Genomic DNA, 134,898 nt, shown 5'->3' on the forward strand with positions numbered 1-134,898 from the left:
GAAATGTCACAGAGGCGACTCAAGCATAGATCGGGTGTTTGGACCAGATACACTCGACGTTCCTTTCATTCCTGACATTCTCCGTACAAACGCATTGTGTTCCGGCTGAAGAACAGACTTCACTGGTACTTAGACGCATCTCTTGTGAACTGAAAACCGTGTGCACCATCAGCAGATATGTTTGAGCTTTGCTGATTTTTTTTTTTTTTGGAGCTTTGCTGATTTGATGGCTATCAGAAAAGCTTTAGGAAATTTACGGAGGAAAAAAAAAAAAGAAATACATATTCAAACTGCAGAGGTCAGCCACTGGATCTTGGAAATGTGGAAGGCTAACCAGCTGAGATCCCAGAGCCCCAGCGTACAGGCTTTAAGCAGCAATGAACTTGTGCTGGTCAGAATCTTCAACCGATTCTGGGCGGAACTGCCACCTCCCATTCTACAAAGCAAAGATAAATATATAAATAAAAATGCCGAGTTTGATTTGGCTCCTGAAAGTTAATCTATCCTGAAAGGATTTGTTAAAGTTAATCCTAGTAAGCGTCGGCCCAGTCAAAGCTGTAATTTCCCCACGACCACCAGTATGTGAGATTTTGGGGAAAGTCGGTAGATTTGGCGGTGGTATCAGAAACATGGTATTCATATTCATAGCCACACATTGCTACAGACTTTTGGGGTGCCACTGGTTTTGAAGTGCTGTCTGCCAGTATCAGCTCATCAGCGCACACCCCTTAACGACTGGTGGCTGGGATTCTGGCCAGAAGAGCCAGGCCGGCTGAGAAAGGCCAGTCTTGGGAGGGACAGCAGGTGGCCAGAGCCAGAGGGGATTGAGAGTCGCACGCGCTGTGGGGCGAGCACGGGCACCAGGGGTGGCACAGCGACAGCACGATCAGGCGACCTCGCCCCACTGGCGGCTGGGAGAGCAAACACCCTGGATGCTCACCCCTCCTTGGCACCCAACTTTCCGCCGCGGCGCGGATCACTCTTCCCCTGACCACCAGAGGGCGCCCCGGGCGGCGGTTCAGAGGGACCCGTGCGTCCCCAGGAGGTCGAAGAGCTAAGGAGCTGGGGAGGGGGACACGCGTCCTTGGGGATCCAGGGGGTACGCGGAACCTTGGCGTTGGGAAGTGGGGGACACACGGACCACGACGCAGGAAAAGAAGAGACGGTAGCAATCGGCCCCTCCCCGCCCCTCCAAGTTAACCCTGTGGGTGGAGAGGGTCAGGGCGCGGGGACCGCCGGCCGCGCACCCCCGTCCCTCCGTGGCACCAGCCTTTCCCGCGCTGCCCGTTGCGAGGGCCACTAGACACCGCGTGGAGGCCGCCGCGGGCCCCGGGCTCCGCTCCGCCCGGGCGGGGACCCCCGTCCAGCCCCGGGGAGGGGCGAGCCGGCCCCGCGCGCGGGTGCGAGAGCGTCTCCCGCACTCGGCGCCCCGACAGGTGCAGGCGCGCGGGCTTCCCATTGGTCGGGGAGGCGGCGGCGGGCCCCTTCCCACGCCCGCCCGCGCCCGGGCCCGTCCCCCGCGGCCGCCGCCGCCTCCGCTCCGCCCCGGCCCCTCCCTCCCTCCTCCCTCCCTCCCTCCCTCCCTCCCTCCCTCCTTCCCTCCTTCCGCGCCGCCGCCGCCGCCGGGCTCGCGAGCGCAGGTGGCGGGCGCGCGGGCGCCTCCTCGGGGGCGCGCGGCCCGGCGTCGGTCCTCCCCCACCACCCGCACCCAGCGGCTCCGGGAGCCCGGGGAGGGCGAGCGCGGGCGGGCGGGCGGGGGGAGCCCGAGCCCGGCGCCGCGGCCGCCGAGGCTTCCGTCCCTCCGGCTCGCGCAGCGGCGGCAGCAGAGGTCGCGCACAGATGCGGGTGCGCCCGGCGCGGGGAGGAGGCGGAGGAGGGAAGGAAGCCGCCTGCATGAGACCCACAGGTAAGACCCGGAGCCCGGAGGGGGCTCTGCGCCCCGGGGAGGCGCGCGCAGGCCGGGGAGGGGGAGCGGGTGCCTGGCCCTGCCCGCACCCCCGAGCCCGGGGACGGCATGGTTGACAGCGCGGAGCAATCTCTGTGGGCACCGGGCGGCAGGACCCATCCCCATCCTGGGGAGAACCAGACAAGTATCGTGGGGGACCCGGGGCCGCGCGGTGAGGTTCCCGGGAGTGAGCTGCCTAGGCCCGGGGAAAAGTGGGTTTCCAGCCCCGACACCCCGGGAGGCTGGAGACTTTCCTGTCATGGTCACGGCCGCGGGATCCCGGGGACGGCGCCGGGCCCATGTGCGCTCCCCCGCCGCCCTCCCCTCCTCCACCCTCCGCACGCGCAGCATCCCGCGGCGGCTGTACTCAGTGTACCCGCGTTGGGGGGAGCGGGATGGGGGGGGCGGTGATTGCGCTCTGGGGAAGGGGGCGGGGGAGGCCCGGGGATGGAGTCGGGGAAGCCGACCCCCCTCTTTCCAGCCCCCCCCCCCATTCCCTCCGGTTCCACGGGAGGAGCGGAAGCGTGGCCCCCGCCGAGCCCAGGCAGCCTGGGGTATCGTCCTGTGCGTTCCTGGTTGCAGACTCTTGCCAGCCGCATGCCCGCTGTGGATGAAAGATGTATTATGGAATGAACCCGAGCTATGGAGACGGATTTCTAGAGCAGCAGCAGCAGCAGCAGCAGCCTCAGTCCCCCCAGAGACTCTTGGCCGTGATCCTGTGGTTCCAGCTGGCCCTGTGCTTCGGCCCTGCACAGCTCACGGGCGGTGAGTGAGGGTGGTGAGTGGCTCCCTGTGACTGTGGCTGTGGCTGTGGCTGTGGCCGGAGGGCCCAGGACGGCAGGGGAGGGGGAGCCCGGCTGGCAGGACAGCCCTGCCACTCCCCCCCCCCCTACATCCAGACTTCTGGGTACCCCAGAACCTGAGGAGCCCCTGTGTCCCAGCCTAAGAACACCCTTTTTCAAAACCCTTGGAGTTCCCCCCAGATTCTTGTGGAGCCCCGCACAGCTTCACACACCCACATTCTGCCTGGAGCTTCCCACCAGCTGCCCAGCAGCCTGACTTCTGTTTTCTCTAAAGCAGCGGTTCTCAACCTTCCTCATGCCTCGACCCTTGAATATAGCTCCTCACGTTGTGGGGACCCCCAGTTTCATTGTTACAAATTGAACGTCATGAAAGCATCGTGATTCATCACAAAAACAATATGTCATTATAGATGTGTTTTCCGACGGTCTTAGGCGACCCCTGTGAAAGGGTCGTTCGACCCCCAAAGGGGTCGCAACCCACAGGTTGAGAACCGCTGCTCTAAAGGAAAGACAATAAGGCTGACCTATTATTCTCATTTTGGGAGAGAGAGAGAGAGAGAGAGAGAGAGAAAGTGTATTTCTGGATAATGGATGCTTGAGGACCTCTGACCCTTGTCTGTGTCCTCAGCAGACACAGTTCAGGTTTCCGCTGCGAGACCCCCTTTGTGAAGGTGAAGGGTTCGAGGACGTGGCCAGACTGGCTGCAGCCAGGTTTGCTGAAGAGTTAACTTTCTCCTTCCTTGGGAGGTGGGGTGTCTGTGCGCGTCGGGGTGGGGAGGGGAGGCAGAGGTGTTCTTCAGATGTGTTTCTGGAGGGTTGCTTGGCGTCTCCAGGCCTGATTTGCAGGAAGTGGACGTTAGCTGAGATAAAGGTGGTGGCGCGGACGCCATAGGCGGACTCCACAGTCAGTTCTGGGGCAGGGGCTGCCTTCGGGTTGTGGTGGAGGGAGCGAGATGGAGGTCCTGTCCGGATTCCAGAGCCTAAGAGTCTCTCTGCCCCCATGGCTCCTCACTGTCCATCAATCACTGCTGTCCGTCACTGCTGTCCATTCCAGACTGTCCATGAGTGCTCGCTGAGGTGTTCATATGAGAAGGACAGAGAACCATGTTGTAGAGCCGAGATACTGTTAATCAACCAAGTATAATGGGTGGAAAACCAGGAATTGATCGATACTACAGAAACCATTTTAGTGCTTTAAACTACTGCTGTTTTGGAGCATTCCAAGGTGAAGATGGGAAAAAATATGCATGAAAAGTTAGCAAAGGTTGGGGAGGGGAATGAGCTGGACTTGAACACAGAGGCATCGATAACGCAGGCCTCCCGCTCAGAGATCTGAGATGCTCAGGCTGTAAGGGAACTTGCCGTAACGCACCTGTCAGTCAGCGAGAAGACACTGGCTTGGGATGGAGGCCCTGTTTTGGTTTTTGGTTTCATTGTTTTAGGCAGAGGCAACTTTTTTGGTGCTCTTATTTTTGTAGAAATACTAGAGGTCCGGTGCACGAATTCGTGCACAGGTGGGGTCCCTTGGCCTGGCCAGCCATTGGGGCTGATGGTGGGGGGGAGGAGGTTGGCTGTGGGAGTGCACTAACCACCAGGGGACAGCTCCTGCATCGAGTGTCTGCCCCCTGGTGGTCAGTGCACGTCATAGCGACCGGTTGTTCGGTTGTTCGGTCGCGTAGGCTTTTATATATATAGATCTCTGAGATGCGTTTCCTCTTCACAGAGGGCGGAGTCAAACGGGGTGCCAAGGCGGCACCTGTGTGGCCTGCCTGGGCCCCGGTCAGAGCCTCTGTCGGGCCCTGGACATTCTTGGTCGCGCCTCTCGGGTGAGCGGGACAAGGTGGGCAGGACGTCATTGGGCAGGGCTGGCTCATTCCTTCCCCCTTCTCTCCTCTGGCTTTCCGTCTCGCTCTCATCCCCTCAAACCAGTTCCCCAGGATTTCCCATCCTCTCGGTCCTTCCCTCCGTGTAGATGACAGATGCATCAGGGTTCATCTGGGTGTGTTTTGAGGGTTGTTATTGGTGTGAGGCTCTGCCATTGGCTTGGGCATCTCGGACCTCAGTGCCCAGCACGGCCCCCTCGGCCTCCCATGAGCCACCGTCCAGTTGCACAGCACGTCTTTCCTGTCTCTCTTCCGAGGGGAGATGTCACGCAACCAGACCCCAGGGCCTCGAAGATGGCGCTGGGAGGAGGGGTTGCCTGCGACCTCTGTGTCAGACATCTCCCTGTTCACTCCTGTTTCACCCTGAACTCCCTCAGGCCACACTGTGGTTTCTGGAAGAACATGGATTATTTCAGAATTCCTCTGGGAATCAACCGTTTGGGTGGGGGAGGGCGGCGGGGAAGTGCTGGAGTCCACCTTTCAGAGATGTCTCCCTCAGGAAGGAAACCCACTTGGGGGCCCCCAAGGGGACAGTCACAGGGAATCCACCGTAATTCTAGACCTGCGCTTCTAAAATTTAAATGTGCGCGCGAAGCAACCTGAGGTGCTGCTGAAAGGCAGGTTCTGGGTCAGTTGCTCTGGGGTGGGGCCTGAGGGTCTACACTTCCGACCCGCTCACAGGCCACGTCCTGGCGACTGGGCCAAGGACCACACTTTGATCAGTGATGCTTTATTTTATTTTATTATAAATATATTTTTATTGATTTCCGAGAGGAAGGGAGAGGGACAGACAGACACATCAATGATGAGAGACACTCATTGATCGGCTGCTTCCTGCATGCCCCCTACTGGGGGTCCAGCCCGAAACCCGGGCAGGTGCCCTTGACTGGAATCGAACCTGCGACCCTTCAATCCACAGGCCAGTGCTCTATCCACTGAGCCAAACCGCATAGGGCGACCAGCGATGCTTTAGACGAAGGCATTCCTTAAGGAAGTCTGCCTGCTCTGGGCTCTCACCATCGCTCTCAGTGACCCAGATGCGGGTGGCCTGTGAGGGACAGGTCTCCCCCAGTGTCTGACCTCCGGGTGATACTCGGCCCTGAACGCCAGCCTTCAGAGAATGCTTTTATTTGATCTTCATAAAGGTGCATATTTAATAGACCCTGTTCTGGCAAGTGTGGATTTTCATTTTTGATTGCTTTCAGTGGAAAAGGAACACAACAATAGCAAGGTAGAATCGTCTGAGCTGGGAGAAAAAGCCTGCACCCAAAACAAGTCTGACAGCAAAAGCCTGAACTGGCAAGGAGAGAAATTGAGAAAATGATTAGAAAAAGAAAAGGGGAAAAAAAGAACTCGATCAAAACCGGAAGGCTTTGTCCCTGAACCCAGAGTCCATTCAATTCTTTGAGTCGTGGGAGGGCTTTCATGAGCCTGAATTGGCCTCAGGTGACGTTGGGATGGCTCTTTCCAGTTTGTCTTTTGTGACTTGGGAAAAAGGGGCCCCCACCTGGGTCCTTTAAGACCACATACCCCGGGAGGACTAACACCGGGGTGACAAGGAGACAGATCCCCACTGATCCCAGAATCTGACGGGGCATGGCCGTGGCTAGCTTCTCTCTTCCTCCATCCAGTGATGCTACCAGCGGTGATACATGGGGAGAGAGGCGTTGAGGGCCGCCTGGAATGGTCCACGTGGGAGGAGAGGAGAGGGCTACGAGTTTGCTCTAGAAATCAGTCCTTGAAGGCGGGCTCACTAGCACATCCAGAAATTATCAGGAACCCAGGCCGAGCTCTGCTCCTTCATAGCCGTGTGGGCTTTGAAAATCTCTGTTTCCTCATCCATTCAGGGAGGGTAATGCCGCCTAAATTGCAGGGTGGATGCGAGGGATGGGAACTATGTGGCTGCTTCATGAATGGAGATAGAAGTAGGGAGGAGGGGCCACACAACGCTGTACTCATCTGGCCTCTGCTTCGTCCATTCAGTACATCCTGAGTGCGGATCCCCACCCGGCTCCCAGCGCAGTTGCATGAAATGTTCTTTTTACCTATAAGAGCCTTCCTTTGCTCTTTATTTTTCATCCAGTGAACAGACTGCTCTTTGAGACCCAGCGCAAACGCCCTGATCTGTTTCCTATTTCCCTGGTCCCCGACTTCTCCCTTACCTTGTGCTCCCCCTGCACTAGGCCTAACCCTCCTCCTAGTGTTGTCTCATCCACTGGACCCCAAGCCCACTGAAGGCCAGAACCTGGACGCCATCATTATTCAAGAGAGCTGATGGTCTGAGCCTGAGATGCTAAGTTTTAGGGAACAATTTGGCCCACTGTTTCCTCTTCTTTAAGCAAAAGAATCCCATGCTCTAGCCAGTTTGGCTCAGTGGATAGAGCAGCGGTTCTCAACCTGTGGGTCGCAAACAATGAAAATACACCCTGCATATCAGATATTTACATGACGATTCATAACAGTAGCAAAATGACAGTGATGAAGTAGCAACGAAAATGATTTTATGGTTGGGGGTCACCACAACATGAGGAGCTGTATTAAAGGGTCGCGGCATTAGGAAGGTTGAGAACCACTGGGATAGAGCATCAGCCTGTGGATGGAAAGGTCCCAGGTTTGATTCCGGTCAAGGGCATGTACCTGGGTTGCGGGCTCGATCCCTGGCCCTGGTCTGGGCTCAAGCAGGAAGCAAGCAATCCATGTGTCTCTCTCACATTGATTTTTTTCTCTCCCATTCCTTCCACTCTCTCTAAAAAAAAAAAAAAAAAAAAAAAAAATCAATGGAAAAATATCCTCGGGTGAGGATTAACTAAAATAAATAAATAAACAAATAGAAAAAGGAAAAAAAAACCCTGTGTTACTCTAAGACAGCAATTACCCACTCAAGAAGAAGAAAAAAAAACCCCAAATAGAAATAATTGAGTTGCCCACAAACTAGAATTAAAAGTGCATTTTAAAATAGCTTTTTAATTGAGAGGATTGTAATTGCTTTATTAATCTTAAACAAGGTAGACTGGGGGACATCAGAGAAGTAAAACAAATTCATTCTTGACATTTGGAACTGGCAGTGAACTTGGGAGCACGTGGTGAATCAGCCTATATCACACACCCCCCCCCCCCCCCACTCCCCCAGGAGGGCGGGGGCTGGGGGCAGACATGGGTGTGAACCTGAGGAATGAATGCCTCGCCTTCACGTTTATTCTTAGAAGCCAGAGGAATTGCAGAGCTGGGTAAACTTGATCAGTGCTCATTTCGTCATGACCCCATTGCATTGAGCTCTTCAAGGGAGGATGAGTAAGTGATTTCTTTTTGGGAAACGAAGGTTTGACCTGGCCGGCTCATGTCGCTGTTTGAAAACGGCGACTTTAATCTCCCGGAATTACCAGCGTGGGCGCTGAGCTACACACAGCGAGAGCCACTCGTGTGCTATATTCCCTCCTCTCGGTGTAGCAAAATCCGAAAGAGACCTTATTTCTTCGGTCTGATGGCATTTATCAAAGGTAGAGGGGATTGAATTGGGTGAACCGGCAAGAGAGAGGTTCTTTTAAGAAAGAAATGAGATCTGTTCTTGCGGTGGGTTCTGGAAAGAAAATCTGTGCGTGGACAGCGTTGCTACTGATCCAGCTGGTTTCCAAATTCAGGCTCTCAGTCCGTAGAAGAAGCCTTAAAACTGCCCTGAACGCTTAACCTCAGAGGTTCTGGTTCTCTCCGGGCGAGAAACAATGGGGCCTGCTTGCTCTGTGGGAATCGGAGAGGGTTAGCGGATTAAGCTTCTCAGTGATTCTATTAGACTGCTTGTGGTAACTGAGTCTCAGTGTTAGATCCTCATCCAGGGGTGCATTCTAACAGCTTCTTTTGGGGGGGGACGGGTCTGCAAATGTCAGCTGTGGCATGCACTCGCTGGCCGATGGGGGCCGCCTCCATGTTTAGGTCAAAACGGGGAAATAATGATTTAGAAACTTGCAGTTCCTCTGGTGGAGAACAATCTGGTTCAGAATCGCCCCGTGGCCTTTGAAGGGCTTGTGCAGGTTTCCCCCCCTTTTTTTTTTCCTATCCCCTTTCTGTCGACACCAGCGGTTCTCAACCTGTGGGTCGCGACCCCTTTGGCGGTCGAACGACCCTTTCACAGGGGTCGCCTAGGACCATCCTGCCTATCAGATATTTACATGACGATTCATCACAGTAGCAACATGACAGTGATGAAGGAGCAACGAAAATAATGTTATGGTTGGGTCACCACATGAGGAACTGTCTTTAAAGGGCCAGGAGGTTGAGAACCACTGGGCTACACCGTCGTTTCATGGACGGGAGGTGCTCACTTGCTTGTTACCATGACGTGGAGGAGGCTGTAGTTTAGCTTCTTGAGGCAAAGAGCTGGAGAGGAACAACAGTGCCCCGTAGAAAGTCCACGTGGCCACTTGCTACTGTCCCCAACTGGCTGGGTGACAGTAACCTCACTTCTGCCTCGGTTTTAGTATCCCTGTCTGTGAAATGGGAACGAGACGGGCACCACCTGCCCCTCCCATGGTGGTTGTGAGGACCAAACGCATCAACAGGGGGCAGTGTAGTTACGCGGGGTACCGACATCACCCACAAACTGGGCATGAATGCTTGCCGTTTTCACGGTGCCAGGGTGCCCAGAGTTCCGTGGCCCCGGAAAGGAAGTAGCAGGACACATGCATGGTCATACCCACGGCCCAGGCCGAGAGGGAGCTGTGGTATTGAAATCCTTGGGTGGTCACGGATCCTGGGTCCCAGTTGACCCATCATAGAGCTCTCCATCATGACACGGTATCACAGGTCCTACAGCGGAGATTTATCTCCGAGACTCTGGGGGTGGCGGGGGTGGTGGGGGGGGCTTACCAAAGGGAATGGCATTTGAGCTACGTCTTGGGTAATAAAATGATTTCCCAGGCAGAGCGGGTGCTTGATCCCGGGAGAGAGGGTCGCACAGGCTCCGAATGAGAAAGACTATGTACCAGAGACAGGACTAGCTCAGGGCAGCCTTCGCGAAGGGCAGAGAGTTTGAGAAGAGGCCGGACAGGCAGGCGGGACCGCATGGCAGCTAATACCGCGGCTTAGGCGTTTGAATGCTACGCTGCAGTCCGCCCGGAGCCTCTACCATAGTCCGCAGGGGCCTGGCAGGATCGGATCTTTGCTTTAGAAGAGAATTTTTTAGCCATGTGGAGACGGAGGCGAGATAGAGCCCTGATGCGTAACTCTTCGCTGTGCATCTAGCGGTGACCAGGTGGAGGATGAAACGAAGTTCCTGCCCGCGGGGAACGCATATTCCAGTGGGGGCCGGAGGGGAAACGCTTGCCTCGGCCCAGGAGGGGACACGATGAGGCTGTCACTAGGGGGGGTAGATGCATGTGAAGAAGAGGCCGGACAGCCGGCAGGATGTGGGGGTGCAGGAATGGCCGTTCCCGGAGCCCCGGCCGTGGCCGTTGGGGAGGGAGGCTGATGGGTTCATTGTGGATGAGGACACTTGCGCTGCCTGCAGGACCCCCACTGGGGCACCGTCTGCCCATCAGGCAGCTGAAAACTCGCTTCGGTGCTCGGGGGAGCAGTGAGCGCTGGAGACGTAGATTCGTGTGTCATGTAGAGGGTTGCTGGGGCTGTGGGAGGGGCTGGGCTTTCCCCAGGAAGAGGGAACAGCCAGCCTAGGAGAGGGCTTGAGGGCGAAGCCCAGGAGTCTGCACATTTAAGCGTCAAGAGAATATCGTCCCGCCTTCCCTCCAGCCTCCCCACAGCTTACCGGGGAGAGATCGGCGTTCAGTGGGGTCACTGGGTGGCTGTGGAGGCTCCGGGTGGCTCCCTTCCGGGGATGCTGAGCAGAGAGGACCCCGTGCACGAATGCAGTGACGGTGGCCGGGGGACTTCCCTGCTGTCGCCCCTCCTGTACTCCTGGGCGCTGGGACATGGGAGGTGCTCAGGGCTTCCCAGGCGTGTCCTTCCCCCACCGTCCTTTGCAGCCCTGCCCCCCAGTCCTCCACGGGCTCACCTTCTTGGCTGTCAGTTCCTCTTCAAAGGTGCCATTGTCAGGGAGCGATCCCTCGGTCACCCTCACCCCCTGTGACCAGCGCTGCCACTCTGCAGCGCGTCCCTCCACCTCTCCGTGCTCTACTTTCTTCCTCTGGAAATCGGGGTCGGCACCTCCCGGGGGGCGGGCTGTGCCCATGGAGGAGGCAGGGTCAGGGGAGGCGGTTTATAGACACGGTTCAGTTGTGATGGCGTCAGAAGGGACACTCCACTGCGCCTCCGGCCATTGTGCCAGGGAGGGTCGGGGATGCTGGGCACAGCCTGTGAACGCTCCCCACGTGCAGGTCCCGACCCTGTGGAAGCTCATTTTGTGTGACACGATGTCAGGCAGCCCAGGGGGCTCTTCTGCTGGAACATGAGTTGTGCAATCTGTGCTCCGTCCCTGCTGCTGGCGCGCCCCGAGATAGTCAAACGGCTGGAGATGGAGAAGGCCCTTGTGCCGCGGAGAGGAACTTCCCCTGCAGGCCCCAGCCCACGGGGTCCCTCTTGTGGGCTCACAGAAGCCTCTGGAAAAAGCAACTGAACGTGTGAGGCAGGCAAGTGATTCATTTCAGCTGCTTCAGAGGCCCAGGAGGGAGGCGGTGCCCGCGTCCCTGTCTGCCTTCCCCTCTCCTGCTGGCATCGGTGCCGCTGGGAGCCTCTGGGCGGGCGCAGTGGGCCAGCGTCCTCAGGCGGGATGAATGGGGCACTGCATTTAGGTCTAGAGCAGCAGTTCTCAACCTGTGGGTCGCGACCCCTTTGGGGGGGGTCGAACGACCCTTTCACAGGGGTCGCCTAAGACCGTCGGAAAACACATATATAATGACATGTTGTTTTTGTGCTTAATCACTATGCTTTAATGATGTTCAATTTGTACCAATGAAATTGGGGGTCACCACAACATGAGGACCTGTATTCAAGGGTCGCGGCGTTAGGAAGGTTGAGAACCATTGATCTAGAGCATCCCTAGGCGCTTTATCCGCCTGGAATGCCTCTCATCCTCCAGCTGCTGGCTGTCTCATTCTTGAGAGTCTCGTCATAGCCCTGCAGGTGGGATGCTGCTTTGGGGTGCCCGTGGACTGGAGATCTCGGGGTTCCTCGTCTTCCGCGGGGATGCCTGGGAGTCTTCTGTCTGTGTGGCAGCCTCGGAGCCCTTCAGGAAAGCTGCCTGTCAGCCGGCCCGGCCTCTTCTTGGCCCCGAGGGTCTTCAGTTCTTTGCCACATGTGGCTTCAGGGATGCTAGGGTCTGCGTTGGTAAGGAGTCCTTATAATCAGACCTGAGCAGGGGCTTTGAATGGATAGAAGAGGGCCTTGCATGGATGTAGGAGGTAGCTGGGCGTCCTCCCCCCAACTCCCCCCCCCACCCCCCAGAGTGGCTCTGCTGAGCAGCTGCCCCTGCAGGTTTCATTGACATGGTAATGAGTGCACGCAGCTTCTGCCCTACCTCGTCTGAGGAAGGAGGATCCGTTCTTTGGGGGCTCCCCAAACATACCCGAGGATCTAAAAATGGGGGTGACCCTGCCCTGTCTCTGCAGCCAGTCGCCTTTGTGCCTTGGGTGGATCACGGCCACGTCCAAGTGCAGATTCCCGTGAGTCTGTGGTTGCCACGCCGTTAAAATTGTCCTCTCTCAGCTTCCTCCCGGCACCCTGGTTACCAGGGCTTTTCATCAAAAGCAGAGCCGGTGGCGGGTCCCTGCCGCCCCTTTGCCGTGCGAGGTCTGTGTGCGTCTCCCCTCCTACGTGCCTCGGGCTTCTAATAGCTGGCATTTCCTCCAGGACCTGCTGAGCTGAGGTTGTTGCTAAACTGGGTCATGCGCTCGGTGCTGTGGCGGAAGCTCCCTTCCACGGAAATGCAAGGGCCGGTCCCAGGCCCGTTTCTCCCTGGGCCCTCGATCTGCATGGGGACTCGACTTTTTCACGCCCGTTCCTGGGCTCAGACGGACACACACACACAGTTGCTCTCAAGTTGAAGAGCAAAGATGGCCTCCTAGGCACGAAGAGTCCAGAAGATGCTGCCCCCAGGGTGGTCTGTGGTCCTGGCAAACACAACGTCCTATTGGTTCGCTTTGCCCTCGGGCGCTGGGCTGGTTCCTCTGTGGGTCTCCGTGCTTCCGGGGCCTGGACTCCCCTCGCCCCCTTTCCGCCTCCACAGAGCCGTCCTGTCCCTTCGGAGACAGCTGACATCTCACGGCTACTCTTTCTGCCACCTCGTGGGTGGTCCCAGGGCCCCTAGCTCTGAGAATCCTCAGGACACAGGAAACATGGGCAGTTGGGCTGGGGAGGTGGGGGGGTGATGGGAGCCCCTTAGCTCCCTCGTAGGGTCAGAGAGGGGACTGCCGGGCCTGGCCCAGCAAGCCGCCCAGAGCCCCCACCTGCTTTCCCCTGAGCGGGCTCCTGCTTTCCATGCGGTGCCTGCTCTCACCAGACTGTGGAGCTCTCACCCAGCCGGCCCTGTCATTCTAGAGAGGAGTATGTCCTCTCAGGTGATGGTCCCTGTCCCTCATGCAGTCGGTAGTGTGGCCGCTGAGGACAAGGGTCTAGAGACAGACCCTGGGATGGAGTCCCAGCTCTACCGCTCAGTTGCTCTATATGCAGGGCAAACTGCTTCTTCTGTCTCTGCCTCAGTTTCCTCATCTGTACAGTGGGCACAATACCCTCGCCATCGAGCTGTTGGGAAGGTTCCACAGGTGCATATATGGGAAGCACAGTGCCTGGCACGGAGTGAGGTTTGAATACGTGTTGACTGTCAGGGTCCTCCTGATCTTCATCATTATGATTTGTGTCATTTTTACATCTGGAAGCTTCTGGAAGCTGGGGTCCACAGTTCTTTCATCTTTTCTTTCTTTTTTTTTTTTGTGTTTTTTTCACCTGACCATGCTGTGTGTGTCCTACAGACTCAGGAAACGTGTCTGCTGACTAACACACGTGCAGAGGATGGAGATGTCGGGAAGCCTAGCATCAGGTCTCCGCAGTGGGTGTGAGCTCCCAGAGGGCGGGCACCAGGCTGTCCGCTGTGATCTCAGAGCTCAGCCAGACATAGTGAGTCCCGGGCCACACCCACAGCTGGACAGGGGGCACGGGCTCCGCAGCCAGGTCCGGCAGCCCGACCGACTACTCAATGAATAGGATATTATTGAGTTGAACAGATATTGTTGAGTTGAGCACTTGATTATGGCTAACCTCTCTCTTCCCTCTCGCTTCTGACATCCGGGTCAGGTGGCCACAACAGCTGCATAAATGGCAGGAAGGACAGTGGGAGGGTTCTGCCTTGAACTTTGCCCTTTCCTCCATGAATGATAGCACCTGAAGGGTCTGAGTTCTCACTGCTCTGACCTAATGGGGTTCAAACATGCTTTGAGCTCCGATGGTGAGAAAGTGAGCTGGACTTTCAGCCCCTAGAGGCACGGTGCACGAATTCATGCACGGGTGGGCCGGCAGGGGGGATAGGGGCTGTGGGAGGTAGGCCGGCCCCGCCCCCGATGGGCGGGTAATCAGGGGTGGGGCCGGCCAGGGGGAGGGGCTGCGGGCCTATCTGGGGTGGGACTGGCTGAGGGGAGGGGCCGAGGGAGGTTGGCCGGCCACAGTGGGCGGCATAGCGACTGGTCGTTTCGGTTGTTGGGCGTTCCAGTCGCTGGCTTTTTATATACGTAGGTTATCCATGCTTATGCGTACTTAACAGGAGTGTATTAAGCACTTACTCTGTGCAAGCATTGTGTGAAGTATTTACTAAGCCTGGAAATAGGAGTCCGCTATTGCCCCCCCCCTCACGGAGCTCGAGTCTGCGTGCTGATAGGTGTTATCAATGCCCTTGTGCTTCCATAACAAACTGCCATAGACCGGTGACTTACACAACAGAAGTGTATTTGCTCAGAGTTCTGGAGGCTGGAGGTGCAAGACCGAGGTGCCAGCAGGGCTGGTTTCTGCAGATGGCCGCCCTCTAGCTGTGTCCTCATCTGATCCTTTCTTGCCGTGTGTGGGGGGGGGGGGGGGGGGGAGAAAGAGGAAGGAGAGGGAGCACTCTGGTGTTTCTTTTTATAAGGACACAGTCATGTTGACTCAGGACCCCACCTTTACGACTTTATTTAACCTTAATCACCTCCTTATAGACCTTATGCCCCAATACCCAGTCACGTCAGGGTTTAGGACTTTGACATATGAATACTGGGGGACACGAATCAGTCCTTAGCGGGTTCTAAAGGAAGGTAAATCTTCATTCTGATGAAAAGGTAACGATGAGGACCCGGAGCTCTTAGCCTAGCCAGAGGAAATCAGGGAGGGCTGCCAGGAGGAGGTGAGAGCAGAGCTGCGTTCTGAAGGAAGCGAGGCCCTTAGGGGAAGAAGGGGAAGAAGAAGCAATATGAGCAAAGCTGTAGACACATGAGCTTGCCGGTGTGTGAGGCTGGAGAACACCCTGGGGATTTTACAAGGCATTCACTTACCTATTGGTGCCTTTTATTAAGACACGAGCATTTCCTAAGGTTTGCTCTACGCAGACTAACATGCTGACCCTGCTGACGGGGTCCAGAGACCATCTGGAAGCTCAAATTTGCAGAGTTCCCCAATACCGGGCCAGAATGTTTGCTCTAACCTAATCAACCTACTGCTAGACACTCCCATGATTCCATTACAGCTGCCGGCCACTAAAAAATCAATCACAAGCGGCTCCCCGGGCCACCAGTGGGCCCACCTGTGGTTTAGGTCAGGTAAATATTGGGTTATTACATGCAGCTCGTCGGCGGGAAAGTGACTGGTGAATATCTAGGGTAAAGGAGGTTTTATCTGCTTGCCTTTTTAGGTCATTTCGACTTTCTCTTTTATGGGGCAGTCTAGGGGTGGTCAGGAAACGGGGCTTGGCCCCAGCTGCCTTGGCCGCTGGCCTCTCTGCCGAGGCCCCATCCTTCATGAAAAGGGCCGTCGCTCTCATAACACACACGTTCCTGAGAACGGCCCCGCAACCAAACCTGGACACGGGCTAGTTTCAGCTTCAAATATCAGAAGAAGAAAGTGAACATAGGAAATGTTTTGACTAGGAAAGTAGTCATCGTCCCCTACTGGGATCGAGCCTGGGTAGGAAAGCCATTTACCCCTTCTCGAATTGGTCCTTTCCCCCTCTGTGTCTTGGGCAGTGTATTTCATGTGCCTGTGAGCTGCTAAGTCCTTCTTTTAATTTTAATTAACATCCGTGATGAGAGAGGATCATGGATCAGCTGCCTCCTGCACGCCCCCTACTGGGGATCGAGCCTGCAACCGGGCATGTGTCCTGACGGGGACTCGAACCGTGACCTCCTGGTTCACAGGTTGATGCTCAGCCACGGAACCACGCCGGCCGGGCTAGGTACTGTTTATATCCTCATTTCCAGGCAAGCAAACGACAACAGAGAGAGACTAAAGGGCAAAGCCAAGGCCCTGGGATTAGGAGGTGATGGGGTGAGGCCTCAAGCCCTCTGGCCCTGGAGCCCAGCCCTCCACCACTCCTTGCCTCTGTGTCACCAGCCCAGGGGGGCGCCCGGCCACCTGAGCCCCGGACGTCAGACCCGGGATGAATTTGTCCGCCGCCCTGTCTGTTTCTCCCCATTAGACTCCTCAAAGCCCAGCCCAAAGGTGGTGAGGCCCAAAACCTCAAGAGAAAGTAAGTCATCCCCGGAAACCTCATTTCCTGATGCCTTGAAACCCATTTCCTTCCTAAGAAGTCATCCGAGGCGCTGGCGAGCCCCGAGAGTTTCAGGGGGTGCAGCGTGCGTGAGTCAGGCTGTGGCCCTCCACTGGGGCGACCTGCGCTTCCCGGGACCTTTGTCAATATCGGGAGACATTTTGCTTGTCGTGCCTGGAGAGGGGTGGAGGGTGTGTGCTCCCGGCACCCAGAGGCCAGGAAAGCTGCTGCAGGTCTTACCACGCCCGGGGCAGCCCACAGCCAGCAGGTACTGGCCCCAGTGTCCATGGACCAAGGGCGAGAAGCTTGCTTTGCCTGTGGTGGGGCAGGTGGCCAGGAGCCGGTGTTCCAGGTGAGGGATGCTAGGGGTCCCGGGGAGGTACAGGCAGCAGGGGGTGGGGGAGAAAACCTGTGAATTCAAGGGGACGGAAGGAGGATCAAGGAAGAAACGGAGCCAGAGGTCCCTTAGGGTGGGTGTCAGAGAGAAGAGGAGACGGCGGGAAGCAAACTCATTTTAGACAGATGATGAGTTTGGCCTTAAGGTACTTAAATGTTGACATGCAGGTGGCATTGCCCAGCGGGCATTTGAGACTGAGGATGGAGTGAGGGAAGTCGGGGTTACAAATGCGGATTTAGGAGTCCTGTGGGAGGCAGTGATCACGGTGTGGAGTGGCCTAGAGCAGCGGTTCTCAACCTGTGGGTCGCGACCATCGGAAAACACATAGAGCATATCAGGTATTTACATGACGATTCACAACAGTAGCAAAATTACAGTTATGAAGTAGCAGCGGAAATAACGTTATGGTTGGGGGTCCCCACAACATGAGGAACTGTATTAAAGGGTCGTGGCATTAGGAAGGTTGAGAACCACGGGCCTGGAGAGAAGGCTGAGGGACGGGTGGCTCTGGGGTGGCTGGGGGGGTGGGGGATGAGAATGGCGCCCCTGGGGGCCGGGGAAGAGGGAGAGTCAGGGGTTTGAATCCCCACTCCATCGGTTGCTAAGCTTGTGATCTTGGGCATGTCCTTGAGCCTCTCTGTGCCTCAGTTTCCTCACAGGAGACCAAGGGCTGATCAGGAGATTGGCTGGGAGACGGGATCATGGAGTGTTGCCAAACTCAGCACCAAGAGGGTTAGGGCCGGGTGGGCGACGGTGGACGTGCAGACTGGGAGAGGATGGATGGGGAGTCCAGTAGTGAGCCTCTCCCCCCCCCACCCCGGCCCCGCCTCCCCCCGTGAAGAACAGGCGAGTGGCTGTGGGGGACAGCGTTTTCAGGATTGTTTTGTGAGTGCCCTTCCATAGAAGTTGGCCTCCCTGGCCTCATCACCACATGCGATTATTATTTTTGTCAGTGCCGAACAGAAGCTGTGTCTGTTTGCACTTAATAGCAAATGACTGGTATCATCTTTTCTTTCCTCCCTCAAATAAGGGAGAGAAAGTATGGAGGAGAGAGGAAGAGATGAACAGGGAGTTATAAATGAGAGGAGAGAGACGACAGAGGGGAAGGCGTATTTCTGCAGGATCTGTCCTTCTAACCCGCAAACGCCTGGCCTTGAGCAGAAGAAATAGTGCGAAGTGTCCCAGACGGGCTCCGGGAGGCACCCTGCCTGCCTCCTCGAGCAGCGGGCACGCCTGGGTCACAGGCGGCTGCCTTGCCTTGAGCCTCGCGAAGAGGGTGTGCGGCCTCCAAGGGGAACTGTCCATCCTGATGAAACCAGGGCCGCGGGGTCCGCAGCACAGGGCGCGGGCCTGGGAGCTCTGCTGGGTTGAAATCTGATGTGCGGAGGGCATACAGGTGAGGCCAAGGTCATTGTCTGGCTGCTCAGGGGGAAGCTTTTCTCAGCCAGGAGCAGTTCTTCGAAGCAATTCCTTCGTCGGGTGAAGTGCAGCTCTTTCCTTTCTGACAAATAAGCCAATTTTCTCCAGAAAGGGAGCCCCAGAAAGTGCCACGTCAGCACAGCCGTGCTGGTTCAGAGCTCCAGACAAGTGGGGTACTTGAACCCTCATCTCCTTTAAGTGGTGTGAGCACCTCACCTGAGGATACGGTCCCATAGGCACTCCACCCTCACCTCTCACAGTGACACCTTTAATATGCACGGAGTGGCCAGGTTATGATGACCACCCCATCAGTACTTCATTGACACGTTCCAAAAATACTGAATATTGAAAACTTCCTAAGCAAATACTCTCAAGGTCTTGTTATTATTTGCATAACTAATTCACTTCATTGTACTGAGGGGGTGGTCGTCATAATCTGGCCGGTCATCATAATCTGGTCACCCAGTGTATATCCCATAACGTACTTAACTCTAGCGATGCATGTACAATGATCAGCAAAAAACAGAGGCAATTTGTCCACTGGCGGAGGGGGGGGGGGACACCTCTGACAAAAATAAATGGCTAATTACAAGCTGTGAAGGGTGCCCCGAGGAACGCGAGGTGTTGAAAGTGCTCCCTTAGGAGGAGGGCGCATCCGGCTTAGCCTGTGTTGGTCGAGTGTTCAAAGGAGGCTCTCCTAGGTGAAGACAGAGGGAGAGGTGTTCCGGTCGAGGGAACAGCCTGTGCAAAGGTCCTGTGTCAGGAGGCAGCACAGAAGGGTCAAGGACCCAACAGAAGGCCAGTGTGGCTGGAGATCAGACAGCCTCCTGGCTGTATTGGCCATTTGCATTTTTTTTTGTTTTGTTTTGTTTCCAATCATTGGTTCGTGTTCTTTGTCAATCTTTCCATTGATTTAAAAAATCTCTTTCTTACCTGTTTGTTAAAACTCTCTTACAATCTCGTCTCTGTTTGTTAAAACGTCTCAAATCTTCACCCTTTCACAGATAGTACAATCATTGTTCTGGCCGTTTCCATCGGCCTGTCAATGTATTTATGGTAATTCTATCAACTCCCCCCTCCCCCCCTGGTTTCTCCCAGTTGCCAACCCAAGGTGATGTCAATGTCCACCTGTCTTCCGATAGTTTATTTGTTCTGTTTGCCTCAATCTGGACTTTCACTTCTGTGTCTCAGGAGAAGTGAGGCTATCGTTTATTTTCGTCTCCGTGGCGAGCCGGTTGTGCCAACATGAGGCACTGAGCTGTTCATTTGTCTCCCGCTGTTCGGAAATACCATTTCCATAAGATACTAATGCCCTTTAGACGTCCGGGTCTGTTTCCGGACCCTGGATTATGTTCCATTGATTTGGCGTCTCTCCCTCTGCCATCACCAGGCAGTGTTACTACGTGTTCCCTTTACAATCTGATGGCGCGAATCCCCACTCCTGCCTCTTCTTTTTCCAGATGTTCTCAGCTGGAAATGAAATGATTCTCCCCGACACATGTTAGAATCCCTTTGCTAATGTTGCGGATGAACCGGGGGACAAGCGACATGTCTCCGATACTGAGAAACGGGAGAGCTCTTTGCTCTCTCAAATCTCCTTCGGGTCGTTGCGCAGAACATTTCTGACGATGGCCGTGGCCCCGGGGAGACGTGCCGTTTCATCGAGAAGATACCACGGACCTAGGGCACAGGACTGAAATGAGAACTAGACCGAGAGGTGGGCACGGAGGACCCTCGGTGGTTTTCTCCGCCCTGTGCCCCGCACCCCGGGTCCCCACCTGCCCTCCTGTGCGTGTGCAGCCTGAGCCATGACCATGCAGAAGCCACGAAGGGCAGGCGTTGCTTGACGGAGACTCACCTGTGCTGGGCGCCCCCCCGGATGCTCTGCGTGTTACGGCGTCTACCTGTCGCATGACCCGCAGATCAGTGAGCATTAGCTCACGTTTTACACAGGAGTGGAACCCTGAGAAATGACAGAATTTGGCCAAGACAGGGAGGGGTCGCAATGGGCCAGCAGGAGGTGGTGGCTGACCGGGGTTTGGACCAGGCCTCTCTCCGAACACAAAGTCCCACCTCTTCCCGTGGACCAAGATATTTGCTCCTCTTCTTCAGGCTGAGAGTGACCCCCTTGCCGGTCATCACCTGGCCGGGGAGGAGTTGGGGGCGCCCCCTGTGGGTGTGGAGTCATCGTATTTGGAGTGCAGGGGAGGAATGTGGTTGTCTTTCTGTTTGTGTGTTTAACACGAGATCTGGACCCGTGAACGCTCATGTGCCCCATCAGTGGCTCCGGGGACCACTGGTGCTTCCAAGCTGGGTGTCCTGCATGGAGAGCTTGATGGAATCGCCCCTTCAGCTTTCCACGCGGCTGTCACAGCTGGAAGGCGCCCGGTGTGGGGGGGTGAGGGGCCCTCTCTAGGCTCTGCTGGTGGCAGCTGCCCCGCCTCGCGGAGCCTGGGCCGGCAATGCAGCCGCAGCTCTGCTATTTTAAGCTGCCCGCTATGCTCCGGTGGAGGCTGCCCGCGTCTGGTGCTGAATCATGATCCAGCTCGCTAATTGCCAGCAGCGCCTGTGGCCTGCCAGGGACCCAGACAGGCATCTGGCTCTGCGTTCTGGGTTCCCGTGATATGAGGGCTGGCGGTGGATGATGAAGATCCTGGAGACACAGGGGCCAGGTGGGCCCGGCGCTGCCAGGGTTCTGGTCCACACCTTCGGGCTTTATAAATCTGCAGCAACACTTCCCTGAAGCACTGCACGCCATTACCGGATCTGCTTCAGGATGAGGACCTTGCAGGTCAAACATGGATATTTTCGCAACCCAAGCTGCCTTCTCCCCGCCCTGGGGATAGCCCCTCTGTGCAAACCGGGTTAAAAGCCTGCGTGTGACACCCAGGAGGTCAGATGTATGCGGTCAGGGCGTTTTGGCTGGGTAATGGTTATTTCTGAAACAATGGAGATTTGAGGAATATTCCTACAGGGAGTTTGCAGCTTTGGGCCTACTCTCTCCCACTACAGGCCTGTCTGCCCTGTCTCTCTCTCTCTCTTTCTCCCTCCCTCCCCGAGCCCCTTATCGGTTTGCACATTTCACATCTTGGGTGGGACCTCTGGGACCCAGCTCGCCAGCGGTCAGAGCGGGCTGGTGCTGTGGCCTTTGGACAGAGGCCCCTTTGCCTGAGTGGGGATTTAAAGGACTAAGCATTGAGCGCCCCTTCCCGCCTTTGAAGGAGGCATGTCTGCCCTCCAGGCCTTCTCTGCCTGGGGTGCTTCCCTGTCTCTCCTCTCACATGAAGGCGACTGGTTTCCCGTCGCAGCTCTGTGCACTCTCCCAGCTCCGCGCCCGCCTGGAGGTCTCCCGGGGTCAGGCCTCCCTTTGTGTCTCCCCGCCACCCCTTTGCAAGGACTGACAAGCCTGTGGCTCTTGCAGCTTCCCAAGCCTGAGTCCTTGTCAGTGGAAGGGGGCGGGGCCAAGAGCCTGAGTCCTTGTCAGTGGAAGGGGGCGGGGCCAAGAGCCTGAGTCCTTGTCAGTGGAAGGGGGCGGGGCCAAGAGCCTGAGTCCCTGTCAGTGGAAGGGGGCGGGGCCAAGAGCCTGAGTCCATGTCAGTGGAAGGGGGCGGGGCCAAGAGCCTGAGTCCCTGTCAGTGGCAGGAGGCGGGGCCAAGAGCCTGAGTCCTTGTCAGTGGGAGGGGGCGGGGCCAAGAGCCTGAGTCCCTGTCAGTGGCAGGAGGCGGGGCCAAGAGCCTGAGTCCTTGTCAGTGGGAGGGGGCGGGGCCAAGAGCCTGAGTCCCTGTCAGTGGGAGGGGGCGGGGCCAAGAGCCTGAGTCCCTGTCAGTGGCAGGAGGCGGGGCCAAGAGCCTGAGTCCTTGTCAGTGGCAGGAGGCGGGGCCAAGAGCCTGAGTCCATGTCAGTGGAAGGGGGCGGGGCCAAGAGCCTCAGTGGGAGGGGCGGGGCCAAGAGCCTGAGTCCCTGTCAGTGGCAGGAGGCGGGGCCAAGAGCCTGAGTCCTTGTCAGAGGGAGGGGGCGGGCCAAGAGCCTGAGTCCCTGTCAGTGGGAGGGGGCGGGGCCAAGAGCCTGAGTCCCTGTCAGTGGAGGGGGCGGGGCCAAGAGCCTGAGTCCCTGTCAGTGGGAGGGGGCGGGGCCAAGAGCCTGAGTCCCTGTCAGTGGCAGGAGGCGGGGCCAAGAGCCTGAGTCCTTGTCAGTGGAAGGGGGCGGGGCCAAGAGCCTGAGTCCTTGTCAGTGGGAGGGGGCGGGGCCAAGAGCCTGAGTCCCTGTCAGTGGAAGGGGGCGGGGCCAAGAGCCTGAGTCCCTGTCAGTGGGAGGGGGCGGGGCCAAGAGCCTGAGTCCCTGTCAGTGCAGAGGCAGGGCCAAGAGCCTGAGTCCTTGTCAGTGGCAGGGGGCGGGGCCAAGAGCCTGAGTCCCTGTTCAGTGGCAGGGGGCGGGGCCAAGAGCCTGAGTCCCTGTCAGTGGCAGGGGGCGGGGCCAAGAGCCTGAGTCCTTGTCAGTGGAAGGGGGCGGGGCCAAGAGCCTGAGAACTTGTCAGTGGAAGGGGGCGGGGCCAAGAGCCTGAGTCCCTGTCAGTGGCCGGGGGCGGGGCCAAGAGCCTGAGTCCTTGTCAGTGGAAGGGGGCGGGGCCAAGGACTCAGCTGCCTTGGGAAAAAGAGTGATCAACTGGCACGTGGCTCCCCTGATTGGTCCCCCTGCTCCCGGACAGGCGGGTGAGGGACTTGGCATTGCTCCTTGTTTTCTCTGGGTGCTGGGCCTGGCAGCGAGGCCGGTGCTACACCTCGCAGGCCTGACTCTGTGTGGCATCTTCAGAGAAAGTGATCCCAGCAAGATGGCTGTGGGCTCTGTCACCCGCAGCTCCTCCCAGCCCAGTGGGCGCAGGAAGACACCTTGAAGGATTTCCCGGGCCTTGCTCAGTCCGCGGAGTCCTGGTGGGTGGGAGCCCCATTCCCTTCAACTTGGCAAATGAGTGTCTGCTTCCCTCGGGGCTGTTGGAAACCGCCCTGAACTGTGTGAGCGCAAAAGTGGTGGGCAGGCCCGGGGACCCGCCAGTTCTGCTTCCCGCGGGCCTTTCGGGGTACAGGTCACAGGGCCTGGTATGCCCGCGGTGACCCACTGCGTCCGAAGTCGCCGGGGAGTTTCTACAAAGACTGCGTGGCCTCGCGCCACAGGCTCAGTGACGGTGGATCTGGGTGGAGAGTGGAAATTCATCTGTGTGGCAGCTGCTCGGAGAGTTGGACGGGGCGTGAGGTGGGTGGGGTGACTCCCTGGATCCCACACTGGATCCGAGAGGTCTGGATGTTCCTGAGGGAGGGAACAGCCCCCACCCGTCTGCTGTAGCCATCAGCTACGTCTTTGCTCCGCACTGTACTTCCAACCAAACCACAAAACCTGCCTGTTTCCCCGGGGCCTGTGCAGAGCTGCCCTGGATACATGTACCATTTCCATTCACCTTTCTGACGAGACGAAAAATAGTCCAGGCCGCCCCTCGGAGCCCAGGGACCGAGGCTGGGACAGATCTTGTCCTGTTGGGGCGAGAGGCCCTGCCCTGGGCTGGCTGCCTCCGTCTCCGTCCCGTGGCAGGCTTTCTGGGCCCCTGGGATCTTCCCGGAGGAGGTGTGTGCCGCTGGCCTCATTTCCTCCCTCTGAGCCGCCTTTGTTTTCCCTCTGTTTGTGCTAAAAGCCGTGCCCCTGCCTCTTGAGCACAGAAGCCGGCCTGTGATGACGTTGTAAACGGGTCATGTAGCAGGTGACCACACCGCTGACAGGCGAGGGAGCCAGAGGTGTGCCTTGACAGGTGTCCCAATTGCGTCCTCTGATCAGGTGGCCCGCTCCCCGGTCTTAAGGTTTCGGTAGAGCGTCTGCCATTAGCACGCGGTTGTGGCGAGAGCTTCTGTTTCCTCCCACGCCCCACCCCCCCACCTTCACCCTGTTTTCAGGAATTCATTACTTGGATCCTCCTATCTGTCCCTCACACCTCGAGCTGAATCTAGGCACTCAAGGCCTCACCCACTCAGCGCCGTCGGTGGGCCGGCTCTCGGAGGCGGCATCCCTGCATCTGCTAATATTTGAGCATCAAGGGAACTGTGGGGACTGCCACAGGCTCAGTCGGCCCTCACAGAGTGTACAGTCCAGAGCAGCGGTTCCCAACGTGGGGCCCCTGCCCCACAGGGGGGCAGTTTGATGTTTAAGGGGGGCAATTCGAGAAGGAGTTCTTAACAGTGAAATTTTTGTGTTTTTTATGGTTCTAGGGGCCTCGTCTACAGTATATAAATGCATATTGCGACATATTGATGCATTTCAGTCTTCTGTTATATGTTTTGAAACCTTATTTGCTATCTTTTCATATCGCTTCATATTATTATTATTATTATTATTTTTAAACAATTTCTTAGTGATTTCTTCCTCTGGACTTCAGCAATCCTTCCGTTCTTTTATTTTTCTCTCTCATGGATGCCATGTTCTTTGGAAGCTTGTTTAGACCAAGTGAATGGCCTTTGAGGCTTCCTCCACGTGAATAGGAGCTCACTTTTTGAATAATAAGGATTCTATGTCGGGGAGCGCGGGGCATCAGGACGTTAGAGATGCTTAGGGTGGGCATGACCAAAAAAAGGTGGGGAACCACTGGTCTAGAGGGAAGATGACAATAAAACAAGAACAATGAATCGTGAAGATTCTTTTAAGAAAGTATGCTTTGGGGGGAGGTGCATGGCGGGGGTGGGGGGAAGAGAGAGAGAGAGAGAGAGAGAGAGAGAGAGAGAGAGAGAGAGAGAGAGAAACATCGATGTGAAAGTGAAGCATTGATTAGTGGCCTCCTGCACGCCCCCTACCGGGGATCAAGCCTGCGACCTGGCAGCGGGCGACCCGTTGGAGGGCTGGTAGCCTTTCCTACCATCTCGGCCGCCTCTCCCGGGGTTCTGGGCAGGTGAGCGGCTGCTTCTGAGCCAGGCACGGCGGCTGGAGTTACGGGCTGTGGGTGCAGAGTCACACCTTCACGGATACTCTCAGACCTCCATGTGCCAGGAGCTGGGACATTGGGAGTCAGGAGAGCTGGTGTTCGTGCCCACCCGGACCCTTACCTGGGTGAGTTTTGTCAAGTCCTTACAGGCACATGTGGACTGTGTACAGACATACGGGCTTCTGTCATGGGGACACGGAAAGAAGGCCGTGCCAAGCTCTAGAAGGAGCGGCTGGAGGAACGCGAGGCAGTGTGGGGTGGTGGGTGGGCAGTGTCCACCCTGAGGGCCAGGGGCACGTGGCCAGGGACAACCACTGGGGTGGGGACATGGTGGAAGGTGGTTGTGGCGAGGGACTGCTAGAATGGTCCCTCCCCTCCCCCATGCTCCCTTAGCCAGAGGGAGCCATAAGGGACGGGGGCAGGAGTGTGAGGGATCCAGCTGAGGGGCACCAAGCCATTGCATGAAGTTTTAACCTCTGGTCCTGTGTGTGTCCCCGTGGCCTGAAGAAGGAGGGGCTTGTCTGTAGAGACTCCCATCTCCCCACAACTTCCTCCAATCACCAAGAATTGCATGCCCTAGCTGGTTTGGCTCGGTGGATAGAGCGTCGGCCTACACACTGAAGGGTCCCAGGTTCGATACCGGTCAAGGGCACGTGCCTGGGTTGCGGGCTCCATCCCCAGTGGGGGGCATGCAGGAGGCAGCCAATCAGTGATTCTCTTTCATCCTTGATATTTCGATCTCTCTCTCCCTCTCCCTTCCTCTCTGAAATTAATAAAAATATATATATTAAAAAAAAAAAAGAATTACAGACTAGGTCTGGCCAGCGTGGCTCAGTTAGTTGGGTGTTGTCCCCTGTGCTGAAAGGTTGCTCGTTCGATTCCTGGTCAGGGCTCTATCCTCGGTAGGGGGGGCGTGCAGGAGGCAACTAATCAATGTTTCACTTTCACATTGATATTTCTCTCTCTCTGTCTCTCTCTCTCTCTCTCTCTCTCTCTCTCTCTCTCTCTCTTCATTCTTCTCTCTCTAAAAATCAATAAAAAAAAATCTTTAAAAAACAACAACAGAGAAGAATTGCAGAATAACTCATCCCGTGCGGCCGGCCATGTCTGAGTCCCAGGAAGTATATGTTAAAGCCTCAGATCCAAATTACAGCCTTAAAAATAACCAGCGACGTCTGGGTGAAATGGACAGGCCCTAAGAAACCATTTATCTCCTAGTGAAATGAACTAGGAAGGCGGGTGGTCGGGAACGAACTCGAGCTTCTGAAAATTGTCAGCGACGCCGGCCGCGGTAACTACCCAATTTCTGCAGGAGAGCAAGTAATTTAATCCCTTGGATGCGTGTTGGCCTGCAGGTACCGCGTCTGAAGAGAGAGATGTCATTTCCACACACACTGTGATATTTGCCGTAGATGCGTGGGTATCTGGTCACGGAGGAAACAAGTTGCTTTGCGGTGGCCTCGCTGTGCTTCCTAATAGCATCCTCCAAATATTTTATGAGCCAAATGCCCTGTATTTTATGGCCGCATAGAGGGTCCCTGACACGCCACCCCGACTGCTGCCTTACTTAGTAATTGGCATCTGACTAAGTGGGCGAGCACTCAGAAGCTGGAGAGAAAGGGGGCTTTCTCTCTGTCCCCAAGACCCAGCCCTCCCTGCAGGGGCCCATGCAGCCCTCCAGGGCTGCCCCCCTGGGATTTCAGGAACCGGGATGCTGGTGGGAGTCAGCCAGGTGAGGGACCCCGGGGCCTGGAATTGCACAATGTCGCTTTAGGATTTAGGAAGGACTGGCCCTGCCTTACGCATTAGCAGTTGTCTTGTCCCTTTTACTGTCCTTTTCAATCTACTGCGGACACGTTGTTGCTGCCCTCCAGCGGGTTTGGGGGGTGATTTGTTGCTGAAGACGAGGTGAGCACACATCCTCCCAGGCACGTCTTGGTCAGCATCACCGGGCCAGAGCGGGTCCACGCCGGGGGCCTCCCCGGCTCCTCAGGCTCCTGCTTGTGGCAGCAGATGGCTTTGTTGGAGTCTCTCTGGTTGGCTAAAAAGTCACCCAACCCTGGCTGGTGTGGCTCAGTTAGGTGAGCATCGTGCCCTGCACCAGAAGGTCGCAGGTTCAGTGCCCGGTCAGGGCACATTCCCAGGTTATTGGCTTGGTCCCCAGTAGGGGGCGTGTAGGAGACAGCCAAGCCAATCAATGTTTTGCTCTCACCTCTCTCTCTCTCTCTCTCTCTCTCTCTCTCTCTCTCTCTCTCTCCACTCTTCTCAATAAAACCATATATTATTATTTTTAAAAAATATATTTTATTGATTTCTTACAGAGAGGAATAGAGAGTTAGAAACATTGATGAGAGAGAGACATCGATCAGCTGCCTCCTGCACACCCCCTACTGGGGATGTGCCTGCAACCAAGGTACATGCCCTTGGCCGGAATCGAACCTGGGACCCTTGAGTCCACAGGCCAATGCTCTCTGTCCATTGAGCCAAACTGGTTAGGGCCATATATTATTTTTTGAAGTCACACAAAGTCATGTGAACGGAGGCCTTGCACAGTGTGTGAGGCAGGCCACTGGCTGTTGCAAAGTCTCAGGCCCAAGGACCTGGCTTCTGCCTGCGTAGACGGTCCCAAAGGCCGTGGAGGGAAACCAAGGGCTTTCAAGTCGACGGTGCGTGCGGGGCGGCTGCAGTTTCCAGGCCGTGCTTGCATTGCCTTTCGGGGGCCCTTTCATTCGGGGGGGGACACAGGTCCAGCTGTGTGTTGCTGGACGTGACAGGCTTTGTGGGCACACAGGGTTTCACAGGCGGCTTGGAATGGGAATCGAGAGAAAGGGGAAGCTTGCCTTTGGGACACAGTGGCCCAGGGCGTTGGTTACGGGCTAAGGAGCAGGTCTCTCCGTGACGCTGGGATTTGAAAGCTGCTTGCGAACTCTAAAGCTCCAGCAAATCAAATCTAAGTCGTCATTATTACTCTTTTTTTAAAAAAAGAGTATATTTTTATTGATTTCAGAGAGGAAGGGAGAGGGAGAGAGAGATAGAAACATCAATGAGGAGAGAGAATCATGGACCGGCTGCCTCCTGCATGCCCCACACTGGGGATTGAGCCCGCAACCTGGGCCTGTGCCCTGACTGGGAATCGAACCGGGACCTCCTGGTTCCTAGGTAGATGCTCAACCGCCGAGCCACACACTGGCTGGGCTATTATTACTCTTTTGATCATGGGCAGTTGTTGCCTCTCTAAGCAGTTAGAATTGCCAGTGTCATCAGAGAAAATAGTATGAATCTGATGGTGAAGCAGAAGCATAGGAATTTAATAGGTGACCCTGGGCGGGCCCATTCAGGGGCCTGGGCGGGCCTGTCATAGGGAAGTACCCCCTCCTGCAGTGAGTCAGTCAGTCATGCCTCTAGCGGTTATGAAAACGGGGTGGGGGGGGGGGCGTGCAGGCTGCAGCGAAACTGTACATGGGCGCAGGCATGTTTATTGGAACAAAGATCCCAAATCGCCATTTGCCAGAACTCATTCCACTCCCGTCTCTCCGCTGCCCTTCCATCTTTTCCTTCTAGCAGATACATTCCTGGGATGGGAAGGCTCTTGCTGTCTACATGGGCCCGTTCCCCCCCAGGACTCTCCTTTTTTTAAATTTTTTTTAACATAAAACCCGCCAGCGATGGTGACTAGTGCCACGGACTAAACGCTGCAGTCCATCGCGTCTCCGGTCTGTTACTTGAATTTGTCTCCACTGTACGTGAACTCCGGGGCTCCGATCACCCGGGGTGCTAGCTGTGCGTGAGCTGCGGGAGGCTGGGGACGCGCCGTTTCATTTCTATTAACACCCAGAGAGAGGGAAAGTGAAAAGCAGTAACTAAGACAAACGGCGTTGTTATTGGCAGGTCCTCCTTCGGCTGTCAGCGAACCTATTTCATTTTTCTGACTGTGGACTTTATTTTCTCCTTTGTTGTTTTCTGCGTCTCCCTGTTTAAGACTTTACATGTCATGAAAATAGGCAGTGAGGGGCTTAGGAAAGAATAAAGATATTTCAGGAGAACTTGGAAACCCTATGAAGCAGGCGCGAGAAGGAAGACCTGGGGAATTTTCCAAACAGAATACCTTTGTGTGTGTTTTTTTTAAAAAGTATATATTTTTATTGATTTCAGAGAGGAAGGGAGAGGGAGAGAGAGATGGAAACATCAATGATGAGAGAGAATCATTGATCGGCTGCCTCCTGCCCGCCCCCCACTGGGGATCAAGCCCACAACCCGGGCATGTGCCCTTGACCAGAATTGAACCTTGGACCCTTCAGTCCGCAGGCAGATGCTCTATCCACTGAGCGAAACCAGATAGGGCACCTTTGTTTGTTTTTAAAATAGGAAGTGAGGACAGTGACATGTGGGCTGTGGCTTAGCCCCTCAGATGTTGGGCCTTTGGTGGGTTTTCCTGGCTGCAGCCTGCCGGCATGCTTTCAATTGAGTGGTGGCAGCAGAGAAATTACAAACCTTCCTCGACTACGAATATGCTTAGGAGTCAAATGAGTGTGAGAATGAGGACGAGTAAATATTTCCAGAGAAATACAAAAAGAGAGTAAGTGGTAGTAGCATGCAGAAGGAAGAGTCTCCCTTCTCTCTTCCATTTTTTCATTCATCTATCATTCAGTCATCTGCCTATCTTGCCATTTAATCATCCATCCATCCATCCATCCCTCTTCCATCTCTCTACCCATCCATCCACCCATCTGCCCATCCATCACCATCCCTCATCCATTGGTCCATTTACTAAATCGACTTTTGCTGAGCTCTACCCATGTGAAAGGCCAGCAGTAAGCACTGAGGGATGCAGAAAGGAATCAGGAGTGTGTGCCTTCTCAGAGATTAGAGTTGGAGAGGAGCACAGAACACAAATGATTATAAAATAGAGATAGTGGGGAGAAAAGGCGTACATAGATGAAGGGCTGGGGAAAGCTACAACCTTGGGGAAAAGGACTTAAGAGTGTGAACACTTGGGGAAAGGCATGGCGATTTCAGGCAAAGGCGTTTTCAAGTTTTTTGGAATGAGATTGTAAAGTATTAAGTCAAAACAGGCCACCCACGGTCACTCTTGTTTGTTTGTTGGTCAAGAATGGAATAATTTGGGGAAACGAAGGCCATTCACAATCCCAAATCTGCAGGTATCTTAGCCTTCTCCCGGATTATAAATAGAAAACCGGACTTCAAATCCCTCTTTTCTCACTCTTCTTCATGCCCATTGATATGGCTGCTGGACTGAAGTGAAAAATCACCCCCAGAGAGTACAGGGAGCTGGAGGGGAATAGAGGAGGTACGCCAAGTACGAGGACAGGATCAGCAACCGGACACAACTGAAGGTCGGCCGCTGGGACTGCCCATTCCCTGGGCAGGTGCACGGAGTCTCTGAAGGTGGGGGGGAAAAGCAAGCAAAGAGGTGCATTTTGCCCAGAGACGAGTCCCTGATTTGTCCCACGAGAGGAATCAGGAACCTTTAAGAACAGAGTAGGTAGATCCGGAACTCAGAGCCACCGGACAACCCCGCAAAGAGCATGGTTGGGTGGCCAGGGCAGGAAGGGGCTGGTGCCGGTCTTCGTTCTGAGGCTGCCTCTTACCCTGAGACAGAAGTAAGTCACGTAACCGCTCAGAGCCCTGGGGTCCTTGTGACATAAGGGCCCAGGAGGAAGGACTGAGACACTGCATCCGAGGGCCCTTTGTTCAACATGTGGAGTCAAATATCTGTTAACTAGAGGCCCAGTGCACCAAATGCGTGCACTGGTAGGGTCTCTAGCGGCTGCCACTGGGTATTCCTCCCCTTACCTCCCTCTTACACCCCCCTCCAGCCGGGGCCTCCCTCCCTTCCCCCGGCCGGCCCCGCCCCCTGGTCGAACTCCCAGACAACTCCTGGTCAAGGGGACAGTTTGCATACTACGCTTTTATTATACAGGATCATAGACAGACATACTTGGACATTTTGACGCTGTGATTATCATGTCTAGAAGCACAGGTAAAAAATGCCAATTTTCTTTAAAAAAAATTTTTTTTTTAGAGAACACTAATTATTTTACCGCTGACAGACAACATTACCCCCCCTATGGTGTTCCGTCTGCGTCCAGTCCCGAGCCTGGAGGGAAAGATTGTCTGTGGCTAACGAGATCAGAGTCAGCTGCTTCCCTGTGGACTAGAGCCAACAAGACATCCCCCGTCCCCCTCTCCCCCCGAGAAGATACGTTTCCAGCCAGCGGACGCATTCTCAGTGATTAGACGGTCTGCCCCAGGACACTGTGAGTGCACATGCAATGCCTTCTGGAATCTCTGAGGCTGGTGACAGCTCCCAGGGACAGGGTCCTGCAGGTGGTCCCAGGCCCGAGGGTGCCAGGCAAGGAGAACACTGGGCTTGCCCCTGGGCTCTGGCCTGGAACCCCGTCTGCCTTTTGCCAAATGCACAGCGGACCCCTGTGTCCCGTGCGTGCCCGTTACTGAGCTGGAGGATCCCCAGCTCCCCAAGTTCAAGTCCCCAGGCTCGGGGGAGCCACCAGGTTGCTTTCAACCATATGAAAGGAAGTCATGTCCTTTTGTTCTCTGTGGTGAAGTGGCTGAGGTCATAGGGCGAGTTAAACGTCGTTTAGGAGAAAACTGTACCTGCACGAGGCGTGTCTGACCGATGAACGGTCTTTGCTTAGAACCCGGTAAACCCCCCACCAGTTCCACACTCCATCTCCCCGCCAGTCTCAGTATATGTCTGTTAAAGTCACGTCTTCTCTGAGTTTTTCTTACGGCTAAACTCAGCAGATGGAGGCGTTATTTGGGAATTCTTCTGTTTTTAATAAGCTTGTTTATGTTTCTTTTAAATAAAAGAGGGATTTTTTTTCTTACTTTCTGGGGAGACAGGAGAGAAGGGACGCCAATACGAGAGCTGGCCTGGAGCTGCTTTCGCTGCCGGCCTATCCTATTTGCCAGCTAATGAGACAAATTGCAGGCTCCATAAAACCTTAAATAGCAGCTGCTTCATTTTCTCCCTCTCCAACTTTAAAATGATGACAGCCTCGTCTGCAGGCGGCTCAAGGTGTGACTGGCCCGGCCTGCAGGAGCCCAGGGTCCTTCGCTGTAACCAGTAGCATATGGTTTTTCCGGAGGGGCTGGTATGACATATTTTAAGCACCACATTCAAGAACCGGACCGTTAGCGGTGCAAATGGAGCATGTGATTCCCGCTCACTCATTTGGCCGCTAATGAAAAGGACCCGGCAGGTGGAGACACGGCTTGCGCTTCTCGCTGGAATAATAGCCGAGGGATGAAATTAGAAAAACGAATTGAGCTCAGAGGAAATCAGCCGACAGCCGACTCCTGGAGCAGAAAGTTCTGTGCTGTTCTTTCGGCGATAAGAACGGAGGCACGGCCCAAGGCCCAGGTCCCCGCAATCCTTTTTCCTAGGTTCCTTTCTGGCCAGGAACGATAGCGCACGCAGGCTGCAGTTGGAGACGGGAGAAAGACACGCGGGCTTCTGTGTTACAGAGGTTTGGAGAGTTTATAAAATTTTGCAAGAAAAAAGAAACAAGAACAGAAAAACCTGAGCCCGTTCTCGAGCCAATGAGTATGTGTTTGCCTTTTTCCTTTGCATTCCTCCTAAATGCCCTCATTCCTGTATTGGACTGCTCACCAAGTCTGCCCCCATCACTGCTGTAACACGGCCTTTTATTAATCCTCACCTGAGGGTATTTTTTTCATTGATTTTTAGAGAGAGGGGAAAGGAGAGAGGGGGAGAGAGAAACATCAATGTGTGAGAGAGAGAGAGAGGAGAGAGGGAGAAAGAGAGAGAGAAACATCAATGTGTGTGTGAGAGAGAGATACATCAATGTGAGAAAGACCCAGCAATTGGTTGTCTCCCACACATGCACATGCCCCAACCGGGTCCCGGGGGGGGATTGAACCTACAACCCAGGTACGAGCATTTGACCAGGAATCAAACCCGAGACCCTTGGGAGCACGGGCCAGTGTTCTAACCACTGAGCACACCGGTCAGGGCTGTAACACACATTTTAAACCACAAATCAGGGTAGAAATCTGCACATAAAAAGGGCCCATTTTTCGATGACCTTCCGTGACGGTGATTTGTTTTTCTTTGAAGCGAAGCAGCGCCATGGCGGCCCCGGGGCTGCTGGGAGAACATCTCAGGTCACCTGCGGCTTTTGTCTTGCTCCTCCGGGTGGTGTGCGGGTTACCGTCGGAGAAAAGGGTGTTTGTTTTGGGAACCGGTGGCATTTCATCCAGACGTTTTTGATCCAGCCTCGTTTCCTCACAAACGAACTCCGCGGACGGCCTATTTATAATCCAGGGTTTGGGAAATGAAGTGATGTCAGATAGGAAATCACGGTTCATTATCGGTCCCTACCAGCCAGCTGTGTCACCCTGGGCTCCCCGTCGGCTTTGCTCTCTCCTCGGCTGGTGCTGTCTGCCGGGTGTGGGCCCCCGGATTTTCAGTGCTGCCCCCCTCCTGGGAAGGAGGGCTGTAACCACACGGGCAGCACGCTGGATTCCAACAGCCCTGGGCCATGTCAGAGAGTCTGGGGCGCCCAGAGTCGGCTCCATTCCTCCTGGGAGGAAATGAATTAAGGCGCCCACTAGAGTGAAGTGATGTTGTTTGTAGGCGTCTCTGTGGAGTTTAGTGCCCATCACGGCAGCTCTGGCTCCGGGGACCATGCTTCTCTAGAAGAACCTCACTGCTCTGTTCTTAATATTTGAGCCTGTCAGTCATCCATCCCCAATTTAACACACCCGTGCCATTAGCATACATTTTAAAAAAATTCATTTTTTATTTTTTAATCCTCACCCGAGGGTATTTTCCCATTGATTTTTAGGGAGAGTGGAGACGAGAGGGAAAGACAGAGAGAAACATCGATGTGAGAGAGACACATCGACTGGTTGCCTCCTGCACGAGTCTCGACCAGGGCCTGGGCCAGGGAGGAGCCTGCCACCGAGGTACGTGCCCTTGACCGGAATCGAACCCGGGACCCTTTGGTTCACGGGCTGACACTCTATCCACTGAGCCAAACCAGCTAGGGCAATATTCATTTATTTTTAATTATAAATGTTTCATTGCAGAGAATTTGGAATATACAGACATATGTAAAAGAGAATATAAAAATCAACCTTCAACCCCAGATAACCCAGTTAAAATTTAGGCAGATTTCTTTTCCTTTTTTTCTATGCACATGCCTCCTTTTTGTGTATTTTTAAAAAAGGATCATGCGATAATATACTTCTTGTATTCTTTTTAGTTAACTATTTATGTGGGGAATTGTGTAGTAATCATTAACATTCAATGCTAATAATTGATGCATGAACCATGTTGTGGCTTTGACCAAACACAGCTGATTCCTAGGGGGGACAGAGCAGAAATGGTGGTGACTGGAACATCTGAGCACATTTTTTAAATTTTTAAAATACATTTTTATTGATTTCAGAGGGGAAGGGAGAGGGAGAGGGAGAAACATCAATGATGAGAGAGAATCATTGGTCAGCTGCCTCCTGTATGCCCCGCACTGGGAATCAAGCCTGCAGCCTGGGCATGTGGCTAGACCGGGAATGGAACCGTGACCTCCTGGTTCATAGGTCGACGCTCAACCACTGAGCCACACTGGCCGGGCTGAGCAGATTTTTTATGGTGACTTTATATATATAGGTGATGGAAGCAAGGTTTTCCTTGAGCTAATTATCTTTAAAAGAAAGAAACAAACAAACAGAGCCCTGAATTCTTCGTTCCTTGACTAAGTGTCCACTGATCCCTGCCTGTTACTAGGAGGGAAGGCCATCTCGGTGGTGACCAGAGACAGTCTCCTTGCACGACACCGCCCTACGTCAGCAGTGGCTGCTTTTCCATGTTCTGCTTCCCACGGAACCTTGCTCTTCCTCCCGGTCCCCAAACCCCGGGGAAGTCCGGGTGGCACTTGAGAGTGTGACACCATGATCTGGAGGCCGTTTGTGAATGAACCACCGTGCGGAGGGAATGCGTGGGATTTCTGACGGGGCGGCTGTAAAGGCAGGACCATTCATTAGCGGTCGGATGCTCATGGGTGCCTGTGAGAATGGGTCCTCCCCGCCTGTCCTGTTGGTCTCTCGGGGCCGTTCTGCGGCGGAGCTGCGATCCCGCACGTAAAACGCTGTGTAAACTGTCGAGCTCTTATGTGTTAGTGTTGCTCACAGAAAAGAAAGGGAATCCGAGTTTTTAAAGACAGCAGAAAGCCATTTCTGGGAGTTTTTGTTGGTTTGTTTCAAGCCACCCATGAATTGTCATGCGGGCTGTTTCCATGTAAGTGTTTGTGCCTTGGGCGGGGGGGGGGTGGTTGTTACCATTTTTTTTTCAAATCAGAAAGAGTCTAGAACAGCTGTTCTCAACCTGTGGGTTGCGACCCCTTTGGGGGTCCAACGACCCTTTCTCAGGGGCCGCCTAAGACCATCGGAAAACACCTCTATAATGACATATTGTTTTTGTGATGAATCACTATGCTTTCATGATGTTCCATTTGTAACAATGAAATTGGGGGTCACCACGACACAAGGAACTGTATTAAAGGGTCGCGGCGTTAGGAAGGTTGAGAACCACTGGTCTAGAAGTTCTGGGATTTAAACGTGGAAGGGAGCTGAGAAGTCATCCAGTTGCCTTGTTTAGGGATAAGATGCGAAAACCCTGGAAGATGCAGTTGTCTGTCCAGGGTCGCGGAGCTCAGCTAGACGGGCAACCTCATCTGGCTTCCGTAAGGATTTGCTTTAGGAAAGAACCGCATTTAAAAGGTGTGAATCCGTTCTTTTATTCATCCTTGCTGTCTTCCTTGACTCAGTGCTGTCACCCGGTAATCCTAAAGTTCCTATCAGCTGGGACATGCCCAAGCCACCATCTCCGCGTTGCTGGGAGAAGTCCTTGTTCTCCGATGAACGGTTGCCTGTGCTTGCTTTATTTCGAGCAGGTGAAAAGGTTTATTCTGCTTTTCCATGTCACACTGTCATCATCTGGAGTGATTTCGTTACGTTAGCGGGCCACGCTTTTATGAAGCGGTTTCGTGAGACCGGCGTGAAAAATCGCTTTCTGAGTTAGCATCGCTATCAGTTTTATTGGCCCTGAAACGGAGTGGAAGGATCCAGGAATGATGGGGTAATCAGCGCGAATTAAATCCCCAGGGAGCTCCTATCAGTCCTGGCGTCAAACGGGGGACGCCATGACTTCCACATCTGCGGCCTCCATCCACTTTAATCAGGTCTAAATTATGCTGTGAAGACTTCGTTGTGCTACATTTCCTTGCTCAGACATAGCAGACGTCCTCTGGTTCCTTCTTGAAACATGCACACATTCTCACTGTTTCTAGGGAACAGTTGCCTAACTTGATTGCCATCCAAATATTCAGAGTTGCTGTTATGTCGATAACTAATAAGTATAATGTTATCACGGCGCAGTGTTCAGTGTGTACTCTGGGTAATGAAATCCAGAATACTGAGCCCTCAACCCACATCGATAAATTCCATATTCCCCAACTCACTGTTGTGTCTTCACAGAACTAGGTTTAAGTGGTATCTCGTTAGTATAAATTTGCTGTAATAAGCAGTATATTGCGCTATTGGTGTGGCAGAAATATTACTATAGTAATGAACCCCATCTTCGCTGTATTTCCCAAGAGACACTGCTTTTGTAGTGGAAAATCTGTTTAGCCTAATAAATGGTAACAGTAATCACCTTCCCTTTCTTCCCCCAGATAATCTCTTTTTAAAAAATATACATTTTTTATTGATTTCAGAGAGGAAGAGAGGGAGGGAGTGGTAGAAACATCGGGGATGAGAGAGAATCAGTGATCGGCTGCCTCCTGCACACTCCCACTGGGGATGGAGCCCGCAACCCAGGCATGTGCCCTGACCGGGAATCGAACCCTGACCTCCTGGTTCATAGGTCGACGCTCTACCACTGAGCCACGCCGGCCGGGCCCAGATACCTCTTAGATATGTAACCGTTAATACACTGAATGGTCCAGCACTAAGTTCACAAACAAAATCCATTTGGAAACCTTTGATTTCCCTTGTCGAATTGTTTGTGTTCGTTCCTACTGAAAAATTTGTCTTCGTCTGGTTCTTGTGCTCTGAGCTCTTTCTCCTTGAATCCTCAAAGCCTTGGTGTTTTCTGTTTGTTTGGTTTGGGTGCGACTCACTGGGGCCCAGGAATGTACGTGGCCTTGCGCCTGCATCGGGGGTTCCGTGGAGCTTGACTGCTCGCCCTGAGAGCGGACACTGGGGATTTTTCCAAGGAACCGGCTGCTGTCTTGGTAGCAAAGACCAGAACTGTCCCTGCACTGGGGACTGCTTGCTGGCCCTCGAGTCCCCCTCCAAGCCGGGGCCGTAAGTTAGAGAAATCAGAGTTCAGTTCTCTGGAAGTTTATGTTACCAAGTGACGGCTTAGCTGTTGGCTAAGTGAAGCACTTCGTTGTTATTCTTAAAGTCAACAGTCCTTTGCAAAGTCACTTAATTCTGGGGCAGATTAGGGGGAAAATAGCTTGGATATTTTTGGAAGTGATGGTGGCTCTCGGAAATTAGGAGATTGCCTTTTTATGAAGTTGTATTTTTTGGTTCTTTAGGGAACTGATGGAAAAGGAATACCCTACATTTATTGTGCACTTACCACTTGCCAGTCATGCTGTATGTGTGTTTCCATCTCTCTTACATTTCACAATAGAGAAAACAGATCAATAGGAGTTTCTCTTTCTCTCTCTCTCTCTCTCTCTCTCTCTCTCTCTCTCTCACACACACACACACACACACACACACACACACACACACTCATAAGGAATTGGCTCATGCTTTTATAGACGCTGAGAAGTCCAAGATCTACTGTTGGCAGCTGGAGAGACCCAGGAGAGCCGATGGTGTAAGTTCCAGTCCGAGTCAAGGGACGACGGATGTCCCAGTTTGAAGTCAGGCAGGCAGAGAGAGTGTATTCTCCCTTCCCCAGCCTCTATTCTGTGCAGGCCCTCAACGGGTTAGCTGCGGCCCACCACATGCAGGAGGGCAGTCTGCTTCACTCAGTCAACCACTCACATGTTAACCTCACCCAGAATGGCCCTCACAGACACCCCAGGAATGCCGTTGGGTCAAATATCTGGGCATCCCATGGCCAGCCACGTTGACACAGGAAACAAACCATCACAAAGACCCGCTCTTGTCTGTAAGTGCTGCGTTCTATGGCATTCAGGAGCAAGTGCTAGGGGACGCCACTTCTGAGGACATTCAAATGGAACGTCCCATCCTCCATCTGACCCCCAAAACATACATGTTGGAAATCTCTCCATGAACGCCTCTCCCTTCCCCAGGCTGTGGCTACTTGGATCCAAAGCAGTCACAGAATTTGAAGAATGGGAGGGAGATGGCTCGATTTCAGGACTGCGGGGTCCTAGGATAAGATTGTTCGGTGGGCAGCAGGCATGTTACTCTCCACTCCTTCCCCAGCCCCGAGGCCAGCCCGCCTCCTTAGTGGACACGTTCTCTGACGGGCCGCCCATCAACGTTACAGAAAGACACCGGGAGAACAGCTCCACAGGAAAAAAAATGGCCCAGGCTGGGACCCGATCCGCTTGGGGGCAGCTTGCAAAGTGGAATCGAAGCTCTTTCAAGCCCCAGAAAATTACTATCTTGCTCGATGGGATTAGTTGTCCAAAATGAAGAATATTTTTCTCCTTATGCCGCCCCGCCTTCCAATTGCTTTCTTTTCACTGCTGGTTCTCATGCCCCAATTTGCCAACGGCTAGAGTCCAGGGCCAGCAGCACCCTGATCATCAGCCCAGGCCCAGGCAGGGACACAGAGTCAGGGGGTAGCTATGGTTACGTGAAAGCAGAGACTGGACGGGGATGTCCTTTTAAAGGGGCAGGGATATGGAAAGGAAGAGTACGAATTGGAGTCACGAGGAAGCTCTGCTTTTCTCACATCCTGATCTTCATCATTTATTTATTAGGGCAGGGGTCATTTTTCTGATAGATCCAAGGCCGGATCTTATCTTCACCTCTCCCTTGACTTATCTGTTTTTATCTGAGAGAGAACAGTTTTGCGGCCCTGGGTGGTGAGGGCCTGTGCCCAGGACCCGGCAGTCAGCATGGCTCATGTGTTCGCAGGCGGTGACTGGTCAGAAAGCACGTGTTGGGGCAGGAGGGGGTGGGCACAGATGTCTCAGCCAAATCCCTGGCATACACCCACCTCTGGCCCCACATTGGAGAGGGAGGAGGAGGGCTGGGGTGCCTGAGGATGTGGATTGGAAGAAGGTTGTAAAAATGTGAAGAGAGTAGTCCATTCAGGTTAGGAGACGAGAAGGTGTCTGTGCCTGGGGGGAGGGGGCATATCACACCTCCCTTGTCCCTGGAATACATAGGCTTTAGAGGCTATCGAAGCGATAGGGGAGAGGGGAGGGATGTTTGCCTGATGAGTCCAGCAGAGGAGATGTTGTGTGGCTTCATCCATCCACCCAACTATCCTCCATCCATCCATCCATCCATCCATCATCCACCCACCCACCCACCTATCCTCCATCTACCCATCCATTTATCCATCTATCCTTTATTCATCCATCCATCTATCCTCCATCCATTCATCCATCATCAATCTACCCAACTATCCTCCATCCATCCATCCATCCATCCATCATCCACCCACCCACCTATCCTCCATCTACCCATCCATTTATCCATCTATCCTTTATTCATCCATCCATCTATCCTCCATCCATCCATCATCAATCTACCCAACTATCCTCCATCCATCCATCCATCCATCCATCCATCCATCCATCATCCACCCACCCACCTATCCTCCATCTACCCATCCATTTATCCATCTATCCTTTATTCATCCATCCATCTATCCTCCATCCATCCATCATCAATCTACCCAACTATCCTCCATCCATCCATCCATCCATCCATCCATCATCCACCCACCCACCTATCCTCCATCTACCCATCCATTTATCCATCTATCCTTTATTCATCCATCCATCTATCCTCCATCCATCCATCCATCCTCTATCCATCCACCCATCCTCTATCCTTCCATCCACCCACTTATTCTTTATCCTCTTTCCCTCCCTCCACTCATCCATTCATCCCTCTTTTATTAGCAGCACTGGTGGGATGTCCACACTCACAACACACCATGCTGGGTGCCGAGGAGGTGAGGAGGTGAAGAATAAGAGCTGGTCTCCTCCTCCCAGATTCACAGCCCAGTGAGAGAGACAGCTGAGTAGACCAGCGGTGACAGGGTGAGGAGCACCCTAAGAGGGGTGAGCCCTGGGTTAGAGTGTCTATTTTTGGTACCTATTCCGTGAGGATGTGTCCATTGGTTGTGTAAGAACTAAGAGGTGAGCTACCTTCCTTCCCTTGGACAGGGCGTTCAGATCTTATGCTCACGGAGGACCCTTCCTCATGCCTGGCTTCCCCTCCAGACCAGGACAGCCTTCATCTCAGCCACCTGGGCATCTCCCTCACCCTGACCTCCAGTCAGGTGACCTGAAACGGAAATGCCTTGTACCCTGGTGCCCTCCTTGCCCCTCCAGCACCCTCATGCCCTTTCAGGCTCATCACCTCTTCCCCACCCCACCAGTCGGCCTCCCGGGCCCACGGGCCTGCCCCCTGGCTCCACACTGGCCTCCTCGCTTAGCCTGGCTTCTTGGGATCACCCAGTAGGTCTCCAGCTTCCTTTTCCAACTCCGTTTATTCATTCAGCAGACGCTGATGGAGCGCTTCCTCTGTAGGATGTTGTGAGAGATTCTGGATGCCAAGATGGGAAGGTCGCAGGACCTGTCCTTGAAGGGCTCACAGCCCGGTACGAGAGGCGGTCCTTCTCCCACTACAGTGGGGCCTTGACTTACGAGTTTAATTCGTTCCGCCACCAAGCTCGTTAAGGAGCTCGTTAACTCAAATTACTCTATCAACTCAATGCAAAAATTGGCCGAGAGACAGCTGGTATCTCAAAAAACTCATTAGTCGGGACACTCGTAAGTCAAGACCCCACTGTAGTTCAATGCAGGACTGTGTTCATGGCACAGCGGTGGGACACTGGGGGGCTGAGGGGGGGGGGCGTGGGGTTCAGGAAGGCCTCCTAGACCTTCAAGGAGGACCTTGACCGAGGCCTGGCAGACGGGGGTGAGAGACAGGGGGCAGGGGCAGGGGGGAGGCTGGCATTCCCAGCATGCCCCTTCCACACACCCGTATAGCGATGGAACCCACTTTCTGCTCCCCGGACATGGGCTACTGTCTTGAGCGCAGGCCCTCGCTCATGCCATTCCCGTTAGAACGCCGGCCAGGCCTCCCTCCACAGCTGGCTCTGCCTGTAGAAATCTTACCCGCCCTTCAAGGCCAATCCGTCTCCTCGCTCAGCCGTCAGCAGTTCGTCCAGCTGTTGAGGCAGTTCCTTTTGTGGCTTATGTCACCTCCCTCCTTGAAAAGCGACCTCGGTCATGGAACTGAAACGCTAATGAGCTGTGCACTAGAGCGCCTACGTTCCTGGCTCTCTGGTTGGTGCGGTTGGGTGGGCCATGGTGTCGGGGAGGACACAGTAGCTGCCACTTAGCTGGGAAGACCCTCGGCGCTGGAATGTGTCGGGACACCTTTGCTTCTCTCTGTCCATGTAGGCTTCGATGACCTCCAGGTGTGTGCTGACCCCGGCGTCCCCGAGAATGGCTTCAGGACGCCCAGCGGAGGGGTTTTCTTCGAAGGCTCCGTCTCCCGCTATCATTGCCAGGACGGATTCAAGCTGAAGGGCTCTACAAAGAGACTGTGTGTGAAGCATCTCAATGGGACCCTGGGGTGGATCCCGAGTGATAGATCCATCTGTGTGCAAGAAGGTAAAGTGCTTACACCTACCCCATCCCCTCCCATGGAAACCGCTCACATGGTCAGTGTCTGTGATGTGGCCAGCTGGCGTTGCCATGGCTGCCGGGGTCCAAGGCTGCGGGTGCCAGAGGGGTCAGTGCCCGGGGATGCTGTCCTCGTTTCTGAGCTAGTCCTGCACGCTGACGGAAAAGCACGCGTGTGTGATGAGGGCTGGGCACATCCATGCATCTCAGCGTTAGAAGTGATCATCGCCCCTCTCGATCTCAATGACCATCCAATTCATCACCGTTGTTGTCGATGCAGGAGAGAGCTCAGATCAGATTAGGGCTGTTTATTACCGGGCTGCCAACTCCACACTCATTTCCATGTTACTGCATAAAAGCGCAGTAGATGTATGGGGCAAAGACTATATGTAATGATACAGACAATGTCTGATTCAGAGGATTAAATCAATTACTACTTATCAGTTCTCTGTTAGACGTGATTCATTGAAGGAAAGAAACTTCCGTGACAAGCAATGACAGGTTGACAAGGGAGACATTTATTCTAGCAACCACCCCTCAATTTATTGGTCATGATAAGATATTCTTTTTTTTTTTTAATTTTTTTTATTGACTTCAGAGAGGAAGGGAGAAGGAGAGCTAGAAACATCAATGATGAGAGAGAATCATTGATTGGTTGCCTCCTGCACGCCCCCCTACTGGGAATCGAGCTGGAAACCAGCTGAGCCACACCAGCTAACTCTTAGCCCTTAGTCCCAGTGTTTGCTTAGGGGCTGTGTAAGGGGGGATGGCCGTGTTGGGTCAGTCCTCTTACTATGCGAAGTGAAATAAGGCCACGTGTTTCCAAAGGACCCGCATCCTGGTCCAAATGGTAAGCTCTCATTGTATTTTTTAGAAAGCGTAGGAGAACAGGCATTGCCATCCTAAGTATGAAGGTCTATTGATTTTTAATATTAATGGTAATTTTGTTGGCCTTTGAGAGATCTGTGTAAAGAGATTGCCTTTGTTGCCCTGATGGTGGAGAAAATCATCATTGCCAACGTCCTAATAACCATTCTCTATTCCACGTAGTTTATGGGGGGGGCGGGGACACCCAGAAGTTTATGTCCTGGGTGTCATGTAGCAGTGAGGAAGCTGAAAATTCCCCTCCCCCTTGGTTTATAAATAGCTTTTACTCCCTGATCAGAATTAATGCTGGGAAGAGTAAGGGCTGCTGAATCCATTTGTATCCCTTGTCAGGTCATTCTTAGAAGGCTAATGAATCCTTGCGTGGTGGTAATAGTAATCACAATAATGAATTAGCTCATTTTTATAGGTTATTACGGAGTAAAACTTCATGCTCGCGATCTCATCTGATAGGCACAGGCTCCCCCACAGGATGAGTCGTACTGTTCTCATTAGGAAACTGCGGCTCAGAGAGGTTCACCTACTTCGCCAAGGTCACACAGCTGATGAGTAACTGGCAGGGCTGGAACTGCTTCTCAGCCAGCATTCCCCCCTCCCTCCCATACAAGGTCACGTCTAACCTTCTTTGTGTCGCCAAAGCCCATTCTAATCAGTTATAAAACAGCACGGTGTCACTGTGAATGGCATCATCCAAGTTCAGGGTGGAAGGGATGTATAGAAATCCTATGCTCCAAGTCCTTATTCTGGTTTAGTTCTGCCTGAGATGCAGATGTAAAGAAATTAAGTTGATGTGCATTACAATGCTTCGTAATAGGAAAGTGCTCTACAAAAGCCGGGTGGTTAGTAGACGCTCATTTTCCTGTTCGTTTACACAGATTCCCTCTCTCTTATTCCCCACTTCATTCTGCCGCATGTCTCGGCCATCTTCCTTCTCTCACGGCCCCTTTACTCCCATCGAAACTGGTTTATTCCCAGTAAACTCGGTGCATAGAAGTTTGGACTCACGGGATTGATAATACGGGCACTGGATGAACTTCATGGCACCCAGAGCCTCCAACCCAGAGACGCACAGGGAGGTGTCTGCTTCTCCGAGCTGCTTCCCCGAGACCAGAGCCTGCCCATCCCTACGCAGGGGTGGGGATGCTTGTGGTCCAGGGAGCAGGGGAGGCGGCCAGTAAGGTGGAGAGGAGACCCTGGAGTTGGCAAAGGCCTGAAAATACGCCCCGTGGGCACAGGGCTGCCGATGTGAGTGCAGTGACCAAAGGCCAGGTGACAGCCTCCATCCAGGCCTCTTCCTTTCTAAACCCACTCAACTGGGTCTACTGGGGTCACTTTCCCTGGCTAAATGCAATCTATATTCTATAAAATAAAAGCCTAACATGCAAATCAACCGAACAGTGGAGTGACTGGTGGAACGAACGGTCGCTATGATGCACACTGACCACCAGGGGGTGGACGCTCAATGCAGGAGCTGCCCCCAGCCCGCAGGCCCCATGCCAGCCAAGACAGGTGCGAGCCCCCCCAATTGCCTCACTGGTTACCCCACAGAGGGAGGCAACTGGCGGCGGCGGTAGAGGGCAGGGCCAGCGAGTGGGTAGCACCAAGCTGGCTAAGGTGGGTGCCAGCAGGGACCCACTGATTGCCCTGCTGGTCATCCCATAGATTGGCCCTGATCTCCAGCCAGGCCTAGGGACCCTACCCATGCATGAATTTCATGCACTGGGCCTCTAGTACTATATATAAAAGCCTAAGCAACTGTTACAACCCGTCTACCAGTTGCTATGATGTGCACTGACCACCAGGGGGCAGACACTCAATGCAGGAGTTGCCCTCTGGTGGTCAGTGCACTCCCATAGCCAACCTCCCACAGCCCCTCCCACCAGCTGGCCAACCTCCCATGGCCCCTCTTCCCCCCTGCCCCCGCTGGCCAGCCCCGATGGGCCCCACTCAGTGTGGCCAGGCTGAGGGACCCCACCCATGCACAAATTCGTGCACTGGGCCTCTACTCCTTTCATAAGAAAAGATGGCTGTGAAGGAAGCTTGACTCTACATGAAGGCCCTTTACAAACACTTAACACGTCAAATCAGAACGTGGACAGATAAGTCCCAGCTGCACACCCCAACAGGGGCAGGGGCAGCGTAGCCGTGAGTCAGACTACAGTGTGCGCGGATAGAGAAGTCGTATTTTTTTAAAAAAAAAAAAACCAATGGCCCAAAGCGACTAAAGTGAAATGAATTCACATCCATTTGTGTTATGAACAGCCGGAACCTTTTCATTATCAATATTAATGGGAAGATTTCATTACTTAACCATCCCTGGGTACAGCTGGGATGCAGACTACATTCAGCAACCAGGGCATTCGTTATATCGGCTGGATAGCAGTTTTGGATTTTGGGGTGTGTGTGTGTGTGTGTGTGTGTGTTTAAAGAGACAGAATAAATCATGGCACATGGTTCCTGGGTGGGGCGAGAGCCTCCCCTGGGGTATGAGACAACATTCCACAGCTCCCAGGCCCCTCGTCCCTGAGGATTCTCACTCCTGGGGAGGGTGTTTGGATATTTGGAAGGTCAGACGCCTCTAGCTGGAGCTTTCGCCTCTGGGTGGACTCAGGGTGTCCCTTGAGCACCTTGGGGTGCAGAAACAGAATTCCCCTTTTCCTCTTTGACTTTGCCCCTGGAGTTGCCCTTGAGGAGGGAGGGAGAGCGAGAGCCGTGGCCCTGCCGTTCCCATGCAGTGGGGTTGTCTATTGTGGGACTGTTTTCCCCTCAGTGCTCTTCTCTGTTCTCACCTTCTCCCTCTTGCAGCTCTGCGAACAGTCGCTGGTTCCATTGGTTCCTCCCTGCAAGTCAGCTGCAGAGAAATCCATGCTAAGCCAATAAGAAGGGATTTGGGGGACGCCGGAGTCTACAGGTCTCACAGTCAGCCTAAGTGGGAATCTTCCAGAACGGGCTGCAGACCAGCTCCGGGCGCTGGCGTACGGCTATTAGCAGAGCGTAGGTCGCCCCCAGAGCCCGTGGTTTGAGCACGAGCTGGCTGAGCCCAGGGCTTTCCCAGGAAATCCGTCCTCTGGTTGGCGGACAACTCCTTTTGGGTGGAGAGGCGCGAAGCAGGCTCCATTCCCTTTCCAGATGAGAAAGGGGGGGGCTCAGGGAGACTCCGTTTCCCGCGGTCTCACGGGTAGCCAGGGCAGACTTGGGGTTCAGACCCAGGCCTGACCCCAGGTGAGGTTTCCCAGGGAAAGGGAGGGGGGCGGCTGGTACATCATCGTGGCCCAGACCCAGGCCCATGGGGGAGGCATCTTGCTCAGCCAGGGAAGAACCCGTTCACACGGGGCTCTGGTTCCCAAAGCGGGTGCCACGGAACTGCCTGCACCAAGGACTTGCTGGAAACACAGTCAGGCCTCCCGCGTTAGAACGTTGGCAGTGAGGCCAACGGCTGCATGGTTTTTATTTGTTGTTCTTAATCCTCACCTGAGGATATTTTCCTATTGACTTTAAGACAGACTGGAAGGGAGAGAGAGACAGAGAGAGAAACATCGATGTGAGAGAGATACATCGATTGGTTGCCTTCGCACACACCCCGGCCAGGGGTGCGGATCGAGCCTGCAACCGAGGTACATGCCTTTGACCGGAATGGAACCCGGGACCCTTGAGTCCGCAGGCTGACGCTCTATCCACTGAGCCAAACCGGCCAGGGCTATCTTGTACATTTTTAATGAAAAGATTTCAACTTGACTCATGAGCTAAAGGTGGCCGTAAGGATGGGAGATCACTCCTTTATTCATTGAGACTGTGGGTGGTGCAGGCATTTTTCAAAAGGAGGTGAGTCAGACTCATCTTTTAGAGTTACTCCTGTGCGAAAGTGGGTTGTCTCCCAGCGCAGACATGTCACCAAAACAAAATAGATGCTTTACACACGTTTTATTTATAACCCCTTCCTTCTCATGTGCATTTTCTATCATCTAACATTTCTTCCTTGGTGCCTCAGACGAGTTATCAGAAGCAGCAGCCTGTGCCCACGAGGGCAAGCGTTTGCACGCCTCCCCCTAAGATATTCTCTCCTCGTTTTCCATCTTCTGAGATAAGGGGGAGCAAAGGGGTGCCCCTCCCTGCCTCCAGCATTTCTTCTTTGTGCTTCTTGTCATAGGAGTCACTGCCTCCCTACCCTCCCTTCCTTGTGGCTTCGGTGTGCATTTGGTTTTTGCTCTTAAAAAGGTTTCTTTCGCTTCAATGTGGTCACGACTTGAAAGGGGAGGGGAAAGAACATCCAGCGGAAATAAGTTCAGGTCAGAACGGGGCAGCTGCGGCAAGATCAGTGGCAGAAATGATCAGCGATCACCCTGGTGAGGTGACAGCCGACTGCAGTTCTGGGCTGGTCAGGGCTCCCCAGTCAGCCTGGGAGCGTCCTGTAGCTAATGAAGAGCTCCCCGAACCCCACGATGGGCCTTAGGGTGCCAGGCCTCGGGTGCAGAGCTGCCTCCCAGCCCGCACAGATGGGATTCTGTCCTTTTTATTTTTTATTTATTTTTGAAATATATATATATATTTTTTAATTGATTTCAGAGAGGAAAGGAGAGGGAAAGAGAGTCAGAAACATCAATGATGAGAGAGAATCGCTGATCGGCTGCCTCCTGCATGCCCCCCATCCACCCCGGAATCGAACCTGGGACCCTTCAGTCCACAGCCTGACACTCTATCCACTGAGCCAAGCTGGATAGGGCTGCAAAGCACTTTTCTTACCAGACCAGGCCCTCTCCTGCAGGCCCTGGCTGGGTGGGACCAGCCGGACGGGCTGCATGGCGCTGTGTGCACAGGGTGGAACCGGGTGGGTCTTGCCGGCGGATCCCCAGCTCTGGACTTTCTCCTCGTATTTACGAGATCGTCCATCAGCTCCGTTGTCCGGATCCCCGCCCACTCGGTCCCTCTTCCCGAGCCTCTGAGGCTCGGCCGTGGTACCCGAGCCGCGTGATCAATGAGGGCCGTTTGTCAAACCCGTGCGGGTCCCCAACCATTAGCTTCCTTGCGACGCCGTGAACCGCAACCGTTTTACGTTCCAACGATAACGAGTCCTTTTCCCACGACCGCAGACTGCCGCATCCCTTTCATCGAAGATGCGGAGATCCAGAACAGGACCTACAGACACGGAGACAAGCTCAACATCACCTGCCACGAGGGGTTCAAGATCCGGTACCCCGACCTGTACAACCTGGCTTCCTTATGTCGCGACGACGGGACGTGGGACAACCTGCCCATCTGTCAAGGTACGCGACGGAAGCTGTCATTCCCGCCTCCTCTTCTCCTCGCAAGCGGTGGTGTAAGCCTGCGCAGGGTTCTCTAACGCAGCGGTTCTCAACCTGTGGGTGGCGACCCCTTTGGTGGTCGAACGACCCTTTCACGGGGGTTGCCTAAGACCATCCTGCCTATCAGATATTTACATGACGATTCATCACAGTAGCAACATGACAGTGATGAAGTAGCAACGAAAATAATGTTATGGTTGGGTCACAACATGAGGAACTGTATTGAAAGGGCCAGAAGGTTGAGAGCTGCTGGTCTAACAGATGGGAAAGCAAAGCCACCCAGGCCGCCCACAGGTCCCTGCTGTCTCTTCCCCTTGACCAGCAAGCCCTCTCCCATCATTTCCTGGCGTTTTCTCCAGCTCCGTACACCAGGTTTTGTTTGTTTGTTATTGTGGGGTTTTTTAAATATATTTTTATTGATTTCAAAGAAGGAGAGAGAGAGAAACATCAATGATGAGAGAGAATCACTGATCGGCTGCCTCTTTCATGCCCCCTACTGGGGATGGAGCCTGTAACCCGGACATGTGCCCTTGACCTGGAATGGAACTGTGACCTCCTGGTTCATAGGTCGATGCTCAACCACTGGGCCACGCCGGCTGGGCCATACACCAGATTTAAAGTTTAAATGGGAACTAGGCAGTTCGTTAGCATGTTGGATGTCCCCTCTACCGGGAAAACGAAAGTAGGGTAAGAGTTACGAGGCTCAGAACTGGGCTGTGGACACGGTGATGAACTGCTGTGTGCTTAATGGAAGTAACAGAACATCTGTACTTATTTCAGTGGTGGTGAGAATATATTTCAAGCCAATCTTACCGCGGCTACTTTCCCTTAATAATGCTATCCCTTTTTATAATGCATGAGGAACAGAAAAATAATCAAATTCTAATTCCGTCCAGACCCCACGGTGAATATTTATCCTCTCCCCCGTGTGTATGTGTATGTGTGTGTGTGTGTGTGTGTGTGTTTAAATTAGCCCGGACTGACATGCAGGGCCCTGTTTCTGCACCTCAGCCCTTGGGGTCACATTAATTCTGATTTTTACTTTTTGACGCGTGACTCAGACCGAAGGACCAAGAAGCCCAATGCATAATTCAGAGTTCGAGGCCGAGGGAGAGCAAGCTTCCTCGCCCCGAAGTCACTAGCTTGTTCCAGTCAAGATGGACGTTAACTTGGTCCTTAGAAACCGTAGTCGGCAGGCCCCGACATTCCTTCACGCACCCCGTAGTAGGAGATCAATCATTTTCTTATGAGTCGCAGCCTAAGAGTCACGGCCCCGTAAGAAACAAAGGCTTCGGATAGCGACAGAGGCAGCCCACCCTCGCACTCCGTGGTGTTTAGCGTGGTATAGGTCGCGTTTTCCAAGGAGACACGTGGTTCATTTACACTTTCAGAGACAAATCCACAAAGCCAGCAGCTTGCTCCCAGGTGGGGCTATTTATTCAGATGAACTTTATTCACCATGAATTCGTTCCACTCCCCTGGGCCCCTCGGAGTCATGGCGAGAAAGTGACCTCGGACTCTGGCCACTTCTTGCTTTGATATTTTCTGTTTGTTCTCCTGCTCTTTCTATTTCCTTTTATGTCACTTAAATATAATACACTTCTTTTTAAAATATATATATATATATATATTTATTGATATCAAAGAGAAAGGGAGAAGGAGAGAGAAATAGAAATATCAATGGTGAGAGAGAATCCTTGATCGGCTGCCTCCTGCACGCCCCCCACTGGGGATCGAGCCCGCAACCTGGGCAGGTGCCCTGACCAGGAATCGAACTGTGACCTCCTGGTTCATAGGTTGATGCTCAACCCCTGAGCCACGCTGGTGGGGCTACAATATGCTTCTTTAGGTGCCCCTTTTGCCCACAAAAGGCTGTCTGTCCCCTGCTCTGCCTGGTCACTCTGTCCCTCCCCTCCACCGCCCCTTACTCAAACCTCAGCCAAAACATGGCTTGTGGAGTTCTTGGACAACAAAAGAGCTGGCCGGCTGTTCTTGGGAGGCCTGGTTCCTCAAACATCAGTGTGACCCACAGCCCCCTTCCTTCCTCCTCAGAGCTCTGTCCCTACAGAGGCGGTGCCCCTGCTCTGTGCCCATCCTCCGCTCCACTCCCCGGCCTCGGTGATGCCCCGGCTTCCTTAGGCTGCCCACCCGCCTGGACATGGCATGAGCGATGAGGACTCGGGCTGCCTTAGACAGCCTGCCACCCCTTGAGCCCCCAGGGCGGGTATAACTGGCTCTGAGAGTGCCATTTGCTCTGTCACTTTTGTCTGCACCTGTAGACCCAGGAGCTATCGCCCGAGGAGCCTTCTCTCTAGTCCCTAGACGTGCAAACGGAAACCCTCTTGAATGATTGAGTGGAAGCCCGTTTCTCCCTGTTACATTGAGACAGGCTGTCCCCAACCAAGAGGGCACGTCTCCTTCTCCGGTCAACTGCACAAGTTAGAACCCCTTCCATCTCCTTCTGGGGCACAGGGAGGGGCTGCTCCAAGGCCACTGTTTTCCATGGGAACCTTGTGTTTCGGAGAGCAGTGTCCCCACGCCTCCTGCTCACGGTGAGTCAGGGGAGTTCTTACTTAGGGGAAGGCAGTTAATCGAGGGGGGGAGCTTAGCGCTATAGTGCGCATTGGTCTAGGTCAGGGGTGGGCAACCTTTTGGTGAGTGCGTGCCCAAACCAGCAAAATCTCTGACTCAAATTTCTTCTGCGTGCCAACCCTGATTTTTTGAGAACATGTTACGCCTACTTGATATCTCTTAAGGTGTACGTATATGAAGAAATAAAATTCATTCGAGCGACAAAAACACAGTATACGATGATGAAAAATACATTTATTTTTTAATGTACACATGTACACTGATGGTCCGACAGAAAACTTTAGGACTCTGTTTGATATTATCAGTGGGACTTTTGCTGCCGCATCACTGATGACAGAGGTTTCACATTAGGTTTCTATTTCGTGACCTTCAGAGATATGCACAAGCTACTACTTTTATCCGTCAGGCTACTCCTCTTACGAGACTTAACAAAATTCATCACTGAGAACAAAGATTCACAATTCTAAATGGAAGATTATAAGAGAGGGTTTCGCGTGCCAGCAGAAGTTACTGGCGTGCCATGTTTGGCACGTGTGCCAGGGGTTGCCCACCCCTGGTCTAGGTCTTTTTTTGGCAAGGGGCCTTGAACCGCCGCGGATTGGGGTATCCTCGGATCTGGCACCAATCTCCCCCGTATACCGAGGGCCGACCTAACTTCTTCAGGGGTCAGGCTTATACGTGGATTTTCAGCTGCGTTCGGTCCAGCGCCCCCCACCCCAGGTTCAAGGTCCACTGTCCACTCCCCCAAAGGAGGCACGGGTACCATCTCGGTGCCAGCTATGCCCAGAGGCTCCGATACGTTTACTTGTTCTCACTTACTGATTCCTTCTTTCCCCCTGATTCACTTTTGTGAACCTTGTCAGCTCAGAAAACAAAACAAACAAACAAACAAACGAACAAAAAATAGTCCTGTAAGGCCCAGGGGATGGCCGGAAGTCAGGGCTGAGCCCACGCAGCTCAGACCCGGTCCATCCTGAGTGCAGGCTGATGGGGGTGGCGTGGGGGGGGGGGGGCACGTCTGCTGGATCGCCGAGCTCGGCGGTGCCATCACGGAGCAGAGCAGGGCCCCCCCAGAGGGAGCTCCTCCTGAAGTTCTGCCCCGATACCCAGACCCCGCGTGCTGGGGCGAGGACCGGAGCCGCTTGCCGAGCAGCAGGCTCTTGGATGTTACGTGTAAAACATCTGACAGGCGCTCGGAGAAGGGCTCCGGCAGCTGGTGGGATCCGTCCCTGGTGATCGGAAGGAACGAGGTGTTGGCGTGACACAGTCTTGACTTCACGCACAATTAGTTCTCGCCGGGAAGCGAGGCCGCCCTGCGGGGTCGTTAAACCCTCCAGTGACGCCGCCGAGGCCGTGAGGCGTCCCACAGTCACCGCGATGCGATGCCACGCAGAACGGATTCTGGGCGGGGACGTCCCCGGGGCTGCACGGGCTTCGAGACACAAAAGGCGGCTGGTGTTTTAGAGAAGCAGGAGCGTGGCCTCGGGGCTCAGTCCACGCGGGGAGCACGCAGGTTCCCGGGGTGCAGGCTCACCGCTGCGGGGTTCTCGGAGCCGGTCCCCGCCTCAGGGATGCGAATCCGCGTGCCCACGCAGCCCCCCCCCCCCCGCGTCTGGGTCTCTCTCAGGTGTGCGAACCACCGCCCCGCGGGGTGCCTGGCCTACTTCACACCAAGCACAACGGGCTTTTCACAAGTTCCATCTCATCACGCAGGCGTCGGTGCCGTGTCCTGCGACGGCGGGACAGGGTTCGCGTCCTACCCTCCTCGACACCCCACCGCTGTCGTTGAAACAGCGACGTGTCCTTTTCCTCCGTGGCACTCGGTGGTTGTCAGCCCTGACGGCACAGCACGTTACGATTACCTGGGGAGCTTGCTTTTCTTTTCTTTTTTTAAAAATATATTTTATTGGTTTTTTACAGAGTGGAAGGGAGACGGATAGAGAGTTGGAAACATCGATGAGAGAGAAGCATCCATCAGCTGCCTCCTGCACACCCCCCACTGGGGATGTGCCCGCAACCAAAGTACATGCCCTTGACCGGGAATCGAACCTGGGACCCTTCAGTCCCCCAGGCCGACGCGCTATCCACTGAGCCAAACCGGCCAGGGCTCCTTTGGTGAGCTTTCAACGCGATCGAGCCCTAGCCGGTTTGGCTCAGCGGTTAGCGCGTCGGCCTGAGGACTGAAGGGTCCCGGATTTGATTCCGGTCAAGGACACATGCCCGGGTTGCAGGCTCGATCCCCAGTAGCGGGTGTGCAGGAGGCAACCCATCAATGACTCTCATCTTTGATGTTCCTATCTCTCTTCCTCTCTGAAATCAATAAAAAAATATTTTTTAACTAAAGAGATGGGGCTGCCCAGGCTGAACACCGACCCTGGGTGTTTAGTAAGTTTCTCAGGTGCAGTCAGGGCTGGAGCCACCTGTGGGGGGCATCTGGCTCCTCAGCTCCCCCCTCCTCACTGCTCCCCACTCATCCCATTCTCTAGGGCAGTGATGGCGAACCTTTTGAGCTCGGCGTGTCAGCATTTTGAAAAACCCTAACTGAACTCTGGTGCCGTGTCACATATAGAAATTTTTTGATCTTTGCAACCATAGTAAAACAAAGACTTATATTTTTGGTATTTATTTTATGTATTTAAATGCCATTTAACAAAGAAAAATCAACCAAAGCAATGAGTTCGCGTGTCACCTCTCACACACGTGTCATAGGTTCGCCATCACTGCTCTAGTGCCATTTGCAACTGTAAAATCACATTTGCGCATCAAATAGAATAGGCAGGTTGATGAATCTGAACTTCATAAAAAACATTTAACAAACAAACAAAAACAAAACAAAAAAAAACAAAAAACATTTTATTGATTTCAGAGAGGAAGGGAGAGAGAGAGAGAGAGATGGACACATCAATGAGGAGAAAAAATCATGGATTGGCTGCCTCCTGCACACCCTATACTGGGGATCAAGCCCGCAACCCGGGCAGGTGCCCTTGACCGGAATTGAGCCGTGACCTCCTGGTTCCTAGGTCGACGCTCAACCACTGACCACGCCAACTTAGCAGGAATCTGAACGTTTAGGAACAAGGTGTTCATGGCTCAGAGGCCACGGTTAGGGTGGGGGAATTGGAGAGGGGGTTTATCCCTTGGGTGGACAAGACGACCGACTAAGACTTCCGCCTTTCGCTCCCCCTCTCCCCAGGCTGCCTGAGGCCGCTGGCCTCTTCCAACGGCTACGTGAACATCTCCGAGTTCCAGACCTCCTTCCCGGTGGGCACGGTCATTGCCTACCGCTGCTTCCCCGGGTTCAAGCTCGAGGGGTCGGAATATCTCGAGTGCTTACACAACCTTATCTGGTCGTCCAGCCCACCGCGGTGCCTTGCTCTGGAAGGTAACACCTCTTGCGCTTCTGGAAGGTGAATGCGGGATGATTAGAGCGGGTGTCTCCATGGGAGGTGCAGAGCGGAGAACGGTGGCCGATGGCCGGCCCTAACTGTTCACTAAAGACACCCTGTGGCCTCCATCCGGAGCTGAGGCAGCTAGCCCACTCGTTGCCAGGAAGCCAGACTTAACAACCAGACATGACACCTGCTTTCCCCCCTCTTCCCCTGCCCCCCCGTTCTCATCCTTAAGCTTAAGCAGTGGTTCTCAACCTTCCTAACTCCGCGACCCTTTAATACAGCTCCTCAGGTTGTGGCGACCCCCAATTTCATTGTTACAAATTGAACATCATTAGAGCATAGTGATTCATCACAAAAACAACATGCAATTATATATGTGTTTCCGATGGTCTTAGGCGACCCCTGTGAAAGGGTCGTTGGACCCCCAAAGGGGCTGCGACCCACAGGTTGAGAACCGCTGGCTTAAGGGCTAAGAGAGAGACGTCCCCAGCATCATTCACCGTTCGACTGCAGAATATTGCAAAGCTAAACGAAACATCTTCCAAAATTAGTTTTCTCTGCACCCAGTGGAAACAGATTGTCTGGGGGCGCCATTGATCTCACCCCTCGTCTTGTTAAGGTGCCAGTGTTTCTTCCTGTCCCCAGGCATTTGGTGGCTTTGCGGTAAGTACTTTCCACGGCCAGCCCACGCACGCAGAAGCCTGGGACGGAGAGCTCTCTCCTCCTGTGCTTGTTCAATAGTTGCGACTTTGGAGCATGGTTCCGTGATAATCACCAATCAGTGGTGCGAGGTCGGGGGGTGGCGGGGAGGGGGGGGATCAGGCAGGCCGTGTCTGTGGGTGTAGAGCCCTAACTACTTCCGCCAGGCAAGCTGGCCGTGCTGGCTCAGCCCTGGCTTTCATTCGGGTTTTGAAATTATGATTGAAGAGAACAAACACCCATTGGTTTCTCGGCGTCTATTGAATACTGTAGGCGGGCGGGGGTCTGTATGGGGGAAAGAAATGAGAGGAAATTTCCAGTCGAGAGGCCATACAAAGCCTTTTTGCAGCCTTTCTTGGGAAACAAAACAAGACGGGAGGTGGCAACAGGTGCGTTCTTACAAGCAGCGTCTCTCCGGTGTACACCTCTGCGTGGAAGAGGTCAGAGTGGGGGGGGGGGGTGTCTCGGCGGGAGGCCTCTGGAGGAAGCTTGGAGTGGGGGTGGCTGAGCCATGGTGCCCTCTTGGCCAGGAGGCGAGGGGGGAGGGGAGAGGAGCCTGGTGCTCCAAGGAGACAGGGTGCCCAGCCTGGGCCATTCGCTTGGCCATTCCCCTGGGCTGGAATCCCCACTCGCCCCTCCTCTCACTCATCCCAAATGCCCTAGGGCAGCGGTTCTCAACCTGTGGGTCGCGGCCCCTTTGGGGGTCGAAGGACCCTTTCACAGGGGTCGCCTAAGACCGTCGGAAAACACACATATAATGACATATTGTTTTTGTGATGAATCACTCTGCTTTAATGATGTTCCATTTGTGACAATGACATTGGGGGTCACCACAACAGGAGGAACTGTATTAAAGGGTCGTGGCATTAGGAAGGTTGAGAACCGCTGCCCTAGGGGATCAGGACCTACAGCAGAAATGTCCGATAAAATACAGGCTGCCGGTTAAATCTGAATTTCACACAGACAACACATAATTTTTTTATATGCACATGCTCTAAATTTTGCATGGGACTTACTGTGTTCAACAGTTATTCTCTGTTGATCTGCGATTCAATTATAACCTAGCGGCCTATGTTTTTATTTGCGAAATCTGCCAACCGTGGTCCAGAGGGATAGGGGTAGCCCCTCTGTTTCCATGGAAACGGCTTTTCTGCTGTCTGGATGCCACCGGCTCGCCCAGGTGGGCAGGTGGCCACTGATGAAAGGGACTTCTGGCCCCTGGAGGTTCCCCTCCTCAGATCAGCCGGGCCGGTGAAAGGGGTGGCTGTTGCGATGATAGCAACTTGAAATGCCGACTTTAAACTCTTCTCAAATTTGGCCTAAATGCCTTTCAAGCCGTCGGATGAGCTTGGCTTTGAGACTTTGAACGCAGTTGTGATGGCGCCTCAGAAGGTGCCGCGAGTAGGTGCAGGACAAAGGCGAGCTCCAGAGGACAGCGAGCTGAGGGCATGGGCGGGGAGCTGCGACTGTTCGATTGATTGGAATCGTGTTAACGCCCATCCCTTTGCTTCTGCCAGCCGGGCTGTGGCCCAGGGCGGACACTGACACGCAAGGTGGCAGCTGCCCGTGCCAGGACAGTCGCTTAGTGACTTTTATTTGTTTAAATAACCTTTACACCTTTATTTTCAATAGATGTCCCTTTAAGTTATCTGATGGAATTCACTTGTGAGACCTTGAAGTGCTCCACTGACTAGAGACACCAAAGCCGTGATTCTAAAATGGCTGGTGCGGCCCCCTCCCTCCCAGGCAGGGCTCTGGCAGTGACCAGAGGTGTAATAAGTGCCCAGGGCCGTTGCTATTAGGAATTCAATCCTGCTCCCCTCACCCGAAGTGCTAATAGCAGTGGCCAACTGGTCACCCCCACCCACCAGAGCCTCCCACCCGTCCATGGACCAACTGGCCAGGGCCATGGTTTCCCCCTCCCCTCCTGGGCTGCCAAGCGCCCTGTCCACTGACTGGCCCGTGATCCTGTCAGCAGCTGGATTCGATGTGAAATTCAATCAGCAGAAGATGAAGACAAAAAAAAAAAACAACAACACGAATGCCCCTTCTCTCCCTTACCCAGCATGGCAGTGGGGCCTCTATCCATGGGAAGGGGCAGGACGGGCTCTGTCTGCTTGCCCCAGCCTCCACCCTTCTCTCCTCTCCTTAGCCTGAGGGAAGAGGTGTATACCAGGCCAGGTAACCCTTGGCCAGGTGGGCTTGGACTCCTGCCCGCCCCCTCCCCTACACCCCCAGGCCCCGAGGTCCCGGAGTTCCCTAGGAAGCCCACCCCCGAGGGCTCTGTGCTACATACTGCGTTCCCGCTGCGGGTTTATCTGAAGGAAGACTTGCTATTGTCAAGTATGAAGATCATTCATCTGGTTCTGCCTCCTTAGGAACTTGAGACCAGAGAAATGAAATGATTTGCCAGGTCACAGACTCCCCCTTGCCCCCCCCCCGCCCCCCCGTCCCCCATCTCCTCCGACTCCCAGCCTTCAAGTCAGTGAGCAGACAGCCCATTTAGAACCCGAGTTTGGAATTCCGTGTACATGAGTCAACGTCTTATGGGATTGTTTGCTTATCGCATTCTCCAGAACGAAAGAGACCTTTCCGTTCCCTTTGCGGACACGTGCGCTCTGGGCCCGGGAAGGGAGAAATGTTAGGCACTCGCCCCGTCACGTCGGGGACGTTAGCCAGGGAAGCCCTGTCTGTCTGGAAGGACATGAGGTGGTTCTGCAAACAGAACTTGCTCTGCCATCTTGGCCCATAGGTTGGTGCGTGGCACCCGCTGCTCTGTTTCCTGCCAACCTGTGCTTCCTGCAGATTCCTCGGTGTGACACTGTTTGTATTATAACCGCCTTGCCTGTGACCCCAGTGGGTTTATTTTATTAGAAGGAAATGCAGAGTAGCAGGCAAGCTCGTTAATGTATTGTTCACACGCAATGGTAAATTATTACCATTCCTTCCCGTGTACGGATCATACATCACGGCACGGATCATACATCACGGCACGGCGATTACAGGGAAATGACAGCCTGTGCGTCACCGGCGTGTCGCAGGGACCACCGTGCCTCATTCTCTCTCTCTCTCTCTCTCTCTCTCTCTCTCTCTCTCTCTCTTTTACAAGAAGTAATTGCCACTGTGGCTTCTCCATCTTCTCGCTCACGCGTTGTCCTCGAGGGTAGAATGTGCCTTGGCATCAAGCAGCGCCCTTATATTTTTTCTAGGTTGAATCTAGAGACCCCTGTCCATGGGCCTTCGCCCCTGGGCAGGTCCTCCCCACACCTCGCCTTCCTTTAGCCTCACTGGAAACACGTGACCATCAGCCCTCCAGCTCTCTGGGGTCTTAGAAGTAGGATGTTCTTACCTCGGTCACATGCAGGGACTTAGACTGATGTTGAAGGAAGAAGAGAGGGGAGTCTTCTTCCCACCGAAGGGAGCCAAGGTGGCAGAATTCTGGAATGACTTCTCCCACCAAATCAAGAAATGAGGACACCCCCTCCCCTACCACACACTCACCTTCAGAGAAGGGATCCCCCAGGCTCCAGCCGGCTGCCCCTGCCCTCCATCCCTGGCTGTCAACAGGCAGGCAGCCTTGTTGGGGGGCCTCCATTGGCCCCGGGGCACAGTAGATCTGGGCTCAGGTGCCAGGCCTCATGTCTTCATGGAACCGTCTCTTGGGGGCCAGGCTTAGGGATGGGTTGACTCATGAGTCGGTGAATAAAACCAAAGATTGAAAACACCTCTGTTCGTTTTGGTAAGCATTTTGCCCATAAGTATCTTAGTCTTATTTACTAGGTTGTCTGGCACCTAACAGCCTGCATTAGGAGTAGAGTAGCTCCATGCTCTCTATTAAGCAGGACACTCTTTGCCATGTACAGCGAACCTCCCTTTGACAAGGTGCCTTATAAGACCGCGTGAGAGCAGCGGGCGCTCAGGAGGGACCGTCCCTGGGACGACTCGCCAGCCCGGTGGCGGACGTGCCAGCGCGCCTCTCGGGACTGCGGTCACCCAGTGCGGAGGGCTTCGCACGCGGTGAGCACCCGGTACTCACACCCTTATTCTTCCCCACTGCCCAAGTCTGCCCGCTACCTCCGATGGTGAGCCACGGCGACTTCGTCTGCCACCCGCGGCCTTGCGATCGCTACAACCACGGGACCGTCGTGGAGTTCTACTGCGACCCCGGCTACAGCCTCACCAGTGACTACAAGTACATCACCTGCCAGTACGGGGAGTGGTTTCCTTCCTATCAAGTCTACTGCATCAAGTCAGGTGAGCCGCCCAGGCCCCACGGCCGCGCCCACAGAAATGACACTGTGGGTTAGACGTGCTGGCGCTTAGGAGGAGAACATGAGCCGTCAGCAAACTTAAGTACCTGCTAGTTAATAACACGTTACCAGCAAATCCCGGGCCTCAGGTTCCAGGGTACAGAGACTGGAGCATCAGCGACACCCACCCACCGTCTCCTCCCTCCCATCCCCTCCCCCCCCACCCTGGGGTTTCCCAGGGGCTCCCCTGGCCACCTGCCTGAGCAGTGGGGATGCTGCACACTTTCCCCCTGGACACAGCGTGTGAGGGAAGCTTCGGTCAACACGGGACCCAGAGGCCCACCGGGGTCATGGGAACCAGCCGGAGGAGCAGTGCAGGAAGGCCTAGGGGTCGCTTCTGAGCAAGACGAGAGGAGGGAGGCCCTAGCCAGTTTTGCTCAGTGGTTAGAGCTTCGGCCCTCGGACTGAAGGGTCATGGGTTCGATTCCAGTCGAGGGCGTGTACCTCAGTCGCAGGCTCAATCCCTGGTCCTGGATGGGGTGTGGCAGGAGGTAACCAATGGATGTGTCTCTCTTTTTCTGTGTCTTCTCCCTCTCCCTTCCACTCTCTCTAAAAATCCCTGGGGAATGTCCTCAGGTGAGGAGTCACAACAAACAAACAAAGATGAGAGGAGGGAGGAGGAACCAGCAGCCACACAGGGCAAGTGTAGGAGACGGGGGCGGGGGGGCTTGTGGCCAAGGGCAGGACTCTGTTTGGGGGGTCGGCCCTGGCCTCCCCTTACCTGGAGCGTGTGATGGCTGTGCCTCTCTGTGGCCCTTCCAGCTTCTGGTTCTTTCTCACCCCACCCACCCCACCCCACCCCACAGTCCACCCCACCCCACAGTCCACCCCACAGTCCATCCAGACCCTCACAAAGCCCGTTAGCTCAGCGCCCCTTCCCTGCTCCTGGACACGACTTCCCCAGGGGAGGGGCCCCCTTCATTCTCTGCCCGAGAAGCAGGCTCTCACCGGTCTGGAATGGGCGCATGCAGGCCGCCCTCCAACCTGGCAGACCCTCTGGGGACGGGTTAGTGCTGTGGGATCCCGAGGCCACGGGCCAGGGGCGTGGGAACCTTCGCACCACACCCGGTACAGTCCGGGAGCCTTGTGTGCCCCTGTGTGTTCTCTCTCTCTCTCTCTCTCTCTCCCTCTCCCCCCCCCCCCCAACAGAGCAAACGTGGCCCAACACCCACGAGACACTCCTGACCACGTGGAAGATCGTGGCGTTCACGGCGACCAGCGTGCTGCTGGTGCTGCTGCTCGTCATCCTGGCCAGGATGTTCCAGACCAAGTTCAAGGCCCACTTCCCCCCCAGGTCAGTGCCACCCCCTGGGGCAGCCGGGAGAGGAGGCTGAGCTGGGCGGGCAGTGCGTGCAGAGTGGAGGTTCTCAGGGAGCACACGGGGAGAGCGAAACGCTTCCCTGGGACGTTTTCGGGGGGCCTGGAGGTCAGGGCACCAAGCAGGAGACAGACCTCATCTCCCCCTTCCCACCCCGTTACCCCATCTCCCTTCCTCCCTGGATAGACGGTCCTGAAGGGGCATTTGGGGTGTGAGAGGGGAGCACAGACTCCCCTCCCCGCACGTGGCCTGGAGTGACGCCCCTGCAGCTTGTGGTCCATGGGAGGGTAAGGAATGCACAGAGCTGATTAGGAGACAAAGTCCAAGGTGTGTGACCCCACAGAGGTCCAAAAACCTCTGCGATGGGACGTCTCGGGACAGGGTTCTGGTTGGGGTCAGGGCAGGGCCTGTGGACTCTGCCTCCAGTAGGAGCTGAGCAAGCGCAGTGGGGCCTGTGGAGGGCGCTGTCGCCCCCCCCCATCGTCCCCCCACTCACCAATGAGCTGGGGTTGGTTGGTGTCTTCGTCCTCCCGCCGCCGCCAGCCCACAGAGGACCCTGTCACACTCCTCCCAGAGGGGCCCGGCCCAGCGCCTCCCTGTGCCACCAGCACCCTTCGGGCCAAAGAAGTGCCTCCTGGCCCCGCTGCTCTCAGGCCACTGTGTGGAAGCAGCCGCGTAGAAAGCGAAGGGGCGGGTTGTGCACATGAGAAGGAGGGCAGGTGGCCAAACGTCCCAGGACACTCGCCAGGGCTCACGGACACCGCGGCCTGTCCCCGAGGAACCATCTGTCCCCGTGTCAGCCTTCTCCTTCGGGGACCCTATGCATCAGAAAAGGCCACTCATTTTTTTTTGTGTTAATCCTTATCTGAGGATATTTTTCCATTGATTTTTAGAGAGAGGGGAAGGGAGGAGCAGAGACAGAGAGAAACATCGATGTGAGAGACACATTCATTGGTTGCCTCCCACACTTGCCCTGACCAGGGTCGGGGATGGAGCCGACAACCGAGATACATGCCCTTGACCGGGATCGAACCCGGGACCCTTCTGGCCGACGCTCTATCCACTGAGCCACACCGGCTAGGCCAGCCCCTATTCTCTCACCTGTTCTGTTCCCAGCAGCCTCCCTGAGGGACACCACAGAGACACTTGGATGCTCAGCCGGAATGGGCCACCTGGTCCCCTGGCAGGAGGTTATGGCCACAAGGCCAAGCACAGAGGTCCCAGAGGGAGGAAGGAAGTGTGAGGGGAGAGTGGAGGGGACAGGCGGGAGGGCACAAGACAGGAGAAGAAACCTCAGCCCGGCCAGCGTGGCTCAGTGGTGAGCGTCGACCTATGAACCAGGAGGTCACGGTTCCATTCCCGGCAGGGCACATGCCCGGGTTGCGGGCTCCTTCCCCAGGGTGGGGCATGCAGGAGGCAGCCAATCGATGATTCTCTCTCATCACTGATGTTTCTATCTCCCTCTCCCTTTCCCTTCCTCTCTGAAATCAATAAAATAAAGGGTGTCCCAAAATTCACGCAAGAAGTAATTTTGATAGAAAACACAGGTTTATAATTAAAAATTGTAAATTTTTTATTGATTCATAAAGTATACAGTATAGGGTTATGTATGGAACAGCATATCGGGTAAATGGCCTCCACAGCTTTGCTGGCACATGCGCACTCTTTTGTTACTGCCTGAGCAGCCGCGTTTTCGAAGAATGGTCCGATGACGCCTCCAGCCCCAAATCCGCACCAAACAGTGACACATTGTGGTTGCATTTGTTTCTCAACAATCACTCATGGATTTTCTGAACCCCAAATGCGACAATCTTGTCGATTAACCAAGCCATCAGGATGCAAATGAGCCTCATCGAAATTCAGCCACATTTATGCAAAACGGTCATGGAAAATTTCAACAAAAGAGTGCGCATGTGCCAGCAGAGCCGTGGAGGCCATTTACCCGATATGCTATTCCATACATAACCCTATACTGTATACTTTATGAATCAATAAAAAATTTATAATTTTTAATTACAAACCTGTGTTTTCTATCAAAATTACTTCTTGCGTGAATTTTGGGACACCCTTTATATATATAAACCTCGGCTCCCATCGCGGGCCCCGAGGACCCTGGCTCCAGCGGGGGGGCACTGTGGCTTCCTCCCTGGGGTGGCGTGTCGCTCTGACACGTTGGAACCGCTTTGCCGTGCACAGGGGGCCCCCCAGGAGTTCTAGCAGCGACCCCGACTTCGTGGTGGTGGACGGCGTGCCCGTGATGCTCCCGTCGTACGACGAGGCTGTGAGCGGCGGCTTGAGTGCCTTAGGCCCCGGGTACCTGGCCCCTGGGGGCCAGGGCTGTCCCTTGCCCGTGGATGACCAGAGCCCCCCGGCCTACCCCGGCTCCGGGGACACGGACACCCGCCCCGGGGAGTCAGAAACCTGTGACAGCGTCTCGGGCTCCTCCGAGCGGCTCCCGAGTCTGTACCCATCCCCCACGTGCCCAGGGGGCACCCACCCCGCTCCCGACAACAACCCCGGCACAGCGGCCAGCGCGGCGGCGGAGGTGGCATCCACCAGCCCGGGCATCGACATCGCAGACGGTAAGTGTTTGCCCCCGGGGCCGGCACGCACCCCGCACAGGCTCCCAGCATCTTCGGGCGGCACAGAGCCGTCCGGCTCTCCCTGCGTGCGGAGGCCACGGGCAAGGCCAACTAGGAGAGGAGGGTCCTCGTCTCACAAGGGATGAGCCCCGTCATGGACATTTCAGGAGGCACCAGGGGCACCCAGCCACCGTCCAGAGTGGAAAGGCTCGAGTGGCCAGTCCTTGGTTTTCAGAGCATCCTATGACCCCGGGTGCTGGCCTCCTCGGTCCCTTGACTCGGCAGGACTTCTGAGAGCGAGGCCTGGGAGGCGGGCAGCACCCACCTGTGCCAGGAGGGGAGATGCAGACGGGCGCCGTGGGGCAGGGCTGGGGACGTTCTGTGCCCACGCGGGGCATTTTCACGAGGCGTGGGGCAGGATGTGTGTCTGCCTGTCGCAGGACAGGCGGGCTGCGGCTCACGGTAAAGCAGGGACATGCGTCAGACTACAGAGGGCTGTGTCCCAGGGGAGGGGCACCGCTTTGCAAAGGAGACAGCCATTCCAGTGACAGTCAGTGGCAGTCACGATGCAGAAACGGGGGTTCCCCCGGGTCCCCCCAGGACTCTTTTCTGCAGCTCCTGCCGCCCCTCTGTGCCTGGAACGGTCGCCTCTTGGCATGACCGTCAGGGCACATGGCTCACATCCAACGTTTTCGTTTCCACGAGCTGGTCTGAGACTCCCCCGCACGGAGCTGTGACACGGAGGAGTTGGGCTTTTGATTGCTAACTGATCGGTGGGACTTGGCCTTTTCTTCTCCTCCCCATGTGGGGACTCGCAGGCCGTCTGACGCAGCCTGTCATCGCGGGGCGTGGGGCGTGGGGCGTGGGGTGCAGTAAGTAACAACCATCTCCTCTCGCAGAGATCCCGCTCATGGAAGAGGACCCGTAGCCTGGAAGGAGCTCCCAGGCCCAGTGCTCCGGCTGCCGCTTTGGGAACGGAACCCGGTCCCGTGGTGGAAACCACAGAAGGACAGAGCGTGGGGTGGGGGCGCATTCTACTCTGTCTTCGACTCACGTCGTATGTCACAGACTCAGCAGGGGGTTGTCAGACACGGACCCACGACGGCGGCAGACCTTTGACCTGGGGCCTGCGGGTTTGCCGAGACCACGGGGGAACCGAGGGATGAGGGGAGCCCCCCGCCCCCGTGTGCGTGCTGGGGAACAGGACGCAGTCCACGCACGGGCCACCGGATCCCGCGTCCCACCGACGTACGTCACACGTGCCACCTGCGTCCCCCGAAAGCATGTCACATTGTGTAAATCCGCTTCCACATCTGCTTCCAACCCTCCCTGGATCCCCCGTGAGGCTGGTGGGCCTCGAGGGGAAGCCGGGGTCGGGCTGCGGGAAGAGCAGCAGCGCGCCCCCTGGAGGCGCCCGACGGGAAGGTGCCCCGACGGCTCCCCGACCATCTTCCTGGATCTGGGGGTTTCTACTCAACAAGATGAAAGCCGGATGTGGCAGACCCACGAGAAAGGAGAGGAGGCGCATGGGCAGGCTCTGCTTTCTGGAAGCTGCTTCGGAAAGGAGAGCCCGTGTCCTGCGTGCTGTCCTTGGGCGGAGTCGCGTGGGGGGGTGTGTTCACGGCCGGGCACCTGGGTCCCTGGCGAGGGATCAGTCCTGTGACTCTACCAACGGTCGGAATGCGTCCTGCTACATCCCCTGGCGGCGGGGCTCTGTTGGGGCGGTTTAAAGAGATTCCGCTGGACACTGTACCGCGAGCCCTCAACTGTTCTGAGTGTGGCCCTCAGTCCCAGGCTCAGCCATGCTTTATTTCCCCGAACAGGAATTGTTTCTGTCAACACATCCCTCCTCCCAATAAAGTGTGAGGTTGGATTTATTTATTTTCCCCTTTTATTTTGTCCTGCAAAGTCCGCGGGCAAGCCTCCCAGCCCAAAGACGGCTCTGCCCTCCCCTCTGGCTGCCTCGCCCACCGGCCCACCCTGCCCGCCTACACCGAGGGCTCCCGGCCGGCGCCCACTGGCTGCGGTGCCTACGAAAATGACCGATACGAAAAGTTCCCCCAGCCGTGAGGCGTGCCGCTTCAAATACACGACGCTGCGTGGAGCTGCTTCCTCTCCTCCTTCGGATTTTAGATAAATACCAACCAGACTCGGACCCCTAACACTGCTGTGCTGACGGAGCCGTGGGAGCGGGGGGAGCCTGATCAAATCCTGCTTTTTTCTGGACACAGACTGATTAAAAAATTAAAAAGGAAATGTCTGCATGAAGCGTGATTGGAGTCGGGTGGGCAGGGAGGGACCGTGACCGTGGGTGATGGAGATGAGGCGTCGGACTAGAGCCTGAGGCCTGGCCCGGTGCCCTGGGGGGTGAGCGTGCTGGGCGGGTGGGTAGCGTGTGTAGTGATCATATCTCTGTCCGCTGATGGCCTCACCTGCCACAGGCACAACTGGGTACGACAAGCCCCATAGAAGGGATGGTTCTCACAAGTGTTTGTGCGTAAATGCCACTTGGCCCGCTCAGAGAGAGAGGACGTGGGGGCTGGTGGGAGGGGGGCATCCAGGGCCCACGTTGGGCCTCCTCCTCCAGGCAGCCTTCCAGGCATCCCTGTCGGTCCAGGTCTCCGCTCTTCTCCATGCCTACAGCTGCCCGCCCTCCCAGGCTCCCTGAATGGGGGGGGCGTGTCTCAGAGGCTCAGGTAAGTGCCTCCTTTCCCCCCACACGGGGCGGGGGGAGTGGGGCGAGGCTTCGGAGGCTGGCCCAGGGCCTGGCCTCACCTCCTTCCAGAAACCATTCTGCACCCCAAAGTAGACACGCAGCCCCTCACCTGCGAGCCCAGTACATCGCGGATGCCTCTCCAGCCCCACAACTGAGGGACAGGTATGCGGGTCAATGTTGTTCTAAGAATGGAGGCTGGTAGGAAGGAAATGTCTGCCAGTGGCCCCATCAGACAGTGTCTCCCCAGTCACCGGGGTCCTCCGCTGGGTCCCTGGAGTTTGTGGCCGCATCAGCATCTCACCCTCACATGCTATTTACAGGGATGTGTTTCTGTTTCATCATGGCGGGCTCAGGTGGCAGGAAAGAACCCTCCTGGTGCCCCAAGCAGGTCTGGATTCGGACTCACTTTTCATTTCAAAGTCCCAGAGGCCCTCAGGGCATGAACGGAATCGATCTTTCTCGAACAGCCTCAGGAGCCGGTAGGTATGAGGTCACACGGGCCACACTGAACTGTGACCAGAGGTGCGGTGTCCACCGGGCTCCCTGCTCTGGGAGGGAGGCACCCTGGGGACGGAGGTCAGAGGTCGGCGGAGGGCGGAGCCTGCAGGGAGAACCGGGGGTGTCTGTCCCTGGGCCCCCAAAGGTGTTCACAGAATCAGGTATTTAAGGAACCACAGAGCAGCCGTTTCTGACTGCGTGCTTCCGTCACAAGCACAGAGGTCACAGGGCATCTTCGCACTTGGCTTCCATGTTTGTTTTGATTTATTTTTATTTGTTTATTATTTTTAATCCCCACCCGAGGATATTTTCCCATTGATTTTTATTTTTTAATTGATTTCAGACAGGAAGGGAGAGGGAGAAAGAGATAGAAACATCAACAATGAGAGAGAATCATTGATCTATCGGCTGCCTCCTGCACGCCCCCTACTGGGGATTAAGCCTGCAACCCGGTCATGTGCCTTTGACGAGAATCGAACTCCGGACCTTTCTGTCTGCAGGCCGATGCTTTATCCACTGAGCCACCCGGCTGGGGCTTCCCATTGATTTTCAAAGAGAGTGGAAGAGAGAGGGAAAGACAGAGAAATATCTATGTCAGAGAAACACATCGATGGGTTACCTCCTGCACCAGCGCCAACCAGGGCCTGGGCTGGGGAGGAGCCTGCAACTAAGGTACATGCCCTTGACCGGAATCAAACCCAGGACCCTTCAGAATCCCAGGCTGACGCTCTATCCACGGAGCCACACTGGCCGGGGCTGATTCCATGTGTTTAAATTGAAGGCTGCGGTTTGCTGGCGGGGGACCTTCAGAGCCATTCCAACCTGATTACAGCCGTCCCAGCAGCTGGCACCCCGCAGCCTGCCACCCGTTCCTGCGGAAGGATGGTTCATGGGCCACACCTGCTGGTCCAGATGCTCCCTCCCCCCCACGCCGCGTGCTGCTGGGCAGCACCCCACTCCCCCCGAGTCTGGCCCGGGCCCCTGTGTATTCCCCGCAGAGGCAGCGAAATCGCTGGGGAGAGCCTGGGCTTTGCAATGGGTGACACCTGGCTTCAAGCCTGCCTGGCCCGCTCACTGGTATGTCTTAGATGAGTAATTGCCCTCCGTGGGCCTCCGTCTCCTGCAGAAACTGGAGCGAAGTCCCCTCTGTCCTCCTCCCGGGCTGTGGCGAGGATGACAGCCACGTGGGTCAGCGCACAGCAGGCACTTGGTAAGTGGACGCTGGTCTCCTGGGGGCCAGTGAGGGAGGCTGTGGTGGCTGATGGACTCGGACGTGTGTCCCCAGGCACTTTGACCTGCCTTGGCCCCTGCCCCCCCCCCCCCAGGCTGTGGGCAGGCTTGCGTGGGGCTGCCCCAAGGGGATGGACTACAGTGCGCTCTGCCTGGTCCCCTCCGCCCCCTTCCCAGGAGCCCTGTCCTGGCTTCTGCAGGCCAAGCTGTCCGGGCTAGAGGGACAGTGTCCCCCTTTGCCCTGGGCCTCTGCCCTGCTCCCGGCGCGGCTTCTGGGAATGCCACAGCGGCTCGGCTCAGGGGGGGCAGCCGACCTCAGAGCGTCCCAGGGACCCCGAAGGACTCAGGTCACCCCACGGGCAGGCGGCTCTGGAGATGAGCACTAACCCGCTTCCCTCGTTTTATTGCCTATTTTAGATTTAAGGCCTGAAAGTTAATGCCCGTGTCTTTCCGAGGCGATAAAGAGGACGGTCGGTGGTCAAGGTGCCTGGTCTGGCAGAACGGGGCCCGGGAGAGCCGCCACTGCTCAGGGCGGTGGATGGGGTGTGTGCAGCGCTGCGCATGGCGGCATCAAATCATTAAATCATAAAACTTGCCGAAACCGGTTTGGCTCAGTGGATAGAGCGTCAGCCTGCGGACTGAGAGGTCCCAGGTTCGATTCCGGTCAAGGGCATGTACCTGGGTTGCGGGCATATCCCCAGTGGGAGATGTGCAGGAGGCAGCTGATCGATGATTCCCTCTCATCGATGTTTCTAACTCTCTATCTCTCCCCCTTCCTCTCTGTAAAAAATCAATAAAATATATATTAAAAAAATAAATAAATAAAATAAATCATAAAACTTAACGCAGGGCCTGGGGCGTGGAGGCCGTTATGTGTAACAGCCTGGCAGGCAGCATACCCGCCTCCACACTGGGCAGAACCAGGCCCTGGGGACCCCGAGGCTGTGGGAGTGGCCCCAATACCAATCCACCTGCTGCTCAGCAGCTGCGGAGCTGGGTCTGGGCTCAGGGCCCTCAGGGGATCAAGCAACTCAGCAGCCTCTGCCTCCCCAGCCTGGCTGGGCCGGGGATCGAACCGCCCCGGGAGCCAGCCAGGCTGGATGGGGGGCCTGGCAGCCTGAGTGCCAGCCAGCAGCGGCTGCTTCCGCCCTGTGTGGGGCCCCCCTGCTGCTTGCAGAACCGGCCTTACAGCTACTGGCCTGGGACACTCCCGGCTTCCAGGCCCCCTCGAAATGTGGCCGCCTTTCCCGCCCCTTTCAGCCTGCTCCCAGGCCTGACACCCCGTCTGTTGTCTGGGTGAAAGCGATGGGGCCCCATCACTCGAAGTGCATGGACGTCTGCCCAGGGACTGGACACAGCCGAAGGGACACAAACCACCAGGCAGTGGTGGCAGGGGGGTGGGGCGGGGTGCAGGTGACAATGAAGCACAGAAATAGGGGGTGCTCTTCTCCTGTTTTGGGGTCACAGTATCTCATTAGGGAGGGCTTGGCCCAGTCAAAATTCTTTTCTTGTTAAACACATCCTTAGACATCTTCGTTTGTGGCTACTATGAATGGGCTGTTTTTTTCCATTTCCCTTCCCAAAACATTTATTGCTATCATAAATCAAAACTTTATTTATCCACCTTTCTTACTAAATTCTCTTACTAATTTTAATATTGTTTTATTAAAATCGACTAGGTTATCTAGGCGCACGCTCGAAAATCTGTAAACAAAGATATTTTCCTTTCTTTCTGATACTTCGCTCAATTCATTCTCCTGGCTCACGCTCTTAGTTAAAGCTGCAAAGTCATGTGATCGACGGTGAAGACAGCAGCGCTCTGTCTTGCCCCTGATTTAGTAGAAACGACTTCGGCATTTTCCCGCTTAGTAAAATGTTTGATCTTGGTTCTTAGTAAATAGTCTTTATTCTGCTTAAGTCATTTCTGTCCACACTCGACAGGTTCTTAGAGGAAACCGGTAATGTGTACCTTTCAGATACATGATAGAACGACCTAATAGCTATGAAATTGGCTACATAAATGGCGAAGCATAAATCCTACTTCTATTTTCTCTGCAGCGGTACGAAGCTCATAAATTCTTTGTGGTTAGAAAATTTAAAACAATAGGAAACTCGGGGTAATTTCGGAATCGCCTAACTCCACCACCTTATGGAGAGAACCCACAACCAGGCTGTGCAGTCCACGTTTTATTTTATTTATTATTGTTGTTTAAGATCTCTTGTTTTTATCCTATCTCGGTTATTCGCGCTGTATTCCATTTCTAGAGCTGCGGTAACAAGTTACCACAAACTGGGTGGTTTAAAGCAACAGAAACGGACTCTCCGGCAGTTCTGGGGTCCAAAGTCAAGGTGGCCTCCCCAAGCATTTTATTTTATTTACTAGAGGCCCGGTGCACCAGTTCATGCACGGGTGGGGTCCCTCGGCCTGGGCGGCAATCGGGCCAATCGGGGCGTCTTGCCCAGTCTCGACAGGGGCCGGCCGGCTGGGGGGAGGGACTGGGGGAGGTTGGCTGGCCACAGGAGGTTGGCTGTGGGAGCACACTGACCACCGGGCCTGCTGTGTTGAGCATCTGCCCCCTGGTGGTCAGTGCCCATCATAACTACCAGCCGGTCATCCAGTCATAATGGTTGCTTAGGCTTTTATATATATATATATATATATATATAGATAGATAGATAGATTTTATTTTTAAAATATGTTTTTATAAATTTCTTATTCCTCTACCTCTCTCCTGCCTGCTGTCAGGAGTGACAGCTCTTGCCTCTCCACCCTCCCACTCACCCAGCTCCCTAACAAACATTCACTCAGCAAACATGTGCTGGACTTTGCTCTGGACACAGAAGGCAGAACAGGGTGGGCCCCACCCCCACCCCCACCCCCACCCCTACCCCCACCCTCTCTCTACAGCAGTGGTTCTCAACCTGTGGGTCGCGACCCCTTTGGCAGTCGAACGACCCTTTCATAGGGGTCGCCTAAGACCATCCTGCAGATCAGATATTTACATGACGATTCATCACAGGAGCAACATGACAGTGATGAAGTAGCAACAAAAATAATTTTATGGCTGGGTCACAACATGAGGAACTGTATTTAAAGGGCCAGAAGGTTGAGAACCACTGGCCTAGAGGAATGTCCCAGACTCAGCCACCACTTCATTTTTGAAGAGGAGAGAACCAGGATGTACAAACCTGGGGGAAGGACCCAGAGGGAATTTACCTGCTGCCTTTGAACTGTTTGCCAGCTACTACGCTTGAGGTGGAGCTTAGGTCACGGGTTCGAGACTTGCCCGCATCCTTCTCTGGACTTGCTCTCACCTACTCGGTCCCGCTCTGAGGGATGCTCTCAGGTGTGGTCCCTCCACGGACCTGGTGCTTAACGGCTCAGCATCTGAGTCTGTGGTGCCTGCTGCGTTTCTGAAGGGGAAGCCACAGCTCACAGGCTTTCTGTTTCTGTCCGCCAGGAGACAAATCCACGCAGACGCCGCCTCGCGCTCGCTAGCGGGGAACGCCGCATTGGTATGCGCCCTGCAAAGCCCAGGCCGGCTTTGAGCCGTGATTTGCATTTCTCCTTGCAGAGCTATTATCTAAGGAGGTTGGAGCTCGCTGTCGGTGGCGGGTTCGCGCTTAGCATTATATCAGCGGACGCCGGCAGGACCTGTGTGGTTCAGGGAGATTTCAAGGAGTCGGCAGGATGGCTTTCCGTAATTCCGTGACACTGGCTCCTGCAGAAAGGAAGACTGAACTCAACAGTAAGGCTTTCTCTAGACGAGAACCCCAGGAGAGAGGACGAAAACCCTCAGCCCCAGGATTTGGAGAAAATTAGCATCTGTAGGAGAGACAGGGGAGGACAGTGTCCGTCAAAGGTTATCTGCAAGTTGGTGAGACTCTTCCCCTGGTCCCAGGAGGGGGACATGTAAATATTTCACCAAGCGATGGGAGGCAGTGAGCAAGAGGACGGGACCAATTCTGGCCTGACAGTCACCCAGAGAAAGAGACGGGCTCGGTCTGAGTCGTGATAAAAGCATCCAGGCCCGTGTGGCTTCCCCACGTGGCTGCGGTGGCCACTGGTTTGGTTTATGAACTTGACTCAGCTGATGCCATCTGTCAGGGTCACCCTGAGAGCTCTCGGAGAAACGCAGGCTGTGGAGTTCTCTTTGCTTCATCCCTCTGTGCTGTCCCGGCTTAGCCACAAAGGATTTGAGGAGAACTGTGGGCTATGTGGGCGAGGGTGTGTGTGTCTGGTAACGGATGTTCTTGGGCCGAATGTGCCCAGAATATGCCAATCTGCACGCGGACTTGCTCCCCCACAGACACCTTGTTCTCTATGTCTCCCTTTGCCCTATGGTGAGTCTTATATCGCCAACCAGACTGTACATTCTTTAGAGACCGGACAGCATCTCAGACTTCAACAGTGTCTAGTTCCTGGCTCGGTGCCGGTTCCATAAATGCTACATAAACTTGAGCATGGCTTGTAGTAAGTATTAGTCTGCGTGGGCTGCTATAACAAAACCCCAAACGCTCTTCCTCTTCTTCTAAAGCCACAAACCGGTTGTGAGGACCCTCCCGCCCCCCGCCTTGTGACCTCATCTACTCTTCATCATCTCCTGAAGGCCCCATCTCCAAACAACATCACACTGAGGGGCCGGACTTCAATGTGGAGTTTGGGGGTGACACATGAAGTCCATAGCATTATAGTAATTGCTCTGGTCAGCTGCAGACCAGGGAGGCTGAGTGGGGAGGGAAGGGGAGAGGCCTGTGAAGGTCTAACTGAGATGCTTCGACACAGAAGGGGACTTTGAAGGAGGTGGACATCGAAGAAACAGCCACAGAGCAGAGCGAGAGAAGGAAATGCTTGAAAGGAAAGGCATCCATCCCCAATAGAGTGCTCTACCCAGAACATTCCGTAAGTTGTCTCCCTGCCTCAGGGACACACTCTGAGGGAGCAGATTTGCAGCACATCTTCTGGGCGTCCTGAGGCCGATCAGCGAGGGGCAACGGGCTCCACGGAGAGGCCTGTCCGTCTCCCCAGGCATCTGGCTTAGTCGTTTCTGATGCCCCTTCTTTGGGACCAGCACGCCCCATCATGCTTCCACTCCACTCCTGGCGGGGTGGGTGGGGGGTGGGAGGGGCGAGTGAGGGGGGTGCAGGATGTGACATTTTAAAGGTCTCTCCACTCAGAGTAGTTGATGTTACCCCTTGAGCATGAGGGTAGAGGTGGCCTGGCCGGCAGATTGTGGGAGCATGTAAAGCTCTCTGTAGGAGAGAAAAACCAGTGTGATTCAGTTTAAACAGGGAGGGAGGACAGAAATAGACATGGATTTCATGGGCTTCTCTCTCTCTTCTCTGTCTCTCTCTCTGTCACACACCCACTCACACCCTCTCACACACTCACACACACTCTCACATACACACACACATGCACACATAAGCATACACACATGCTTGGTCCAACACTCTCACAGACACACACATGCACACACATGCTCTCACACACACACTGACACACTCTTACACACACACATACACACACACTCACATGCACACACACTCACACACACGCACTTAGACTAGCTCACACACATTCACACACACTCACACACACATACACATACACACTCACTCTCACACACACACTCTCACATATATACACACACTCACACACACATACACACACACACACACACACACACACACACACTCAGACACGCACACCCCAGGGCATCTTGCTCCTCTCGGGGGCCCCCCTGCTTCCCAGTGTTATCCTCCACCCGCCTCTCCAGCTAATCCCCCTCGGGCACCCCTCCCCTCACTGGCGCTTTAGCTCCTCGGGGCCCTGCCCGCTCTGCGTTTAATTTCCCAGCCTGTCACGGCGCATGATTTCCAGGCGGAGGGAGCACAGAGTTCTTTAGAGGCTCCCGCCACCCTCCTCTCCAGCCCTCCCGGGGCTGCCAGGCTCCCGGGGACCCGCCATGCACACCGCACAGGGAGGGTGGCATCCTTCCTGGCCCGCGGGCCGCGATGCCGCACCTGCTCTAGGTGACACAGAAAGGGCAGATTCTCCAAGGGGTGACCGTGACCGGGGAGCTGCAAGGGCGGGCCGTTCTGTCCTGTTGTTTGTAGGAGTCATTTCTATGCGTGGCCGTTTGGAAAAGAATACCGGTTCAAGCAGGACTTGGCCGGCGCCCTGCCCGATGTCTGCATGTCTGCGTTCCCGTTTTATTCTCGGGTTTCCTTGCGAGCCTTCAGGACGCAGTGGCCTGACCATCGCTCTCCTCTCTCCCACCTCCCGATTTCTTGTTCTCGGATCCTCAGAACACAAGACGGGAGGTTGCGGAGTCGCGTGGCGTTCAAGTCCAGCCCTGTGTCCTGTCGGCCAGCTGTTTCCCCCTCCGCCCGCTCAGTTGCACAGCAGGCTCAGGGCGGTCCCTGCCTCCGGTGGCCGCCTCGGTCTGTACAGCTCAGCCGGGGCCCTGAGTGCTGGCCGTGGGCAGTAGTATCTCTGGGAAAGCAAGGTTCCGATGGCAGGACGAGGCCTCCTAGCATCATGGGGCGCCCAGGACCCCACTCCTTCAACACGGGGATGGATACCTGTGGCCAACACGGACCCTAATGCTCGAGGCCTGGCCTTTGTGATCCGAGGGCTGAATGGTGGCGGGAGGTGGGCAGGGGGTGTTAGGTGGGGGAATAAAGTTGCTGCTTAATGGCCAGTATTTTTAGGAAATAGAATAGAACAGAATGGAATAGAATAGGATAGAATAGAATAGAGCAGATTAGGAAATTTCAGAGTGCACTGCACATAATAAGAGGAGATACTGTTCCGTGTAACTTGTGTTGAGTGTGTGTGTGTGCATGCGTGCGTGCATGTGTGTGCATGCATTTACACGCGCGCGCGTGTGTGTGTGTGTGTGTGTGCTGAATACTGATATGAAATGCATTTTCTGGCTGGGTTACTGTCAGGGAAAGTTTGAGGAGCACTCCATCGGGGGTTGAAATGTGTACTGATCGCTGACTACTATGTCAGAGCAAATACACTTTTTTGCAACCACCCCAATGACCCCACACCGGGGAGCAGCAGATGCCCCTCCATCGCTTCAGTCCGGGGCAACGATATGAAACAAATTCCGAAAAATCTGCTTTCGTGACGCGGCAACTCCTCCCAGCACTGAATCCGAAACCCCCGTGGCTCCTAACCGGCCGCCTCTCCAGCGAATCGTCTCCAGCTGCTCCTGCCAGACCGTCCCCCTGGGGTTCCTTCCACCCGCCCAGGAGGCAAGCGCCCGCTTCTCTGTGCCCCAGGCCCTGCCCACATGTCACTTCCCTCCAAGGCTGTCCTCACTCGCAGACCACGGTGATGCCACCTTCCGGGGACGTCCCCACGGGGATCCCCGGTCACATGCTGTCCCCGGCCAGTTGCTGAATTGCTGCCTTAGAAACCACACTTCCCCCAACCCTCCCCCCTTCTAGACAACACCCCCCTCCCTCAGCACAGAGCTTTGGCGACTCACGTTGTGTCACTTGTATCAGTAGCGTGCCCCTTTCTCTAACCGCTGAGTTCTAGTCCACGGTGCCTGCCACTGTCTGTTTATCCACCTGCAATGAGTTTGCCAAATTGCAAAGTCTGCAGGAACAACCCTGCCCCCAGCCCCCACCCCAGGGCTGCCCTCGCTTCAGATAAGCTGGCGACACATTCGGGAGCCTCCACCACCAGCCTTGGGTGCAGTGATTTGCTAGAACAGCCCACAGACCTCGGGGAAGGGCTATAGTTAGAACTGCATTTGATTATAACAAAGATACACAGTAGAGCCATTCAAAGGTCCTGCCACATAGGGGAGATCTGGGAGGGTTTCAGACATGAAGTTTGCATGTCCTCGGGGAGGTGGTACCCTCCTGGTACTGGTGTGTGTGTGTGTGTGTGTGTGTGTGTGTGAGAGAGAGAGAGAGAGAGAGAGAGAGAGAGAGAGAGAATATGCATGGAGTATTGCCAACCCAGGAGCTCACTCAAACTGTAGAGTCCAGCGTTATTATTGGGGCTTGATCACATACTGACCCCTGGATGACCTCCAGGCTCTAGCCCTTCCCTGAGGTTGGTGCCTCTCAGAGACCAAATGTAAATCACATCGTCAGACTGTTGGGCGGCCAAGCCCCCAAGCAAACAAAGACAGGCCTACAAGCCTGGCCAGCGTGGCTCAGTGGTTGAGCATCGACCTATAAACCAGGAAGACACGGTTCAATTTCTGGTCAGGGCACGTGCCCGGGTTGCAGGCTCAATCCCAGGTAGGAGCACGTAGGAGGCAGCCGACCAATGATTCTCTCATCATCTCTCGCTCCCTCTCTTTGATATGGGGGGCGGGTATATATCTTTTCGAACCGTGTTTTCATTTTCTTCAGATAAATACCGGAAGTGGAATTGCTGGGTCAGATGGTAGCTCTGTTTTTAACTTCTTGAGGGACTTTCATGCTGTGACCCATCGTGGCTGCACCAATTCACATTGGCCCCAAGAGTTCACATCCTCGCCGACACTTGTTATTTGTTGATTCTTCGATAACAGCCGTTCTGCCAGGTGTGCGGCGAGATTGCCTTGTGCTTCTTATTTGCGTTTCCCTGATCATGACCGATGTTGAGCACCGTTTCGTACGTGTGTTACAGGCCATTCATTATCTTAATATTGACAACCGTCTGATAAGGTATGTATTATTCTTTCTGTTTACAGATAAGACACCGAGGTTTGGAGAGATTGACAACTCAGCCCAGGCAACCAAGCACCTGTACATTACACACCATTGTCTTCAGCTGCCCCGCCAGCATGGTGCTTGGCTCATAAAAGCATAAAAAATATTTATTGGCCAAAATGAATGAATGTCCCTGTTCCAATATACACTCTGATTATCTTTGCTTGGACAATAGCAGTAGCCTCCTAACTGGGCTTGAATCCTTTTTGTAAAAAAAATATCTTCTTATGGATTTCAGAGAGGAAGGGAGAAGGAGAGAGAGAGAGAAACATCAATGAGGAGAGAGAATCATGGATGAGCTGCCTCCTGCACGCCCCACACTGGGGATCGAGCCCGCAACCCGGGCATGTGCCCTGACCGGGAATCGAACCGTGACCTCCTGAATAATAGATCGATGCTCAACCACTGAGCCATGCTATCCCTTACCCCCTTCAGTCTGTACACGCCTGTTAGGGTTATACGTCTAATACACAGATACAAAGGTAAGATGTCACTCCATTTGCTTACCACCATCCACTGGGTCCCCAACCCCCACGGGCAGCCAGAGCAAAGTGTATGTGGATGGTCCCCTGAGGTCTGGCCCCCCCACCCTGGCGTACAACCCACATTCCATTTACACCAAACCAGCGGCAGATCCCCCCATGAGCTCCCTTCCTTCTCCCCTCAGTTCTTCTGCCAGGAATGCCCTTCCTCTGTCCCTGGAGCTGACAAAGTAACCATTATCTTTTCACCTGACTCTTGGGCGTCATCAAGTCCCGGATACAAGGGCTTCCGGGCAGCGGGACGTACGCGTGTTCTTGGAGCCCTTGTTGCATTATAACCATTTGTTTACATGTCCGCCCTCCCCTGCGGGCAGTGATCCTGACGGACGAATTGTATCCAGATCTGTCCCTTAGCAAGAACACAGGGTCTAGGGGTGAAGCTTAACTGTGCGGTTGTTGAACGCATGGTTCGTTTTTAAAAGTCCCTGTTAAACCCCGGGCCTGTACTTCCCTGAATCTTGTTTTGGTCGTTTGCCCTTTTAAAGGAACACAGTCACTAATGATGATGTTATAAGTTTATGTTGAGTTGTCATTTTTCCTTTGAAATGAAGGCTGCTAACATCACTCATTCATTTAATCAGTCCCCAACCAATATTTATTGGGGGACACTGTTCAGATACTAGATCTGATGTGGTGTACGGACCGGACACAACTCACTTCTTGTGAAACCGAGGTCTGGACTCTGGACTCTATCCTCAGTGGGTAGGGGAGCCCCTGACACAAACAGGGCAGCGACACAAACCCCTAAACCGGCCCTGCCTGTGGGCGCCTGGTCGTGCCCCAAGGCTGTGTGCCCTGCTCCGGGTTTTAATGGACAAAACTCAAGAGACAGCCCCTGGGCCCTGCCTGGCAAAGACGGCGTCAGCAGCCCCTCCTGCCACACGGGAGAGAGGTAATGGAAGCTCCTTTTAAGGGCCGCAGGTCGGAGACACCCTAAGCCGTCCTGGCCATTCAGGTTGAAACTGGCATGTCCCCAATGACCTCATCTGTTGACAGCCAGGGCCAGGTCGACAGGACCTGTGGGTCCGTGCAGGTCTGACATGAGTCTCTGGAGCCAGGTGGCTAGAACCCGTAACCACAGGCAGATGCAGCCCTGGGAGAGGGGGTGGGAAGTCCCTGGGAGCCCAGGACACCCCCTGGCATGTTCTTCCCTTGCCTGCAGGTTCCTGTGAGGCAGGCTCGGGCAGGGTAACAGGTGCCATGGACCAAGTTACCCTCGTGTGCTCTGGGTCCCACTGACAAAGGGGGGACCCCCGGTCTGCCCGCAACAAAGTGCAGTTTAGGGTCAGGTTCTGGCTGCAGAGGCTTCCAGCTCTCAGCGCACCCTGGGTGCTGGGTGCCCTTAGCAACCCTTCCCCTTAGCAACCCTTCCCCTCCACCCCGCACAATGGGTTTGGCATTGAGCGGGAGGCGGTGTCATCCCTGGGCATGCGGTCCTTGGAGACCTACTTGAGGCAATGGTCACTCGCACTGCAAGCGGCCAGCGAGGCGGGGAGCCCAGAACAGGAGAGGTGGGGAGCCCAGGAGACCCTAGGATGAGATCCGTGCGCTGTAAATAAGTGCCAGGCTTTGCTTAACGTCTCTTTCCCACCTGGCCTGGTCCTACCGCCAGCATCGCTGCCCGGGTGAGTGTGAGGGCAGCCTGTTCTGTGATGACACCTCTCAGAGGCAGGTTCCTGGGGGTGGGGAGTGTTCCCCTTTGCACCCCTATTCCAGGCCCCTCCCCCCCCTCCCCCCCACCAGTCTTACTCAAGGCAGAGCCATGTCTTTGGGTTTCAGCCAAGGAGCCACTGCACGGCTTCCTCACGGTCGCCTCTCTGACCCTTTGTCTGCTGCGTCCCTGGGAGCCAGGTTGCTGTCCTGTGACACGTGCCCTTTCCTGCAAACCCCAGGGGCGGGCGACTTGGGGCAAAGGAGAAAAGAGAAGGCGGGGCAGAAGGAACAGCCTGTCTCCTCCTGGGTTCTCCCGCCAATCTCCGGGTTTCTTCCTCAAATATCCCGGGCGCTGGCCGGAACCGGACACTCAGATCTCCAAATGCCGCTCGTTGGTGCAGCTGAAGGAGCGCCGCCCCGGGCATGGGGCCAAGTCCCTCCTCTGCCAGCTTCTGGCTGCGCCTCGGGACAGGTACTCCGGGTCCTGGGCCCGGGCACCCTCTGCAAGGGGGGGCGGGGTTGGAGCGGGAGGTTTGGGGGGGAGGAAGGGCAGGGGCGATCTGGCCTGGACACCTCCGTGTGTCCCTCTCGTGGCCGTGCCCCCCGCCCCCGCCCCCAGCCTCCTGCCCCCGAAACCCAGAGGGACCCTTGGCCCCGCAGCCGCAGGGCCTCCGGGGCGCGTCCCAGGCGCCCCGAGTGGGAATAGGCGGTCGCCCCAGGTCCGCCAGAGCGGGAACCGGCTACCTGGACGGCGGGGCGGGGCGGGGCGGGGCGGGGCGAGGGGCGGGGCCTGGCCGGGTGGGCGGGGCCGGCGGCTATTTCCCCGCGGGACCGACTGCGCCGCGGGCACCACGGGGACCGGCGAGCGGAGGCGGGGGCTGGCGGGGAGACCTCCCGGAGGTGAGCGCCCCGCAGCGCAGGCGGACGGGCGGGGCTTGGAGTCTGGGGGCCGGGCTGCCTGGGTCCGGCGTCCCTTTCCTTCTTGGGGCGTCTTGGGCTCTTTCAAGCCCCCAGCCGCGCACGGGGCGTCCCATGTCTGGACCGCGCTCTGCCCCGCCCCCGGGGGCCTCTTGGCGGTGTTGGGGGCCCCTAGGCGGTGTTGGGGAGTTTCTTGGCGGTGTTGGGGACCCCTAGGCGGTGTTGGGGAGTTTCTTGGCGGTGTTGGGGGCCCCTAGGCGGTGTTGGGGAGTTTCTTGGCGGTGTTGGGGGCCCCTAGGCGGTGTTGGGGAGTTTCTTGGCGGTGTTGGGGGCCCCTTGGCAGCGTTGGGGGACTCTAGGAGGTGTTGGGGAGTTTCTTGGCGGTGTTGGGGGCCCCTAGGCGGTTTTGGGGGTCCCTAGGCAGTGTTGGGGAATCCTTTGGTGGGGAGGGGGAAGCGGGAAGAATGTGGAGACCTTCTTTCTGCCCCAGCGGCTGGGACACCAGGCAGCTCAGCTGTGGAAATCTCTCGCTTTCCCACCTGGGAACCTCCCATCAGACTTTCTCCTCTTCACCTGGGAGGGGCAGGTGGGTTCACTCTCTTCCCTGGGAGTGGGCGACAGCGCCCCCAGCTGGGCCAGGGGAACCCCAAAGACCCCCAAAGTGCGGGGCTGTTCAGCGAAGGCCTTGGACCCCCCACCCCTGGCACAGGTAGAGCAGCGGCAGAGGCTCCAGGTCAGGGGTCCTCAAACTTTTTAAACAGGGGGCCAGTTCACTGTCCCTCAGACCGTTGGAGGGCCGGACTATAGTTTAAAAAAAAACCAATGAACAAATTCCTATGCACACTGCACATACCTTATTTTGAAATAAAAAAACAAAACGGGAACAAATACAGTATTTGTATTTGCATGTGGCCCGCGGGCCGTAGTTTGAGGACCCCTGCTCCAGGTAAACAGGGTTGGCCTCTGTCCTTAAAAAAATAAAAAATCGATGAAGGTGAGGGCCGGTGGCAGGGCCCTGGGACGACACTTTCGAGGGGCGAGGGTGGGCTTGGCTGGTGGTCTTGGGGTGAGGGCCGGTCCCACGAGGCTGCTGAGGCCACGGGGGAACGTGGATAGGGGGCTCTCTCCTTGTGGGGGGAGTAGCAGTCCCCTAAGGTGGGGACACCCATTTCCAGCACGTGACCCCCACAGCGGCTCCAGCCCAGTGTCGTCAGGCAGACGCCGTGGCTGAGCCGTGACCCGGTCAGGGCCATGCCCTGTTGGACGCTGAGTGCCTCTGGGCCGCCTTCCTCTCGCTCGGGGCCTGGGAGAGGGCATTCGTGGTGACCTGGGGTTGTTCGGGTCAGCTGCCCGGGAGCCGCCGGGACCTAGCCAGTCCTGTGGCCTGATCACTTATCCCTACATGTCCTCGGCCAGCCCGAGCCCTGGGAGGGGGCCCACGGTCTCTTGGTCTCCCTGGCCGCGGCCGCCTCGCCCTTGCACACAGAACCCAGGGGCCCGCAGCCGCCCAGGGTCCGAGGAAGCCAAACCCTGGGTGGTGGGGGTGGTGGGGTTGTGGGGAGGGCCCAGGCTGAGGTCCCAACCAGGCGCATTTGAACAATCAGTGTGACCACTCCGGGCACTGGGCCTGCCTGGCACCCCCATCCTGAGCGATGTCGGGGTCATCCCCTCGGGGCGGGCGTGACCGCTCTGAGCAAAGCAGCGGCTTTGAGGTTGCAGAGCTGCCAGGCTTTGTTTGTTTCGGAGGAACTTGGGTCCAGCTTCCAGAGCCGCCTCGCTGACCCTGCGCAGGGAAGTTGTGTCGAAATCAAAACCGGCCTGTTTGTGTGTCTCTGCCTGCTGCGGACTCCGCAAGCAGGAAACCCCGGGGTGCGTGTGAACTGAATCCGGTGTGTCTGTTTCGTGTTAGTTTTTGTGGAAAAGAATGCAGAGGGCAGATCCACATCTGGGGTCAGGCCTCAAGCTTCTGGGGTCCCCGCGCTGGGTATGCAGCCCCCACAGAGCCTAGGCCGGGTGTGCTCGGCTGCAGGGGACCAGCTCCAGTGGGAGGCACTGTCCCTGCCCTCCAGAAACTTCCAGGTTTAGGCGGGGAGACAGACCCGGCGCCGGTGAAACCGGTGAGCGCCATGCAGTGGGAAAGTCTGTGGTATCACCTGCTGTGGGAAGCAGACAGCTGGCCGGGCTGGAGAGAGGGCCCAGAGCTGCTAGCTAGCCTAAGAGGCGTTTAACACCACAGGCAGGCTGTAACCGGTTTGGCTCAGTGGATAGAGCATCGGCCTGCCAACTGAAGGGTCCCGGGTTCGATTCCAGTCAAGGGCATGCACCTTGGTTGCGGGCACATCCCCAGTAGAGGGCGTGCAGGAGGCAGCTCATGGATGTTTCCCTCTCATCGATGTTTCTGACTCTCTATCCCCCTCCCTTCCTCTCTGTAAAAAATCAATAAAATATATTTAAAAAAACAAACAAAAAACCATAGGCAGGCTGTAACCGGTTTGGCTCAGTGGATAGAGCTTCGGCCTGCGGACTGAAAGGTCCCAGGTTCGATTCCGGAAGTGGTTCTCAACCGGTGGGTTGCGACCCCTTTGGCGGTTGAACGACCCTTTCACAGGGGTCGCCTCAGACCATCCTGCAGATCAGATATTTACATGACGATTCATCATAGTAGCCACGAAAATAATGTTATGGTTGGGTCACAGCATGAGGAGCTGTATTTAAAGGGCCAGAAGGTTGAGAACCACTGGATTCCGGTCAAGGGCATGTACCTGGGTTGCGGGCACATCCCCAGTAGGAGGTGTGCAGGAGGCAGCTGATCGATGTTTCTCTCTCATCGATGTTTCTAACTCTCTATCTCTCTTCCTTCCTCTCTGTAAAAAATCAATAAAATATATATATAAAACCACAGGCAGGGACAGGGTCCGGCCCAGGAAGGAAGCCTGGGGCTTATAAGGAAGCTCTGCTCCGAACAAGCAGGGGACTTGCCACCTTCCAGAGACAGCCCCGCCTTCCTGCCTCCCCTCCTGCTCTGTCTCCTGTCACTCATGTCCCCTGCCACCCTGGCGGGGTCTTTTTTGCACGCCTCTCTCTCTGCACACCCTCTCCTGTGCTGGGATGCTGTTGGGGAACCCTCTACCTTTGTTATTGTTCATCCTCACCCGAGGATACTTTTCCCGTTGACTGATGGAAGGGAGGGCTAGAGACAGAGAGAGAAACATCAATGTGGACACATCCATTGGTTGCCTCCCTCACCCTCCCCTACCGAGCCTGCAACCGAGGTACATGCCCTTGACTGGAATTGACTAGGGCTCGTCTACCTTTAAATTTTTTTTTCTTACTAATTGAATTGATTGGGGTGACATTGGTCAATAGGAACATAGGCGTCAGGTGTGGGTTTCTGTGTTACAAGATCTGTATGTTGCACCGCGTGCCCACCACCCAAAGGCGAACCTTCTCCTGTCGCCATAGCTTAGGGCCCCCTTCTCCCCGCACCCCCTTCCCTGTGACAACCACCACACTGCTGTTTGTGTTCACAAGTTTCAGTTGTATATCCCACGTATGAGTGAAACCATAAGGTTCTTAGGTATTTCTTATTTCATTTTGCATAATGTTCTCATGGTCCATCCATGTTGTCGCCGATGGCACTATTTCATCCTTTCTCATGGCTGAATACTGTTCCACTGTGATATGCACCACACCTTCCGTATCCCGCCCTCTATCGAGGGGCGCTTTGGCTGTTTCCATGTCTTGGTCACCGTGAATAATGCTGCAGTGAACACAGGGGTGCATATGTCTTTGTGAACAATACATGATTTCGAGTTTTTCGGGTATCTACCCAGGAGTGGGGTGGTTGGGTCGTATGGTAGCTCTGTTTTTAATTTTGCGAGGAATCGCCAGCCTGCTTTGCACAGTGGTTGTACCGTCTGCATTCCCACCGGCAGGGAGTGAGGGTTCCTTTTTCCCACAGCCTCTCCAACACTTGTTGTTGCTTGTCTTGTGGATAATGGCCGCTCTAACAGGTGTGAGGTGGTATCTCATTGTGGTTTTAATTTGCATTTCCCTGATTGCCAGTGAGGTTGAATATCTTTCCATATATCTATTGGCTGTTCCTATGTCTTCTTGGGAGAGGTGCATTTTCAGGTCCTCTCCCATTTTTTGATTGGATTGTTTGGCGTTGAGTTTTATTAGTTTTTTAAAATATATTTTGGAAATGAAACGTTTATCGGAGCTACTGTTTGCAAATATCATCTCCCATCTGGTTGGCTGCCTGTTTTGTTGTCCTTTTCTTTTGCTGTGCAGAAGCTTTTTAGTTTGATGTAGTCCCATTCATTTATTTTTGCCTTTTTAAAAAGTATATTTTTATTGATTTCAGAGAGGAAGGGAGAGGGATAGATAGATAGAAACATCAATGATGAGAGAGAATCATTGATCAGCTGCCTCTTGCACGCTCCCTCCTGGGGATCGAGCCTGCAACCTGTGCATGTACCCTTGATGGAATTGAACCCAGGACCCTTCAGTCCACAGGCCAAGGCTCTATCCACTGAGCCAAACCAGCCAGGGCTATTTTTGCCTTTACTTCCCTTGCCTTTGGGGTCAAGTTCATAAAATGTTCTCTACGACCCAGGTCCATATGTTTGGCACCTATGTTTTCTTCTGTGTGACTTATTGCTTTGGGTCTTATGTCTAGGCCTTTGACCCATTTTGAATTAATTTTTGTACATGGGGACAAACTACACTGAGTGGCCAGATTATTATGACCGGTCAGACTATTATGACTATCCATCAGTACTTCGTTGGGCCACCTTTTGCCTTCAATAAGAAGAATCGCTGCAGTATTGAAGGCAACAGGTGGCCCAGCGAAGTACTGATGGGTGGTCATAATAGTCTGGCCCATCATAATAATCTGGCCGGTCACTGTATAATCCAACTTCTTTCCTTTGCATGTGGCTTTCAGTTTTCCCAGCACCGTTTATTGAAGAGACTATCTTTACTCCAATGTGCATTTCTGGCTCCTTTGCAGAAAATTATCTGTCCATATACGTGTGGTTTTATAGCTTGATCTATTCTGTTCCATTGATCTGTGTATCTGTTTCTCTGCCAATACCATGCTGTTTTGATTATCGTAGCTCTGTAGTGTAATTTGAAGTCAGGTAGCGTGATACCTCCAGCTTCATTCTTTTTTCTCAGAATTGCTTTGGCTATTCGGGGTCTTTTGTGGTCCCATACAAATCTGATGAATTCTCTTTCTTTAAAAAGTGACATTGGGGATTGCATTAAATCTGTATATTGCTTTGGGTAATATGGCCATTTTATGTTGATTCTTCCAATCCATGAACACGTTATATCTTTCCATTTTGTTGTCTTTTTCAATCTCTTTTAATAATGCTTCATAATTTTCAGTATATAGGTCTTTCGCATTCTTTGTTAGGTTTTTTCCTAGGTATTCTTTTGGTCGCTATTGCAAAAGGAATTGTTTTTTCCATTTCTTTTTCTGAAGTTTTGTTGTTAGTATACGAGATGGTGATGGATTTTTGCACATTGATTTTGTATCCTGCAAACTGTATTTGTTTATTGTTTCTAATAGTTTTTATTTTATAGAGTCTTTAGGGTTTTCTATGTACAGAATCATGTTGTCTACAAAAAATGACAGTTTGACTTCTTTTCTATTTGGATGCCTTTTATTTCTTTCTCTTGCCTTGTTGCTCTGGCTAGGACTTCCAGCACTATGTTGAATAGGAGTGGTGAGAGTGGACCTAACGGTTTGGCTTAATGGATAGAGTGTCAGCCTACGGACTGAAAGGTCCCAGGTTCAATTCCCGTCAAGGGCATGTACCTTGGTTGCGGGCACATCCCCAGCAGGGAGTGTGTAGGAGGCAGCTGATCGATGTTTCTCTCTCATCGATGTTTCTAACTCTCTATCCCTCTCCCTTCCTCTCTGTAAAAAAAATCAATAAAATATATTTTTTAAAAAAGGAGTGGTGAGAGTGGGCATCCTTGTCTTGTGCCTGATCTTAGGGGAAAAGCTTTCAGTTTTTCGCCATTGAGTATGATATCAGCTAAGGGTTTATCATATATGGCCTTTATTATCTTGAGGTACTTTTTTTCTTTGTCATTTTTGTAAAATTACAAAGCATAATTAAGATCCCCTGGTGTGGGGATTTTTGTGTGTGGTTGCTATTTTATTGAGTGTTTTAATCATAAATGGATGTTGTACCTTATCAAATGCTTTTTCTATGTATAAGATAAACATGATTATATTTAAGATCATATGTGTTTATCCTTTCTTCTGTTAATGTGGTGTATTACGTTGATTGATTTGCGAATGTGGCACCCCTGGAGTGACTCCCACTTGATCGTGATGTATTATTTTTTGGATGTGCTGTTGTACTCTAGCTGCTAGTATTTTGTTTAGGATTTTTGCATAGTATTCATCAGGGATACTGGTCTGCAGTTTTCTTTTTTGTGTTAACTTTGCCAGGTTTTGGTATCAGGGCTATATTGGCCTCATAGAATGTGTTAGAAAGTATTGCCTCTTCTTTGATTTTTTGGGAGAGTTTGAAAACGATAGGTTTCAATTCTTCTTTGAACGTTTGGTAGAATTCACTGGGGTGAAGCCATCTAGTTCTGAACTTTTGTTTTTGGGGATATTTTTGATGGTTGTTTCAATTTCCTTACAGCTGATGGGTCTATTTAGATGTTCCAATTCTTCATGAGTTAGTCTTATGAAGATAACCTATTTCTGGGAACTGAGCCATTTCTTCTAGGTCCGTGGTTGGCAAACTGCGGTTCATGAGCCACATGCGGCTCTTTGGCCCCTTGAGTGTGGCTCTTCCACAAAATACCACGTGCGGGCGTGCACGTACAGTGCGATTGAAACTTCGTGGCCCATGCACAGAAGTTGGTATTTTGTGGAAGAGCCACACTCAAGGGGCCAAAGAGCCGCATGTGGCTCGAGAGCCACAGTTTGCCGACCACTGGTCTAGGTGATTGAAGATGGTGGCATATAGTCTTTCATAATATGCTAGTACGATCCTTTGTAGATCTGTGATGTCTGAGGTGACGTCTCCTCTCATTTCTGATTTTGTTTACATGGGTCTGTTCCCTTTTTTCTTAGTGAGTCTAGCCAGGGGTTTGTCCATTTTATTAATCTTTTCAAAGAACCAGCTCTTTGTTTTATTGATATTTTTTTTGTATAGTCTTTTTGTTCTCTCTTTCATTTAATTCTGCTCTGTTTATTATTTCCTTTCTCCTGCTGACTTTGGGTTTTTCTTTTTCTAGTACTTTAAGATGTGCTGTTAGGTTGTTTACCTGGGGTTTCTCTTATTTCTTGAGATAGGCCTGTAATGACATACACGTCCCTCGTATTACAGCTTTCGCTGCATCCCAGAGGTTTTGCTATGTTGTATTATCATTCTCGTTTGTCTCCATATATCTTTTGACCTCATTTTTTATTTCTTCTTTGACCCCGTCATTTTTTAGTACCATGTGGTTTAATCTCCGCATTTTGTGGGTTTCCTTACTTCCTTTTCTAACTGCAAGGCAGCGTGGTCAGAAATATGGTTGGTATCATGTCAATCGTTTTGAATTTGTTGATACTCGTTTGTGCCCCAACATATGGTCTGTCCTTGAGAATGTCCCATGTGCGCTGGAGGAAAATGTGTGATCTGACGTTCTGGGATGAAATATTCTGTAAATGTCGATTTTGTCCATTTGGTCTAGTGTTTCATTTAAGCCGATATTTCTTGATTGATTTTCTGTTTGCTTGATCTGTCTAGAGCTGTCAATGGAGCATTAAGGTCTCCAGCTATGATTGTGTTTTGATCTGTTTCTCCCTTTAGTTCTGTGAGTAGTTGTTTTATATATTTCGGTGCTCCCTGATGGGGGACAAATATATTAAGAAGGGTTATGTTTTCTTGATGTCGTTCCCTTTATCATTATAAAGTGTCCATCTTTGTCTCTTGTAATCTTTGTTGTCATGAAATCTATTTTGTCAGCTGTAAGTATGGCTACTCCTGCTTTTTTGTGGATGTTATTTGCTTGGAGAATCGTTTTCCACCCTTTTACTTTGAATCGACCTTTATCTTTGCTGCTTAGACATGCCTCTTGTAGGCAGCATACGGTTGGGTTTTTGTTTGTTTGTTTTTTAATTGATTTCAGAGAGGAAGGGAGAGGGAGGCAGAGATAGATACATCAATGATGAGAGAGAATCATGGATCAGCTGCCTCCTGCACATGCCACACTGGGGATCAAGCCCGCAACCCGGGCATGTGCCCTTGACTGAGAATCAAACCCTGACCTCCTGGTTCAGAGGTCAATGGTCAATCACTGAGCCACACCAGCCGGGCTGGTTTTGTTTTCTGATCTACTCTGTTGCTCTGGGCCTGTTTGCTGGCGAATTCAGACCATTTACACTTGGGTAATTATTGGTGTATGAGGATTTCCTACAGCCGTTTTGTCTGTTGCTTTCTGGTAGCTCTGTGCCTCCACTGGCTCTTTTCCTTTATGCTTCTGTCTGTTGGGTTTTTTTTGTTGTTGTTCAGTGGTATTCCATATTTCCTTCCTCTGTGTCCTCTTTTTTTAAGCTATGTGCCCTGGTGTGGGGATTTTTGTGTGTGGTTGCCATGAGGCTTATAAAAATGAAGTTGCAGCCCTAACCGTTTGGCTCAGTGGATAGAGCGTCGGCCTGCAGACTGAAGGGTCCCAGGTTCGATTCCAGTCAAGGTCATGTACCTTGGCTGCAGGCACATCCCCAGTGGGAGATGTACAGGAGGCAGCTGATCGATGTTTCTCTCTCATCGATCTTTCTAACTCTATCCCTTTCCTTCCTCTCTGTAAAAAAAATCAATAAAATATATTTTAAAAAATGAAGTTGCATATACACCATAGTTTCTCCCACATTTGAGTGCATCCGACCTTCATCTTCCTTTGCCAGTTCAGACCTTCGCCCCTTCCCCTTGTATGTTTTTGTTGCTGCAAATTCTCCTCACCTACTTGGCGCCGCGGGCATGGGTGACGTGTTGTTATTGGGAATGTAAGATTAGACAGTTGGGTCCAGCTAAACCCCGAGGCCTTGAGGAGTCTGAGTCTAACGCAGTGGCAGTACTCAGACCCTTAGCGGCCCCCACTGCCCTCAGGACGGGATGCACGGTCCTCCTTGATGGGGCCCCAGGGTACCCTCTCCGGCCTCAGCTCCCACCCGCTCCCGCCTTGACCTCACATCCTGCCTTCTGAGCCATCGGGGCCTCAGCTCCCTCCTCTCCCCTGGCCATGCCGTGGCGCAGCCCCTGCCAGGAGTGCCCGCTGCCAGCTCTAGTTTATTCCTGATGCTCAGGGCTCGGTGTCTCTGCCCCGGGTGCGGAGGTGCCCTGGGCTGGCTGTGTGTCCACTTCTGCTCCACAGCCTGGTGCATGTCCTCCAGCAGCGTCACCCCCCCGCCCCCCACCCGTGGGTGCCTCCCTGCTCAGGACTGAGCTCTCCAAAGGCGGTGCTTGGCTGTTTCCTTACAAAGCCCCTTGGCTAACATCTCCCCGAGAGAGTCCCCAGTATACACAGATCCGATGGACGATGCAACCAGGGTAAGGAAAACGGAAAAGGAAGGACAGCTCTGGAGGCGTTCGGAATGGAGACAAACAGGACTTGGCGGTTAGTTGCAGAAGGAGAGTCAAGAAGAAGGGAGGCGGGTGGAGGTGGTGGCACACGTGACCTGGGTCCCTGGCGAGGGAGGGGTCCGCTCCCGCCTGGCGTGCAAAACGTTTCTGTTTTTCAGAAGATTTCCCAAATTCAAAATATTATTAAGTCACAATGGGGCTCATTGAATCTGAGGTTATAAAGGGACACCCAGATAAGGGTGCCCTTTAATCAGCCGAAATACCCACATACTTTGAGTACCCGTGAGGTCAGGGCTTGAAGGAGATTTGGGGAGCAGAGCAGGAAGGTCCCACTTGTGAAAGCAAGTGTGTCCACTGAGGGAAGAAGCATAAGCCAAGATCAAGGTCCTGGGGAGAACAGACAAGCTATGGGGGAGGGGTGGGAGCGGGAGAAGGAAAGGAACTGGTGGGAAACACAGCCAGAAAGCTAGGAAGAAAACCAGGGACCCCAGGGGAGAGAGATTCCAAGAAGAACTGGGCAGCCAGCCCTGGCCGGATGGCTCAGTTGGTGGGAGCATCACCCTGTGCACCAAAAGGTTTAGGGTTTTTTTGTTTGTTTTGTTTTGTTTTTTAAATATATTTTATTGATTTTTTTACAGAGAGGAAGTGAGAGGGATAGAGAGTTAGAAAGATCAAGGAGAGAGAAACATTGATTAGCTGCCTCCTGCACGCCCCCTACTGGAAATGTGCCCGCAACCAAGGTACATGCCCTTGACCTGAATCGAACCTGGGACCCTTCAGTCCACAGGCTGATGCTCTATCCACTGAGCCAAACGGGTCAGGGCAAGGGTTAGGGTTTGATCCCTGCTCGGCACATATGGAAAGCAACCGATCGGTGTTTCTCTCTCACATTGATGCTTCTCTCTTTCCTCCCTTCCTCCCTCTCTAAACAATCAATAAAAACATACCCCTGGGTGAGATTTAAAAATATATATATATAGATGGTGAAAGCTGTCCGTGCGAAAAAGAGAAGGGGAGGTGCAGACAAGAATAGGCCAGAAGGAGGCGGCCTTCAAGAGGGTCGCTCCCCTGGGAAAGCCAGATCTCACGGGGTCAGAAAGAGGCTAGTGAATGGACAGGGGGAACCTGGGGTGGAATCTTTCAGCGTCAGGTCCGAGGAATGTGGCCACGAAAGAAAGGATAGCCTGTCTCAGCAGGAAGTGGGAGTGGACGTGGACGTGTCAAGGGAAGACCACAGAGATCTGCCCACGGTGGGAGAGAGAGAGGAGGCCATCGGTGCTGAGGAACTTGGATGAGTGCCCCTCTCTCCACATTTGACTGTGTTTCATGTCAACTTCCCTCCTCTCCGTCCCCTCCCACGCAAATGTCCCAGAGAACTTGGACTTTGGGTAACGGCCAACATCATGGAGTTGCTAAATGCAACGCTAGGATGTCGCAATGCCGAGAGGATTGGCTCTCAGCTCTCTGGCCCGAGCTTGACTCAGACACCCTCAAACTTGACTTTTCCTTCCCACGGCGGCTGGCCAGACATTTCCTCCTTTGCTGTGCACAGGTTAATACCAGCAAACATGCCAGTAGCATTGACTCTGAGCCAGTCGCTGTTCTGAATGCCTGTGAGTGGGTGTTGTTCTTAGTCTCATTTTTTCAGATGACAAAAGGCAAGTTCCAGGTAGATGAATGGGCCTGTTCCTGTCGCTACCGCAAGATTCATAGTCCCGCCCTGCTTACAGCATGGCTTGTCCAAGGCCACCAAGCCAATGATCTCTCTGGACCCAGTTCCACTGGGGGCTAGACTGGCTCTCACGGTCAGTAAGCAATCGAATAGTCAACAAGTAACCTGCTACGTGCAAAGCATTGCAAGGGACCCCAAAATATGAGCTGCGTGTCTCATTCAATCTTCAGAACCCCTCCGTTTTGCAGACAGGGAAACCCAGGCAGCATTTGAGCTCAAACTGCCGTAATCAAGGCAGGAATTAGCCCTTTCAGCCCTTGAGTGGTCTGAGCTCCTCCTCACCCTGGTCAGAGACATAACTGGTTCTGGAGACACATGCTCCCCAACTTAGGATTTTTTTAAAATATATATTTTATTGATTTTTCTACAGAAGCAAGGGAGAGAGATAGAGAGTTAGAAACATCGATGAGAGAGAAACATCGATCAGCTGCCTCCTGCACACCCCCCACTGGGGATGTGCCCACAACCCAGGTACATGCCCTTGACTGGAATGGAACCTGGGCCCCTTCAGTCCGCAGGCCGACGCTCTATCCACTGAGCCAAACCGGTTAGGGCCTGAGTTGGGATTTCTTGACTTTACGCTGGTGCAGACAGCCGTTCTGTCTTTCACTTCCGGTACAGTGGTCAATGAATGACAACAGGCAGTCAGGACTTTGTTACAACAGGGGCTTTGTGTTAGGTGGTGTTGCCCAACTGTGGGCTGCTTAAGGGTTCTGAGCACCGGTCAGGTGGGCGGGGCTGAGCGATGGTGTTTGCTAGGCTGGGTGCATTAAGTGCGTGTTCGGCTTACGGTGGGCTTGTTGATGGATTTGTTGTAGGCGGCGGGAAGGGCACCAGTGGCCTGACCGGTGGGGCAGCAACCTCAATACTTGGGTTCTGGATAGGACAGAACTCAGAGCGAGACCCAACCTGTAAGAGAACATTTATTGGGTAAAAACTGCAGAGGTACAGAAAGGAATTCCCAGAAGCAGTGGGCTTAGGAAATAAGCTATATAGAGGTAAAGGCAGGCCCTTGGAGCTTTGGGAGTGAGGAAGCCAATGGTAAGTGCCTGGGGGGGGCGGGGAGGGGGGCGGGGGGAGGGAAAGGCATGGGTGTGCTCCCTGGAGGGAGAGGCACTGGGTCCTCTGTCCTAAGGGTGTGTTTTTTTTTTTTAATTATATATATTGATTTCAGAGAGGAAGGGAGAGGGAGATAGAAACATTAATGATGAAAGAGAATCATTGACCGGCTGCATGCTTCACACTGGGGACTGAGCCCACAACCCAGGCATGTGCCCTTGACTGGAATCAAACCCAGGACCCTTCAGTCCACAGGCCAACACCCTATCCACTGAGCCACACCAGCTAGGGCTGCCCTGGCGTTTTAAGGGCAGAGATTTTAGGGGAGGTCCCAGGAAAGCGCTTAATAGAACAGTCAGCGGCTTTCCAGGTGTGTCCATCGGGGCTGTGGTCTCCTCTGATTGGCCGGCACCAGGGCAGGGGTCGCTACTCCCTGCAGCTGCCCCTGATGTCAGCCGGCCGGGACTGGTTTTGTTGCTTCTCTGGGCCCGGAGCTGAACCACAACTGAGGCCCACACGTTACCCAACGTCCAAATGAAAGGGTAGAGCGTATGCATCTCCAACCAGCTCAGGTGTGCAAGAAATCCCACCTCTCCCTTTCTTGTCTTGCTATCAACATTAGTTTGAAGCCTCTGGCAGGACTAGAAACCACTGCGGTACCACCCTTTGGTGTCCCTTGTGGGTGTTACGCATTGTCAGGACCTGGGGCAGAGCAGGGGGGGGGGGGGGTAGATCTTGCTCACCAGGCTGGTCTGCGCGTTGCCAGTCAGCACACCCTCGCCCCACTCCCCGCCCCTCCTGCCTCCTCACACAGCCAAACCCTGAGGTCGTGCCAAAGTCCTGTCCTCCTGGGACCCATAGACCTGCTTTCACTTCCCGTTTCTTGGAGCCTCTGGGCTGTCCCTCCACCCCTCCCTTCCTCCCTGCACCTCCTGGAAAGCTCTGAGTCCTTGATCTAAGGCCAAGTTGTGAAAGGCAAAGCCAGGAGAGCCCACAAACTCATTCTGGGTGTAGTCCTGCCTCGTACCTGGCCAGGGGCAGTGCATGGGGAGAAGGGAAAGGGGGGAGGGAGATTTCTACCCACAAAGTATTATTTGCCCCCAAAGCAATCCCCTCTGAGAGTAAATCCTTGGGGGAGTTTGTGGGGGGGAGGTGGGCGTAGAGGTAGATGTGCTTCCTAAGGCCCGGGTATAGATGGATCCGTTTTATTGATTCATTTTATTGGTACATTCATCGTATGACTTCCCACTAGATATTTTCACCATCTTCTCTGACAGACTTGCACATTTGCCAAGAGGGAGGGTGACGAGTGTGCTCCTAGGACAGCGGTTCTCAACCTGTGGGTCGCGACCCCTTTGGCGATTGAACGACCCTTTCACAGGGGTCGCCTCAGACCATCCTGCATATCAGATATTTTCATGACGATTCATCACAGTAGCAACATGACAGCTATGAGGTAGCAACGAAAATAATGTTATGGTTGGGTCCCAACATGAGGAACTGTATTTAAAGGGCCAGGAGGTTGAGAACCACTGTCCCAGGAGGAGTGTGCCCGGGTCTGACTGCCGTCACACGCTCAGCAAGTCTCATTAGACTTTACGGGTCCATCCGGCTCACCCGCGCCATTGCACACACGCAGACACAGGACAAGGGACCAGCCTTGTCAGGGCGCCCAGACGATGGCGGAGGGGGCTGGGGCCCAGGTTTCCCCCTCCCAGCCCAGTGCTTTTTCTTTTTTTAAAATATATTTTTATTGATTTCAGAGAGGAAGGGAGAGAGAGAGGGGGAGAGGGAGAGAGAGAGAGAGAGAGAGAGAGAGAGAGAGAGAGAGAGAGAGAGAGAGAGAAACATCAATGTTGAGAGAGAATCATTGATCGGCTGCCTCCTGCATGTCCCCTACTAGGGTTCGAGCCTGTAACCCGGGCATGTGCCCTGACCGGGAATCGAACCCTGACCTCCTGGTTCATAGGTCGATGCTCAACCACTGAGCCACGCCGGCCAGGCCCAACCCAATGCGTTTGCCAGGATCCCAGGCATCCTGGCAGTGACACCCATAGGAAGTTGGAGCCAAGTCTCTGGCTGACTCCACCCCCCTCAGAATGGGGCTCAGCCACCTGGGCAGCCTGCCCAGGGCAGATTCCACGCTCCAGCCACCTCCCTGGGGGCCCGGAACCTGGGCACAGGGCAGGACTGGTGCTTCCAGCAGGGGTGTGGGCCCCAGCCCTCCCTGGCCCTGCGCATGGCGCAGCCAATGGGATCATCTTTCCTCCTCTGCACCCAGCAGGCACGGAGACCCTGGGCCATTCCTGCTGGCCTGTGCCCTCTCTGCCTCCTTCGCCCCCACCAGCCCGTGTCTCCACAGCTGCAGAGCAGGCTTGATTTTATACCCTCCCCCTCCCCACCCAGGTTCCTCTTGGTGCCTTCAGGCTCCAGATCCCTGCCAGGAAGGTTCTCAAGTGTTTGCTAATCTCTTCTCCCCTTTCCATCCTCTCTGTATGACAGATCACAGTTTAATAAGGTTTTTCTTCCCAGTCCCTCCACCCACCCAACTGTCTCCACGTCACAATCCAAATGATTCCTGCTGCTCTTAGCAGACTGTCCCTGTCGTTACTTTCAGGGATGCAATCTGGGACCCCCAGCTCCTGGCTGCTCTTCTCCAACCCTGCAGCTGCCCATCTTTCCTGGCAATTTGCTTTGCCCGTCCACATGCCAGTGTTCACCGAGTTCCATTCGGGAAGGCTAGCAGAGCAAGAGGTGTTAATTCTCTAATTGTGAATATTGGTGCCTGAACCCAAAGACAGGTCGAGATGTACAATTCCTTGGTGAGCTATTTTTCACCAAGGACTTTAAAAAATATATTTGTTTCAAATACATTTTTATTGATTTCAGAGAGGAACAGAGAGGGGGAGAGAGTTAGAAACATCAATGATGAGAGAGAATCATTGATGGGCTGCCTCCTGCACACCCCCCATTGGGGATCAAGCCCGCAACCTGGGCATGTGCCCTGACCGGCAATCGAACTGTGACCTCCTTGTTCGTAGGTCGAGGCTCAACCACTGAGCCACGCCCCCGGGCCCCGGGATTTTAAATGTGGCGTGCTAGCGGTGTGTTTTCAATCCTCGCCCGGATGGAGTTCTTTCTTTGCATCAGGTGCTTTGAAACCGCGTGCTCACGAAGCGTTCATTTGGGTTTTCAGCGTCCTGTCTTGAGACCATCAATGTCTCTGGCTGCTGTTCTTGGTGCTTGTGGTTCTGGGGACACCCTCCTGCAGGTACTGGAGACCATCAGGGTTGCTTGCACAGAATTTCCCAGGGGTGCCGACCAGAGGAGCACCAGCTGCCCGCCGTGTGCCGAGCAATTCCATGTCCGTCCCTTGAGGTTCCCCTTCAGTGGTTTCTAAAAGGTAGACGTTCTGGGTGAGGTGCCATTGCCTAGATCCGTGGTCGGCAAACTGCGGCTTGCGAGCCACATGCGGCTCTTTGGCCCCTGGAGTGGGGCTCTTCCTAAGCCTTAGGAGTACCCTAATTAAGTTAATAACAATGTACCTACCTATATAGTTTCCGTTTAAAAAATTTGGCTCTCAAAAGAAATTTCAATCGTTGTACTGTTGGTATTTGGCTCTGTTGACTAATGAGTTTGCTGACCACTGGCCTATATGGCTGTCTACTTAACACATGGACGGATCATGAGAATTCTCGTGTTTTTTGTTCTAAGGCTTGTGGCCCATCATGAGAATTCTTTAAAAAGCTATTAGCTTGTAAGAACATGTGGTAACTAACTTCAAAGTGCCATGGGTATTTAATTTTAAAGCGTGCCTTTAGCATTTATGTAAAACGTTTTTGTCCTTGTTCCATAGAAACTTACCTGCCCCTGGGTAAAGCTGGCACTAGAACTACTGGTCCGCAATGCGTTAAGCGAGCGAGACGTAACGGAGGCTTATGTATCAGTGACCGAGTGTCTGGCTTGAGCACCGAGTGTCCTCAGATGCCCCCGGTGATGCTTCCTGGGGGCAGTAAGAACAGTTACAGTTGTTCAGGTGAGTAGACGGTGCTGGCAGAGGGCACGCACACGCTCAAGGTCACGCGTCTGTTACCTTGTGGAGCTGGAGTCTGAAGCCAGCTACAAACTCAGTTGTCATTTTGATTCTTTAAAAATATCAAAATTGTGCAACAGACAGAGCCCGAGGGTGCACGGGGCGGGGGTGGCTACATCCTAAGGCGCGTGCCCAGGAAGAGACAAGGATGCCCTGGTTTGAAATTCAGGGGTGATGCTCTCTCCCGGGCTCCTGAGGAGTGGGCGGCCTGCCGGGTGCATGCCACAGGGCAGCAAGCAAGGCCAACTTCCGCTTAGAGCAGCTTTTAAAAAATATATGTATTTTTATTAATTTCAGAGAGGAAGGGAGAGGGAGAAAGAGATAGAAACATCGCCCTAGCTGGTTTGGCTCAGTGGATAGAGTGTCAGCCTGCCGACTGAAGGGTCCCAGGTTTGATTCCGGTCAAGGGCACATGCCCGGGTTTCGGGCTTGATCCCCAGTAGGGGGTGTGCAGGAGGCAGCCAATCAATGATTCTCTCATTATTAATGTTTCTCTCTCTCTCTCTCTTCTTCTCCCTTCCTCTCTGAAATCAATAAAAATATATTTAAAAAGATATATATATGATAAGAGAGAATCATTGATTGGCTACCTCCTGCACACCCCACACTGGGGGATCAAGCCCAGATACCCAGGCATGTGCCCTTGACCAGAATCGAACAGGGGAACCTTCAGTCCGCAAGCTGATGCTCTATCCACTGAGCCAAACCAGCAAGGGCTGAGAGCAGCTCTTGACCTCCATTCCCCGAAGCTCAGACTCTTCCTGCGGGCTCCTCCCCGCCTTTGGTACGCCCCCTGCTGGTCTTCAGGAGAAGCGCCTGTCCTGGAATGAGAGAAATCGCACCCAAGCGCTGAATTGGGGGTGACTGTCTTGGTAAAGGCCCACTTCTCAGAAGCGATCGTTGCGCAGCTTGGGCGTGCTGCACCCCAGGAGAATGGGGCACCCCGAGTAGTGAGCAGGGCCTGCCAAGAACAGTCCCTAAGTCCCTACCATCAAAGTGTGGTCAGGGAGACAGCGGCCTCAGTACCACCTGGAGGCTCGTTCGAGATGCACAATTCAGCGCTCTCTCCAGGTACGTCGGACGCAGAGCACCTCTGAGGCTCTGGATCTGGCTCACGGTAGATTCGATTTCTCTGAAAGATCGAAGGTGACAACTGAGTGTGCAGGTGGATGCCAGTGCTGGTTTAATAGGTGCGTGGCCCTACGCAAATGCTTGGCCTCTCTGAGCACCAGTGGAATTTTCTGTAAAATAATGAAAACACTAGACGTCTGTTCATCTTTCAGGATCCTTCTGGCCCTAAATCCGAGACCTCATAATTACCCAGGGACTCCTAACCCAGCCATAATTTACCCGGCCGTACCGCTTAGAGCAGCAGTTCTCAACCTTCTGGCCCTTTAAATACAGTTTCTCATGCTGTGACCCAACCATAACATTATTTTCGTGGCTACTTCATCACTGTCATGTTGCTCCTGTGATGAATCGTCATGTAAATGTCTGATATGCAGGAGGGTCTTAGGTGAGCCCTGTGAAAGGGTCATTCGACCGCCAGAGGGGTCGCGACCCACAGGTTGAGAACCGCTGGCTTAGCGAATGTCCCCGTCTGATGGCGATCTTAGCTGGTTTTCCCCAGAAATCTGCACGTTCCCTGCTCACCGGAGACCATGGATCACCCTCGCCCTTGTGTTTGCATTCCCAGAAACCACATGTCCACAGAGGTGGTCTCGAACCGGACGTCTAGGGCCAAGGAGACACTTCCTCACCACCATGGTGGTGTGACAAATGGGTTGCATTGCCAACATGTAGGGCCTCCCTCGCTGGGGCCACGGGGGAGAGAGCTGCCCCTCAGACCCGCTGGCTTAGATGCCCGCCTTCTGAGGCAGAGCTGGGTCTGGGGTCCCTTCAGCTCCGAGGTGCCACCTGCCCCGCTTGGCAAAATGGCCTTGATCTTTGCCCCTTAAAGTTCTGCTCCGTAAGAGACACACCGAAGGTTTTGAATTCTTCTGCAAAGAAAACTGTGTGGCATAGGAAAACACCTACGTCTTGTTTTCTGTTTCATCCTCTTAATTGGATTTCCTGTTTCTCCCTAGGCAATCAAAAGGCCCAGTTCCCGGAAAAACACTGGCCACCATCGCCACTGTACGGCGTTGCTACCGTCTCAGGATCGGGAGTCCTTAAGCCACCAGGGACCGAGGATGGAGGAGACCCTATCCGCAGCGCCTGGTGTCAGGACTGGGAGGTAAGTACCCCTGAAGAAAATACATCTAATTCAAAGCATTAGTGGGGAGAGAAGCACAACTTCCCGTTATAAAACAGGTCACGGGGATGTCAAGTGCAGCATAGAGAATATAGTCAATACAGTGACAGATGGCTACGAGGCTGATTATGTGATTGTGGTGATCAGGTGGTCAGGTAGGTAAATGTTGAGTCACTGTGTTGTACACCTGAAACTAAGATGTGTCACCTATAGTTAAAAATGATATATTAAAAAAAATTTTTTTTGATTTTACAGAGAGGAAGGGAGAGAGAGATAGTTAGAAACATCAATGAGAAACATCGATCAGCTGCCTCCTGCACCCCCCCCCACTGGGGATGTGTCCACAACCAAGGTACATGCCCTTGACCGGAATCGAACCTGGGACCTTTCAGTCCGCAGGCCGACGCTCTATCCACTGAGCCAAACTGGTTACGGCTAAAAATAAAACTTAAACGCCCAGCTGGCATGGCTCAGTGGTTGAACGTCAACCAATGAACGAGGAGGTCACGGTTCAATTCCCAGTCAGGGCACAGGCCCGGGTTGCAGGCTCGATCCCCAGTGTGGGGTGTGCAAGAGGCAGCTGATCCATGATTCTCTCATCATGGATGTTTCTATCTCTCTCCCCCTCTCTGTTCCTCTCTGAAATCAATAAAATTTAAAGATAAGTAGAATGATAACAGAAACGATTAATGGGAAAAATAGGAGTCGGGTGCTTAAGTTGTGCGACCTTCAGGGTCCTTGTCCTCAAGAAATTTACCGTCTGGGGCAGGGGGTGAGTCCTCATATAGTGAAAATGCTAACCTGGGGCTGTAAACAGAATATCAAGGGAGGGAGACCAGGTGTGCTGTGGGCATGAGAACTGTTCCATGGCGGAGCTGGCCCCAGGGAAGGTCAGTTGGCATCGGAGAGCCGATGAGATGGATAGAAATGCTGGAGCCCAGGGACCAGCCTGCGCAGAGACTTGGGACGGAGGTCAGGTTCCGGGAAAGCCAGCTCTTCCTGGCGCCCAGGGCAAGGCTGTGGGCACAGCCAGGAAGGCGGGTTGGCCGGACGTTGGCCACCACCTCCCAGGAACAGCGGTCCCTCTACAGCCTCGAGGCGCAGCTGCCAAGGCCAGTCCTCCCGGGGAGCCAGGGCTGGTATTCTTTGTTAAGGATCAAAAGTGTTGAATTAGCACAGGAGCAGCCCTGGCCCCGGCCAGAGGGGCTGGCAGGCTCACCGTGGTGCCCAACAGCAGAGGTGCCCGGTTCCTGTGGAGACACCGCGGCCCATAACTCACCCAAGCTCCACGCGTGGCGATGCTGTCCAGGCAGTTAAGTCCGGAAAGGGAACGGCTCTGCTCATGGCTGGGATTAGCGCTAAATGAATGCAGCTCCGATGAAAGCGATGCTGACCCCTCTCCCCCTGGTCTCGTTATCTTGATGGGCAGCGTGGGCAGGACTATGGAGGCTGCATTGATGGCTGCTCTATATATTTTTAGTGATTTCAGAGAGGAAGGGAGAGGGAGAGAAAGACAAACATCCATGATGAGAGAGAATCATGGATCGGCTGCCTCCTGCACAACCCACATTTGGGATCAAGCCCGCAGCCCAGGATGTGCCCCGACTGGGAATCGAACTGTGTCCTCCTGGTTCATAGGTCGACGTTCAGTCACTGAGCCACGCCGGCCTGGGTAAAAGGCACCATTTTACGTGTACAGTTTAGTGGCGTTAAGTACTCCTTTCTGTCTGATACCAACACCTCCTCCCTCCACTCTGTGCCGTAGACCCCTAATGCCCACTTCCGCAGCAGCCTGCAGGGATTTTCAAGGTAAAGGGATGTTTTCTGCAGTGTTTATGTACTTTTTAAAAATTATTGTTGTTTAAAGCAGCGGTCGCCAACCTTTCAGACCTCACAGACCACCAGTTGTCCACGGACCACTGGTTGGCGACCGCTGGTGTAAAGTAGTACATGAGTCTCCTTTTCCCCCCATCAACCCCTCCCCGGCCACTCCCACCCCCAGGACAAGCCCCCACCGCCCCAGTGTCTGTGTCCATTGGTTATGCTAATATGCATGTATACAAGTCCTTTGGTTGATCTCTTACACCTTCTCCCTCCCCCCCTCCCCCCCCCGCCCTCCTTCCCTCTGAGGTTTGACAGTCCATTTGGTGTTTCTCTGTCTCTGGATCTCTGGATCTGTTTTTGTTGATCAGTTTATGTTGATCATTATATACCACAAATGAGATCATGTGATATTTATCTTTCTCCAACTGACTTATTTCCCTTAGCATAATGCTCTCCAGGCCCATCCATGCTGTTGCAAATGGTAAAAGTTCCTTTTTTTTTTTTTTTTTTTTACAGCAGCGTAGTATTCCATTGTGTAGATGTGCCAGTTTTCTAATCCACTCATCTGCTGATGGGCACTTAGGCTGTTTCCAGATCTTAGCTATGGTGAATTGTGCTGCTATGAACATAGGGGTGCACATATCCTTTCTGATTGGTGTTTCTAGTTTCTTGGGATATATTCCTAGAAGTCCGATTACTGGGTCGAATGGGAGTTCCATTTTTAACTTTTTGAGGAAACTCCATACTGTTCTCCACAGTGGCTGCACCAGTCTGCATTCCCACCAGCAGTGCATGAGGGTTCCTTTTTCTCTGCATCCTCGCCTGTACTTGCTGTTGTTGATTTATTGGCGATTGTTTATGTGCTCTTAACCATGGGACATGTATAAGAGGTGCTGCCGCTGTCATCAGCTTCCTTTATGGGCCACTGGTGACCTTTTTGAGTGTGGTCTCTAGCTCCTTACCCCCCGGGAGCCTGGGGACTTATTGTAAGTTCGCATCGCATGGTGATAGTTTAGGAAGGAATCCGTATGTCACCTGATGGCAGAACTAACAGCATCGGTAATTGTTCATGCTGCTTCATCGTCGTCGTTTAAATACATGGTTTGGGGCCCTGGCCGGTTTGGCTCAGCGGATAGGGCTCTCTCTCATCTCTTGTTACCACAAATTCAAGGTCAAGCCACCGAGTTGAGCGTCTGCACTTGGGGGCCAGCGCGGAGCCATCTGTAAATAAGGTAGGAGTGAAACCAGAACGCGTTATGTTATTCTCAGCCGGCGTGCTCGCTCCCGGGGGTCTGTAGGGATTTTCCTGGCTGGTTACCCGAGATGAGGATCCATTCTGACGCTTGGGTTTCAAACAGTGGCTGCAAAACTGCCAGCGACTTGGGGGCCAACTTAGTTTCTTTCCCGCAAATAGTATCAGAACATGTGTATCCGACAGTCGCTTAAAACCCTCCCTTGGGAAATCAACGTGTCTGTTCTCTTCCCTTCTAGAACGGAGGCCAGCAAAGGATGGCACGTGGACTGCAAGGCCTAAAGGAAGCGTTTCCCAAGCCCTGTTGCAGAGTGTAAAACACGGCGGTGGTTCTGTGTCAGCGAAGCGTTCATGGACATGAGGTTGGAAGGGGCCGGCTTCAGGAGGTCAGTGAACCCCCTGGCACTGGGTACAAAACTTGATCGGTGATGCGAAGGTGCCTTTTTGGAAGGCGAGGAATCGGAGCCGTCATCAGCCGCCCGCGGGGGTCCATGACCTCAAAGCAGGGAAGCCGCCGCGAGGTGTAGGAAACGCAATACGAGGGATAGACAGACGGCGAGAACAGTGCTATACGCACCTGCAAATACCATCAACCGCCGTGTCCAGGGAGCCAGAGGGTCAAAGGGTCTAAGAGCAGCAGGCGCATGACATTAGGGCTCAAGTTCTAAAGACCCGTGTGCAATGCCTCGAGCTTAGAGAGCTGTGTTTCCATTCTCCCTTCCTCTCCATAGGATCATGGGAAGCCACCTTGACCTTCTCTTGGGAGTGGTGCTCCTGGCCAGCCCTGCACTTGGAATGTCTCCCTGCTCCTCGGACGGCCGCATCGCCTTGTATCGTTTCTGTAACCTCACCCGGGTCCCCCAGGTCCCCAGCACCACTCAGCGCCTCCTGCTAAGCTTCAACTATATCCAGACCGTCACAGCCGAGTCCTTCCCCTTCCTGGAGCGGCTGGAGCTGCTGGAGCTTGGGACTCAGTTTACCTCCTTCACCGTTGACCAAGAAGCCTTCAGGAACCTGCCCAATCTCAGGATCTTGGACTTGGGCAGAAGTACGATAGGCTTCTTGCATCCGGATGCCTTTCAAGGGCTGCCCCGTCTGTTTGAACTCCGGCTCTTCTACTGTGGTCTTTCCGATGCTGTGTTAAAAGACGGTTATTTCAGAAACTTGCCGTCTTTGAATCGCCTGGACCTGTCCAAGAATGAGATCCATAGCCTCTCCCTTCACCCTTCGTTCCAGGAATTAAATTCCTTGAAGTCCATTGACTTCTCCCTCAACGACATACCCATCGTATGTGAGCCTGACCTCCAGCCCCTCCAAGGGAAAGAATTCTCCTTTGTAGGGCTTGCTGCCAATAACCTATACTTCAGGGTCTCCGTGGACTGGGGGAAGTGCGGGAACCCGTTCAGAAACATGGTCCTAGATACCCTAGATGTTTCTAAGAATGGCTGGACCGTGGACATCATCAGAAACTTCACCAGCACCATCAACGGCACCCAGATCCTCTCTTTGGTTCTTGCCCATCACATTATGGGTCCTGGGTTTGGCTTCCAAAACATCAAAGATCCTGATTGGCACACCTTCGCGGGCCTGGCCCGAAGTTCACTGCAACGCCTGGACCTTTCCCATGGCTCCATCTTCTCCCTGGGTTTCCGCCTCTTTGAGGCCCTCCAGGAGTTGAGGGTCCTGAACGTTTCCCACAACAAGATAAACACGATTGCACAGGAGGCGTTTTATGGGCTCGACAACCTCCAAGTTCTCAATATGTCCTTTAACCTTCTGGGGGAACTGTACAATCCCAACTTCCATGGGCTACCTAACGTCGCCTATATCGATCTGCAAAAGAATCACATTGGGATCATTCAGGACGAGACGTTCCGGTCCCTGCAGAGACTGCAGACCCTGGACCTGCGTGATAACGCGCTGAAAACGATTCACTTCATCCCAAGCATCCCTACCCTCTTCTTGGGTGGCAACAAACTGGCGACGTTGCCAAACACCAGATTCACAGCCAACTTCGTCCAGCTGTCAGAGAACAGGCTGGAAAGGGTGGATGAGCTCTACTCCCTTTTCCAGATCCCTCACCTCCGGGTCCTCCTTTTAAATCAAAACCGCCTTTCCTTGTGTGCCTCGTCGCCGTCTCCTGGCCTTTCCGGGAACCTCAGCTTAGAGCAGCTTTTCCTCGGAGAAAACATGCTACAACTCGCCTGGGAGACCGGGTCCTGCTGGGACATCTTCAAGGGCCTGGCCCGCCTTCGAGTCCTCTACTTGAACAACAACTACCTGAATTTCCTCCCGCCAGGCGTGTTGAGCCATCTGGTTGCCTTAAGGGTCCTCAGCCTCAACGGCAACAGGCTGACCGCTCTCTCTCCCGGCGACTTGCCCCCTCGCTTAGAGGTGCTGGACGTGTCCAGGAACCAGCTCCTCTCCCCCGACCCCGAGGTCTTCGCATCTCTCAGTGTCCTGGACGTCACTCACAACAAGTTCATCTGTGAGTGTGAACTTGGCCCTTTCATCAGGTGGCTCAATGACACCAACGTCACCCTACTTGGGGCTCCTGCAGACATGTCCTGCTCGTACCCCAGCCCCCTGCTCGGCATGTCCCTCGACTCCCTGACCACGGAGGGCTGCGACGAAGAGGAGAGACTCACGGCCCTCAAGTTCGCCCTTTTCGTCTTGTTCACCGTCACGGTGACGCTGTTGCTCATGGCCGTCCTCATCGTCACCAAGTTCCGGGGGGCTTGCTTCCTCTGCTACCAGGCGGTCCGGGGACTTGTGTTCGAGGACCACGCCAAGGCCCCGGAGCCCGACACGTACAAGTACGACGCCTACCTGTGCTTCAGCAGCCAAGACTTCGAATGGGTCCAGAACGCATTGCTGGCACCGCTGGACGCTCAGTACGGCGCCCAGAACGGGCTCCGCCTGTGCTTCGAAGAACGAGACTTCATGCCGGGGGAGGACGTCATCGCCAACATCCACGACGCCGTGTGGAGCAGCAGGAAGGTCGTCTGTCTTGTGAGCAGACACTTCCTGAGAGACGGGTGGTGCCTGGAGGCCTTCAGCTGCGCCCAGAGCAGGAGCCTGGCGGACCTCGACGGCGCACTCATCGTGGTGGTGGTCGGGTCCCTGCCCCAGTACCAGCTCATGAAGCACGAGTCCCTGCGAGCGTTTGTCCAGACGCAGCCGTACCTGAGGTGGCCCGAGGACCTCCAGGACGTTGGCTGGTTTCTGAACAAGCTCTCCCAGCACATACTCCAAAAGGAGAAGAAGAGAGACGGCGGCATTCCGCTGCAGACGATAGCCACCCTCTCCTAGGCCCAGGACCCTTCGACTGCCCTGGCAGATCGCCCTTCACCTTGTATTTGCACCGCGTCTCCATGGGGGGTCCTTTTTGAGGTTCCTTTTCCCCGACTCTGAAAAAAATAAATAAATAAAGCTCTTGATTTTCGACAAGAGCTTTATTTTAAGTTTGCAGTTGCAACATGAACTGCAAACGGAAAGGAACAGATCTAGAAGCTTCCAGCTGCCCCCAGAGGTCCCCACTCTCTACCGATGTCCTGTCGGACTCAGTAATACCGTTCTCTCCTGTTGCGTCAACCGCAAGGTATTTCCTAGTCGCGGGAAGGACGCCTTGAGAGAAGTGACAGCTGACGGACGCCCTCCCTCCAGCGTTCAGTTCCAGGAGGGGCGGGCGCCGGCCAAGGGTTCGGGGCCCTCTGTGCCCTGCGGGACAACGCGAAGTAGAAGCAGAGGCGCATTTCCTGCTTCCACCCTGAGAACAGTGCCCTCCTGGGTCAAGGTCACGCTCAGCCTCGGGGAGAAGTGGCCCCAAAGAAGCTGGGATGAGAATAGCTAGAGGTCTTGTGGCCACAGCTCTCTTCCTGTCCTTACCTTCAGCTCCTCCAGGCAAAACGCGGGCCTTGAACTTCCTGTTGGCAGGTAAGCTTTATTCCCCGATTTGGCGCCCGCCTATCTGAGCTCGATATATATATAATGTATCGGCCATTCAAGCTGTGGCAGGAGGAACTTAGCCTTTGGTCACAGATCCTGGCTTGAGTTCTGATGCTGCTGTGCATTAGCCCTGTGACCTTGAGCGTGTCACATGCCCTTGATGGGCCTCGATTTTTCACCTGTAGCATGATCGTGTCTACCTCATCGAGTTGCCAGGACACTGAATGGGCTGAGGAGGTTGGGCTTCTCAGATCTAGTTGCCCCAGTGGCCACAACAAGAGGGTGCAAACCAGGGGTCCTCAAACTTTTTAAACCGGGGGGGGGGGGGGCAGTTCACTGTCCCTCAGACCGTTGGAGGGCCGGACTATCGTTTAAAAAAAAACTATGAACAAATTCCTATGCACACTGCACATATCTTATTTTGAAGTAAAAAAACAAAACGGGAACAAATACAATATTTGTATTGGCATGTGGCCCGCAGGCCGTAGTTTGAGGACCCCTGGTGCAGACACTGAGGGCCTCTTAGATGGAATCAGAATGTGTTTGAAGTTGTTGTTTTTCTGTTATACAAGTTTTGTTTTTCATGTTTGTGATAATGTAGAAATGTTTTTCTGAAAGTATTAAGAAAAATCGGAAGCAAGGCAGGTTCGCCAACATCACCCGTGGCTTCCCAGTCCAGCAGGGCCCCAGGTCAGCTGCTGCTGTCTGAGGAGCACACAGCGGCCGGGGACTCGGCACTCCAGGACGTCGCTCCCTCGTCCTCACTGCGCCCCGAATCCTGACCCTCCAACACAGACACTCACACACACACACAGACACACACACACGGACTAGCTGTTCTCTTCCTGGTTTCTCTGGGCCACTCCGATCCAGGAAACTGAGCTTGCCATGCACTTGATGTTCTTATATTTGAACAATGACTCTGCCCATTAGCACTGTTCATCATCGCAGCACACACACACACCCTATTCTACTATTCTACCCTTCCCTTCTGGAATGTTCTCCCATCTCTGCACACACAGCACACACACACCCATCTCTGCACATCGCAGCACACACAAACCCGCTATTCTACCCTTCCTTCTGGAATGTTCTCCCATCTCTGCACACACAGCACACACCCACCCACCTCTGCACATTGCAGCACACACACACACCCTATTCTACCCTTCCCTTCTGGAATGTTCTCCCATCTCTGCACACACAGCACACACACACCCTCTTCTATTCTACCCTTCCCTTCTGGAACGTCCTCCCATCTCTGCGCATCCATCCTACCTGTTCTGCAAAACCCAGTCCTCCAAGCCTCCTGGGATGCCTCCAACCCAAAGGCCTCTCTTCCTTCTGTGCAAACGCTTAGCGCCCTAGCCATCCCTTTCTTCTGTGTCCCCTCCCCAGCAGTTGTGATGCTTTCTGAGGCCACTTCCCAAGTCCCACTTCACAGGAGTCGCTGCATACAGGGCCACAGCGAAGGTGAGCCGTGCCGCGTGGAGATGTGGGTGCCAGCTGGCCAGCGGAGATGCTACTTGCTAAGCCCGTGGTCAGCAAACCGCGGCTCACCAGCCACATGCGGCTCTTGGGCCCCTGGAGTGTGGCTCTTCCACAAAATACCACGTGTGGGCGCGCACGGACGGTGCGATTGAAATTTCGTGGCCCATGTGCAGAAGTCGGTATTTTGTGGAAGAGCCACTCAAGGGGCCAAAGAGCCGTGTGTGGCTCGCGAGCCACAGTTTGCCGACCACTGTGCTAAGCAACTGCCCCTGAATTCCACTTACCAACACTTCCAAGTGGGTGAGTTGATAAACCCCACAGAGCGCGGTCCTTTGGCGTCACTGCTAAATAGGAGGAACCGCCACAGTTCAGCCCACGGGTGGCGAGCACTGGCTGTGTTTGAAATAGACACGATTCTGGAAAATCTAGGATGTTGTTTGGGGCTGCTGTAAACTTCAGAGAGAACCCTGCTCATCACCCCCCAAATACAGCTGACTCTGACCATTTCTTGTCGACCATTTGAACCCGCAGGGACTGGTATTCCAGACGGGCCGGAGAGAATGGAAAGTAAACGTGTTGGACGTTTGAAATGGTGAAATAACCCTCTTTGGAGGAAGGAGAAGACGAAGCCCAGGTGTTAGGTAGATAAATGCTCACCTGCCACAAGACAAAATCAACTTATTTTTTAAAATACGTTTTTATTGATTTCAGAGAGAAGGGAGAGGGAAAGAGATAGAAACATCAATGATGAGAGAGAATCATTGATCGGCTGCCTCCTGCACGCCTCCTACTGGGGATCGAGCCCGCAGCCCAGGCATGTGCCCTTGACCAGAATCGAACCTGGGACCCCTCAGTCCACAGGCCAACGCTCTATCCACTGACCCAAACCAGCTAGGGCCGTGGACGGCAAACTGCGGCTCGCGAGCCACATGCGTCTCTTTGGCCCCTTGAGAGTGGCTCTTCCTAAGCCTTAGGAGTACCCTAATTAAGTTAATAATAATGTACCTACCTAGATAGTTTCAGTTTAAAAAATTTGGCTCTCAAAAGAAATTTCAATCGTTGTACTGTTGATATTTGGCTCTGTTGACTAATGAGTTTGCCGACCACTGAGCTTGGACAAGACAAAATCAATTTAAAATGCCTAGAATGTTGAGTCAGGAAATAGCATTCTGAGTGTACATTGAGAAATATGAAATGCCAGAAGAAAGAACCACATAAACTAATTGCCAAAGGGAGTTCTACTCAATCCATCCATTGGAAACGCCTAGAAAAGCTGCAGAAACGATTCTTTAAATCGGTTTAAAGGCATTGGGGGAAAATAAATAAAAGCATTGGCGAGCTACAACGCAGGAACGAGGGCCGAGATCCAAGAGAAGAAGAAAATCAAGAGCAATGACCACGTTTACAGCGAGCCCGTCTACAAAGGCCGTCCAGGAATCAAACAGGCAAACCACAGCCCGTGAGGATTACACGTGTATCCGAAAAGCACTCTCATCACCAGAGCACGAAAGGACTACACATCGATAAGAAAAGGACAACGTAAAAGGAAAAAAAGGACAAGGGTCTTAAGAATTTCCCATAAAGGATACTCGATGTCCAGAAGCAAATGAAAAATACAATATTCAACCTCCGTTAGTCATCGGGGACATGCAGATCAACGCCACACTGTGACACCACCACCACACGCCCAGCAGCATGGCTCACATGAAAACGACCGGCAGGCTCCAGGATTAACCAGGGTGTGAGCGGTTAACACTCAACTACGTTATTGGTGAGAATGTAAATTGGTGTCACTTGCAAAAACGATCTCTCGTTATCTGCTAAAGTTGAGGCCACACGTGCCCTTTGACACTGCACTTCAGCCCATAGGTATACACTCATCAGAAACCCATGTACATGTGGGAGATCAATTCATCAGAGCTTATAGGACACCCTCCCCCAGACACCTTATCTTCATTAGGAGCGGCCTCCGGTCTAAATGTGCTCGTTTCTCAGCCGCAGCGGCCGTGCTTGGGGGTGTGGGGGCCTAGAAAGATCGAAGAGAGCTGGGGTGGGGAGTATAAGCTTTCGTTATGAATCAATGGTACGATTTAATGTTTAACTCCCTGCATGCATTTCATTCATACTTTAATCATGACAAAAATAATCAATCATGGCAAAAGTAATCCATGCATGCATACATAAAAGGGAGCTAACTTCTGCCCTTGGCAGAAATAGGATTCGCCCCAATTTGAAAATTAAGCCACCGACAAAGAAAAACGACATCATTTCAACAGGTGGACGATATACCGTATATAATGTTTGGCTCGATTTTCTTTTCCTTAAGATTAAAGGGACTTTGCATCTGTTTGACCTAGCAGTTAAATATTTTATTCCTCCACGGCCACAAGACCTTCTATTTAGGCCAGCCTTTTAAGAAACCAAACGTTTTTCTTTTACAGACAATCCCCTGGAAGGGATGTGCTCGGGGTCCTCTCGGGCGCCCAGCCCCGGCGAGTGGGACAAGGCGGCTTTATTCCTGCATCTCGGGGGCCTGAGCCAACAGCCTGGGAGGCTTGTTTTGATTCCTAGCTCGGACGCTACCTCTGCGAGGCCTTGTTTTTCTGTCTCCCCTCGCTGCAGTGTGATAAAAGCAATGACATCATGTCTCCTCGGGGCCGGCCCCTCCAGGAAGCAGGTGCGTGGGCAGAGTGGTGGCCTTGGCATTGCTGGGCTGACCTGGGTTTGCCGCTCCCATAGCCCTCGGGGCCTAACACCTGAGGCCGCTTTCATGGTTTTTCCAGTGACCTGCCCTCTCCTTCCCCCTTTGCAGCTGTTACCGGACCAGCCTGCGGGCCGTGCCAAGCCCTAAGGGGTTTGCAGAATTAAGTCATCGGTGTTGCCGTGTGCTGGTCCGCGTGGAACAAGAGGACCTTTTTGGAGAGGGACCAGGACTCACCAGGGGCCCTTCCGTGGAGGCTTTCGGCTTAGCTGTGGAGCAAAGGAGGGAACGCTGGGATCGAGTCACCGGCTGGTGGAGGTGCCCCCCTCGCCTGGCCCAGGCTGGAGTCCCCTGATGAGCGGGGGCAGGAGCTCCCCGGCCCGCACCCTCCTCGGGGCGGAGACATGCTGGCCCCGAAGAGCAAGCTGTCACCCGGCCAGCTGGGTGCTGCCGACCTGCTTGGAGGCCCAGGTACGGGGTGTTTGGTTGCTGGTGGGGATTTCTGCCCAGAACGAAAAGGCGTGGGAAACCGCGGCATCGTTCTAACTAACACAAGGGACATGTGCTGCAGGACCTGGTGGGGCCCCGGGTTGGGGGAGGGGGGGTGGCTGCTTGCTCACAGCGGCCTTCTGGGGTCCCAGGGCTCCCGGGTCTGCCTTCGGCTCCTCCAGCCCCCATGCTGGGAACCTGACCTTCTTGGAGGGCTAGGCACCGCCTCTGGGAATCCGAACAGGGAACCCCCAAGCTGTGTTTTGGGGTTTTTTTGTTGTTTTTTAAACATCCGATAAAATGGGCAGCTCCTGAGGGCACTTCAGTGCATTGTGACATTTGTCTCCACGCGTGTAATCACCACCTCAATCGAGATAGAGTAATTCTGTTGCTCTGGAAAGTTTGGTCTTGCCCCTTTCCTGACAATACCCACCGCAGGCTACGCCGGCTCAGATAACCGCTGCCCCGACTTCCGTCGACATAAACTAATTCTGCCTGTTGTAGAACGTCACGTGAACAGAATCATTCCGTCTTGTGCATCTGGCTTCCTTTACTGCTCATTTTCTGAGGTTCTCCCAGAGGACGCATCGATCGGCGGTGTGTTCCTTGTCGTGGCATTGCACGGTTTTTACCGCAGTTTCTTTATCCGGTTGAGGTTTGCTGCTTCCCGCCCTTTGGGTGGCTGCCAGCTACTAGCGACGACAGACAAAGCTACAGGGTTCTTGTGGACATGTGTCCATTCATCTTGGGTAAATATCTAAGAGTAGAATTGCCAGGTCCTAGGGTTAAGTATACACCGAGTGGCCAGATGATGATGACCACCCCATCAGCACGATGAAGTGAATTAGTTATGCAAATAATAATAATAAAACCTTGAGAGTATTTGCTTAGGAAGTTTTCAATATTCAGTATTTTTGGACTTGTCACTGAAGTACTGATGGGGTGGTCGTCATAACCTGGCCACTCCGTGTATGTCTTACATCGAGAGAGATGTCCCAGCAGTTGTCACATTTCACGCCCCTGACTATGTAAGAGGTCCCAGCTGCTCCACACCCTCGCCGGCACTTGGCATTGTCAGCCTTTTGCACTGTAGCCTGTGGAGTGGTTGGGAAGTGGTATCTCCTAGTGGTTTCCACGTGCATTTTCCTAGTGGCCATGTGGAACGCCATTCCCCGTGCTCGTTATCCATTCACACGTGTTCTTTCGTGCAGCCTTCATTCAAATCCTCTGCCCATCTTAACACATTGCGCACCCGTAGTTTCATTGCTGGCTTTACCCAGTGGCCAGATAAGTTTCTATTGAACGAGAACAAAAAACGTTTTCCGAAGTCTCATACTTTAAAAAGATATTGGCTGGTAAGAACATGTAATAAATAACTTCAAAATGCAGTGGGTATTTAATTTTAAGGCGTGCCTTCAGCATTTACGTAAAACACTGTGTAATACGAAAACAGGAGAATGCTCCTGGTCCGACGCAGTGTGTTAAATGGCTTATCTTTTTATCATTAATTGGTAGGCATGAGGAACTGTATTTAAAGGGCCAGAAGGTTGAGAACCACTGCCCTAAGAGAACAATATCCTAGGTAGAAGTCTTTGTCAGACGTAGGGAATACGCCTCTTTTCTCTCAGCCTCTGGCTCGCCTCTCCGTGATATTTTTTTTAAAATATGTCTTTATTTTTTAGAGAGAAACATCCATCACCTGCCTCCTGCACACCCCCACCTGGGGACAGAGCCTGCAGTGGGGGCAGGTGCCCTGTCAGCCCTCAGAGTCACCCCTGCCAGCACCTTGACCTTGGACGCCAGCCTCCAGACTGTGAAACCTCACGTTCCTGCAGCATGAGGAGCCCTGACGCCGTGCTGCCGGGGGCGTCGGCTCACCTGCTCCTTGGAGGGGCCTGGCCAGTGTTCCTGCTGGAGACGCAGCGAAGCGAAGCGAAGCCGCGGGGAGGCGGCTGATAAGGAGCATCGGGTGACAAGGCGCAGCCTGCAGGGCCCAGAGGGGAACTAGACTGCACTACCCACCCCCGTCGTTCCAGCGCTTAAGGCAGAGGCGTCCAGGTTCCTGGCCCTCAGGCCCGGGTTTTAGTCTGAATATTTCCCGGCCCAGGTGCCGCCTCAGTGGTACCCGGGGCACCCTCTGCGCTTCGCGGCTCCCAGCTCTGTGTTTGCCTCTGAGTTCATTCCTCCCTCACCCATAAAACGTGGACTCCACAGTCTCCCTGACTTGAACATGCGAAGGGTCTTGGAGTCATTGTGTCCCCCTAAGACAGCGGTTCTCAACCTGTGGGTCGCGACCCCTTTGGCGGTCGAACGCCCCTTTCACAGGGGTCGCCTGAGACCATCCTGCAGATCAGATATTTACATGACTATTCATCACAGTAGCAACATGACAGTGATGAAGTAGCAACGAAAATAATTGTATGGTTGGGTCACAACATGAGGAACTGTATTTAAAGGGCCAGAAGGTTGAGAACCACTGCCCTAAGAGAACAAGTGTTCTGACAAGGGGGCGGGGAGGGTGGGCGTGGTGTCTCTGGTCACGGGGTCCCCACTGGGGTCCCCAGCAAGGCGACCCCAATGGGAGCTCAGGCTTTCAGGGGAGTTTTTCCCCGTCTACTGATGGGGATGAAAAGCAGATCCCCGGCATCTCGTAAAGAACTGGGGCGTTTCCTCTGGGGTACGTACGCTAGAGGACCCCGACCCCCAGAGGGGAGCTGGCGGGTACTCTGGCTCACCCTCCTGTGGCCTTTCTCCCGGTCGCCCCCAGGTGGCGCTGCAGGACCACAGCCCCGGGCCGGGCCGTCCTCAGCACCAGGCTCCCCCCTTGCCCGAGCTGCCTTCCTGGCTCTCCACTACCTTCTGGAGCTTCCAAGTCATCCATCAGGCGTCCAGGGGTCCCTTCCACTGGACGTGGGAAGCGGCAGGGGGCCGAGAGCCTGGCTGTAGAATCCACAGGGCCAGCCGATCAGCCGGCCCTCCTCCTGCCCCAGTGCCCAGGGGACCGCCCTCCCTGCACCCCTCCTGTCCCCAGACACCCTAGAGCAGTGATGGCGAACCTATGACACGCGTGTCAGAGGTGACACGCAAACTCATTGTTTTGGTTGATTTTTCTTTGTTAAATGGCATTTAAATATATAAAATAAATATCAACAATATAAGTCTTTGTCTTACTATGGTGGCAAAGATCAAAAAATTTCTCTATGTGACACGGCACCAGAGTGAAGTTAGGGTTTTTCAAAATGCTGACACGCCGAGCTCAAAAGGTTCGCCATCACTGTGCGTACAGCACCACAGCCACATGCAGACACGGGCCTCATGGGGATGGGGGGCGGGGGGGGGGGGACACCTCGTGTGCCTCACACGCGCAGAAACGAGGAAAAGTAAACACAAGACAATCTTCAGAGATGGAGCCGGCCAGCCACGCAGCGAGGGCTCCGCGCCCCACACCAGATCGCTCCTTGGAGGCAGCTGTCCCCCAATCGCAATAAAGTAGAAACACCCAGAGCCGCCTGGACCCCATGGCTGCGCAGTGCTGGGGGTCAGGGCGGGCAGGCGTCGGGGTCAGGCCAGGGGTTGGCTGGGGTGGGTGGAGCCCCCGCCTCCCCAGGGCCTCAGAGATACTGCTCCTCGCCCCCTGGGCCTCTCGGCGCTTTACCGCAGCAGTCGCATCCTGGGGGCGTCGGGAGGGGGCGTCGGGGGGTGCGGGGCTGTGTGTGTCCCGTCTCAGAGCAGCCACAGCCATGGCCTCACCTCTCCCAGGCGTCTCAGGTCTCCTCCCCCCCCACCCCTTGCCCCCTCATGAAGGGCAGAGTGAGTGGCCCAGGGGTGTTCATGGGGCAAAGTTGAATCTGCCTGGACCCCTTCCCCAAAGCCCCAGAATCAGGGGTCCCTTGAACCAGAGCCAGACCCTGCGTTTTGGGGATACCAGGTGGCCACTTGGGGCTGGGTTCGCTGTCCAGTGGCACCTCGGGCCAGGACGTGTTGGTCCCCACTCCTGCCCGCTGTGTGCCGGCCTGCGTGGAGCTTAACAGGACAAGGACGCGTTCGTTCGCACGCTCAGAACCTCCCGGGGATGCTCTTTCACGCAACGGTGGCTCCGTAAGGGTGCAGTTCAGTGACATAAACTGAACTAGAGCTTCGGGGTGTTGGGGTGATGGGGAAGGGCCTTCACCTTCCCTGGAAGCCAGGACGTGGGCTCCAGGCCAGAGGCCTCCTCCCCACCCGGTCCCTCTGCCCACGCTGTGCCCCGCGGGGGCTGCACAAGGCACGAGAGCCCACAGAAGCCACGGGGGCACCAGGACACCGGTCTCCAGCCGCCCTCTGGTGCTGCCCGCGGAGACCCCGTGCCCCTGCCCACGGGGGGGGGGGGGGGGGGGGGGGGGAACAGACTGGAACGGAGCCGTCTCGGGGCCGCCGTGGCGTCCGGGCCTGGGCCCGCTGCGGTTTCCTTCCTCTCCCAGCGGCTGCTATCGGTCCTTCCCACTCATCCCCGGACCCAAACGAACCTTTGGAAACCCCGGGGGCGCGGGGGGAGAGGGGCTCCCCGAGCCAACTGCTTCTGAACGCCCGTCTCCAAAAAGGAAGGCTGCTCTTTCCTGTTTAGACATCGTGTCTGGCAAGAGGAAGTCGAGAGCAAAGCAACAATAACGATGACAGAAACCCATGATAGCGAACGGCGCTCATATCCAAGATGGCTTTTGTGGGAGGCCTGCCGGGCCGAGGGACGCAGTGTGACTGTGGGCTGCTGTGGTCGGACGACGGGCTGTGGTGGGGGGCGGGGGTGGGACCGCTTAGGGGCGCCCCTGGATGCACGAGGGGCCCTCCAGGATCAGGGAGAATGGAGAGCTTTGCCGTCGGCCCAGGTTCCAATCCCACCCCAGCTCGTGCCAACTGCTGTACTCGACTAGCCACTCAGCTCCCCTCCTTGCGGCTTCCTGGGCTCTGAGACCAGACAGTAGCTGCCCCCGATGTGCACGCACGGCCCGCACCTGGGACGTCTGGGGACCACCGTGAAGAACACCCAGGCTGAGGGTGCGAGCTCTCGCTCACCTTGCCAGGAGAATGGCGGGTCTGAAAGGGGCCCGGGGCTTGGTTCCGGCAGGAGGAGAGACCCCATCGGGGCAGCGGGTCCCAGGCCTGACTCAGTTGTCCTTGGGAGCCGATGGGCTGCTCTGGGCGAGCCCCTCGTGCCCTCAGTCCCTGCCAACGGGGTAACCTCTGCCCAGTGCACCCCCTGTCCTCACCCCCCCAACCCCACCCCTGCTGTGCTCAGTGCAGCTCGCTCCACATGCCCTAAGCGGCCTGCTAGGCAACGCGTCTGGACATACAGAGGGAAGCAGGAAAGGATCATGGGAATGGTTCCCGGACCCCATGGGAGGAGCAATCTCCCGGCTCTTAGCTCCTGAGCGTGGGCCTCTCCACGGAGTTCAAGTCCATAGGGTGCTGACGGGAAGGCCGCTGCAAGGCCAGAAGGCACCCCCTGCCTGTGAGGATCGCACGCGGGGCGGGGGTGGGGTTGGTTTGATGCTTCGTCTAGACCAGCGGTTCTCAACCTGTGGGTCGCGACCCCTTTGGCGGTCGAACGACCCTTTCACGGGGGTCGCCTAAGACCATCCTGCAGATCAGATATTTACATGACGATTCATCACAGTAGCAACATGACAGTGATGAAGTAGCCACGAAAATAATGTTATGGTTGGGTCACAGCATGAGGAACTGTATTTAAAGGGCCAGAAGGTTGAGAACCACTGGTCTCGACTGTTTGGGGGCTGCTTCAACGCCAACCTTGTTTACGGGGAGAACTGACTGGGCAGGAAACGAGGCACCGAAGAGCACGAGGCCAGGCCAGGTAAATAATGTGCCAGATCGGAGCCCGTGGATCGGCCCGCTGACTCGCGTCCCCTCCTGGGCTCTGCCGGCCCGGCTGCCTGTCCCGATGTGACTGTGTCTGATCGTCCCATGGGACCATGAGGACACGGGAACCAAGGGTAGCACCCACTGAGCCCAGCCGCGCTGGAGCCAGAAATAAACACGTGCAAAGGCTGATGGCTGAGCTCTGAGCTTGTAACACCCGGCGATGAGCTGAGAGCCTGTGAGAGCAGCTGAGCATATGAGTTCAGAGGCCTGAACCCCGCCAGGCGCGCGCTTCCCCGGTGCCGGCCACGGGGGACACGGAGCCCCCCGCCTGGCCCGTGTCCACCCACACGCTGCCCCCGTGGTGCATCGGTCCCGGCCCGTGTCCACCCACACGCTGCCCCCGTGGTGCATCGGGCCCGGCCCTGCTCCGCCCGGGGCCACGCTGTCATTCACTGCGTCCCGGGACCACAGCAAACAATCTCTTTCTAAAGAAAGAAGTGACCACGGAGACGGGGTGCGGGCGCTGGCTGCTCCGTGGCTGAGGTCACCGGGCGCTGCCCTCCCCCGGCTCCAGGTCTCCTCCGCCCCGGGGGCTCCTCTCCACCGGCCCCCCCTTCACCCCCCCGCCCCCCGCCCCGATCCAGCAGACTGACCGCTCCTTTCAGCGCACAGCACACAGCAGCCTCTCTTAAGCCAGGAAGTTTGCTCTCTGTCCGCTTCTATTTTGGGAGTTTGGACTCAGCCCTGGAATTTTGCGGGCCTGGGAGGAATTGGCCAGCCTCAGCTCTTTGCTTTGCACTGGCTGCCTCCCCACAAAACCCTGCTCCCCAGGACAGAGCCCCTGATGTGCACCCCCTCTCCGCCCCCCCGCCCCAGGCGGCTGCGGGAGAGCCCAGCGCCTGGTCCCCAGGTTGGCAGCCGGAGAGGTGAGGGAGATGAATGTGGGAGCCGAGGCCATGGCATGACCAGGGCACACCGGCCCCCAGCAGAGGCCCCGGTGCAGGGAGAGGCTAACGACTTGGCGATTTTCTGGAGCCGAAGTGTATGGTCTGTGATCGCTAACCTGAATATCTGAGAAGGTTCCCTTAAGAGACGTTAGGGCAAAATAGATGAGTAGCCCTTAGAAAGGGGCTCCTGGCTGTCAAAATAAACCCACCGTGACGATCTGGGTGTGACCAGGCACCCCGGCCAGCCTGTGGTTTGTGTTGATACTGGGAATGGGGTTTTATTCGCTGTGTTATGGCCGGCATGAGGGAGGCAGAGGAGGGGGAAGGAAGCCAGCTCAGAGCTATATGTCCGAGGACACAGTGGACAAAGAGAAAGAGCGGACGGTTCTGTGCCAACCACCCCTCTAGCTTCAGCAGGGACGATGGGGCTCCCAGGGGAGAAAAGTCTCGCTTCCACTGACCGAAAACTCACCCTCTCACCTCAGGGCTTTAGCTCCCGCAGCAGCCAAGACTTCGGCTAGACAGTAGGAAGAACTTCCCGTCACTCCCCGAACCACGGCTGTCTGGGTGACACCCATTCACCACGGCCAGACCCCGCCAACAACACCCAAGCCGTCTAATGGCAGGCCCCTCGTGACAGGGGAGCCACGAGTCAGACTTACAGGAATCGAGTCTTTCCAACAATCCCGGCTCCAGAAGGACCTGTTCCCTGCTTGGCAAGACGCACAGAATTTCAGACCTTGGAGCCGGGCTGCTCACCCTCAGCCCTGTTGGCGCTTGGGGTCAGACACTTCTTTGGCGGGGGGCCGGGGGAGGGGGCATCCTGTGCCCCATGGACCACCTGGGAATCTGCCAGGCGTAATTCATAATCAAGCGCTTTTTCAAAGTCTTTTGGCTCTGGCCCGACACCATTAAACATTCAAGTACACGTCTCCCGGCTCTGCCTGAGCTTAAGGGCCGCCTTCTCATTGCCACTGACCTCCCCAAGCAGCCTCGCTGCCGGGCGAGAACCCAGCAGACCCCTCAGGGATGCAGGGTTTTATTCTGGTCTATACATCAGCCTCTGTGAGTCTGGCTAATGGGGGTCTGCCTCCCGGGCCAGACCCGTTCTTGGTGTGCGGACAGCCAGGTGTCTGGGCAGATGAGGCCCAGAGCCAGACCGTGGGATTGTCAGAATCCCGGAGAGGAGGACCCTGTGGGTCTTTCCCACGTTCATCCCTCCTTGTCGCCCTGTAGCTCCACGAGCTGACCCCGCAGTGTCGCGATGGTGAGGAACCGCGGCCCAGCGAGCACAGACCCCAGTGGGGTGTCCGCACTGATGTGCGCACAGACCCCGGCACTCACACGCCAACGGATGGGACCGGCCTGGATAGTGTCTGGACGCTGCCCTGCAGGGGCTCCATGGGCGATTTTTTTTCTCATGAGCAAAGCACGGAGAAGTGCCTGGCTTAGAGATTTTTTTTTTTTTTTTTAAAAGCCCCGAAAGTTAATGAAAAGGAGAACATGCTCCCAATGGCTTGGAAACAGTGAGTACAAGACTATTGCATTAATCAGTCTGCCTGTTTGTACTCAATAAAAGTGCCTTTAACTCAATTACATCTAATTCTCTGTCTATTCATTCAACAGAAGGAGAGGTCTGCAATAATGAACTCGTTGAAAAAAATAAAATTTCAGCCAACGCCTGAACCAAAAGAAATGGTACATCTGGGGGCGGGGGCGATCAGGGAGTCCGCGTTGGCCGTGCTCAGAGCTGGTTCGTCCACACTCAGTGCCCCGAAATCCAGTGATGCTGCTGCAGGGACAGCAGCGGCACAAGTTTCTACCTGTGCCTCTGCGTCGGCTCACTAGCTGCCTGAGGTCGACTTAAGCCTCTGCCTGGACCTTCGTCGGGATCTCTAGGTATAAATGACTTTTTACAAAATCGTCATAAAGGAAAATTCTGTTTCTTACACAAAATCTCCAGTGCTGCTTCTTACATGTAGTGCTGTCCCCTTGTCCTTCCCCTGGGAACCCCGTCTTTCCACAGACTCCTCTGAGCCCAGGTCACACGCACACCCACCCCCCCCAACCGGTCGTTCAGTTTGTTAGAGCATCATCCTGACCCCCGGCCAGGGCACACACACAAAAAAATAGCCTCCCAGCCCGGCCAGCCTGACTCAGTGGTTGAGTGTTGACCTATGAACCAGGAGGTCACCGGTTCGATTCCCCGGTCAGGGCACAGGCCCCGGTTACAGGCTCGATCCCCTGTGTGGGGGGCATGCAGGAGGCAGCCGATCCATGATTCTCTCATCGTTGATGTTTCTATCTCTCGCCCTCTGCCTTCCTCTCTGAAATCAATAAAAATATATTAAAATTTAAAAAGTAATAATGCATCCCAGTTGTACAAAAAGTTCTATAAATGAAACCGCATTATTTCTGTAAGCCGCGTGTGACCACGGTGTGCACCTCTGAGAAGGTAGGGTTGGTGGAGGTTAGCTTCCTACGTCATGTTTGCACGTTTCCAAACAAGAACTTAAGTGAATATAATTGATAAAGAATATCAGTGATGCAAGGCTGGATCTGGCATCAGCCAAGTATCTGACAGTCTCTGTCCTTCGTCCCCACCCTTTTGAGTCACACTGGGGCCTAGATCGGGTCCCCCAAATACCCCATAGTATCAACTGTCTTCCCTTCCCTTCTTTGCTGGGAGACATGCTCCCCAGGTACATCCAGGATGACACGGCCACCTCCCCCAGCACCTAACAGCAGATTCAGTTGCTCTCTCAGGACAAAGAGGGCAGGACGGTGTGGGGTCTCATGCCGGTACTTTCCCTGGCACAAGGGAAGCGCTGTCATTGTCAAAGCCCTTTCTTACCACTATTATTGCAAAAAAGACAAGGACCCTCGCTGTCACCACTTCTACTTAACGTCGTACTGTGAGGCGAGAGGAGGCGGGAAGACTTGGATCTCTAGGAATAAGCCTATGAAAGGGTGTGCAAGACCACGTGGATATACACCAGTTCCTTTGTCCATCCATCCATCCATTAGCTTACGTTGCCTCCATACCTGGGCTATTAGAAATAATGCCGTCATGAACGTGGGAGTGGAGCTTTTAAATTTTTTTTCAGGACACCCCTTTCACGTCCTTCAGATATAACCCAGAAGTAGCACTGCCTGATCGTTCTATGTTTAATTTTTTGTTATGTTTTGGAGAGAGAGAGGGGAAGGAGAGAGAGCTAGAAACATCAATGATGAGAGAGAATCATGGATCGGCTGCCTCCTGCATGCCCCCCCACTGGGGATCAAGCCTGCAACCTGGACATGTGCCCTTGACCGGAATCGAACCCGGGACCCTTCAGTCCGCAGGCCGATGCTCTATCCACTGAGCCAGACCGGCGAGGGCGGCCCTTTCGGTTCTGACATTTCAAGTTCATGACACACTGACATATTTGAACCCATGCAGGAGGCTCAGCCTGAGTCAGCTCATGCTACACCCCTCGCCTTTCTCTGCGGGATCAGCCAGGCGAGGACGGCCTCTGACCCTCAGAGCCTCAGCCACAGCCTCAAAGCCCACACCCAGCAGCAGTCCCTGCTGGTGAACTTGGAGCAGGGAACACACGATGTCTGTGACAGCGCTGACGTGAGGCGGGCAGGGCGAGGCCTGCGCTCTGGGGAAAGCCAGGGGCACAGGCCGCGGAGAGGGGAGCAGGCCGCGTGCGGGGCGCGCAGGAAACACCCGGGGCGCGTGTGCCGGGGCCACCGGGCCGGGGAGAAACGTGAGCAGCAGCCACACGGGGACTTTACTGGGTGTTGGGCTCAGCGACTGTTTTTGTTTGGGCTCTAGTCATAAATGAACCCCACTCGTCAGGGGAAAATACTTCCATTTTAGCAGATGGAGTAAACCACCTCTCAGTGTAATTATTTATAATTAAATACATTTTAATTGATTTCAGAGAGGAAGGGAGAGGGAGAGAGAATCATGGACCGGCTGCCTCCTGCACGCCCCACACTGGGGATCGAGCCCACAACCCGGGCACGTGCCCTGACCGGGAATTGAACCCTGACCTCCTGGCTCCTAGGTCGACGCTCAACCACGGAGCCATCCAGATCGGGCTTCTTTTTATTTTTTAAAAAATTGATATTGAGAGAAAGAGGGAGAGAAACATCGCTGTGTTGTCCCACTTATTCGTGCATTCACTGGTTGGTTCTTGTATGTGCCCTGACTGGGGATGGATCCCACAACCTTGGGGTTATGGGATGATGCTCTAACCACCGAGCCACCCGGCCAGGACTCCTCTCGGTTTCCAAGCTCTAACCGAGCCGTCCTCCCTCAGGCCCTGCTGCACCCACCCACCCGCCCTGTCTCTCTCTGGGAGACGCCGGGGCAGGGAGACAGGGCCCCCTCTCGGGACAGTGGGGAGGCAGGAAGCTCAACTCTGTTTGACGTGGCTGTCCTCGCCCAGCCCTGGTCCCGGCCCAGATCCTCAAAAATAGATCTGCCGGGACCCGGGGAAGGAAAGGGACAGCCGATTCGAAGTCGCGTAAACAGGTTTAAAGGGGAGCGGGAGGAAAGAGCGAGGGCGGGGACCCTCCCTTCCTCTGTCCCCCCTGTCACAAGGCCCAGCCACCGGTGACACAGGGTGGCCCTGAGCCAGGGTGAGAGGGGAAAGTTGAAGTTCTAGGAGTGACATGGGTCCTCACCAGGTGGCTCTGTCCTGTCCCTTGACTGGGAGCCTCTGCAGGGACATAGGCCACTGCCCACATCACAACTACTTTCTCTCTGTGACAAATGAGGCCCAGACCCCACCACCTTGGAAAGTGGGGGTTCCCGCCCGAGCTGGTTTGGCTCAGTGGATAGAGCATTGGCCTGTGGGCTGAGGGGTCCTGGGTTCGATTCCTGGTCAGGGTTTGATGCCCGGGTTGTGGGCTCGATCCCCAGTGTGGGGCGTGCAGGAGGCAGCCGATCCATGATTCTCTCTCATCATTGATGTTACTCTCTCTCTTGCCCTCTCCCTTCCTCTCTGAAATCAATTAAAATATTTTTTTTTAAAGAAAGAAAACGGGGGTTCTGCTCTGACAGCCGCACTTCAGAGGCCCCTCCCTGGCCACATCCTTCCCACAGGGCGGACTAACGGCATGTTCCTGCCTGGAGAGGGGACCTGCCTTATAGGATCTACAGCAAGCGTGTCAAACTCGCGGCCCATGAGGCCCACAACGAATATATTTGCGGCCCAGCCAATATAACGGTGTTCAATAAAAATTTTGTAACTTGCCCTAACCAGTTTGGCTCAGTGGATAGAGCATCGGCCTGCAGACTGAAGGGTCCCAGGTTCGATTCCGGTCAAGGGCATGTACCTGGGTTGCGGGCACATCCCCAGTAGGGGGTGTGCAGGAGGCAGCTGATCGATGTTCCTCTCATCGATGTTTCTAACTCTCTATCTCTCTCCCTTTCCCATCCTATAAAAAAAAAATCAATAAAATATATTTTTTAAAAAATTTCATAACTTAATTTTTACAATGTCCTGTTATGCATCATTATTAATAACGAACTATAATGTTCGCTAATGACTGATGACTATAATCTAATCGTGTTACATTCATTTCCTTTATGCACCTTATACTCAGGCGCACCATTTCGCTCCACTAACACTCGCAGCAAATATTTTAGCAGCCGACGGCCACATCATTCGTTTGGTGTGCGCAACAGGAAATATTTCGCTTTCGGAGAACAGGAAAAAATAGGTTTATTTGCGTAACGCGTATTCATTTGTGCAGTTATTCAGTGTCTGGTAAGTTCATGTTCAAGAAAAAATATTAACTTTTATTAAGAGTTCTATTATTTTATGTGAACGATGACTCGTTTATTTCAGCCCTTTGTATTCCACGTGTCTCTATCGAAATAAACCTACGTTTCTATGAAAATGGAAGTTTTGGGGTTTTTTTTTGTGGCCCACAGACACTTACACCTTGTTTATTTGGCCCGTGTCGGCCTATGAGTTTGACATGCTTGCTCTACATCTTGCTCAGTGGGCGCAGGACCCCAAGTTCCCTTCCCAAGGGGCCCTGTTCTGCACGGAACGCTCCCCCAGGCCCGCCTCTCCCACGGGGTGGCTGAAAAGCAGGTGTTGGTGGGAGACAACGCTGAGACCTGAGCCCTGCCAGTCAGCATGGGAGGCCCCTGGTCTTGGCGAGCAGGGCAAGTCCTATGTCCACTGTGGCCTGGGGCCTCCTTCCACTCGGAGAGCCCTCCACATGCTCTGAATTCCTGCCTGGACACCAGACACAAAGCATGCCTTGGGGCAGAATCAACCCCTGACCTTCTCACGCTTGACCCAGGCCAGGACGGCTCCTGTCAACACCCACCCGGAACAACCACAGCCTCTGGGCACATGGTGAAGGGGGGGGGGGGAGACAGGTGAGCCTCTGCTCCCCCCTCTACCCTTCCCCCCCCCCCAGGCAGGAGACAAGAGTGCGAGGGGGACCAACCCTCAGGGTCCCTGGGCCCCCACCTGACTTCACGAAGAGGCGTCTCAGGAAAATGGCTACAATTTTTCAAAAGTCTCTCGTTCTGTCTTTCCACGGGGAGACATTTGAGTGGCATTTGGACCTTCTCGGGGTCACCCCTGTGGACCTAGAACAGTGATGACGAACCTTTTGAGCTCGGCCTGTCAGCATTTTGAAAAACCCTAACTTGATTAGGTTTAGGTTGATGGCTAAGGATATGGGTAGGTTTGGGTCTAGGTTTAGGATTAGATTTAGAGTTAGGAATATGGCTATCATTATGGTTTGGCTAGTGTTAGGGTTAGAGCTAGAACTAGGATTAGGATTAGGTGTTAGGCTTGGAGCTAGGACTAAGTTTAGGGTTGGGTTACAGCTAGGGTTAAAATTAGAGTTAAGGCTAGGGCTATGACTATGGTTAGGTTTACAGTTAGTTTTAGAACTAGGTCTAGAGCTATATTTAGTTTTAGGACGGGGGCTAGGGTTAGGGGTAAGTTTATGGCCAGGGATAGGTTTAAATCTGGGGCTTTGGCTAAGTTTAGGTTTATCCTTTAGGTTAGGGTTAGGTTTAGGGCTAGGGCTATGACTAGGTTAGGGTTAAAGTTAGGATTAAAGGTTAGGGTTACAATTAGGGTTAGGTTAATGTTACAGTTAGCTTTAGAGCTACCTACAACACAGAGGCGCAGCCAAAATGAGAAGACATAAAACATGTCCAAAATAAAAGAACAGGATAAAACTCCAGAAAATAACTGAACAAAATAGAGGCAGACAGAGAGTTCAAAACACTGTTTATAGGATGCTCAAGAAATGTAGTGAGAATTTCAACAAAGAGATAGTAAGCGTAAACAGTACATGCAAACTATGTTTAAAAGCCAGTCAGAAACTAAGAATATAATAACTGAAATAAAGAATATATTAGATTAAATCAACAACAGATTAGACGAAGCAGAGGATTGAACCCACTATTTGAAAGACAAGGTAGAAGAAAATTCTCAATCGGAACAGCAAAAAGAAAAAGAAATGAGCCCAGCCAGTGTGGCTCAGTGGTTGAGTGTCAACCTATAAACCAGGAGGTCAGGGTAGAATTCCCAGTCAGGGCACAAGCCCACGTTGTGGTCTTGATTCCACCACGGGGCGTGCAGGAGGCAGCCAATCAATGATTCTCATCGTTGATGCTTTTATGTCTCCCTCCCTCTCCTTTGCCCTCTGAAATCAATAAAAATATCTCTTTAAAAAAGAAGATGGAAAAGTAATGAAAATAGGTTAAAGGGCCTCTGGTATAACATCAAGTGCAACACCATTTGCATCATCGGGGTTCCAGAAGAAGAGAGCAAAATATTGAGAACCTATTTGAGCAAATAGTGTCTAAAAGCTTCTCTAACCTGTTGAAGAAAATAGAACTACAAGTCCAGCAAACACAGAGAATCCAAGTCAAGATGAACCCAAAGAGGCTGACACCAAGACACAATTAAAACGGCAAAGGTTAAGGACAAAGAGAATTTTAAAAGCAGCAAGAGAAAGAGTTACCTACGAGAGCTCCCACAAGACTGTCACCTGATGTCTCAACAGAAACTACTCAGGTTCGTAAAGGAGATTATTGGAGCAATTACATCTTTGTCGGCAAAGGTTAAATAAACTGTAGAACATGAAAAAAAAAGAAAAACCCTAACTTAACGCTGGTGCCGTGTCACATATAGAAATTTTTTGATCTTTGCAACCATAGTAAAACAAAGATTTATGTTTTTGATATTTATTTTATATATTTAAATGCCATTGAACAAAGAAAAATCAACCCCAAAAAAATGAGTTCGCGTGTCACCTCTGACACGCGTGTCATAGGTTCGCCATCACTGACCTAGGAACAGGGCTGAGACCCCACCCCAGCCAGAGTCCACGCACTCACCCACCCGTGCTGTGCTGGGGACGCCAAAAGGCGGCTGCAGGGTCTGCCCAGGCCCCACCTGCAGGCCAGGGTCAGGGTCAGGGCCAGGCAGAGGGAGAGGGTGAGGGCCCGGGTTAGGGTCAGGGTCCGGGTTAGGGAGTGATGCCCTCTTTAATTTCACATCTTTGCTCTCACTCGCCTCCCCCTAATCTCAGGCCTGAGGACAGAACAGGAGGGGCCTGGGGCACCTCCCCTGGGCCCTGCGAGGCCCCTGCTGGGATCAGGCTCAGCCCCTCTGGGACCCCTGTCTGGAGGGATCCCCTGTCAAGTGTCCCACCACCCTCCCGGCGTCAGATCTCATCCGCTGTCCACCTGCGTGGTGTTTACTGAGTAACCTGGACGTCACAGCTTTCTACCGACACCACCCCCTCCTCCACACCCCCCCGCCCCCCAGGCCTCAGTGCCACCCCTGGGGCCTCTGCCAATGGCCACGGGCACCCACGAGCTCTGGCCGTACAAAGGCTGCCTGTGAGTGTCACGGGCAATGCTCGGCCACGTCCCACAACTGCCGGGAGCCGGTCCATGCTTGCTGTTTCAAGGGACCTGGCATATATGGCATACTGTTCTTAATATGTTTGCTCACCTTCTTGGCACTATGTGTTTTAACCAAGGTCTCTGAGAAAGGTTGTTTCCCCAGGTAGGGATTTTCCCCTGAAGTTAGGGAGGGAATAAAACCTCTTAACTAAGTGCCAGGCGGGTAATTAATCACTTTAACTACAAACAATCATGCTTAAGCTACATAATCTTTACTCCCTGGAATGGAGATAAGAAACGCCCTAACCTTGGGAATAGAGATTGATAGGATTGGAATCAACTGGTATAAATACAGATGTAACAACACAGAACAGACACACACAGAATTTAGGAGAGACAGAACCTAGGCACAGAACCTACACAGAACATTCTCTACAGACAGAAGAACTTCGCTGGAGAGAACATGGCAAAAGATCCTGGACTGAACCTGACTATAGAACATGGCAAGAGAACCTGACTAGAACCTGGTGACTGAACCTGGCTGGAGAACCTGGACTGAACCTGGCTGGAGAACCTAGCGAGGGAACATGGCTACAGAACCTGGCTGGAGAACCTGGAGAACCTAGCAAGAGAACATGGACACAGAACCTGGCTGGAGATCCAGACCAGAACTTGGCTAGAGATCCTGGCTAGGCTGCTGATCAACTGAACACTGTCTCCGTGTCATTCCTTCTTCGCCAACTCCGTCCACGCCTTTGGGGACCCCTGGACCCGCTGGGGTTGGACCCCAGCACGTCCCACAACGATGGCCTTGACACGGTGGCTGCCACCCTTTCCCGAGGCTGGAAATAGCCGGGCCTGGCCACAGAAATCCCACCGCAGATCCCACAGCGGCCGCAGGAGCCGGGCGGGGCGGCCGCCCAGAAGCCTCCACGATTTGTTTGAGGAGAGAAACACCCAGTCGCAAAGCCAGGGAGCAAACCCTGCAATTGCTCCTGAAAGCACACGCACAGGCCATGTTTCCCTTCCCCGGGGGAGGCGGCGGCGAGGGGAGTGCTCTGGGAAGATCCGGGCACTGAGGCTGGGAGTGGGGCCAGAGGGGGGCCCTCCCTGGGGTCCCCACGGCCCCTCGGGGTGTGGCCCGGCTCAGACGGGAGGGAGTCCCCAGCCGGCAGTGATGAGATGTGGACACAGCGCAGCCCTCGTCACCCCGGCGCCTGTCTGCCCCGGAATCGCTCCTCTGGGCAGCACGTGCGAGGGAGCACAGGTCCTGTCCCTCCTCTGTGGGTGCCCCGGTGCCCTGGGCTCACCCCGAGCCGGGAGCCCCTTCCCCACCCTCTGTTCTGGAAGGGGCCTCTCTCAGGGCCCCACCTCGCCCTGCCTGCCCTGGGGCCTCAGCCCAACCCCCTTCGCCTGTGGGAGAGACACAGAAGGAGGGCTGTCCCCCGATGAGGGAACTGGGACCAGGCTGGACACAGGGAGCCAGGACTCACCCCCTCCTCCGTCACCCCTCTCCCCCTTGCCGGCTCTATTTCTCTTTCCCAGCCTCTCCCAGGGCTCACGTCCCCCTGGACAGCAGCCTGCTTGGGCCTGGCCAGGGGGCGTGCAGGACTCCCAGCTACATTTGAATGTCAGACACCAGTAAACAACAGATTTTTGTTGGTACAAGTGTGGCCCATGTTTTATTTGCTAAGTGTGGCAACCCTACCCACCCCTGAGGGCGGGGGAGGCTGCCAGGGAGAGTGCAGGCCCCCGCCCTGTGCCCTCTCGGCCAGGCGTGGGGGCGGGGCGGGGGTGGGGGGTGGGGACAGGGACCGAGTTTGTTCTCCGAGGGCCCTGCCAAGGTGGCTCATGGGAATTCCCGGGCTTTTTCAGCCCAGGTGAGCGTGGGAAATGGGAGGCCTGGGGAGGGGAGGGGGGGAGGGGAGGGGGGACCATTGCGGGCTTCCATGAGGGAGAGAGCGAGTGGGGACCAGCTGGAGTGAGAAGCCAGGTCCAAGCCCAGCTCCACCCTCCCCGTCTGTCTGTACCGACGTCACTTAGCCTCCCTGAGCCCCCACTTCCTTATCGAATAATCAGAGGAACGTGTCCAAAGCCCAGGTCGCAGTGACATGGCCAACAGTGCCCAGCTGGGTCATGGCCGGCTCCTGACCAGCTGCCCTGCGATGTACAAGCGTCTGAACGCCCAGCACGTGCCCCCTCTAGGGCCTGCTGTCTGATGGGGACGAGACAGCATGCAGGGCCCCGAGCAGAGGCCCTGGGACGATGGCCAGGCGTGGGAGCCACCCAGAGCCACGGCCACTGCCCTGGGGAGCTAGCAGGTGTGGGGAGCGCCCAGCCACGCTGTCCTGCCCTCAGCGTGACGGGAGCCTCCCACGCCCACCCGCAGGCAGCGGGGAGAGGAGACAGGACCTCAGTCATTTCCCCTGACCACCAAGTGGTGTCCTGTCTGGTCACCGGAGACTCCCAGAACCGTAGGAGCCCCTGTCCGGCCCGGGAGCCAGCCCGGCACCGGGTCCGAGCCTGAGTGGGCCACAGCCATCCCACCTGTGCCTGCCCCAGCCCAGAGGTGCCAGGGGAGGCAACTCCATCGTCCAGGGCAGGGGTGGGGAACCTTCTCTCTGCCAGGGGCCATTTGGGTGTTTATAACATTATTCAAGGGCCATACAAAAGGATCGACTTGCAAATGAGCCTGCTGTGTTTGCTCAAACATTTAATAATTCACCCCTAAGGCTTTGGCAGGGCCAGGCCAGAGGATTTCTGGGGCCTCTTGTGCCCCGAGGGCCGGACGTTCCCCACCCCTGCTCCAGGGCCTTGGGGTGGAGGCGAACGCCTCTCTATGGAGTGTCACTGGGGGTCCTTCCTCCACGCTGGTGTGGGGTCTGGCCATCGAGGGCTTGATCAGGCCTGGCTCCCCAGCCTGCCTCCCGAGGGGGGTCAGCGAGGAGGTTGTAGGCGCCCTTGGGCGTGTCCCCCGGGCCCAGCGTGTTATCAGCAACGTGCAGAGAAGGGGTTGCAGGTGGCCCCGTGATCAAGGGGTTTCATTCATCTTTCATTCGAGCACAGCGCCCCTCGCTCACAGCCCTGCCTGCTGGCTCCTGGGCAGACATGGCTATCATTTCCCAATGCAGCATCTAATGCAGTGGTTCTCAACCTTCTGGGCCTTTCAATACAGCTCCTCATGTGGTGACCCAACCATAACATTATTTTCGTGGCTACTTCATAACTGTCATGTTGCTACTGTTATGAATCGTCATGCAAATATCTGACCTGCAGGATGGTCTTAGGCGACCCCTGAGAAAGGGTCGTTCGACTGCCACAGGGGTTGCGACCCACAGGTTGAGAACCCTGATCTAATGTGAAGGTACTCAAGCGTCCTCCTTCAGGACGCTTAAAGGGGATGTTCTTCTGAACCATGGCAGGGCCTTCCCCGCCATCGGCACGCAGCTCCCCAGAGGGAGCGAGGAGGACCAGCACCGGGTGCCGTGAACTTGGATCCCAGAGACCAGTGGGCCCGGACGTGTTCAGCCCCGGACTCTCCCTGGGCGGCCCAGGCCCCTGCTCAGGAGTCACAGGCTGGCGGACACGCAAAGGGCTGCTGGTGGGGGACGTGGCTTGGGTCTCGGGGCGCCTTGCTGGACCTGAAACACGTGTCTGTGTGTATGTCCCTGCTCCCCGACCGGGCAAAGCTCCCAGCACCCCTCCCTCCCCTAACCCTCCCTTCCCCAGCCCTCCAGGCCGCATGGATGACCTTGACTTTCACTTTCCACAATAGAACGAGAGCATTTCCTTCCAGGAAGGGAGGGCACCTGGATGTGAGGTTTAAAAATACAACCTCCATTCGCAACAGCATGGACGGACCTGGAGAGCATTGTGCTCAGCGGAATGAGCCAGTCGGAGAAAGATACATGTCACATGATCTCACTCATATGTGGGATATAATGATCAACATAAACTGATGAACAAAAACAGATCCACAGACAGAGAAGCATTGATCAGACCGTCAAACCTCAGAGGGAAGGCAGGGAGGGTGGGGGTCAGGGGGAGAGATCAACCAAAGGACTTGTATGCATGCATATAGGCCTAACCAATGGACGCAGATGCCAGGGAGGTGAGGGCATGAGAGGGGGGATTGGGGGGGGGGGGGCAATGGGGGGATAAGGACACATATGTAATACCTTAATCAATAAAAAAAATTTTTTTTTAAAGAGGTACTACCTACCTATCTGGGTGCTTTTAGAGAACCCATTGGTTTTTAAGATTAAAATAAATAAATGAGTGAATGAATGAATGAATGAATAAATAGTAAAAATACAAGTTCCCTCCTGTCCCCAGGGGGGAAAGAAGTGGTCAGACTCTGGGGTCACTTGGATGTTGCCAACAGCTGTCCATGCAGCCCTGGAGCCACCGGGGTGGGGTCAGCTGTGCGCTGAGCCCCTGTCTCAGGCCGGGGGGGTAGGGGGAACCATGCCCATAACCCCAGGCCGCACCTGCCCCAGCACCTGCGCTAAGGAGTCACGCACCGACAATATGGTCGCCCAGGATCTGACCCTGGGTACTCGGTCTGGGCCCTCCTCGGTCTGCGGCTCTTGCCAAGCAGATAGAATAGCTTGGGGTGGAAGGAGACTCGACTAGCTCTGCCCAGAGCAAGGAGCCTGGCCAGCCACCCCAGGACCCAGGCAGCCCAGCCAGGCCTCGAGGCGCTCCCCACTGGCACCTTCTCTCTAGTCCCCATGCCCCAGCCCCGAAACCTGGAGGAGGTTGCAACCGTCTTCTCCTCCCCTGGACCTGGCTCCCCACACCCCTAACCCAGCTCGGCCCTCTCAGCCCTGGGGCTGCTGACACCTTCGGGCCCAGCGCGCACAAGCGAGGGTTTGGATGCCGACCACATGCGTGAAGGGATGACGCTGTGAGCATCAGTGAATGAACGTCAAGTGCAAAAACACAGGGTCCTTCCCGTGCCCCCACCTCAGACAGACACAAGCACCCAAATTCAGGCGGAGGCCGGCCCAGGGAGAAAGGCCTGGAAGGCCAAGGCCGGCCACAGCTGCCCCCCCCTCTCCTCCTGCTAATCCTCCATCACAACAGAGTGAAACCTGAGTGTGAGCGCCGGGTTCCAGCTGTTTCTCATGTCAAACCCCCTCCCTCCCCCACTCCCCTAGCCCTGAGAAACTGCTGCCCGGGGATGGCCCAACCCCTGCAAAATGAGGGGGCACCCCAGGCTCAGGGTGCACTCGTGGGAATCGGGCCTAGTCTCTAGCTCGGCAGCTGAAAGGCTCTGGGTCAGTGCCCATGGCTGCCTCTCTCCCCATCCCCCCTGGGGGGCCCCCTCCCTGCCCTCGTGGTCTCCCAGAGGCCCTGGGATGCAGACCAGGCCAGCTCTGGGCCTGGGCAGTGGCCTTGCGTCTCTCTTCTCAGGGTCCTGGGAGCCGAGGGGAACACGGGCCTCACATACTTGGCTTCGACCTCGGTACTAACTTGCAGGGGGCACCTGGGTCCCACCAGGCCTGTAGGCCGCCCCTCCCCCAGGAATCCCTGGTTTCCCTGGGCCCCCTGACCCCAGCCCCGCGCCCAGGAGTCAGGGGAGCCCTGAGAGATGGGGCTCCTGCCACCTCCCACCCCTGGCTCCTTCCCCACAGCAGGGAACAGTGCGCTTGGCCCCGGAGAACCCCGATATCCAGTTTCCAGGAAAGGCGGACTGCATTATGTGAGCCTGAAACACGCCAGGGTAAGAGGGTCCGAGAAAACCGAGAGCCTGTTACTCATCGAGAAGAGCTTGGCGGACAAACCAGTGGCCTCCGGCGGTGTCCCCGGGGAGGGGCGGTGCTGGGCTAAACAGGCACCCCCACCTCAAAGCGATTCTCTCTCAGGGAACCAGAGGGGGGACCCAGAGAGGGGATGGGTGGTTGCCAGAGTTCCGTTCCCATCGCCTGGGCCCACACGACCCCAGGAACTGCTTCAGCGACCCAGTGGCCCTTCTGAGGCCCCGACTTTACCGAGATCCCCTCGCCAAACACTGGGCCCACCCGGCCCCCTTGATCCACCATGACGGGCGCCGGCTCCCAACCTCCCAGAAGAAGAGGCCCGAGCCAGGACCTTTCCCAGCCCGAGACTCAGTTCACCTGCTGAGCCAGCACTTTCTCTTGAAAACCTCAGCGGTTCAGAACACAATGATGTTGGGGGACAAGCCGAGGGAGTGTTTACTGCGGGGTCACAGGGGCTGCTGGGGGGCGGGTCTGCGATCCCAGCGGAGACAGGAGGGGAGGCAGTTAATTTGCAGGCCCCGGGGCCTCGCACGGACTAGCTCACGGCGGGGAGCGAGGGGCTGAGGGCGGCAGACAGGAGCTGGCCCTGCTGGACCCCACTGTGTGCCACCGATCCTCACGCACAGGGAGCACAGGCCATCCATCCAGTGGCCACTGTGTCCACTCAGGCCCTGTCCTCCAGGTCCCGGCTGCCTTGGGGCGGGCGTAGCTCCTGAATGACCAGGGTGCACAGCCTGGGCCACCTCCTAGGCAGGTCCCCAGGGCCCTGTGTCTGGCGTGAGGGGTGCTGCCTTCACCCCGCAGCCCAGCCAGAGATGCAAAGGGACCAGCCTCAGGTCCCCTGGAGAGGGCGGGGCTGGGTTTGAGTCTCTCCCAGGGCTCCCAGGACCTTCAGTTCCCTCTGCTCCGACTCGCCCAGCCTGGCCTGGAGGGGCATCCGGGCGCCCACCCCCGGCCTGGTGTGTCCTGGCCGTCGGGTCACAGGACAAAGCCCGCCGCCCGCCCTTCCGTGTGGGTCTGGAATAGATGCTGAGCCGGACCATCTCCCCGATCAATGTCAGGATGTCCCTTCCTCCCAGTTATACAGAAAGACCTCACTCGGGAATTTCCAGCGCCCGACAACCTCCTGTTTACGCCCGCCACCTGCCCCGGCCGACGAGGGGGGCGTCCGTCCTCCCCCCGCACCCAGCCGGCTTCCTGCCGACCCCGGCAGCCACGTCCAGGCTGGGCTTTTGCCCAGGGGGTGAGGGTGGACGCCACGGGCCTTCAGCCTGGGAGCGAGCGGGGCGGAGGGATCCCAGGAGAAAGGCCAGCGGGCGGGGTGGCGAGAAGGCCGGGCGGCCCGCGGTGGGCAGCCCCTTGCCCCGGGGAAGCCTCTCAAACCTCACAGACGGCCACGCCGCTGTCCACAGAAGGCAGCCCCTCTCCCGTCCGTGGGCCCCAGCCTCTGCGTTTGATGGGAACCCAAACAAGAAACTGACCGACCCACTGGCCACCGAGCCAGGTGCCCCAGGCAGACCTGCCAGCCAGGTGCTGGCTCACGGCTTCCTTCCCCCCCCCCCCCCCCCCGCCGCCACTGGACACCCCACCGACCCCAGCGAGGCACTGCAGAGGTTGCCACCAACAGCCAGCCCCCTGCAGCAGCAGACGCCGGCCCCCACCACAAACGCATGTCACCGAGCCAGGCCGCACGCCCCCGTGGGCCTCAAAGACCTACCTCATCCTCTTCCTCCGACCTTGTCCCCCGGAGCCTCGCCTGCTCATTCGGGTTCCCACCGGACGGCCGAACGCTCCAGCTCGGCATTCCGTCCTCGGCGTCTCCGTCTCTGGTTTTGCTTCAACAAACCTTTGCTCCAAAGACAAACAACGCCGCCTCCAAATATAACGGGTCCCGAGCATCATTAAGCCACACACTGGCCTCACCTGGGAGCGTGGGCCCAGCCTCCAGGCAGGCGGGCCCGCAGGTGTGAACCTATTCACTCAGGTTTTTTTCCCCTTAAGATCCGACTCCCCTGGCCTCTCCTGGGCGAGTCAGACCTCCAAATCCCCCCCACCCCCACCCCCCATCACTAAGGGGGACGAAGAGCCCAGGACCAGCCCAACAGGCTGTGAACTCCAGCTGAACCCGGGTCTCAATGATGTGATTCCACAGCGCCTGTAGCCATGTGGCCTGATGAGTGTTTCCCGATTCTTCTCCTCCTCAGTGTGCACATCCATAAACGAGGGATGATATTGCTGACTTCTTCCCTAAGGTTGTTAAGGGATCCCCGGGCTCATAAATGAAAAGGGGCTAATTACGTAGATCACAGTAAACACTCGGGGTGCCTCCTACCTTCCCTGCTTCTGCTTCCCATGCGTCTCATAGACACCTCGATGACAGCACACACCTCAATTACAGGCCGCACTTTGCTTCTAGCATGGGGGCTGACCCGTGTCACTTAATGATTTTCTTATTTTAATGTTTAAAGCAAATAAAGTCACATTGAATAAAAAGCACACAAGTAATGGGAAATTACTCCTTCATTAGTCATTAGGATCTACACCTGGACGGCAGGGAAATCAAGGGAAATCCAGCCCTGGTCCGCAGAGGAGCCTCTGCTAAAAGTTTTTTTTGTTTTTTTTTTAATATATTTTATTGATTTTTTACAGAGAGGAAGGGAGAGGGATAGAGAGTTAGAAACATCAATGAGAGAGAAACATTGATCAGCTGCCTCCTGCACACCCCCTATTGGGGATGTGCCTGCAACCAAGGTACCTGCCCTTGACCGGAATCGAACCTGGGACCCTTCAGTCTGCAGGCCGACGCTCTATCCACTGAGCCACGCCGGCCGGGCAAGCCTCTGCTAAAAGTTTTGTGCGACTCGTGCTAAACATTTTCTTGGCAACACTTTCCCCCCGCTTCCTTCTGCGCCCTGGGTATCTTTCCACTCAGCTAAGAAACACCTGCATCGCTTTTTATGGGCGATGCGAAGCATTCCGTAGTTTTATTTAACCGGGAATCTATTGGTGGACATTACATTTGTTTTAAATTCTCATCACGAACACCCCCCCGCCCCCGACACACACATATTTGGCACACGCGTGCTGTCGTCGCCAGAGGAAAGAGCCTTAAAAATGGAACTCCTGTGTCACACACTACAGACATTCACAATGCTTGTCGGGAGCTGACGTGCTGATTTTCACTCATCCAAACCGCCTCCTTCCCCCACGTTCTCTCCGACGCCGGGCGTCATCCATCTTTAAGATTCTGGCCAATCCAAAGGCTTAAGTAAGTCATCTAGCCAACAGATGGCCCATCTGTAAGCTTCCGCCGGTGAAGTGCCTGTTTCCATCATCTGCCCGTTTTTCCACTGGGCTTCCTTTTCTTTCAGTCCTGGATGAGAGAGCTATTGATCCTTTGTTACAGGTGTTGTGAACGTATTTTTTCTTGCAGGCAGCATTTTATTTATTTTATTTTTAGAGAGAGAAGAAGGAAGAGAGAGAGAGAGGGAGAGAAATATCAATGAGAGAAACATCCAACGCCTGCCTCCTGCACGACCCCTACTGGGGATTGAGCCCACAACATGTGCCCTTGACTGGAATCGAACCCGGGACCCTTCAGTCCACAGGCCGACACTCTATCCACTGAGCCAAACCGGCTAGGGCTCAGGGTTCTTTTCAGGTCCATTTCAGAATAGGGTGAAAAT

At 54.5% G+C, this 134,898-nt stretch overlaps 2 protein-coding genes and 1 long non-coding RNA gene across 9 annotated transcripts; 2 read left to right on the top strand and 1 right to left on the bottom strand.

Moving 5' to 3' along the window:
- Positions 1–1,616: 1,616 nt before the first annotated feature.
- SUSD4 (sushi domain containing 4) lies at positions 1,617–65,270 on the top strand. 3 transcript variants are annotated; one of them, XM_036355013.1, is made up of 9 exons: positions 1,617–1,906; positions 2,528–2,710; positions 41,717–41,929; positions 47,914–48,087; positions 53,912–54,100; positions 58,866–59,063; positions 60,269–60,413; positions 62,634–63,019; positions 63,919–65,270. In XM_036355013.1, the coding sequence occupies exons 2-9, from the start codon at positions 2,563–2,565 to the stop codon at positions 63,945–63,947; spliced, it is 1,482 nt and encodes a 493-aa protein (XP_036210906.1). In that variant the 5' UTR covers positions 1,617–1,906; positions 2,528–2,562; the 3' UTR covers positions 63,948–65,270. The 3 variants fall into 3 exon arrangements, with proteins under 3 accessions (XP_036210906.1, XP_036210907.1, XP_036210908.1); XM_036355014.1 differs by having other exon boundaries at positions 58,872–59,063; XM_036355015.1 differs by lacking the exon at positions 2,528–2,710.
- Positions 65,271–79,227: 13,957 nt separating this feature from the next.
- Positions 79,228–111,980, top strand: TLR5 (toll like receptor 5). 5 transcript variants are annotated; one of them, XM_036355041.1, is made up of 9 exons: positions 79,239–79,288; positions 95,556–95,735; positions 97,880–98,028; positions 101,042–101,102; positions 101,362–101,508; positions 101,854–105,058; positions 109,003–109,238; positions 109,374–109,733; positions 111,434–111,980. In XM_036355041.1, the coding sequence occupies exons 5-6, from the start codon at positions 101,474–101,476 to the stop codon at positions 104,432–104,434; spliced, it is 2,616 nt and encodes an 871-aa protein (XP_036210934.1). In that variant the 5' UTR covers positions 79,239–79,288; positions 95,556–95,735; positions 97,880–98,028; positions 101,042–101,102; positions 101,362–101,473; the 3' UTR covers positions 104,435–105,058; positions 109,003–109,238; positions 109,374–109,733; positions 111,434–111,980. The 5 variants fall into 5 exon arrangements, with proteins under 5 accessions (XP_036210933.1, XP_036210934.1, XP_036210932.1 ...); XM_036355039.1 differs by lacking the exon at positions 101,042–101,102; XM_036355040.1 differs by lacking the exons at positions 95,556–95,735; positions 101,042–101,102 and having other exon boundaries at positions 79,228–79,288.
- On the bottom strand, positions 96,792–116,319 carry LOC118678896. The gene is made up of 3 exons (XR_004975059.1): positions 116,261–116,319; positions 99,326–99,512; positions 96,792–96,924 (listed from the first exon to the last, which is right to left on the bottom strand). It is a non-coding gene; the product is annotated as an uncharacterized LOC118678896 (long non-coding RNA).
- Between the last annotated feature and the right edge of the window lie 18,579 nt (positions 116,320–134,898).

Source organism: Myotis myotis, unplaced genomic scaffold, assembly GCF_014108235.1.
Source record: "Myotis myotis isolate mMyoMyo1 unplaced genomic scaffold, mMyoMyo1.p scaffold_m19_p_21, whole genome shotgun sequence".
Taxonomy (NCBI): domain Eukaryota; kingdom Metazoa; phylum Chordata; class Mammalia; order Chiroptera; family Vespertilionidae; genus Myotis; species Myotis myotis.

What these genes read in the sequence shown, in the direction of transcription:
- SUSD4 (XM_036355013.1), top strand. Translation starts at nt 2,563, where the DNA reads ATGTATTATGGAATGAACCCGAGCTATGGAGACGGATTTCTAGAGCAG. An exon ending in CAACCTGCCCATCTGTCAAG is followed by an intron (nt 48,088 to 53,911) that starts GTACGCGACGGA and finishes CCCTCTCCCCAG; the next exon opens with GCTGCCTGAGGCCGCTGGCC. An exon ending in AGTCTACTGCATCAAGTCAG is followed by an intron (nt 59,064 to 60,268) that starts GTGAGCCGCCCA and finishes CCCCCCCAACAG; the next exon opens with AGCAAACGTGGCCCAACACC.
- TLR5 (XM_036355040.1), top strand. Translation starts at nt 101,474, where the DNA reads ATGGACATGAGGTTGGAAGGGGCCGGCTTCAGGAG. An exon ending in GAAGGGGCCGGCTTCAGGAG is followed by an intron (nt 101,509 to 101,853) that starts GTCAGTGAACCC and finishes TCCTCTCCATAG; the next exon opens with GATCATGGGAAGCCACCTTG.